At 34.3% G+C, this 142450-nt stretch overlaps 8 protein-coding genes across 10 annotated transcripts; 5 read left to right on the forward strand and 3 right to left on the reverse strand.

The window, feature by feature from the left end:
- Positions 1 to 16903: 16903 nt before the first annotated feature.
- Positions 16904 to 29653, reverse strand: LOC101889223 (ADP-ribosylation factor 6). 2 transcript variants are annotated; one of them, XM_005177805.4, is made up of 5 exons: positions 29269 to 29653; positions 22096 to 22215; positions 21879 to 22034; positions 21502 to 21648; positions 16904 to 17261 (listed from the first exon to the last, which is right to left on the reverse strand). In XM_005177805.4, the coding sequence occupies exons 2-5, from the start codon at positions 22175 to 22177 to the stop codon at positions 17119 to 17121; spliced, it is 528 nt and encodes a 175-aa protein (XP_005177862.1). In that variant the 5' UTR covers positions 22178 to 22215; positions 29269 to 29653; the 3' UTR covers positions 16904 to 17118. The 2 variants fall into 2 exon arrangements, with proteins under 2 accessions (XP_005177862.1, XP_019890330.1); XM_020034771.2 differs by lacking the exon at positions 29269 to 29653 and adding an exon at positions 27899 to 28042.
- Positions 29654 to 32152: 2499 nt separating this feature from the next.
- Positions 32153 to 40142, forward strand: LOC101889852 (telomere-associated protein RIF1). Its single transcript, XM_005177808.4, has 7 exons — positions 32153 to 32408; positions 32559 to 33443; positions 33598 to 35184; positions 35259 to 35388; positions 35534 to 36000; positions 36076 to 36554; positions 38666 to 40142. Exons 1-7 carry the CDS (start codon positions 32319 to 32321, stop codon positions 39621 to 39623), a joined length of 4596 nt encoding a protein of 1531 aa, XP_005177865.1. The 5' UTR covers positions 32153 to 32318; the 3' UTR covers positions 39624 to 40142.
- Positions 40143 to 45955: 5813 nt separating this feature from the next.
- On the forward strand, positions 45956 to 60659 carry LOC101888927 (glycerol-3-phosphate dehydrogenase, mitochondrial). Its single transcript, XM_005177803.4, has 10 exons — positions 45956 to 46198; positions 56392 to 56501; positions 56577 to 56843; positions 57001 to 57113; positions 57203 to 57366; positions 58769 to 59464; positions 59530 to 59942; positions 60005 to 60193; positions 60256 to 60357; positions 60418 to 60659. The coding sequence occupies exons 2-10, from the start codon at positions 56400 to 56402 to the stop codon at positions 60550 to 60552; spliced, it is 2181 nt and encodes a 726-aa protein (XP_005177860.1). The 5' UTR covers positions 45956 to 46198; positions 56392 to 56399; the 3' UTR covers positions 60553 to 60659.
- Positions 60660 to 69585: 8926 nt separating this feature from the next.
- On the forward strand, positions 69586 to 87447 carry LOC101889677 (cyclic GMP-AMP synthase-like receptor). 2 transcript variants are annotated; one of them, XM_011291877.3, is made up of 4 exons: positions 69586 to 69837; positions 80397 to 81115; positions 81177 to 81375; positions 87295 to 87447. In XM_011291877.3, exons 1-4 carry the CDS (start codon positions 69657 to 69659, stop codon positions 87306 to 87308), a joined length of 1113 nt encoding a protein of 370 aa, XP_011290179.1. In that variant the 5' UTR covers positions 69586 to 69656; the 3' UTR covers positions 87309 to 87447. The 2 variants fall into 2 exon arrangements, with proteins under 2 accessions (XP_011290179.1, XP_005177864.2); XM_005177807.4 differs by lacking the exon at positions 87295 to 87447 and adding an exon at positions 83325 to 83721 and having other exon boundaries at positions 69587 to 69837.
- A 4573-nt stretch (positions 87448 to 92020) lies between these two features.
- On the forward strand, positions 92021 to 93369 carry LOC101888574 (m-AAA protease-interacting protein 1, mitochondrial). The gene is made up of 2 exons (XM_020034769.2): positions 92021 to 92549; positions 92756 to 93369. The coding sequence occupies exons 1-2, from the start codon at positions 92130 to 92132 to the stop codon at positions 93197 to 93199; spliced, it is 864 nt and encodes a 287-aa protein (XP_019890328.1). The 5' UTR covers positions 92021 to 92129; the 3' UTR covers positions 93200 to 93369.
- A 1354-nt stretch (positions 93370 to 94723) lies between these two features.
- On the reverse strand, positions 94724 to 96231 carry LOC101889519 (large ribosomal subunit protein eL19). Its single transcript, XM_005177806.4, has 3 exons — positions 96080 to 96231; positions 95831 to 95937; positions 94724 to 95393 (listed from the first exon to the last, which is right to left on the reverse strand). The coding sequence occupies exons 1-3, from the start codon at positions 96082 to 96084 to the stop codon at positions 94897 to 94899; spliced, it is 609 nt and encodes a 202-aa protein (XP_005177863.2). The 5' UTR covers positions 96085 to 96231; the 3' UTR covers positions 94724 to 94896.
- An 8241-nt stretch (positions 96232 to 104472) lies between these two features.
- On the forward strand, positions 104473 to 112293 carry LOC101888407 (ejaculatory bulb-specific protein 3). Its single transcript, XM_005177801.4, has 3 exons — positions 104473 to 104605; positions 109721 to 109929; positions 111853 to 112293. Exons 2-3 carry the CDS (start codon positions 109737 to 109739, stop codon positions 112020 to 112022), a joined length of 363 nt encoding a protein of 120 aa, XP_005177858.1. The 5' UTR covers positions 104473 to 104605; positions 109721 to 109736; the 3' UTR covers positions 112023 to 112293.
- On the reverse strand, positions 112207 to 121387 carry LOC101888237 (scavenger receptor class B member 1). Its single transcript, XM_005177800.4, has 4 exons — positions 120530 to 121387; positions 112962 to 113364; positions 112642 to 112892; positions 112207 to 112580 (listed from the first exon to the last, which is right to left on the reverse strand). Exons 1-4 carry the CDS (start codon positions 121148 to 121150, stop codon positions 112356 to 112358), a joined length of 1500 nt encoding a protein of 499 aa, XP_005177857.1. The 5' UTR covers positions 121151 to 121387; the 3' UTR covers positions 112207 to 112355.
- Between the last annotated feature and the right edge of the window lie 21063 nt (positions 121388 to 142450).

The following is a 142450-nucleotide window of genomic DNA, read 5'->3' on the forward strand; positions in this document are numbered from 1 at the left end:
AAGCATCTTTGTTGTTGCTCTTTAAGCCAAGCCACAAAACAAGAGCAAAAACAAAACACCTCTATTCTCCACACTCTCCCCCCCCCCACCACACTGCCCCCCACTCTTCTCATAAAAAAATTCTAATAACCATAATGGCTTCCATATTTACATGCAGTGCTCTACACATAATCTCTCTCTCTCTTTCTCACATACTCTCTGTCTCCACACAGAGGTTATTAATATGAGGTGCTCTTACTCATTCTCTCTTCAACAAATTGCAATGATTTCGTGTGTCCTCGTTTTTATTTTTTTTTCTTGCTGTGATTCTCTGCCGCTGCTGATTGTTGGCTCCCTAATAATGTATTGCTCTTTGGGGTCTCTCAACTCCCACCTCCCCACACAACAACTCAAATGAAAACACCTATGTATGAGTGTGTGTGCATGTAAGAGGGTCGTTTTTTGTATTGCAAATTCAAATCATGACCGAGAGCTGATAATCGTGTGCTTTGACATTTTCCTTTTTGTTTTGTAATTGTTGTGCTGTTATTGATTACGTTAATGTTATTATTGTTGTTTTTGGTTGCTCTTCGTTAACATGCTGGCCCATCGCTGGTGTTGGGGTTTTGTTTTTTTGCTTCAATGTTTCGTTTCTTTTGTTCGGTGTAAATGAATTCAATTACAGCAAACAAAAAGTGGGAGTAAGTACTCTACATTTGGGGAAATATATAGATATAAACTAAAATTTGAGACAGTGAAGTCTTCGTGGACCTTGTGAGGAAAACTGATTAAGAGAACAAGAAATAATATTTTTGTTTTAAGAGCAATAATTGTGATGAATAGATATTTATGTCCAAAAACCAACAATAATTTCAAGCTAATTTTTTTCAACGACATATGAACTAATAATCTTGGATTCTTAAGAAATTGTTTTTTTTTTTTTTTGTTTTTTTTTTTTTTTTTTTTGTAGAACCTACAGGCCAAATAGTGATTATTTTTCAAGGACAAAAAGATCAATAATCAATATTTTGGCAAGGATCAAAAATCGTAGCTTGTTAAAGAATTTTTGCAAGGACGAAGAGCTAAATAATCGTGGATTTTTAAAGAATATTTTAAAGGACAAGCATATCGATAATCGTGACTTTTTAAGGATTTTTTTCGAGGACAAACGGATCAGTAATTGTGGATTATTAAAGATAATCAAGAATAAACTGACCAACAATTTTGAATTTTTAAAGAATAATTTTTGAAGGACAAACATATCAATAATCGCGACTTTTTAAGGAAATTTTTCAAGGTTCAAGTGACCAACATCGTACATTTTTAGAGAATATTTTTAAGGACAAACGGATCAGTAATTGTGGATTTTTTAAGAATATTTTTTCAAGAACAAACAGTTCAATAAGTGGATTGACTTTTTAGGAATATTTTTTAAAGAACAAACAATTCAATAAATGTGATTTTTTTCATAATATTTTTTCAAGCACCAAAAGACCAACAAACCTGGATTTTTTAAGAATATTTTTTCAAAGACAAACTATTCAATAATCGTGGATTTTTTTTTAAGAATATATTTTCAAGGACAATCTGTTCAATAATCGTGGATTTGCAAAGAATATTTTTTCAAGGACAAACAGTTCAATAATCGTGGATTTTTAAGAATATTTCTTCAAAGACAAACGGATCAGTAATCGTGGATTTTTGAAGAATTTATTTTTCAAAGACAAACAGTTTAATAATCGTGGATTTTTTAAGAATATTTTTTCAAGGACAAACAGTTCAATAATCGTGGATATTTTATGAATATTTTTTCAAGGACAAACAGTTAAACAATCGTGGATTTTTTAAGAATATTTTTTCAAGGACAAACAGTTCAATAATCATGGATTTTTTAAAAATATTTTTTCAAGGTCAAACGGTTCAATAATCGTGGATTTTTTAGGAATATTTCTTCAAGGACAAACAGTTCAATAATCGTGGATTTTTTAAGAATATTTTTTCAAGGACAAACAGTTTAATAATCGTGGATTTTTGAAGAATATTTTTTCCAAGGACAAACTGTTCAATAATCGTATATTTTCAAAGAACATTTTTTCCAAGGACAAACAGTTGAATAATCGTGATTTTTTTATGAATATATTTTCAAGGACAATCTGTTCAATAATCGTGAATTTTCAAAGAATATTTTTCAAGGATTAACTGACCAAAAATCATGAATTTTTAAGAATATTTTTCAAGGACAAACGGATCAGAAATTGTGGATTTTTAAAGAATATTTTTTCAAGGACAAACAATGCAATAATCGTGGATTTTTTAAGAATATTTTTTTCAAGGACGAAAAGACCAATAAACATTCAGAGACTTTTAACGAATATTTGTTCAAGGATAAACAGTCGTGGATTTTATAAGAAAATCTTTCAAGGACGAAGAGTGAATTTTTAAAGCATATTTTTTCAAGGACCAAAGACTATTTTTCAAGGACGAAGATTGGATTAATGTTTATTTTTTCAAAGACAAAGAGACCACCGTGGATTTTAAAAAAAATATATTTATTTTTCAAGGATGATGACTGCATTTTTTAAAGCTTATTTTTTTCAAAGACTAATAATCGTCTATATATAAAGAAAAAATTTCAAGGACGAAAAGTGATTTTTAAAGAACATTTTTTCAAGGACGAAGTGTGAATTTTCAAATATTATTTTTTCAAGGACCAAAAAGCCAATAATCTTAGATTTTTAAAGAATATTTTTCAAAACCAATTAATAATCACGGAATTTTTACGAATATTTTTTAAGGACCAACAATCTTGGTTTTTAAAAAGAATATTTTTCAAGAACGAAGATTGTTCTTTTTAAACATATTTTTTCAAGGACCAAAATACCAACAACCGTGGATTTTTATAGAATATTTTGTAAGAACGAAGAGTAGATTTTTTAAAGTTTATTTTTTCAAGGACCAAAAACCAATAATCGTGGTTTTTGGACTAACAACCATGCTATTAAAAAATTGTCAAGGAATTTAATATTCCTTAATTTTTGTAGTGTACCCAATGAAACCGTGTTTACCACCCGTAAACAACGAAATCCAACCCACTGCAACACCCGAATTAAGATTCTCGTTGAATAAATGGGATATAATTAAATTTTTCAGCAAATGGCAATTAGTAGCAAAGATTTATTTAATGTGATTTTGGGCTTTAAGCTCTACCAAAAACTTTAGTTCAAATGAAATCCCTTCACAAAACTCGCTCTCTCTCTCTCTCTCTTTCTTGTATCCACAAACACTCACACAGACATACAAATAGATATTCGTACAATGGCAACACAATGCTGGGCTTATGTGGGTGGCAAAGGTCCTTTTGCATCCACATAAGCTCCTTGCCAACAAAAGTAACAAAACAAACGAAAGTCAATGAATGGTTTTGCTCGATGTCAGTAAAATATGATGTGAATTTGTAAGTGGGAGTTGGGAGATTTGAATAAGTAATACATATAGACGGAGTTCAGTATATATAGATCTATTTATAGATACAATGTTAGGGGGAGAAACTAGGAGACTTCGAAAAAATGTTTGTTAAAAATTCACGAGTCTTGGTACGTTAGTCCTTGCAAAAATATCCTCTTAAAATAAAGATTATTGATTGATTGGTCCTTGAAAAAATGTTCTTTAAACATTCCGTATTACTGTTTTTTTATTTAAAAACTCGCGGATATTCGGTCTTTTGGTCCTTGATTTTTTTTTTTTTTTTTTTTTTTTTTTGAAAATCCCGGATTATTGGTCTGCTGGTCCTTGAAAAACTATTCTTTAAAACTTTACCAAGTTTGGTTGGTTGCCCCTTAAAAAAATATTTTTTTTTGAAAATCCACGATTATTGGGGTGTTGTTCCCCGAGAAAATATTCTTTAAAATCCAAGACTATTCATCTGTTAGTCCTTGAAACAAATCGTTAAAAATCCACTATTATTTGTTGGTTGGTCCTTGAAAAAATATTATCTACAAATCCCAGATTTTTGGTCCCTGAAAAATATTATTTAAAAATACAAGATTATTAATTTGTTGGTCCTTGAAAAATATTCTTTAACAAACTGGATTATTGGTCAGTTGGCCCTTGAAAAAATATCCTTTAAACACGCGCCGATATTCGGTCTGTTGTTCCTTGAAAAATATTTTTTAAAAAATCCACGATTATTGTTTGGTTGGTGCTTGAAAAATATTCCGGAAAAAAAGACGACCTATTGGTCCTTTAAAACATATTCTTGAAAAATTCACGATTCTTGGTATTTTGATGCTTAAAAAAATAGTCTTAAAGATCAAAAATTATTCATCTGTTAGTCCTCGAAAAAATCTTCAAAAATTCATTTATGGTTGGTTTTTGCTAGAAATTTTTTTTTTTTTTCAAAAATCTGTTGGTCTGTTGGTCCTTGAAAAAATATTATTTTAAAATCCAGGATTATTGGTTGGTTGGTCCTTGAAAAAATATTTCTTGAAAATCCCGATTTATTCATTCGTTAGTCCTTAAGAAAATTTTTGGTTGGTCCTTGAAAAAATATTCTTTAAATCCAAAATTATTCATGCCTTAATCCTTAAAAAATTTTTGGTTGCTGCTTGAAAAAATATTCTCCAAAAATCCCAGGTTATTGGTTTGTTTGTCTTTGAAAAAATATCCTTTGAAAATACACGATTATTGGTTGGTTGGTTCTTGATAAGATATTCTTTAAAAATTCCGGACTATTCATATGTTAGTCATTGAAAAACAATCTTTAAAAATCCGTGATTTTTCTTGATCCCTAAAAAATATCATTTAAAAATTCAACGATTTTCGGTCCTTGAAAAAATATTTTTTAAACATTCATGATTATTGGTTGGTTGGTCCTTAAAAAATATAAAACTCACGAATATTGATGTGTTGGTCCTAGAAGAAAATGCCTTGAGAAAATCTTTCCAAATCTAAGATTATTGTTCTGTTGGTGTGTTGGTCCTGGAAGAAAATGCTTCGAAAAAAATCCTTCCAAATCTAAGATTATTGTTCTGTTAGTCCTTGAAAAATACTCTTTAAAAACTCAATGATTTTCGGTCTGTTTTTCCTTGAAAAATATTCTTAAAAAATTCACGATTTTCGGTTCGATGGCCCCAGAAAAAATAAAAATTAAAAAAAAAATTTCATCTGTTAGTCCTTGAAAAAAATCTTTGGTTAGTCCTTGAAAATTTTTTCTTTAAAAATCAATGATTATTTTCCTGTTGGTCCTTTAAACATATACGTTAAAAAATCAAAGATTTTCGGTCTTTTGACCCTTAAAAAATATTTTCTTTAAAAATTCACAATTATTGGTTGGTAGGTCCTTAAAAATATAAAATTCACGATTGTGTTGGTCCCGGAAAAATATTCCTTGAAAAAAATCCTTCCATATCTAAGATTACTGTTCTGTTAGTTCTAGAAAAAATAATCTTTAAAAACTCAATGATTTTCGGTCTGTTATTCCTTGAAAAATATTCTTACAAAATCCACAATTTTCGGTCCGATGGTGCCAGAAAAAGTAAAAATTTAAAAAATAAATTATTCATCTGTTAGTCCTTGCAAAAAATCTTTGGTTAGTCCTTGAAAAATGTTCCTTTAAAAATCCACGACTATTTTCCTGTTGGTCCATTAAAAAATATCCTTGGTTGGTCCTTTAAAACTCAAAGATTTTCGGTCTTTTGACCCATGAAAAAATATTCTTTAAAAATTCAAGATTATTGGTGGTTGGTCCTTAAAAAAATTTAAAATTCACGATTGTGTTGGTCCTGGAAAAAAATTCCTTTAAAAAAATCCTTCCAAATCTAAGATTATTATTCATCTTTAAAAAAATCTTTGGTTGGAACTTTAAAAAAAGTTTGGTCTTTTGGTTCTTGAAAAATATTTTTGGAAATTCAAAATTATTCATCTGTTAGTCCTTGAAATAAAAATCTTTAAAAATCCTTGGTTAGTCATTCAAAAAATATTCTCGAAAAATTCCGAATATTTGGTCTGTTGGTCCTTAAAAAATATTTTATAAAACTAAATTATTTTCGGGTGTTGTTCCCATTAAAATATTCTTTAAAAATCCACGATTATTGGTCTGATGGTCCTTGAAAAGAATATGTATAAAATATCCACGATTATTGAATATATTTACATACATATGTACATACTCATCTATACAAAATGTATGATGTCAAATATCTATACATTTTCCTACCCACACAAATTCAACAACTTCCCTCATTCTCCTACAATTTTTTACCCAAAGAAAGGATGCCCCACAACATTTTTCCATATTCACCTTCTCTACATGAAAATGTGTCACCGAATGTCCATAAAAGTGGGAAGGGGGAGAGAGACCATACCAACGTCTCCATCAAAATCTTACATTATCCCCATGCAAAAGTCAAGACAAGATTATTGTTTCCTCTCTGCCAAGTTGTTGTCGTCGTCGTAGCCAACGTAAGCCACGCCTCTTCCTTTTCCTTTTGGGGTGGAGCAATATAGGAAAATTGACACACAAAAAATCGTCTATGAAATCAAAAAGTAACCACTATGTCGTTTGTTTATGTATACCTTGAAACCTGCAGGCACACACACTGTGCTGCCGACGTCGCTGCTGCTCTCACAACAAGAAAACTGTTGTTGCTTTCCTTAGCCAAAGAACACATCAAAGGTGGACGAGATTGTTGCTTTAAACATGTGTGCGTGCAGAGGAAAGATTACTGGGACTTTGTGTACGAGTGTGAGGAGAGAGAGAGAGAGAAAGAGACAACATGTCATCGCATGTGAGCAAAGGTATTAACAATAGAGCAGAAATCAACATTGCCATGGTTATGTTAAAGAAAAGAATGCGGGGATCTTCAAATCCTGTGGGAATTATTGGCGACAATGATTTTCTTAAGAATATGTCGATAGATTTTTGGAATAATGACCGTAGAGTTTTATAAAAATCTTTCATAGCTTAAAAAACGGATATTTGGAATATTATTTTAAGAAGCAACAGATCAATAATCGAGGATTTTTCAAAAAATATTTCTTCAAGAACCAAATGTCCTCCGAACAAGAATTTCGGGAGAATATATTTTTCTTATACGAAATAACGTGGATTTAAAAAAAAATTCAAGGTCATGAGACCAATAATCGTGGATTAAAAAAATAATTTTTGTGTTCGAGGTTTTTTCAAGAAAATATTTGACCAACAGACAATAAACATTAATTTTTAAAACATATTGCAAAGACCAGCAGACAAATAATCGTGGATTTTGAAAGAATATTTTTCAAGGACCCAAAGTGGAGTTTTAATATATTTGTTTCAAGGGACAATAGACAAATAATCGTGGATTTCTAAAAACAGTATTTTAAGTTTTATTTTTCGAGGTTTTTTAAAGAATATATTTTCATGGACCAACAGACCAATATTGCAAGGACCAGCAGACAAATAATCGTGGATTTTGAAAGAATATTTTTCAAGGACCAAAAGTGGAGTTTTAATAAATTTGTTTCAAGGGCCAATAGAAATTAATCGTGGATTCTTAAAGAGCATTTTTATGGACCAACAATCATGAATAAAAAAAATCTTCATTTTTATTTGCTGAGGAATTTTTTAGAATTTAATTTTTAATTTAAAAAAAAATATTTCTTCATTTTTATTTTTCGGGGAATTTTTAAGGAAATATTTTCTTGGACCAACAGAACAATAATCATTACTTTTTAAAGAATATTATTGCAAGGACAATATTGAATATTAATGGAAGGTTTTTCAAGGGCTAACAAAGAAACGAATGATGTTGTATTTTCAAAGAATTTTTTTAGGACCATCAGACCAATAATCGTGAATTAAAAAAAATATTTCTTCATGGAATCGTGGATTTAAAACGAAATAAGATTTTCTAGATTATTGAGAGCTGTATTTGTGGTTTTTATACCCTCAATCATATGGCTAGATAGGGTATATATCATTTGATACGGGCAAAACGTGCCTCATCGAAATAACGGTTTTAGACCCTAAATCTCTTTTGACTAAATCCGTTTCAGGTCATTTGAAGTCGATCTAGTGATGTCCGTCCGTCCGTCCAATTGTCTGGCAAACTGGTGCGCACGATAACTCTCAAAGGGAGTATCCGATTTGATATAAATTTGGTACATCGTTATATTATTGTCAAACTTCTTAGATGGGTAATATCGGTACACTTCTTCTGGTACAACACAATATGTCAACATTTTCAAAGAAAATAATTAACTGCACAGAAAGAGAAAGGCCAGTCCAATTTTGCTCCAACTTTGCGAATCCTAATATTTGCATCAGTGCTAAGTCAGTTGGCCCCACAAAAGAGTCTAAGTTTTGAATAACCAAAACGTTTATAAAATCCGAAATAACCATCCTGTTCTCTACAAATTACACACATCACAATATTTTTTTTTAACCCAAGGTTTGGCGGGAATTTGGATATACCGGTACACTCCTTCTGGTACCTTCTCCAAAAAGGGTTAAAATTTTGAATACCCATGAAGATAAATAAAACTAGAAATTAACATCCGATTCAATTAAACAGAAATCTGATATGAATATGTCATTTATAGAAATGTATGATTTCACATAAAATGGGATATAAATGTTCGATTTCCTTCAATATTTTGCACATACCAATATATTTATCTGCATTAGATGAATTATGAAAACAGAACACTTCGTCCGCAATCTTTGTTACCTCACGCTTATTTCCACATTTTCCCAAAAAAATGCACATATCTCATATAAAGTATAAAAAGTAGTCGATAAAGTCAAAATCTGTCACGTTGTAATGTTTATATAAGTCTTAGGTCAGATACGAATTGGTCAATATTCGGAACCTTCCCCATAGAGGGTCAACAGTTTAAATAATCACAACTCAAATCTGGGGGTATGCTTGTTTAATAATAAATTTGAATTCCAAGCGTTGATCGCTTAAATTACAGACCAAACTGAAAATGTTTGACAGTGAAACAAAACACGAAACGTGTGTTGTCGTGGGAGTTTGGCAAATCAAATTCTGAAATATTGGATACCGCTTTATTTTTCTACTTTACTTTTGACTTATGTAAAGACGTACAAATAAACAATAGAAATCACTTTTTGGACATCAAAGCTATAAACAGGATCATATTACATTTTTTCAAAAAAATGTCATTTTTAGACATTCAAAATTTTTTAGATCCCTAGTAATGCAATAATATTTTTCTACTTGGCAACCCTTCAAAATGTTACTCCTCTTACATTTTGTGAAAAATAATGGCTGACGACTTTCTGCGATTGTGTGTGTGTGTACGTATTTGTATACACTTCCATTTTGTAAATGTATTCTCAACGGTGGTTGTTGATATTTGAACAAATGACTGCATCAAACCAATGCCAACTGCCACAGATTCGCGATGGGAAAGAGGCTAGGAAGAACTTTGCAAATCGCAGCGCACATCAATTGTATTTTGTAGTCTAACGAGAGCAGTTGAGAAGAATCAGAGTAAATTTAAAAAATAAAATGTTTTACATACCCACCGCATTTACAATTCTATCTCTACGGTATCCTATTGAATGATGGATCGAGCGGGTAGCATTAACAGATTTTTGCTGTTTGTTGTGTTGCTGCTATTCATTTTCAGTTTGGTTTTGTTTTTCAAATACCTACAAATCAAAATTTAATCCTGTTTAATTCAATTTCATTTAATTCCTCCTTTTACAGGCCAAAAGTGAGGGCGAGTGTGTGGACGAAACAAACCGAGCCAGTGATGAGGAATAATGTGGTGCTTCATTAGGACTTCGATATATACATATGTACATATATGTGTGTAGGTACCCACCTACCCACATAGATGGAAATTGGTGTGGTTGATCTGTTTTTTTTTTGTTTTCAATTGGACTGTACATAGAAAAAAGTTAAAATTTCAACAATCACCGAACAAAATGAGCGGGGTTTTTGTCCCAGGGGAACATTGAAATTATCCTTTAACTAATTGATGTGGTGAGTGAGTTTCTATGCCATCAATGAGTTGATGGAGATTTGTGCAGAGCTGTGAAGTATTAGTTTGTTAACTGGCAAAACACAAACAATTTATACAATAAATAAAAAGGTAAGGTAGAGCTACCAGCTGATAACAGTTTTTTTTCTAAGTGTGCCCGATTTCTGCCAATTTTGTGTATGTATTTATTGTTTTGAAAAATGAAAACAGAATATTTTCAAAACCAATGAAGGAAGACACGTACATGGCGGCTCGCTCATTAAGGCTATTAACCAGTTTAGCAATGAAATTAAAAGATTGAACACTCCTATTTTTGATAGAAAATCCAGGCATTTCATTAATTTTTGGCGCTATTTAACTCATCAAAATATGAAAAATATGAAAATAATGAGTCTGACAGGAAGCGGGCATAGCCTCAGGGTTGTATTTCTGTAGTTTTTCGAAGCTGTTCTACCCCCTTATTGTACCATGTTCAAATCCTGAAATATATAAACATATCATGACATGGATTTTCTAAAAAAAATATTTTTGCATACTCAAAATAGATACACATGATTTGAAGTTATTAAGTGATTTTTACGAAATCTTTCGAGTAGATGTGGCGGAAATTTGACACTTGGCGTCCTTAGTCGGAAACGTTTCCACAAAAATAAAACATCGATCTATCTAATCAAGGATTTGGGCACCACCTGAGCCTTTTAATGTAAACAAACGTGCATTTCAATTTTTTCGAAAACAATTTAGAAATTATCAGTCGGTTTTGCCGACAGATTTATGCCCCATTAGCCAATGTTGGATTATTTAAACATATTTTAACTTATGTTATTATTCTTCAAATTGTTGGCCCTCTATGGAATAGGTTTTAAAGGAAAGAGCCAATATTATCCCTTTCGTATCGAACCTAAATGAATTTGATATAAATAACGTCAGGTGCTAGGTTTGGACTTTCTCATAGAGATATGTGATAATTTTTGTAAAATTTTGAAATATGCGTGAAGTAGCAGATATACGCGACCGAAGTATTCAATTTTCATACTACATCTACTACAGTTAAAAATATTGGTATGGACAAAAATACAAGAAAATCGAACATTTATATTCAATTTTATGCGAAATCATAAATTCCATATCTCAGGTTTCTGGTTGGGAGAAATATTTAGATATAACAAGTTGTAAAGAATCGCTGACTTGTATCGCAAGTTATGCCAGATAAAAGTAGTGAAAATTGTGGCCCTTTGTGGATGAGGTACCAAAAAGCTGTTGGCAGATATCTATCATCTTCACAACAGATCTTGTGTTAGGAAAAATATTTGGATGTGTGAAATTTGAACAGAGTTGAATGCTTATTTCGCTTTCTTTGACCGTTTTGTTTTTCAACCCGTTTCTTGAACCCTATGTAGGAGATGTACTAGAAAAAATGGTCTGATCTCTACCATCTTTATGACAGATGTTGTATTGATGGAAATATAGAGATGTACCAAGTCTGAATGGAATCGGATATCCATTTCACGTTTTATGAGCTTCACGGATATTCGGATTTTTGACATTTTGTGGGGGAGGTACCAGAAGGAGTGGAAAGATATATTCCATCTTCACACCATATCTTGGGTTAATAAAAATATTATGATGTGTGTAATTTGAAGAGAACCGGATGCTTATTTCGTATTTTATGATAGTTTTGGTTATTCGAAACTTTGACCAGTAGAAATGGTCCGATCTCTACCTTTTTTAGAACAGATCTTTTGTTGATGGAGATATTGAGATATGCCAAGTCTGAATTGAATCGGATGTTAATTTCACGTTTTATGAGCTTTGTGGATATTCAAAATGTTGACCCTTTGTGGGGAAAGTTACCAGATGGAGTGCGCCGATATATCGCATGCTCACAGCACATATTTTGTTTATAGAAATGATGGCATGTTTGAAATATGAAGAGAAACAGATGCTTAGCTTGGATTTTATAATAGTTTTGGTTGTTCAAAATTTTGATCCTTTATGGGGGAGGTAGCAGAAGAAATTGTCCGATCTCTAGCATCTTTAAAGTAGACCTCCTGGAGATGGAAATATTGAGATGCACCAAGTCTGAATGAAATCGGATGTAAATTTCGCGTTTTATGAGCTTCGTGAATATTCAAAATGTTGGATGGAGTGCGCCGAACCAGATGGAGTGCGCCGATAGATCCCATGTTCACAGCACATATTGTATTTATAGAAATAATGGCATGTGTGAAATATGAAGAGAACCAGATGCTTATTTCGGATTTTATGATCGTTTTGGTTTTTCAAAATTCTGACCCTTCGTGGGGGATCTTGTGTTGATGGAAATATTGAGATGTGCCAAGTTATCTTGCGCACCAGCACGACAGACAGACGAACGGACGGACATCGCTAGATCGACTCCAAATGTCCTGAAACGAATTTGGTCCAAAGAGACCTATGGTTTAAAACCGTTATTTCAATTAGACACGTTTTGGTCGTATCAAATGATATATACCCTCTCTAGACACATGGCTGTGGGTATAAAACAAGTGAGAAAACAGATAAGTTCGGCCAGGTCGAACTTTTAACACCCTCCACCATTTGGAAGGAAATAGACAATTTTCATAAAATCCTAAAAAATACCTGGCATCTGACATAAGTATTTCAAGAAGTTACAAACGGAATAACGAATTTATATATATACCCTCTATAGTATGGTGGAGGCTATAAAAATTGTGCATTTATTTATAGTTTTTCTCTTGTAAAAATTTTTTCTAGTTTTTTATTTATTTGTTTCATTGTTTTGTCAATATTTTTTTATTAAATTTAAATTTTTAGAAATTGTTGTTTGTTTGTTGGGGTCTCAAAGAATTTTTATTTTTCGAAGTGAATTTTTAAAAGTATTTCTTTTTGAAAAATATTTCAAGTTTTTTTTAATATTTGTAATTTTTTTAGTTAATTAAATTTAATCAATTTAATTAATTTAAATCAATATATTTTCTTAATAGTTGTGATTTTTTTTTAAATAAAATATTCGCAAGTTTAAAAACAATATTTGTGGATTTTTTGAAATATTATCGTGGATTTTTAAAGATTAAAAAAATACTTTTAACTGCATGGATGTACAAATTTGTACTACGATAACCGTTTTCCCTTTATGGTGTCGAGAAAAATTGCAAAAAATAATAATCCACCAGATGTGGATAAAAATTGTCATATCCATTATTTATACCTCAAATAAATCATCTTAAAGTAGGTAAACCCAAAGCTCTAACATAGACACGACATTTTATATCCCTTGGTTTAATACATATCAGCAGTTTTCAGAGCTACAATTTAAGAGATCTGTTGGGGGATTTCAACCAAAGGGAAGATTTTATACTCTCCCCTCTCTCTCTCTCTCTCTCTCTTATGGAAAACATTTGAAATTGAATTGCAAGAAGTTACCAATATTATAGCTTCCGACAATAGCTTTCTTTAAATGGAGGACCTACATTGGATTTTCTAATTATTACATTTTCCATCACAATTCTTTGCATACCCCATCGCCACCACTGGGTCCTCATTATCTCCGTCAATCATCTCAATTTTATTCCAGGGACATTGATGTGGACCCACACACTGATGTGACTCCTTGACCGTAGTTCTCTTCGCTATCAGGGCATTTATGCTCCGCAAATAGTTTTGTTTTCGTTCCTCGACTTGTTGTGTATCCAAAAATGACAATTCATTGATGAGGTTTTCACATCTTCTGGTCATCGTTTTGAGTCTCCAACGTCGATGCAGATAATAGGCCAACATACCTACCATAAGGCAAATCACTAGCATCGGTGTTGTAAATTCGAAACTGCCATAGCTTTGGGAAGCAGCTCCATTTGCGGTCGGAGAAAAACGCTTGAAAAACAAGGACATGGTCTTCTTATAGTCACCAAACCACAAAAATGGCAATGTCACCATCACGAGGGTGTACAAAATGTTTAAAATTGTCTCCATTTGTTGGGGATATTATTTTGATATTATTCCTGGATATTATTCCTTTTCGATTATATGTTGACGTTATATGTTGACACAGAAAAGAAAAACGAAAAAAATTATTCACAATCAAAGGCAAATTTTGTCATGTATTTGGGGACATAATGTTCCTCAACATTTATCTTAAAAATTATCGAGTATCAAAAAATAATGTTGTAAAATCCGTGAGGATACAATAAATATTTAAAAACATCTAAATAAAATATATGTAAAAAACACAAATATAAAAAATATTTTTAAAAATTTACGAAAAAAAAATATTCTTAATAAAAATTGTGAATTTTCAAGAATTTGCGATATCTCCAAGAGATTAAAAAAAAAAACAAAAAAAAAGTTCAATAAGAAATATTTAACAAATCCACGTAAATCACAATTATTTTCCAAATATTCTACAATATCAATAAAATATTTTTAAAAACTATTAAAGAAATATTCTTAAAAAATCTAAGTGAATTTATTAAAAAACGAGTATCCGAAAATTATAAAAAATACAATGTTTCGCCACACGAACTAGGACTCATTATGACCTACAAATACCAAATCCAAATCCGTAAAAAATACAATGTTTCGCCACACGAACTAGGACTCATTATGACCTACAAATACCAAATCCAAATCCGTGAAAAAATGTGACGAAGTCCATCAAAATACCGAATATCGGGATTTACCGTTATATGGGGACTATACCAAAACGTGGACCGATATATCTCATTTTCAATACCAACCATCCTAGACACAATACAAATTGTTCTGCTAAATTTTGACGTTCTACGTCAAGTAATGTGAGCTGTATCGGGATTTCAACAGACAGGCACACAGACGGACAGAAGTATAATTTTATGCTGATTATGAATATATATACTTTATGGGGTCTACGACGAATACTTAGGGATGTTTCAAACGGAACATTTTTGAATATTTGCAAAAAATCTTACAAACCACCCCCTATATTTAAAATAAATTTCTAAAAATTAAAAATATTTAAAAACACCCACAAATATTTAGAATAATGCCATGTTTACGTTAGAACTTTTTGTAGGGTTAACCTACTTTGAGAGGTTTTATTTGAAGTAAAAGAAATGGGTATGACAATTTAAATCCAAATCCAGTGGGTTAACCCTCATATATATAAACGTACTATAAGTACGAATTCCCAAAACTACCTACATTCCTTAGTCCGAGAATGCAAAACTAATTTTATTTCTCAATTTCAAAAATTTCACTTCTATCGCATCCAAATCGAAAATTTACCAAATTTAGTATCATTTGATATTTTTCGTGTACATAAGTACATATTTCGAAAACTTTCTCCATATCCCAATCCTACACTCCGCCCAAATTCAGGATTCCAGCTCCATCCGTCCCTCCAAATTTAAATTGCACTAAATTTAGTACCATTTAGTACTTTTCGTATACATAAATAAGTACACACTTCAAAAACTGCCTCCTAACATCGACTCCCAACCTTAATTCCCATTCCACACATATCTAAAAATCCAAATAAGCTTAAAAAAGAATTTTCTTAAAAAATCTATGAATATTTGTTAAGAATGTCTTAAAGATCTTTGAATGTATTTCAAAAATTTATTTTTACAAATTTTACATATATACTTTTTAAAAAATGTTCTTAAAAATTCCGAGATTTTTACTCTAAAGTTCCCATACAAAAATATTTCTAAAGGTCAACGACATTAACTTTAAAAAATCCCTAATTATAATTGTAGTCCAAAGACTTGGTCAACAGAAAATTCAAAAAAAAGAATTATATGAGTAGTATGTCCTTTATTTCTAAAAGTCCCTCCGGAGGTCTTTCATTGATAGAATGCCTCGAAAATAATAAAAAAAAACCTGGAGGTCTTCTTACCATAAAAGACGTAATAGTGTTGCCACTTCTTCACTTCACCTCTTCGGACTTATTTTTATAGACAACCCCAAGGAAGGTGTGAAACAAAAAGACACTTCAATTTGTTGTTTTTTTTTTTTTTTCTTGTGAATTTTATTTATTTTTCTTTGATTTATTCAAACTTTTTGAATAGATTTTCTTTTGTTTGTTTTCTTTTTCTTTCTTTTTGTGTTGTTTTGTTTTCTTTTTTTATATTTTGATGCTGTTTTTTTTTTTTTGTTTAAATTACATAATTTTTTCTTTCACACTATATATTTTTTTGTATTTGCTTCTTTAATAATTATTATTATTTTTATTTGTTTTGTTGGTTTTTAAATCAATTAATTATATTAAATTAATTTGTTTTTTAAGGACTCGTTTAAAAACAAGTCGTCTTTAAAAAAAACTTAAAGTTTACATCTAAACAAAAAATATATAATATAATAATAATAAGGTAAATAATAATAATAATATTTACTATACTTTAATAATAATATATGCATATACTTTTTAGTTACTTATAGGATTTTAGCATATCCTTGTTTTTTATTTTCATCCTTTTCATTCAGAATTGAGGGGAATTGTTTGATGAGTGTGGGGGCGGAGGGGAGCGGCCAGAAGGATAAGAGAGGGAGATAGATTGTGGATTAAATATATGCCGAAAATTCATCTATTGTTGAATTGTGGGTGTGGGTGTGTGTAAATGTCTGAGTGTGTGTGTTTCCGTATTTGTGTGCCATTATTGTGAATGATTTTGTTGTTAGTTTTCGTTTCGTATCGGTTGTTTTCTATAGTAAATTTACAAATTTTCTCTTAAATGCTAAATAAACGTTGTTGTTTGTTTGTCTTGTTGTTGTGTGGTATTTGTTGTTGTTGTTTTTAGAATTCCTCTGTTTCTGTTGTTGTTGTAAGTATTTGTAATTTTCTTCACTAGGTTTCCTTTGCAAAAATGTTTTTCCAAAATAAAAGAAAACGAATTTCTATTGTTTGTCGCCTTTAAATCGCGTTACGACATTTGGTTTGATTGACGTTGTTGTGTGGTTTTCATTTAACGTTTTTTTTTTTCTATTTTTCAGTTTATTTTATTTTCTCATCCTCTATTCAAATAAAACATGCATACGGTATATTTGTTATTGTATTTTTGTAGTGGTTTTGTTGTTGCTGTGGTTATTATTTGTTTTGTTGTTTTGTTTATATTTTAATTATTATTAAATTCCCAATTTTCTGTTTTTGTTGTTTTATGAAAATTATTCTCATAACTTATGATTGGATGTAAGCCACGTCAGGCCCTCGTACAGGCCATCACCGGTTGTTGCACAGGAAGGTTGCACATACCAATTGCGATCACGTATTCTAGTTAAACCTAATTTTTCTTGAATCTCATGAGGTTTCATTGCTGAAAAGAGAAAGAGAGAGAGAGAGAGAGATGATAAGAAATGTGAGATTAACTTAGTCATAAAAACAATTAAATCAATCAATCAATAATCAAATTCAATGGGTTCTCAAGTAGCTTTTTGATAAGAAACTTCGTTGTTCAGTATTGAAAATAAAAGTTGTTTATTTAACTAAAATTCATAACCTACATCAATGAAATCTCTTTTCGGTTACCAAACAAAGTCATCAAAAATTTAATGGCATTAATGATTTCAAAGGGTCAATATTTTTTTTGGCAAAATATATATTTGGAAAATTAAAGGGATTAAATTAGTGAAGACCTATAAAATAATCCCTGTAGAAGAAGTTCCGACTACAGAGGGGCTAAGGAAGGCCTTATTTCTACGAAAAACCGAAAGGACTATTATCAATAGACAAAAAATTAACAAGTAAAAAAGCTGTAAAGCTTTGAATACGCTCCACCATTTGAAACGAAGTTGGCAATTCTCAAAAACAATAAAATCCGTTAAAAAAAAAATCTGTTAAAACCTTAAAAAAAATACCGAATGTAGCCGTTATATTAGGGTCTATATGACGACATGGACCAGCATAGGTAACATTTGTCATAAGCCATAACAATATTCAAATTCGAAACTTAAAAAAATCAGTAATAATGTAGCTAAAATAAAAATACCGAATATCGGGAGGTACCGTTATATGGGAGCTATACGAAGACGTTGACCTGCACAGACAATTTTCTGTCTTAGACAGTGGTATCCATTACGAACTTCATATACAAAATTTGAAAGAATTCCGGTGAATAATGTCGCTAAAATCATCAAAAGACCGAATATCGGGAGTTACCGTTATATGGGGGCTATACGAAAACATGGACCTGCAGAGACAATCTTCTGTTATAGGCTGTAGCTTTCATTGCGAACGTCAAATACCAAATTTGAAACAATTCCGGTGAATAATGTTGCAAAAATCACCAACAAACCGAAAATCGAGATCTGTAGTGAAATGGAGGCTTTACGAAGACGTGGCCTTGCACAGACAACTTTCTGTCCTAGGCTGTAGTATCCATTACGAACTTCATATACAAAATTTGAAAAAATTCGGGTGAATAATGTCACCAAAATCATCAAAATACCGAATATCAGGAGATATCGTTATATGGGGGCTATACGAAGACGTGGACCTGCAGAGACAATCTTCTGTTATAGGCTGTAGCTCCCATTACGAACGTCAAATACCAAATTTGAAACAATTCCGGTGAATAATGTCGCTAAAATAATCAAAATACCGAATTTAGAGAGGTACCGTTATATGGGGCTATACGAAGACGTGGACCTGCACGGACTATTTTCTGTCATAGGCTGTAGTATCCGTTACGAACTTCAAATACCAAATTTAAAACAATTTCGGGGAATAATGTCGCTAAAATAGTCAAAATATCGAATATCGGAAGGTGCCGTTATGTGGAGGCTATACGAAGACGTGGACAATTTTATGTCATAGGCTGTAGTATCCATTATGAACTTCAAATACCAAATTTGAAACAATTCCGGTGAATAATATCGCTTAAATCATCAAAATACCGAATATTGGGAGGTACCGCTATATGGGGGCTATACGAAGACGTGGACCTGCACGGACTATTTTCTGTCATAGGCTGTAATATCCATTACGAACTTCAACTACCAAATTTGAAACAATTCCAGTGAATAATATCGCTTAAATCATTAAAATACCGTATATTGGGAGGTACCGTTATATGGGGGCTATACCAAAATGTGGACCTACATGGCCCATACCATTATGCAGACATAATATACATTTGAGTAAAGTTTTATCAGCCTACTTCGTTTCGTTCGGAAGCTAGAGTGATTTCTACAGACGGACAGGCGGACGGAAATTGCTTAATCCACATAGAATTTTATGCTGATCAAGAATATATATACTTTGTGGGGTCTAAAATGTATATTTGGAGGTGTTACAAACGGAATGACAAACTTAATATACCCTCCATACTATGGTGGGGGTATATAAATTATGACCCTTTTGTGGGAGAGGTACCAGAAGGGGTTCGCAGATATATATCATCTTCACAACATATCTTTCGTTTGCGAAAATGTTAGTGTGTGTGAAATTTAAAGATATGCTTATTTCGCCTCCTTTGAGCGTTTTTTTTTTTTTTTCAAAACGTTGACTCTTTGTGAAGGAGGTAACAGAAGTAATGGTATTGATGGAAATATTGAGATGTGCCAAGTCTGAATGGAATCGGATTTTAATATCGCTTTTTATGAGCTTCATGGATATTCAACATGTTGACCCTTTGTGGTGGATGTACTAGAAGGAGTGGGTCGATACATTCCATCTTCACAGCAGATCTTGTATTAGAAGATATTGGGATGTGTGAAATCTGAAGAGAATCGGATGTTTGTTTCAGGTTTTATAATCGTTTTGGCTATTCAAAACTTCGATCCTTTGTGGGGGAGCTACCAGAAGAAATGGTCCGTTATCTACTATCTCTATAACAGATTTTGTGATATTGGAAATATTGATATGTAAGAAGTCAGAAAGGAATCGGATGTTAATTTCGTGTTTTATGAGCTTCATGGATATTCAACATGTTGACCCTTTGTGGGGGAGGTACCAGAAGGAGTGATCCGATACATCACATCTTCACACCTGATCTTGGGTTAATGAAAATATTGTGATGTGTGTAATTTGAAGACAATCAGTCTCTTATATCACATTTTATAAGAGTTAAAATTATTCACAATTTTGACCCTTTGTGGGCCAAGTACTTGATGGAGTCAATTTTCACATCAGACCTAGCACTGATGCAAATATTAGGATTTGCAAAGTTGAAGCAAAACCAGATTATCCCTTCTCTTTCTGTGAAGTAAATTAATTTCATTGAAAATTTCGACCTATTGTGGGGGAGGTACCAGAAGTATCTAATTTTGATAAACATATTGGAATGTGGGAAGTTTGGATCAAATCGGTTACTCCCTTCGAGAGTTATAGTGGGCACGCACCAACCAGCCAGCCAAACAGACCGACGGACGGACGGACATCGCTAGATCGACTCCAAATGTCCCGAAACGGATTTGGTCCAAAGATATATAGGGTCTAAAAACGTTATTTCGACGAGGTATGCTTTGCCCTATCAAATGATATATACCCTCCCTCCCCAGCCATATGGCGGAGGGTATAATAAAGGGACCGTTAAATTGAGACCCCATACGAATAGATGGACATGACTAAATAGGTATCGAATTGTACTCTAATACATACATATTTTACATATTTTCTATATGCATAGCTTTTGTAGTAAAAACTGAATAGAAGATATATGCAATGATCTGAATATGATTTCATCCAAAACAAATATTTTAGACGTCTTTCATCAAAGTATTTTGTCCATGTGGGAACTTTAATCAATAAAAAACGGAGATATGGAGTAACTTTGTTAAAGTCTTGTGTTTATATATCATCTGTAAAATGCCCAGCAATCAGCAAGCGTCTGGTCAAAGATATAAACAGATGGTGGTACCCAATAGGAACTACAAATACGGATTTTGTATTAACTCCGCTGGGTACAGTCGCTACAGTCATCAAGGACTCATTACATTTAAAATGGATATTATGGAAAGTCTTTTACTGCCACAGAATAACATTTCAGGGGTTTAAGGCAGATACAAAAAAGTTCCCATTTCATGGAATGGTGGAAAATATTTTGGGGGGTTATTTCTTTATAAATCCATCTACTTGATAAAAATTCACGCTAGTCCTATAAAATTATTTCCATCTACAAAAGATTTACAGATGTCCTATAGAGATTCCTCCACTTATAATAAATCTATGCAAGACCTCAAAATCTCCGCTCATTTGGACACATACCACAAATATTCAATGTACCTACTTCTGTTATTAACTTTATCAGCATCGCATCGAGTCAATGCTTTTGATTATGTAAGAAATTAAGTTTGCAATTACTATATGCTGTTAATGTCTTTCTCCCTCCCCCCCCACTTTCTCATGGCGGGGTATAAATATTGATAACGACGTTCGCTTGTTTTTTAATTCACAAACATACTGGCTTTTTCTCATCATCAACATCACCACTAGAGCTTATCAGTAGTTTGCTGGCTGACTGGCTGTTTCCTCACATGATCCCAGCTGATATTTGAGTGTCATAATTTATTCTTTGTGTTTTTCTTTTCATTTTTTAGTTTGTTTGCAAAACTTACCATCCGCTAAATCTTGTTTATTAGCAAATATTAAAATAATGGCATCACGCATTTCCCTATCGTTTATGATTCGATGTAATTCTGTTCTCGCTTCATCGATACGATCACGATCCGCACAATCTACAACGAATATAAGACCTTGCGTACCTAGAAGAAAGAAAGAAAAACAATGATAATAATAAAGAACAATTACAAAGCAGCAGGCCAATGCAAAGCAAATAAAAAAAAAATTCTTTTTTTATTATTTTGTCATAGTTTGTTTTTAACCTTTGGCAAAGGAACGTGAGGCACAAAGGCAATTGCAAAAAGCGAACAAACTCGCATTGATCAGTTGAAAAATTAATTACAGGCCAATTAGAGTTTGATCTGCATCTTACCGGTATAATAGTGCCGCCACAGTGGCCTTATCTTATCTTGTCCACCAACATCCCAGACATTGAATTTGACATTTTTATAGGTAACTGTTTCCACATTAAAGCCAACAGTGGGTATCGTGGTCACAGATTGACCCAATTTTAATTTGTATAGAATAGCTGGGGAGAAAAAAGGAGACTTAATTAGATTTGAATCAAAATAAAGCTATAGGCTACTTACTTGTTTTGCCTGCTGCATCCAGTCCTAACATTAAAATGCGCATTTCTTTGTTACCAAAAATTTTCGAAAGTAATTTCCCCATTTCGACAGCGACAATGCATCAATGGAATTGAGCTTAATCTGCAAAGGAGAACAAGAGAGAGATTTATTATTATTATTTTTTTTTGTTTCGTTTTCTTTTCAAATAGAAACTAGATGATAAAATTAATAATTTAAAATTCGAATAAAAGGTGTTTGCAACAACAACAACAACAATAAATGATATTGAATTATTAACTGAAACCAGTTTGGTTATATGAAACTGGATGGCATTAAGCATATGTGTGCCAATATTACAGTAATGATTTATAACGACAGTATTGTATTCACTTCTCGATATCATTCTTCTCCAATGCAATGCAATGTATTTATATTCAAAATGAAATTTGAAGACTGGTGCTAGAGAAGATTGTATACCCAGAGAAGCTAAATTTATAAAAGGGAGGTGAAAAAAAAGAAAAAAAGACATAAGATCCGCCCGGTCGACCAATATTTGGAACAAATTTAACAATTTTCAAAAAAAAAGAAAATAAATAAATAAAATTCGTCAATAATGTTGCTAAAATCTTAAAAATACCTATTGTACCCGTTATATTAGGGTCTATACGACGACGTGGACCTGAATAGGCAACTTTTGTCATAAGACATTACAATATTCAAATGCGAAACTAAAAAAAATCGGTGAATAATGTCGCTAAAATCATCAAAAGACCGAATATCGGGAGTTGACGTTATATAGAGGCTATACGAAGATGTGGACCTGCAAATATAATTTTCTGTCTTAGGCAGTAGTATCCATTACGAACTTCAAATACCAAATTGAAAACAATTCCGGTGAGTAATGTCGCAAAAATCACCAGCATACCGAAAATCGCGAGCTGCCGTGATATGGAAACTATACGAAGACAATTTTCTGTCCTATACGAAGACAATTTCCTGTCCTGCACAGACAATTTTCTGTCTTAGGCTGCAGTATCCATTACGAACTTCAAATGCCAAATTTGAAACAATTCCGCTGAATAATGTCACTAAAATTATCAAAAGACCGAATATCGGGAGTTGACGTTATATGGGGGCTATGCAAAGATGTGGACCTGCACATATAATTTTCTGTCATAGACTGTAGTATCCATTACGAACTACAAATGCCAAATTTGAAACAATTCCGGTGAATAATGTCGATAAAATCATCAAAAGACCGAAAATCGACACTGCCGTGATATGGAGGCTTTACAAAGACGTGGACCTGCACAGATAATTTTCTGTTATAGGCTGTAGCATTTATTACGAACTTCAAATACCAAATTTGAAACAATTCCGGTGAATAATGACGCTAAAATCATCAAAATACCGAATATGGGGAGGTACAGTTATATGGGAGCTATACGAAGGCGTGGTCCTACATAGCCCATTTTACATACCAAATGTCCTGCAGACATAATATACATTTGAGTAAAATTTTAGCAACCTAGAAGCTAGAAGGATTTCCGCAGATAGATAGATGGAAGAACATCGCTAAGTCGACATGGAATTTTATGCTAATCAAGAATATATGTACTTTGTGGGGTCTAAAATTTATATTTCCAGGTGTTTCAAACCGAATGACAAACCATATTTTCTTGGAGACATTACATACCCTTCCAATGAACCAGTTCTGTTTAAAGCTCCAAAGGTAATGTTTGTGTTTAAAGCTCCCAAGGTGATGTTTCGAATAATTTTCCAATCAAATATTCGAAATTTGACATTTCGGGTTCTCTGTGGGTAGTTTTTGGTATAGTCACCATATGATTGTACCTCCTAATTTTTGATATGTTAAAAGTTTCTGTCCAAATTTCTAATCAAATCAGCTGTAATTTGGCATTTCGAGTTCTCTATGGGTGGTTTAACTCCCCGCAAAAAAAATCAGGGCAGGTCTACTTAACTGTTCCTCCTGATTTTCGGTATTTTGAAGGTGTCGGAGCCAATTTCGAACCAAATTAGCTGTATATTCGCATTTCAGGTTCTTAATGGAAAGTTTAACTACTCGTAAAATAATATCCAACGTAGTTCCATATTTTTGGTGTAGCCACCATATAACGTTGTCTCATGATTATCAGTAGTTCCAGATTTTCGATATTTTGAAGCATTCGACGCCAATTTCCTTCGAAACCAGCTGTCACATTTGGCTTTTTGTGCTAGACCTATTCCTCACAAAACATATGCCATACAGGTTAAGTCCGGAACTTCCGGATATACAATGTGACCATAAATGAAGTTATCACATGGCGAATGGACTTAATAAAGACTGTTTAGCTTGTTTGCATTCAAATCAGAGCAGTTTTACAAAAAAAATAAAAATAACTGATGCCAAAAGTATTTACAAATAGTTCTGGAGGCAGAGTTTGATCAAAAAGACCACATAGGGGAAAGAAGCCCTTGCTAAGTTATCACTTACAGACTCACTATTCGAAAGTATTTTGGGACACCAGCCGTGGTATTTGATCAAGTGGTAGAAACTTGGGATTCGGCCAAGACAGGAAGTCCTACCAAAGACTTAATGCTGGTATCTCAACAACCACTAAGTCTTGGGATATTCACTGGGCTTTTCGAAGTCGAAAAGTAATTATTTGTTGGATTGCATCATAATCCGGAATAGTCCCACAGAAAGCATGAGTTATTAAAAACGTGGAAATCAGAACAAAACGATGGTAATCAATTAGTGCATATCACGGAGTAGAACACTGCGCTGTTAGACTATCTGACGTTGTGCCACTTCATGAAGAGCTCAACAAGATATTCGCTGAAAAAGTCGGCCGGATCTGTTTATATAGGTCTGGTCATATCAAGACAAAAAGGAAACATAGGGAAAAGCCCCTTTTTAAGTAATCCAAATGATGGATGCTGACCAATTCCCATCCAAAAGTTATCATGCTAATACAGGCCAATGGAAATAATATGGACTATTACAGGACCTCTTATGTCCCGTCAAATGTTAGTATTAAATTAAAATTGATATTTTCCGAATCCATCAAAATAACTTATTCTGTCCCTACCGATATGCTGAATTACGTTTACGATCATGCTAAAATTGCTTACATGGACACATATATTTTCTGAAACCAAATCCCTTCTTAGCACTCAAAATAACTGTCCCTACTAACTTTAAATAAACCCCCCAAATGCAATCATGCCAAACCCGCTTACTTGGAATACCCTATTCCAAATTATTATATAATAATTTATTATAGGCGGTTTTTTGCGATTTTTTTGTATTATTACCATTTTAAAAATATTTTTTTTTTTATAGAATTTACAATAGAACGTGACATTACTTTAAACAACATTTGCTAAGAGCCACCACCGCCACATAGGCAGCCAAGTCAATGCTATTGCGGCTCGCACTTACATACGTATATGTAGAGCCGTTGACGTAATGTTTACATAGCAACTCAACATTGAACATTCTTATATGATAATAAAATTACAAAAAATAAAAAAAAAAACAAAAAACAAAAACTCAAAACTAATTCAATAAAACGGAAGTAGAATTGTATTGACCAACAAGAACAAGAGTGATTGATGAAATGTCACCGAAATAAAACAAATTTATGGCCAATCACAATGTCAATTTCATAATGAGAAAAATTATTGCATTTTTATGGGAGGAATGGAATATTCACTATAGATGTGGGTGCAGTAAACTAGCGGGCTAATATGGAATATATGTGGTTAACAACATAGATAAACAAGGCTTGCCTGGAATTTATGGTTAAGTTAATAATAAGTTAATAACAAGACGTTTAGCTCATTACATTATCTGGGCTGTAGAATATGACAAATTTGTATAGTTTATTGTATTCGCCACAGGTGGGTCGTTATGTGATGTTCCCAAAACTAACATTGCTAACAAAGTTCTCTTCCGAATATAAACATTTAATGACTGAAAGTTACTTAGAAGTTTTGTCTTAGGTCAGACCGAAAAACCGGAGAAGAGTATATAATCCTCTTCTGACTTCTGAAATCTCCGATAGGGTATTTGAACTTCCAGCAAAACTCTATCCTATAGACAAGTCCAAAACCGGTTCGGGGATAAAAGGTTATTTTAAATAAATATTTCAAAGTCTGTCGATTTTCCTTTGCAAAAGACTTTCTCCCAGATGCCCAGATTAAAAATATGGCCACTCAAAATCCCAAACATTTGAAAATTCCGTTATATGGGAATAGTTTTTCTAACCACAAAGAACACCAAATATAATATTGCTGCGGATTTGGCTGGAAATTAGTATCAAAACTATCAAAATACCAAATATGAGGATGCACCGTCATCCAAAAGTGGATCTTCATTAAATTTTCTTGGCAACTTCCCGCAGAGCAGCCAAAATATTAAATTTCGGCTGACTTGGTTATAAATTGGAATCGAACCCTTCAAAATATCGAATATACAGAGGCACAAATATAGGGTCTGAAAAGTGGGCCTACTTGGGAGTAAATCTACTTATTGAAAACACAAAATATCAAATTACAGCTGAGTTGGAGGAGTCCAACTTCCGCAGAGAAGCCAAGATATTAAATATCGGCTGACTTGCTTATAAATTAGAACCCAGCCATTCAAAATACCACATATCTGGAGACACTGAAATAACGTCCGAAAATTGGACCTACTTGGTCTATTTTTTTCGGGAAGTAAATTTTCTCATTGAGAACACAAAATATCAAATTGCAGCTCAGTTGGTAGAAATTGGGAGAAAGACATTAAAAATACCGAATATCAGGAGGATCCGTTGTATGGGGGTTACTACAAAGTAGTAGACCTACATTGAAAGTTCTTTGCCAGTAGTAAATCTATTCAATGAAAACCCAAGATGTCAAATAACAAACAATTTGAATGAAAATAAGGGGACGGAAACCTACGAAATACCAAAAAGTGAAGGACGGTACCTATTCAATTTTCTATACCAAACATCCTGGTAATAGTATCAATGTCTGTGCTCTATTTTTAATAGTGCGAGTCAATCATGATTTCAACAGACGGACAGGCAGAGAAAAAGAACAAGGCTAAATCGATATAGATTTTTTCCCTGATCTTGATGGTAGCTCCGAAGAATATTTCAGTTTTATTAAGGAGGTTAAAAACATATATCTGAGCAAGTCAGTGTATTCTGCCAATTTACACTTGCTTTAAATTTGTGCTTATTTTTGCAAAATATTTCAAGTGAGAATATATAAAAAGCTAGCTTAAGTCATCTGCTATCTTCTTCGGAAAAGAACAAAGGAGCAGAGCCCCATAATCGAACTTCGTTAACCTAAACCTCCTTTGTTCCTCTGCGAAGAAACCAGTCAAAAAAAGCTTCTATCCATTCTCACCTTTAGGGAATGAGAATTTTCAACATTACAACCTATATTGCAAAATTTCTTTGATAATTCAGAGTTTTCAAAGGGATGGCTTCTTATATGGACATTTACTCAGACAGCACTTCTGACCTTTTGATCGTATATGTATTAGTTGCTCCTACGAAAAAGAAGTTATTCCATAGATGAAACTGAAAAGGTCATCTGAGACGATTCTTCCCAAACACTTAGACCTTGATATTTTATAGTCTTTTTAAAGGCGGTTAGCAATTTTTAATCATTTTACATTTTCCCCAAATGGAAATTTATAGATAGATGGTATATAGATTTGCCGTCTTAATATACTCTAGATTCTTTCACCATCTAGGCCTACTTGCAATCTATCTATAATTTATGGAAATTAAAAAAAATGCAATTTAAATTGAATTATAGTTACCAATCTTAGTTACTACCCAGTCCTTTCTTGTTAACTGACCCATCCAAGCTGGAGTTCCTGGCTATTTTGATCTCAATTTTTTACGATGCAATATTTAAATGCTAGGTTTCATAAATCGTCCAATATACTAAAAGTACCAGCAGTTTTTTTCTAGCACAATGAAATTTAAATAAAACAAATGTTGCAGACACAAGAAAAAAAGTAGTAAATCAAAGAATTTTCACTGTTAACTCCTCTATTCTTGAATGTTCACAGCTGTTGTTTACATTTACAGACTCGCATAGACCGAACACATCTTTGACATTTGGTGCCAAAAACAAGAGAGAACAGAACTCATATGGGTGCATGCAAAAGGGGAGAAAGTAATAGAACATTAGAGTAAATAACACGCAAAGTGATATATGAGAAGAAAGTCAATAAAGAGATCTAATGAAAATTACTATTAAGCAATAGATATCAATTGTTTACACAATGAAATGAAGAAGAAATTCCAAACTATGACAGTTCGTGTAGAGTTATTTTGGGAGAAGGGGAAAGAACCGGAGAGAGAGAAATCGAGGCTGAGTTAATCCACACAATAAGAGTTATACAATTTCTCCCCCATTATCAAGATTTGTTTTTTCTATGAAACGATGCGTAACATAAAATAAACACGAAAATCAACGTTAATTGGTTTTTTGTTTCTTTGTGATTAACGTTTTTAGCGCAATACTGAAGCATAAACAGCATAAATGTATGGAAGAGAGAGAGAGCATCAATGAAAACAGAGAAAATTAAAATAACACAAGTTGGGCGTGATCATCATCACTTCATACACCGCCAACGTCAACGTCATTAGCCACCTTCAATTTCTGACTCTGCTGCTCTGCTGCTCATTTTCATTAGTTTCATTTTTAAAGTAGCAAAATACTACATCGCTTTTGCTTCGGCAACAACAAAAATGAAGCCATTTGCAGTTCAATGACAACTTTAATGGATCTTTGAACGAATGAAGCAAAAAAAACACACAGCCAAACCAAAAACAAATTAAGTGATTGTCGCAATCATTTCTCATTTCTTGCTATCAGAAGAAACCTTCTTTTTCCGGCATGCAGCAGTCAACACCGAGTTGGATATCGTTCGAGTTTTGCTACTTTATCAGCCTTCAGAGAAACGAAAAAAACAATTTATACATTTTTTCATTGCATTTCGATGAGATGAATGACAAGCACATTATAAGCTTCCGAGAAATACGATAACCAAACATTTCTTTTCCACCAATTGCAGTAGGACAGCAAACATTTAATTATATATTTATTTCGTTAATCACTAGAATTTGTGGATATTTTTTCTTTCTTCTTTTATATATTTATCATTGCACACTAAAATACCTTTTGGCAAAACACTATTATTTCGGATTTACACGTCACGTCACACACACTCAACCGCCAGCCAGCCAGCCAACAAAATTGCTGAGACTTCTTCTCTACGTTTCCTCACACACCGTCGTCTTCTTCTTCTTCGCGCTACTCTTTTATCTTTTTATTATGCATAAGTTTCTTTCTTGGCTTTTCGTGTTTCAATAACGTTCGTTATTCCATAGATAACTGATGCTGCGATCTCTCTTCAGTACGATTTCAAACAAATTCACAGCTTTATGCTATACTTCATTGTTAATAATAAAAAAACTAATCGAAATTATGTTATAAAACATAAAACACAATGTTAACAATATTACTCATTTCAATCAGAACGCAGCAGAGAACGGAGCTGTACTAAAATTATCAACAACGCCGCAGCAACACTATGAAAGTTATATGGCGCCGATGGCGATGGTTTACGGTGACACTGTAGTTCGTAGAGTAATAAGGTAACTCTATAAGCTGTGCTATCAAAAGCATTGCCACCGAATTCAGCAAATTTAAAGGGGGGGGGGGACATTTTTCAAGACAATTGAAAAAAGAACGTAGCTGTGCTCATATTGCAAAAAAAAATTTTACCCCAAATTATATAATGTAGACATATTTTTATGTGTTCTAAAATTGCAAAATGTTGTATACATATTTTGATTACAACTGAAAAGTATTTTGCTTTCTAGCTATTCTTGAAGTGCTACAGGATTTGTACCTGCACTTTCCAATTATAAATTTAGAGAAATGATCTAAAATATTTTGAGAAATTTCATTCTGAAGTTTCAATTTTGAAACCTGTATTGCGATTCTCTAAGGGTGTTAGTACATAAGAAGCTAACTTACCGAAAAATTTCGCTAATTACCGAAATTATAAGCATTTTAATTTTAGCGACTTTGTCGCTAACTCAATACATGAGTTAGATAATTCCACTACCGATCTACAAAAATGTTCATTTTTTTTAAAAATTAAAAAGAAATATGGATTTTTTTTGAAACTTTGACGCTACCATTACTCACATTAACAAACTTCTTTGTTATTGTTGTAATTTTTCTTCTACCTTCTAATAATTTTTGCTGTAGAAGAAAGTCTTAAAATGTGCTAAAATTGTTTATTATATAGCTATAGCCATGGTACAATGAAGAGAAGGTAGGTCAACTTTGAAAAAATTGCAAGTATAGAGGTCTACCTGTTTGGCTTGTAATGTCAGAATTGCTATCAAAACAATAAAAAAGCAAACAACTTGTTGCATTGATTTTGAATAAATAATTTAAAACCGCGAAAACTGAATAAAAGGTCAACATTTCTTTTCAAAATCATGTTCTATATATCTCTTATGGTTTATTTCGCGACAAAAACTGTAGACTTTGTCGATGCATACGTTGCAATAAGCATTTTAAAAACACCCGAATTTGAATATTTTGTGAACAATTTTTTATTATTGAAAAGAAGACACACACATAAGCAAATGAAGTTGACATATTAAGCCAGAAAAATAAAAAAATTGAAATCATATGGTAGTTCTGCCCTACCTTGAATTCATTGTACCATGGCTATAGTTCCCATGTATCTTTCATCCGATTTAATATTTAAGTCCACAAAAGCCGCAATATGCATTCCATAACAATTTTATCCTATCCAAGACATCAGATAAGGTGTTTCAATACATTTTTTGTCAAAATTTGTCCAAATCTTTTTAGATTTAGATATAATTGACAAATATATTTTCCTCAGATTGGACCAATAATCCTACGTTTGTACCATGGTACAATAAGGAGGTAGAACAGCTTCGTAAAACTACATAAATACAGCCCTGAAACTATGCCCGCTTCCTGTCAGAATAATTCAAAATTATATCCAACAAGTTGTTTTCATTTATTTGATATTTTTTGTTCATTTTAAAAATGAGTCAAATAAATCGAAAGATGAATGAAATGCCTGGATATTCTCTCAAAAATATGATCCTAAGTTTTCAATCTTTTAATTCCGTGGCAAATCTGGTTAATATCAATAGTGAGCGCCCCGCAATTTAAGCTTCTTCAATTCATTGATTTTGAAAATATTTTGTTTTTATTTTTCAAAACAATAAATACATACACAAAATTGGCATAAGTCGGGCACACTTAGAAAAAATTTGTAATCAGCTGGTAGCTCTACCATACCTTTTTATTGTACCATGGTTTGTACAATTTGTTCGAATTTCGAATCATATTTAAGTTCAGAATATAACAACGTCTGCTTAGTTTGGATCAAATCCAACACCAAAATACCTCCGTCAAACTTTTTAGAAATCGATTAACATTAAGATATGGCTCCCATATATTAGATTCACCTCAAATCTAATCCGCTCTAAAGCCATAAGTCGCATTTAATAATAATCACAAAAAGTATTATTTACTTCTCTTTTCCCCAATATAGACATATATTTGTTACGGGAGAAATTTAGTGGATTCAAATGGTTAATTTCATTGCGTATACGTCAAATTTCAAGGAATTTTGTGTAGAGCGTTAAAGGAAAACAACTTTGTGTATATGTTGCAGCAAAAGACAACTCTGATGTATAAAAGTTGGCTTTTGCAAACTTCAAGTTGTACAATTGTTTCGTAGACCTGTGACAAAAACGTTTCTACGAAAGATAAAGAGTCTACGTCATCGAAAGGCTGAGCATTTAGTGTCTAAATGCAAACGAATTTTGACAAACGAACAAACTTACCCAACAAAGACACGGAGCAAAATACGGCAATAAGACAAATGTGCATGGGAACCCCGCTTGCATCATATTTAATCGAAAAAGCATGCAACACTGAAAATCATATGTTTTTAGGCGGGCTTTGTGCACATTTCGAACGTTGTGGCAACTCCATTTTGCGATATATTTAGTAAATTGGCGCGCTGAAGTAGTTGTAACAGGAGAAAAAAACGAGAAGAAAAGAAGAACGCTACAAAGAAAATAGGAATTTTACAACTTTAATTTTAACTTAAAAACACACCAAAAGTACAAAATTTTACAAAAAAGACAGAGGAAAACAAAATGGAATCAGAATTAAGCCAGGCATACTATGGAGTCTATTGTTCTTCGAAAGAAATTCTCAAGAATAACCAGCGCCATTTGTACTGTAGCGTACGTAGACAAGTTTTTTTCTTGAGGCATTTGTTCTACTTTCGTTTCGGAGACTTGTGACTCTTGTTGCTGAACGAGCTAGCTGTAAAATTGTGATGGTCACTCATTGATTTCAATTTTTCTTTTTTGCATTTTTATTTTGAATTACAGATGTTGGATTTATTGACGAGCACCTGCAAGACAACGGGTTTGGTAGGTAGTAAAATAGTAAGCGATGAAATGATACAGTTTTGGTTATCGGATATCTTGGCATTGATGTTCGACACGGATCGTGCCATACAGACAAAGGCGGTGGAAGCCTTCGAACAGGGCCTTACATCGATGGATGTACAGACTATACACAACAGCAAGGAATGGCCAGCCTTGAAAGCCGCCTTGGCTAGTGTACAGGCACCGAAAATCCACAAATTAAGGGAGGATCGAAATCCGCACTGGCATCGAGTGTGGGGTTACATGATACGTATACTTGATAAAGAGCTGTTGAAAGGAGCCAGTACCATTAATGCATTTCTAGCCATTGTGGAGTTGGGTTTTCGCAGTACAGACAACACCATACGAGCAGAATCGTTTTTGTGTTGGCGTTTATTAATAGAAATATTTGCCAAATATGATGAATTATCTTCACCGAAACGTTTGAAACTGATTTGTATTCCATTGAAGAGTTCACAGTCCAAATCCGCCCAGGCTGCCGAAGTCAAGTTGAGAGTTTGGTGGTATTTGTTGACACGTTTTGGTAATAAGTTGGGAAATAATTTTGAAACAGTTGTGGAACCCTTTTTGCATTTCTGTTTTGGTGGCTCCTCATCCGGTAAACAGGTGGTTAGTGCTGCCCAGCAATACGAAGTGGTGAGAGAATTGGCTGTGCCCTGTATGGCCAAATTGTTGGCAAGCGAGCGCAATGAATTTTTGGATCGTTGTTTAAGAGATCACAAATTAGAGCCTATGGATTCACCGTCAGCTCTACTCGAATTGGAAGTACTGGAAAAACATTGGTTATCAGTGGTGAATGCAGCCTTGGATGCCATACGATTAATGGTGAGTAGAATAGACATGTGCGTTTTGAAAAGCACAAATGACCCCCAACTGTGAGTGTGTAATTTCACAACGTTTAGACAATTTTGTAGGTATATTATTGTTTTATTTATTGGGATTAAAAATAAACTAAATTAATTTCTTTTCTTAATTTCAGGGCAACGAAAATTCGGAAAAAGATGTCAGTGAGCAGCACCTTTTTCAACAGTTATTGCGCCACCTACTGCAAATGACATTGCGCAAGGATATAGCGCCCCTAACAATCCACGTTTGCTCAGCAATACAAAAAATGCAAGCAAATCATCCACGCGTTGTTATAATTGCCATCAACACCCTGGCATCTGAGGGTATTGTTTTGAAGAAATCATCAGAAAATACAGAGGAGTATCCCAAATTATTGGATACATTTGCTAAGCTCTTTATGTCGGCACGTTCAATAGTGCCACCGGCCATTTTAAATCGTTGTGTCGATAAAGTATTCTCATTGGATGCCCAGGATACAGGACGCAACAAATGGCGCTCGTTAACGGTCATGATGTCGACAATATTCCTTATCAAAGATGATGAGGATTTTGAGGCATTCGAAACAAAGCTAATTATTTGGCGTAATGTCTCACAGGGAATTGTAAAACATTTAAAGGAGAATGCATTGGATGTACGTGTCAAAGAAAATGCCTTGCTATTGGAACGATGGATATTATGGCCAGTTCAAGTTTGTGTGGGATTTGCTGGCTCCAAATCTACCAATGGTTTCGATACGGCATTTTGTTCGTTGTGGAGACAACTTATTAATGCAGGACAGAATGCTCCCGACAGACGTTCGTTTGTAACAAAAGTACATGATGTTCTCAAAGAACTGCTAAAATTGCGTCACGAGGAAAATGCATTTGGGGAACTTTTTGATGCCTACACCACAGCGGTGATCAAACTTGAATGCGCAAAAGACAGTGCACAACATCAGGAATTTTTCGCATTAATGCAGGACATATTAAAGCAACAATTACCCAAGAAACCATTGGAAGCCTGCATGAATACTCTACGCAACACCTTGACGGGATTCAAAACAAATGAGGCCAATACTTATTTTGAGCACATTAAAGCCACACTTTCAGCTGTGGTCAATTTAAATGCCAAGGGCACAGTTTGTGTTTTGGAAAATAAATTTCTCGACGAATGGAAAAGAGCTGTCATGGACAAGTTGCGCACGGCCCTGAGCAAAGAGTTATTCCAACAAATGAAGGAAATCGTAAAAGGTAACAATGATGTATTCATTGTTGTGCCTTCCGTGTGGAGCTATAACCCTGACAAATTAACGGAAAGGCAGAAAGAAAAACTAGCCGAGAAATCCGATATCCCAGCACTTTACAATGATATGAGTCAATCGCAGGAGACCTCCTTGAAACCATGGACCCCCAAGAAGATTGTCATTGCTCAAAAAGATAAATCGGAAATTGTCCTGGAAGGCCAGCTCTCAGATGAGGTTGTTGAAGAATCAGCCGAGCCCTTGGAGAAAACAGATGCCGAAAAAGCCGTGCTGAGCACGCCAGTTAGCAAGAAATCGTCGCTAAGAAATCAAAGTAAAGTCCAGGGTACACCCAAAGATGCGGGCGAAGAGGATAAAAAATCGAATGCTGATCATGAGGTAACACGGGCCACACGCAACTCCAAGAGATCGATTTTGGCCCCAACAGAAGAGGAACCCAAGGAAAAGGTTGCCACCACCGAGGACAGCATAATAAAAAGAGTATGTATACACACATATGCCTATACATATCTTTACTGTAATATTAATTATTTTGTTTTTCTTCAAATTATCAGCAAACCCGACGTTCTGGTCTGCGCACGAAAAACGATAACAAAAAAGCCGACGAAACACCAAGCGACAAATCCAAATCATCAAATGCTGTTGAAAAACCCCAACAGCAGCAAACAACAGAAAACATATCAAGTACGTGTGGTTGATTTAATGTTCGTTACACACAAACATTAGATAAGATATGTGTGCATACAAGCACATACTTCGATTTTACACTTAGAGAAACGCATTGGTCGCGGTCATCTAATGGTGTATTTTGTTTTCAACTCTTTTATAGGTCCCAACAAAAATGTTGCAAACAAACCAACGGCCACCATTATCGTACCCACGATTACAGAGGATCTTACCGATGATCATGAAACTGCAGCCACTGAAAAAGATAAGGAGAATATTATTGTTGTTGAGCCACAGCAACAAGAAACTCATTTACCAACAATGACAGAATCTTTGCCACCAACTGTAATTGCTACCGCAACACCATTAACAGCTTGCACTGCCACCAGCACACAAATGTCTCAAGAAACTGACAAATCAACCCAAGATAAGCACCAGCCAGCCTCAAGTGATGCCAACCAGAAAAAGGATGAAGGACCCAACAAGAAGGCTACTGGTCCACACACAATTGAAATATTATCAAATGAATTGATTGATCTCAACAAAACAAATACAAATGCCATAAATGAAATTTTACAAACTAAAGAAGTTTCCCCCAAAAAGACTAACCCAGCAAGATTTACGCCCCTGGTAATTTCAAACGAAAAATTGTGAAAATATTTTTGAAATTCCTTTTTTTAAATATAATTTATATTTCTTTTTTAGTCATCACCTCCAGATCGCAAATTGACCAACAATAGCAGTAGTCCAACCTTAAGACCCAAACCTTCATCCCATCTAACAGGTCGTGGCGCCCAGCTTATCAATATGATACGTAATAAAAAGGTCGATATATCAGCTAGTGCTGCCACATCAACCGCAAGCAGTTTTCCAACATCTTCGGTGTCCACACCGTCGCAGCAACGTAATCCCGCTGCTGAACTAATGGAATTAACGGGCACGGATCAGACCTCAACACCAGTACAACATAAAGATTTTCTGGTATTCTCTAAACGTTTGCCATCTCCCACGGCCAGTCCATCGGCGAGTATTTTAAAACGCAAGCTGCGTAATGACAGCATTGAAGATTTATCCTTTGATTCGCCGGCATTTAAGCGCAAGCGAGTTAGTTTCCATGATCCACCGGTATCGGTTACCAAAGAATATCTACGAGATGCTGAGGAGACAAAAACCAAACCTAAGAGGTAGGTGTTATTATGTTTAATGATTGAAAATCACAATAATTTGGAAGCATACTTCCATACTTCCTGTTAATTTCCAACAAAATAATTTCGTTCGGTTATGGGTTGAGGCCTTATTATTTTAAGGAGGCTATACCAAAACGTGAGTTAATACAAGCAATCTTAGGACTTGTATCAAATAAGAACCAGGCGAAAAATAAAGGAATAAGAATACGGGTTTATAAATGCTTTATAGATTAAAAGTAAAGAAGTAAAAAAAGTAACAGTCTGTTTTGCCGACAGATGTATACTCTCAGCAAACCCCAATGGGGTTCGCAAATATATGTCATCTTCACAACAGATCGTGTGTTAGAAAAAATGCTTGGATGTGTGAAATTTGAAGCGCGTTGGATGCTTATTTCGCATTCTTTGAGCGTTTTGTTTTAAAAAATTGTGACCCATATGCGGGGGAGGTACTATAAGGAGTGCGCCGATATATCCCATACATACACAGCGGATCTTGTGTTAGTAGAAATAATGGGATGTGCGAAATTTGAAATGAACCGAATGCTTATTTCGGGTTTTATGATCGTTTTGGTTATTTAAAACTTTGATTCTTTGTGTGGGAGGTACCAGAAGGAATGGTCCGGTCTCTACCATCTTTATAACAGATCTTGTGTTGATGATAATATTAAGATTTGTCATGTCTAAGTGTAGTCGGATGTTATTTTCGCGTTTAATGAGCTTCATGGATATTCAAAATTTTGACCCTTTGTGAGGGAGGTACCAAAGTAGACCGATATATCCCATCTTCACACTAGAACGTGGGTTAATAAAAATATTGTGATGTATATAATTTTAATAGAGCCGGATGCTTATTTCGGATTTTATGATCGTTTTAGTTATTCAAAACTTTGACCCTTTGTGTGGGAGGTACCAGAAGGAATGGTTCGAACTCTGCTATCTTTATAACAAATCTTGTATTGATTGAAATATCGAGATGTACCAAGTCTGAATGGAATCGGATGTTAACTTCGCGTTTTATGAGATCTTGAATATTCAAAAATTTGACCCTTTGTAGGGGAGGTACCAGAAGGAGTAGACCGATGTATTTCATCTTAACTCCAAACCTTGGGTAAATAAAAATATTGTGATGTGTGAAATTTGAAGAGAACCGGACGCTTATTTCGGATTTTATGATCGTTTTTGATATTCAAAACGTTGACCTTTTGTGGGGGAGGTACCAGAAGGGATGTTCCGATCTCTACCTTCTTTATAACAGATCTTGTGTTTATAGAAAAATATAGAGATGTACCAAGTTTGAAAGAATTCGGATGTTAATTGTGCGTTTTATGAACTCCATGGATATTTAAAATTTTGACCCTTTGTGGGGGATGTATCAGGAGGAGTCGACCGATATATTCCATCTTCACACCAGAACTTGGGTTAATAAAAATATTGTGGTGTGTGTGTTTTGAAGACAATCGGACAAATTTCATCACATTTTATAAGAGTTATAATTATTCAACATTTTGACCTTTTGAGGGGGATGTACTTGATATGGAGTTGACCAAAATTGTCCATTTTCGAACCTGACCTAGAACTGACGCAAATATTAGGATTTGCTTAGTTGGAGCAACATCGGATTATCGTTTCTCTTTCTGTGCAGAAAATTTATTTTTTGAAAATTTTGATCTTTTGTTGGGGAGCCAACAGAAGGAGTGGACCGATATTGCCCATATTGACAAAAATATTACGATGTACCAAGTTTGGACCAAATCGGATACTCCCTTCAAGAGTTATCGTACGTACCAGCCAGACAGACGGACGCACGGACATCCCTAGATAAACTCCAAATGTCCTGAAACGGACCAACCAAAGGGACCTAGGGTCTAAAATCGTTAAAATCTTCGCCGAGGAACGTTTTGACTATCAAATGATGTATACCCTCTCCAGCAATATGGTTGAGGGTATAACTAGCCATATGACTGAGGGTATAAAAAATAAATACCTAAATTCCAGCATGATTCACAAGGCCACACTCCCATATAAACAAAATTTTCCACTTTCATTGTTTTTGCAAAACAATTATTTTTGATGTATTATTCACATAATTAATAAATATTTCCTTGCAGATGTTTAATAATGGACAAGGTTTCAGAGGCCAAACATGTTTTGCGTAGACGCAGTAAATTGGACAGCCTAATTGAAATCGAGAAATTCAATAGTAATACCTCCGATCCGAATGCTGCTGCTGCGGCTGAGAAGAACTCAACAACTGGCTCTGCAACCCCTCAACATACTACCACTACCACCACAACAACCAGTGCACCATCTTGTTCCACAAATACAGGTGCTAACAAATCCGCGGACCAAACAACGACAGATGAAAGTATAACATCTTTAAAATGGAATGATAGTCGTAACACAACAGCTGATGACAATCTTGTGTATGCAGAACATAATACTAACACTTCCACAACTGAGGCTATTCATCATAACACATCAACTACTACTACCCAGGCCGCACACATTTGTAACCATCCCGAGCCACAAGAATTAAGTTTGGACAGTGCCATTAACATGGTATTGGAACAGTGTCCCTTGGAAACAATTCTGGAGAAATATTTTACAAATGAAAATTCACCACAACTCAAATCGTCCCATATTGTTGCGAAATTTCTTTCCAATGCCATGGAAACTCATTCAAAAATCAAAACCAATGTCTTGGAGACATTGTCGGAGAACCATTCAAAAGATTTCTTAGATCATGCTGTGCAGGAGAATCTGTCTTCTGTTGTATGCGATCGTTTAAATTTGAATTCGGTTATAGATTATATTTGTGCCAAGTCGAAAATTAATTCTGGTTGTCGCAACAATTTGCTACAGCAATTGCCCGACATATTGAAGCATAGCAAAAATGATGTTGAACGTTTTGAGTTGGTTAAGAATCTGTTGCAACAGTGTCAATTTACCGATGAACATATATTGGATTTAATCAATGTTCTGATGCAGGTTCGTTCCGGTCGAACGATGGGCGATCATGCAACAATGGTCTCGGAATCGGCCGTCGATTCATCTTCAAATCTATAAATACAAAAACAAAAACAAATTAGTTAACGCACGCAAATAAACAAATCAAATATGGAAGAATTGCAACCATCGAAATTTGTAATGTACAACAACAACAAAAATCATTTTTTTTTATTATCTATTATTAATTTTATTTACATATATATACACCCCCATGCCCACATTATTATTCACTTTATATGTTATACACAAACGCGCCCCCCCTAAAAAACAAACACATCGTTTAATAATTTATTTAAAATTTTATTATATTTGTTAAATAATATATGTATACAGGCATACATATATAAAAAAACAACAACCACAATTGAAAATAAACAAAAAATACATTTGTATAATAAAAAAAAAATATATTGGTTATGTTATGTTTACAACAAAAAAACACACACGCAGTATGTTTAGCTTACAATATATCCACACAACAACAAATTCTTATTACTATTATTATTATTATTGATCAAGTTTAAAGAGGGTTTTATTTTCGAATAAATTTTTAAATAGTTTAGTACTTAAAAAAAAGAGGTGATTGTTTTTATTTTCTACTAAAAATGGTCCTTCCCGAACGGAAGGAATTGTCATATGCCTTCGAAACAGTTCGTGTTTGGTAGTCATCCAAACCATCATATGGCTATGAATGTCGTCCTTAAAGTCCTTCAACCATTCCATTCCAGCTGAAGAATGTCGACTGTCTAAACAAATCGGGGTAGTTTAGGCGCAACTACGTTTAGGATGGTGCGGACGTCTAAATTCGCACTGGGCATGAACAGGCGAAGGATGTGCGAAAAGTCGACAAGGATTGCGATACAGGCCCGAAAAATAGAGGGTGAGATGAAGAAACTGCAACCAACTTGAAACTGCTGTCATTTCTAAGCCACTCGTCCGGCAGCTGTTAAAATTATTCCAGTGACAGCTCATTATATTGTTTACAAGCGTTCAAAAGCATTTTGCTGAGAATTTTCCAGACAAAAAAGTTATTCGTGATGGAATTCCAACGTGATAGTGTGATTTCTTTATATTTGGCTGGAAAACCACAAGTGGCTATCGTTAGAGCACTCCAACATGTTCATGCAGATTATGAAAATTTTCGGCATATCTAAAACTAATGTAATTTTTATATCCTCAGTCATATGGCTAGTTATACCCTCAGCGATATGACTAGAGAGGGTATATATAATTTGATACGACCAAAACGTGCCTCATCGAAATAACGATTTTGGACCCTAGGTCTCTTTGGACCAAATCCGTTTCTGGACATTTGGAGTCGATCTCGCGTTGTCATACGCTGGTGCGTACGATAACTGTGCAAGTATCCGATTTGATACAAATTTGGTACATCGTAATATTATTGTCAAACTTAGATCGGGTTGGGAGTTGATTGGGAATATCGGTGGTCCATTCCTTCTGCTACCTCCACCACAAAATGTCAACATTTTCAAAGAAAATAATTTACTGCATAGAAAGGATAATACGATTTTGCTCCAAATTTGCATCAGTGCTAGGTTAGGCGCGAAAATGGACAATATTGGTCCACTCCATCAAGTACCTCCCCCACAAGGGGTCAACATTTTGAGTAATCATAACTTTTATAAAATATGATGCTACCTCCCCCCCAAAAAGGGTCAAATTTTTGAATATTCATGAAGCTCACTAAAACACTAAATTAACATCCGATTCTATTTATACTTGGCACATCTCAATATTTCTATCAACACAAGATCTATTATAAAAATGGTAGAGAGAAATACCTCCCCCACAATGGGTCAACGTTTTAAATAGCCAAAACGATCACAAAATCCAAAGTAAGCATCCGGTCCTCTACAAATTACACGCATCGAAATATTTTCATTAACCCAAGGTCTGGTGTGAAGATGGGATATATCGGTCCACTTCTTCTGGTACCTCCCTCGCAAAGGGTCAAAATTTTGAGTGTCCATAAAAAACCAGAAATTAACATTTGATTCTCATTCAGACTTGGTACATCTTAACATTTCCATGAAAATAAGATCTGTTATAAATATGATAGAGATCGTACCATTTCTTCTGGTACTTCCCTCAAATAGGGATCAAGATTTTGAAAAACAGAATATCAAATAAGCATTCAACTCTCTTCAAATTTCTCACATCCAAATATATTTGATAACGCAGGATCTGTTGTGAAGATGATATACATCTGCCACCCCTTTCTGGTAACTCACCCACAAAAGGTCACAATTTTCAATACGTTTTTCCCACAAAACTTGCGAAACAAGTCAGCGATTCTTAAAAATTTGCTATATCTAAATATTTCTCTTAACCAGAAAACTGATATGAATTTGGTATTTATCGAAATTTATAATTTCGCATAATATTGGTAAAAATGGATAAAAATGTTCGATTTTCTTCAAAGTTTATACATAGCAATATTTTTATCTGTATTGGATGAAGTATGAAAATTGAATAATTCGGTCCGGTATATCTGTTGCCTCACGCTTTTTTCCACATTTTCCAAAAATTGGCACATATCTGATATAAAGTGTAGGAAGTAGTTGATATAGAGCCAATCTGGCACGTGGTAATATTTATATCAGTCTTAGGTCAGATACGAATGGGCAATATTGGCCGACTGTTTCGGAACCTCCCACATAAAGGGTCAAAAGTTTAAATAATTATATAAATAATTACATCTGTCGGAAAAACCGACGGATTCTTTTTTACTTGTTACCTTTTGTTCGTATATTTTAATCCCCTTTTACAAAAAAAAAGTATTAAACAGAGCATACTTTTAGGCACCATTGATGTTCTTCAAAATTAATGTGAAGAAAGTCCGGAATTTATGAAATGTTAAACATGGGAGAAGGGGTAAACGTTATTATTTTCAATTTCAAAAAAATAAATAATAAATAAATAAATTAAATGCTCGTCAACTACAACTTGGCATTTTTATAAAAAATATTGTACATTTAATTAACAGAACAATGATCAGAGATTGAATGATTAAAACATCCAATCTTTAGTCACATCTAAGGCCTTCAACCCAAAGGGTCGATGTGGTTAACACACACAACCCCATAATATTACCTACACAAACACGTTGTAAATGTATGTAGATAAAAATATATTTTATTCTAACTAAAAAAAAAAAGTAATTTGAAAAAAAAAAAAATAAAGAAAATTAACACAATTATTACACGATGAGCTCAACAAAAGTGTTAATGGGGTAGGAGAAAAGAAAAATAGAAACCAAATGTCTTTTATCTTAAATTAAACAAAAAAAGCAAATGATGATGGGGGAAAAAAGAAAACAGACCAACAACTAATCCCAAATGAATATAATTTAGATTAACACTTTTTGAAGATAGAAAAGTGATGTGATGTGTTTGTTTGTTTTTTAGTTAAACACCAGTTTTTTCAGAGCAAAGATAATTTGACATTAAATTAATTTCGAGAATAAAAGAAAAAAACATTGCCGTGTGTATTCTAACAAATTTTTTCGTTAACTAGCCAGCCAGCCAGCCGATACGACCAGACCAATGAATAGTCGCTTTCAATCGTCGTTTGGCATCGTCGACTGTTGGCCGTTGCCATTGTCAACGCTGTTGTTATAGTGAGTAAATAAATTGGTTTGTAAGTTTGTAACTATTGTTAGCTGCAGTGGTGTCGGAGATGTTAACATTGGCTAGAAGTTTTTTTTTCTTCGACACTAAGAAAAATGTTGAAACCCTGTTGAATAGGTTAAGAAAACGAATGGAAGTTTTTAAGAAAATATTGTAGATTTCTATAAAGGGAACCTCTGTACATCGTTTTATATCTTTACAAGATGGACATAATTTTTATCTCTAGAAGACACGTATGAGGTCTGTAAAAAATACTGAAAATTTTTGCAAGACTTTCTTTTACCTGTTACAATAAAACTATTTTAAAAGTGTCAGTCGGTTTTGCCGACATACGTATATCCTCAGTCAGTGTCCGAATATTTAAATATATTTTGACTTCTGTTATAATTATTCAAATGAATGGCACTCTGTGGAGTAAGTTCCGAAGAATGGACCAATATTGTCCATTTTGTAGGGACCTAAATATATATGATATAAATATTGAGACGTGCCAGGTTTGGACTATATCGAACTGCTTCCTTCACTTCATATGAGATATGTTGTAATTTTTAGAAAGATATAGTCGACGAAAGTATTCCACTTTCATACTTCATCCAATACCGATACAAATTATGGTATGTGCAAAATTACAAGAAAATCGAACAATTACATCCAATTTTATTCGAAATCATAAATTCCGTATTCATTTCAGGTTTCTGGCTAAGAGAAATATATAGTTGTAAAGAATCGCTGACTTGTTTTGCAATTTATGACACATAAAAGAAATGAAAATTGTGACTCTTTGGGGGTGAGGTACCAGAAGGGATTCGCAGACATCTTTCATCTTCACAACAGATCTTGTGTTACCAAAAATATTTGGATATGTGAAATTTGTTGGATGCTTCAGCGTTTTGTTTTTCAAAATCTTGAACCCTATGTGGGCGAAGTACCAGAAGGAATGGTCCGATCTCTACCATTTTTATAACAGGTTCTTGTGTTGATGGAAATATTGAGATGTGCCAAGTCTGAATGGAATCGGATGTTAATTTCGCGTTTTATGAGCTTCATGGATATTCCAAATGTTGACCCTTTGTGGGGGAGGAACAAGAAGGAGATGAGCGATATATCAGTTCTTCGCAGCAGATTTTGTTTTAGTAGAAATAATGTGATGTGTGAAATATGAAGAGAACCGGATGCTTATTTCGGATTTTATAATCATTTTGGTTATTTAAAACTTTGACCCTTTGTGGGGGAGGTATCAGAAGGAATGGTCGGAGTTCTACCATCTTTATAACAGATCTTATGTTGATGGAAATATTGAGATGTACCAAGTCTAAATGGAATCGGATGTTAATTTCGCGTTTCTTTGTGGGGGGATACAAGGAGTGGACCGACATATCCCATCTTCATACCAGAACTTGGGCTAATAAAAATATTGGGATGTGTGAAATTTGAAGACAATCGGACTCTTACATCATATTTTATAAGAGTTATAATTATTCAAAATTTTGAGCCTTTGTGGGGGCTATACTTGATGGAGTGGACAGATATTGTTCATTTTCGTACCCGATTTAGCACTGAAACAAATATGAGGAATTGCAAAGTTGAAGCAAAATCGGATTACCCTTTTTCTTTCTGTGCAAAAAAAATATTTTTTGAAAATTTCGACCTTTTGTGGGGGAGATACCAGAAAGAGTGGACCGATATATTACATCTTAACACCAGATCTTAGGTTTATAAAAATATTGGGATGTGTGAAATTTGAAGACGATCGGACTCTTACATCATATTTTATAAGAGTTATAATTATTCAAAATTTTGACTCATTGTGGGGGATGTACTTGATGGAGTGGACCGGTATTATCCATTTTTGCACCTGACCTAGAACTGATGCAAATATTAGGATTTACAAAGTTGGACCAAAATATGATTATTTCTTCCCTGTGCAGAAAATATATTTTTTTTTTAAATTTTGACCTTTTGTGGGTGAGGTATCAGAAGGAGTGGACCGATATATTCCATCTTAGCACCAAATCTTGGGTTTATAAAAATATTGGGCTGTGTGAAATTTTAAGACTGTCGGATTCTCTCATCACATTTTATGAGAGTTCTATTTATTTAAAATTTTGACCCTTTGTGGGAGAGGCACTTGGTGGAGTGGACCGATGTTATCCATCTTTGCACCTAACTTAGCATTGATGCAAATATTAGGATATGCAAAGTTGGAGCAGTTGTTTTGCAAAATTAGCAAGAGAGGGAGAGAAATTGAGAGAGAGAGAGAGAGAGAGAGAAACTCTCAGTATAGGTCACTGCACATATTTTTTGGTTTCTATTCCCGCTCTTTCTGGGCAAAGTCGTTATTTCAGAACCAATTTCACATCTTCATCTTTGGCTAGATTCACCAAAAAAGGCGGGAACACAAAAGGTGTCCCACTGCTGTATTGTGATTGATATCCCTTTTAAGCACATCTCAACACTCATTTTTTCCCGGTGTATTAACATCCGAGCCATTGCGAGAGACAAGTCACGACCAGATACCAAAACGCAATGCAACAGAGGGAGGAAAATTTGTTTGTAGCAAAATTTCACGATTGCAGTTGCACAAATTCTCGCCAATTCGATGTGTTTAGGTAAATAGCAGCAACAGCAGCAATACGTACAACAGCTGTAAAGGCTCACAACACCGAGCGAGCGAGCGAGAGAAGAGAAAGAGCGACAAAAAGGTGATTACATTTAATCAAAATTATTCCCCCAAAATATATCGGTTCCGTAGCGCTTAAATTCTTTCAAGTTGGACATATGTGAAAGACGGTCGCTCGGTTGCATGCTTTGAAATCGGTCAAAATCGCACAAAGGAAGAATCGTTGGTGGTGGTTAGGCGGAAATAAAAATCCTTTGGATATTCGAAAAACATAAAAAAAAAACGAAAGTGGGTCTTTCACGGTGCGGCCGGGTAAAAAATTAAATTATTTTAATATTAACGAAAACGTAACACCAGCAGGGGTAAGCAATGCAACAGAAAAAATAAAGAAAATCTTAGCAAAAAAATAAATTCATTTACAAAAGTGTTGTGCAATCAATTACATGATAATTCGCTTTACTTTATCTACGAGAATTTTCTGCTAAAATGAAATTATTTTTATAACGAAGCAAAACAAAAAAAAAAAAACAGCAACTGAACAAAAACAAGCAAAAAAAAACGTTAAACGTTAATATGAAATAAAAACAAACTATTAATAAGTTGTGAACTTTTTGGAATAGTTTGTGTCTGGTCTGGCATGTTCAATCAATGGTCGTTCTTTCGTTCGCCCCCTCTTCGTTCCATTCATCTCTCGGAGTCTGAGTGTTTGTCATAGAGAGTAAAGGTGATGTGTGTTTTTGGAATGTAGTATTTGCCCATACAGACAGACAAACTCAGAGATTTCGTAGCAAGTTGCTGGCACAGCAGATTCACATGTGTAAACGGCCGAATGGGGTACAGAGACTAATGTTGGAACTGTGACATACAACCGACCGAGTGCCAATGATTGTGTTGGCAGCAACCTTAGCGTTGTTGCTCGTTCCCGTTTGTTGGTTGCTTGCTCGGTTGCTATCATTAAATAATTTAAAGAAATTTGAATCTATTTTAAGCGGCATTCTTAAAGCAACTAAAACAAAGAACTATAGAGATTTGAAATGCAAGAAAAAAAAAAAACAAACAAATAAAAAAATAGCGCTAATTACATTTGTTAAATATAATTCATCGATAATTAATTAGACAAAAGGTGACAATAAATGTGTATATAATATTGAAATTGTTGCTAAATATATACAACGATAGATGTAAAACATAACATAAAAGATAATAACAATTCGAAACACACGAATTCGCTAGGAAAGATGAGAAAATGGACAATATCGGTCCACTCCATCAATAATTTCCCCCACAAAGGGTCAGAATTTTGAAGAATTATAACTTTTATAATATATGATGTAGGCATCCGATTGGGTCAAATTACACACATAGCAATATTTTTATTAACCCAAAATCTGATGTGAAGATAGAATATATCGGTCCACTACTTCTGGTACCTCCCCACCAAGGGTCAAAGTTTTGAATAACCAAAACTATCATAAAATCCGAAATAAGCATCTGGTTTTCTTCAAATTAAAGACATCAAAATATTTGTGTTGACCAAAGGTCTGGTGTGAAAACGCTCCACTCCTTCGGTACACCCCCAACCCCAAAAAAGGTTCAAAATTTTGAGTAACCATGAAGCTCATAAATCGCAAAATTTACTTCCGAATACATTCAGATTTGGTACATCTTAATATTTCTATCAACACAAGATCTGCTATAAAAATGGTACATATCGGACCATTTCTTCTGTTACCTCCCCCACATAGGGTTCAAGATTTTTGAAAAACAAAACGGTCAAATAAAGCGAAGTAGGCATCCAACTCTCTTCATATTACACACATCCAAATATTTTTGCTAACGCAAGATCTGTTGTAAAGATTATATATATCCGCCAACCCCCTCTGGTACCTCACCCACAAAGGGTCACAATTTTCAATACTAATATCTGTCATAACTGGCGAAACATGTCGGAATTGCGAAAAAATTGCCAGTACGAGCAATTTTATTTGTTTTCCATACCTCTTCTACAAAAAAAAAATTAACAAGTCAAAAAGTAGTAAGTTCGGCCGGGCCGAACTTTGAATACCCTCCACCATTCGGAACGAATTTGGAAATTTTCAGAAAATAAAATCATTAAGAGATTCTGTTAAAATTTTAAAAATACCAAATATAGGCATTATATTGAGGTGTATACGATGTAGGCCTACATAGGCATTGTTTGTCATAAGCTATTACCATATTCAAATTCGTAACTTGAAATAAACGGTGAATAATGTTGCTAAAATCATGAAAATATCGTATATAGGGAGGTACCGTTATATCGGAGCTGTACGAAGACCTGGACCTGCATAGACAATTTTCTGTCACAGGCTGTAGCATCCATTACGAACTTCAAATACCACACCTCAAACAATTTCGGAGGGTATTGTACCTAAAATCGTCAAAATACCGAATATAGGGATGTACTGATATATGGGCCCTATACGAAGACCTCAACCAGCATAGATAATTTTCTGTCTTAGGGTGTAGTATTCAATTCGAACTTCAAATACCAAATTTGAAACAATTCCGGTGAATAATGTCGCAAAAATCATCAAAATACCGAATATAGGGGGGTACCGTTATATATGGGCTATACGAAGATGTGGACTTGCACAGACAATTTTCTGTCTTAGGGTGTAGTATCCATTTCAAACTTTAAATACCAAATTTGAAACAATTCCGGTGAATAATGTCGTTAAAATCATTAAAATACCGAAAATCGGGAGGTACCGTTCTATGAGGGCTATATGAAAACGTGGAACTACATGGCCCATTTACGAACTTAACCTGCCTACTGGAAAACTAAACATGTGTGCAAAATTTTAGCCATCTATCTCAATTCATTCGAAAGATAGCGTGATTACAACAGACAGACAGACGGACAGACAGACAGACAGACAGACGGACATGGCTAAATCGTCTTAGAATTTTACGCTGATCAAGAATATATATACTTTGTTGGGTCTGACATGAGTATTTCGAGGAGTTACAAACGGAATGACAAAGTTAATATACCCTCCATAGAATGGTGGAGGGTATAAAAAGAATTAGTCAATTAACTGCACTGAGAGAGTTTTCTCCATCGCGTTGCCAAATTTATCGAACAGCATTCAGTAAAATCTAAATCTTTTAAACTGCGGAGGTACTAAATCATAATGAAAATTTTTATAGTCCAAAATTAGTTCTTTAATGGTTAATAATTACATTAATTCCTGACATTTGTATACATTTTTGCGTCGGCTATAAAACAGCTGCTTTTCAAACATCTGATGTTACTGGATAATTCTTACTGAGTACATTTTTTTCAGTAAGATATTACAAATTCTCATTATCTTAACTGCCCTCTTTACTCACTCTCATTTATTGGACATTTGGGTTATCGAAAAAAAAAATTGAATAATTTTGTACAAAATACGTTAGTGGTTGGATATGCTTTAGGTTCGTATGAAGGTGAACTAAAAAAGTCGACATGTCTAATAACAAAGTTTGCTTATGATACCATCACCAAAATTGGAGTTTATAATTGTGCCATAGTTCGCTCTTATTTTAAAGTCGTTCAATTATTCCCTTAACAGCGGCTGACTTGATTTATCGATTGGGTATATAGTTACCTACCTCCATCGTTTACGGGGCGTATACGAGTGTAGGTTGGAATTACTTTGATTGCAATTTTTTCCTGTGTATCTGACTGGACTAGAATCTGAATATTGATTGCCAATTGGTTTGGGATCTTAAGACAGCGCTCTTAGAACACTTTGTTATATACATTCAAAACTTTTCAAAACGTTTAAATGTCGCTGAAGATGCCAAAGGATGTTTCTTTATTTCGTCAAAATTCGTTACACTCATTAAAAATATAGCAAAAAATCAGTTTAATTGCTTCTAGACAAAAACACAAAATTTGATATTTCGTAACAGGGAAAGATCCAAACAACACACTGACCATTGGTGAGACATTTGTTATTGGCTCTTATATAAATCTCGTGACGATCTTTCAACGAAATTTTTTGCATAGAACAGAGAGATATATGTATGTATTATTGTGTGTACAAATGTCTTTTTTTTCTATTGGTATATTTTATAAAATTGGCCATTGATTTAGCTTTTCTTTTGGCATAGTAGAATAGAAATAAAAAGAGAAGGGGAAATCGTGAAAATAAAAGTACTATTGTTTAATATTATAATTAAAGAAGATAAAAATAGTTTAAAGAAAAGTATAACAATATTTTTTTGTATAAAAAACGTTATAAGAAATATAATATCAATTTTCATATCACAAGTCGATAAAATATACGGTATACTAATATTGTTTACACATGTTATAATTGCTTTCCAACTAAAGTACTATTTACTATTTTTTTTGTTGAGGAAGTACTTTCCGTCTAACCATATGTTTGTTGTTGTTAATGGTGTTAGATATGTGTGTGTGTGAAATGATTACATCAAGGGAGCGGTCAATGAGTACGAGTCGTTTAGATACGTAATAACAATTATATATCAGCAATTACCAGGTAGTATTACCAGATAAACTAACTATTGATGTAAAACAGACGTGGCATTTTTTCAAGGACAAAGAGATTATCGACTTTTGGAGGTACCTGTATTAAATATTTTTGCTAAGAGTTATCTGTATAGGCATGAGCATTAATATAGCTCCACAAAAAAAAATACTATAAAGTCGTAAAATCGGACGATCTAAGCGGCAATTGATCGGTTCGAAGGTAAATAATTTTTTACCGAACTCGCTTCTCAATAAGTCCGCTTTTACGCATATTGTGTTCCACTGTCATGTTGAAACCACATGCCCTTCAAGCTCTTGCATTTTCTTGCTGAGTGCATTTGTAGCTTTTGCAATGCTTCTGGTAAATCGTAACTTCAAAAGCTCCGAAAGGATCGGTTTAATCTTCCTATTGATGTGTTTTTCACTTTTCCGCCATCGAAGCATACGAGACGGACTGTTGTACGGTCTGTGTCGTCAACATTTTCTTCGCCATGTGTTGCTGCTCCTACCCTCCGATACCCCTTTTTCTGGATGAATTCTTAGCTTTTGTAAAACTTCTAGTACAGGGTGAGACGAAAAAACTGCAACCAACTTTAGACTGCTGTCATTTCTAAGCCACTCGTCCGAAAGCTGTTAAAATTATTCCAATGAAAACTCATTATATACAAAAGTATTTTGGTGAGAATTTTCCGGAAAAAACGTTATTCGTTATGGGATTCAGGCGTGATAGTGTAATTTCTTTATATTTGGCTGGAAAACCACAAGTGGCTATCGTTAGAGCACTCCAGCATTTAAATGTGAATAAATCTTTTGTGTCTCGTACCATCGCTCGTTACCGTGATACTGGAGCGTAGCCCGACGTCAAGGAAGTGGACAGAAGCAAACAGGAACATTAGCAGAAATGGTTCGAAAAGTAAAGAAGCGACTTGATCGAAACCCGGGTCGCAATGGCCGAAAATGGCTCGCGAGCTGAACATATCGCAATATTCTATTCGACAAATATTGAGCCAGCTCGGGATAAAGCCATTCAAATTCCAAAAAGTGCAAGAACTTACACCGCAACAGAAAGACAATAGACTTGGCCGAAAGTGGTGAACTGCCGAATTTGGTTAACTCCGATGAGAAAATATTCGTTGTCCAGCAGTTTGTAAACAAGCAAAATGAGGTCACAGAGGTCACCTGAAAATGTCCATGTCATGGTGATGGTGTGGGCCGCCATAACAGCCGATGGTCGCTCTCCACTCGTATTAATGAGGTCACAGAGGTCAGCTGAAAATGTCCACCTTCGGTTGGCCACCAGAACTCAAGCGCAGGCCATGGTGATGGTGTGGGCCGCCATAACAGCCGATGGTCGCTTTCCGCTCGTATTAATCGACCGTGGCATCAGAATAAATGCATAAATGGAGGGTGTATTAATGCCTTGGACAAACAAACATTTTGTCCGCAGACCTTGGACATTCCAACAGGATTCAGCACCATCGCACTCAGCACTCGCCATCCAAGAATGGTTATATAATGAGGTTCCTCGCCTAATTTTCAGCGCACAAATGGCCACCAAAATCTCCGGATACCAATCCGTTGGACTATTGCGTCTGAAGTATTTTGGAATGCAAGGTAGACACTAAATAAGGTGTCGATCACCTTAAGCAAGCGCTTCGCTGGGAATGGGTCAAAAAACCGCAGAGCAACATTCGGGCAGGGTGTGCCGGTTTCATTGGCCGTTTGAAGGCCATAATTCGTTCCAAAGGTGACCAATTCGAAAAAATGTAAAATTATTCTTATTCTAAAATTTTATGCTATTTCCGACATTTTTTGCTATCCTTCAATAAAATTTGAAAAAAATGTAAAAATTATGGCGTTTGACTTTGTTGCAGTTTTTTTATCTCACCCTGATTGTGGAGTGGCGATATAACTCCAAAATCTGCATCTACATAATGGACAGGAAAGTCTTTACTGGTTCTGAAATTGTGGTTTCTAGAACCAATATTTCGTTGCTTTACAAATCAATTGATAGACTCCCTTTCGCATAGCGGTCAAGTTTTTAAAAAATCTATGATTACTGGTTTCTTAGTAGTCCTTGATGATTTTTGCTTAGAATAGTGCGCCTTAAAGCATGCCATAATTTTCATAGATTTGCTAACTGGGTCAAGTTAATGTATTTTTAGTTATTTTATTTTTTTCGCCTACACATAAAATATATTGTTTATTTCAAAAAACATTTGCAAATCACTTGACTCATACTTAAATGTACTCCAGCGTTTTTTTATTTATTTACAAAAACTACGCTGTGTCATTCACCGATTATTGCAATTGTTGCATCACACGACAGTGGCGCTTGGAGGGAATAAGGAAATAGCTGTTGTTGTTATTGTTTATAATGCATTATTCCCTCCATGTTTTTGAGAGCGAGCGAGCACATTTCTTATTGGAATATTTCCAATGGCACACAACAAAATTGGGGAAGAAATACCCCACCAATATTTCTGTAATCTCTCTCTCTCTCTCTCTCTCTGTCAAACACACCCTCACATCGTGTGTGTGTGTCGTCGTTTCAACGACAGAAAACAAAATCATGGTGTGGTGAATGAACGCTGTGCTGGGGGTCTTCTCTTTACTTTTATACTCTTTCTCTAACAACGTTTATGGGGCTCCCTGTCTTCTTTGTGTGTGGTGAAGTTTTGAAATACACAACAGTCGGGTTTGGACTACAGACAAAAAACGTAGTATTAGAAGAGAATGCGTAAAATTTGCTGGGTATTTAGTGCATAAAAAAAACGTTTACAAGTTGTAGGTGAGAAAACAAAACGATCCATTAGATATTGAATGGAAAAAAATAATGAAAACCAACAATAAAAAGTAATGGTGTAATTACAAACAAAATAAAAGTATTACGTCGGAATAGAACTTGAAACGTTAACAACAATTACGTGATGTGTAAAACTCAATGTTTAAATGGAAATAGAAAAATAAACCAATACCGGTCGCATACATCATTTCTTTCTTTTTTATTAGCAAATGCTGTGTCATTTATATTAAACTAATACATCATTTGTTTCGGGCGCATTAAAACTGTGTTTGGAATATAATTTTCAAAAAAAAAAAAAAACATCAATTTGATGACTCAATAACATGTATATTTGCCTTTGGATTAAATTCGCATACCTCTTCTTAACGAGAAAAAGGAATTTGGTTTGTGTGTATATATATACATATTGACATATGTATGTATATAAATAAATCTAATACAACATATAGTTTTATACACACATGTACATATGTACACAAATATGTATAAAAATACGTTCCCACTCAATTTATAAAAGAACATTTATTTATTTTACTGGGTGTTCTAGTGAATTGTCATCAACGCAGTCTGTCACCATCATCAGAATTCAAGTCAGGAGATGTGTTCCTTCTTTTTCACTTTTTTTATGTTATTGAATCAAATGCTACGCTGTCCACATTTTAATAATTGCTGGCGTTTTCATCGCATTTAATGCAAACCTTGAAACAATGGAAGCGTTATAAATGCTTGTTTTTATGTTTTTTATTAAGGGAAACCATTTAAATCACACACAACATATGAGGTTGGGCATTGTTTTACACAGATGAGTATAGCAATAGAAACGGCGGGGGTGTCTACCCAAAAGGTAGATAACAAATATTTATCTGATAGAATAAACAAATTACTTTTACAAATCCCTGAGTTTAACACATGATAAAGAAAGGGAAATTCTGGAAATACATTAAAATTATTATACCCTCAGCCAGAGAGGCTAGAGAGAGTATAATATCATTTGATACGTTCAAAACGTGCCTAGTCGAAATAACGGTTTTAGATCCTAGGTCTCTTTTGACCAAGGTTCACTCCTTCTGGTGCCTCCACCACAAAGGGTCAGAATTTGGAATAGCCCTAAAGCTCGGAAAACGAGAAATAAGCATCTGATTCTCTTCCATTTTCACACATCTCGATATTTCTACTAACACAAGATCTTCCGTGAAGATGGTATATATCGGTCCACTCCTTCTGGTACCTCCCACACAAACGGTTAAAGTTTTGAATAACTGAAACGATGATAAAGTTCGAAATAAGCATCCGGTTCCCTTTAAATTACACACATCACAATATTTTTATTGACCCAAGGTCTGGTGTGCAAAAAGTATATATCGGTCCACTCTTTCTGGTACCTCGCCCACAAAGCGTCAAAATCTTGAATATTCATAAAATTCATAAAACACGAAATTAACATCCGATTCCACTCAGACTTGGGACATCTCAATATTTCCATCTACGTAACATGTATTATAAAAATGGTAGATATTGAACCGTTCCTTCTAGTACCTACCCTACAAAGGTTCAACATCTCGAATAACCAAAACGATATTAAAATCCGAAATAACCATTCGGATCTCTTCACATTACACACATCGCAATATTTTTATTAGACCAAGGTCTGGTGTGAAGATGGGGTACATCGGTGCCACTCTTTCTGGTACCTCCCCTATTAAGGGTAAACATTTTGAGTATTCATGAAGCTCATAAAACGCGAATTTAACATTAAATTTCATTCAGACCTAGTACATCTCAATATTTCCATCAACTTAAGATATGTTATAAAGATGGTAGATATCGGAAAATTTCTTCTAGTACTTCCCCCACATATGCTTCAAGATTTTGAATAACAAACCGCTCAAATAAAGCGAAATAAGCACCCAACTCTCTTCAAATTTCACACACACAAACATTTTTGCTAACGCAAGATCTGTTGTGAATATGATATACATCTGCCAACCCTTTTGGTACCTCACCCACAAAGAGCCACAATTTTCAGTACAATACCATTAGTCATAACTTGAGAAACAAATCAGCGATTCTTTACAACTGGCTATATCCCAATATTTCTCTCAACCTGGGATGAATATGGAATTTATGATCTCGAATAAAATTGGATATAAATGTTCGATCTTCTTGAAATTTTGCCTATACCATTATTTTTATCTATATTAGATGAAGTATGATAATGAAATACTTCGGACGACTACATCTGGTAACTCACGCCCACTTTAACATTTTCTAAATATTATCGCATATTTCATATAAAGTGGAGGGAGCAGTCGATATAGTCCAACCAATATTTATATCATATTTATTTAGGTCCCATACGAAATGGATAATATTGACTCATTCCTTCGAAGCCTATAGAGGGTCAACAATTTGAATAATCATGACAGAAGTCAAAATATACTTAAATAATCGAACATTGTATAAATCTGTATAAATCTGTCGACAAAACCGACTGACACTTTTTAACTTGTTTTATTTTCACTTTATTAAATGTTGGTTTATATTGGATTCTAAAATAGCAAAATTACGAAATATGATTCAATATTTTTATTCTCATAATGATTAAATTTCTAATTCTAAAGACTATCTTGCCAATATTTGCGGTTAGGAAGCATTTTTTTTTTAAATTTGATTTGTAATAAGAGGAGAAAGGGTTTTATACAGCGTCTCTTCAAATCTCAAAACTGAAATATGAAATTAAAGCGACAACACAAAATGATGTCGACAATCTAACATAGGCCGATGATATATACAGTATATGGTCTGGGGCTGGATTCGCGGATTCGATTTTTTTGAAAATATAAAAAATATTTCCTTTGACATTGCTTTCCTTTAAAAGTGTTTTCATTTTCGTTGGACAAGAATTGTATCCTTGGTCTATTGTTTATATTTCAAAAATACTTTGAATATTATTTCTATTTTCAATGGAGCTGCAAGAGTAAATATGTTCCTTCAATAGTGCATTTAGCAATTTTTCTCAATATTTGAAAGTGCATAATCATAATCAAGCGTATAAACCTAAATCTAGTTCACATATAGTTCAGATAGCATTTCTTATTTTCCCAAAACTTATGTTTCCTATTAAAATTGTGAGCATTAGAGACATACTTCCTTCTTTTTTTAACAAAATTTTATTTACCCACATGCAATTTGTACACTCCTATACCCTCTCCCCTTTTCCATTGCAGAATAAATCATGGCATCGAGACTATATCAAATAGGTGTAACTACCTTGAGTGCTACAATTGGTACAGTTTTGGCAACATGGACCATAGATCGTTGGAATTCACCACATACGGTAAGCTCAGCTATGGACATTATTTGATTTTACGATTTTCTCAATAATTCACTTTCCGCTTTTCCTTTGCTGCAGGCCATTGCCGAAATGAAGAGACCACCGAAACGCAAGCGTACCTTGGTGTCGCGTGCCGAACAAATGAAATCTCTCATGAGTGGTGAAGAATTCGATGTACTTATTATTGGTGGTGGTGCAACTGGTGCTGGCTGTGCCTTAGATGCTGTTACCCGTGGTCTGAAGACAGCTCTGGTCGAGGCTGATGATTTTGCCAGCGGTACATCATCGCGTTCAACGAAATTGATTCATGGCGGTGTACGCTATTTGCAAAAGGCCATATTGGGCGTAAGTATCAATACATGATCAATACTAGTCATTGGAAAAATAACAAGCAGTAAGGCTGTAGATAAAAAGAAGCTCAAGGACACATGTTAATAATATTTGTTGTTATTTGTGTATTTTGTTTATTTTCTTTTTTTTTATTTCTCGTGGCTTATTGTAGTTAGATTTTGAACAATATCGTATGGTTAAGGAAGCCTTGCAAGAGAGAGCAACCATGCTTGAATCGGCTCCTCATTTAGCTCATCCATTGCCTATTATGCTGCCAGTATATCAGTAATGTCCTAATGCAATATTCAGCGAAAAAGGCTTTTATTAATGTATGTTTTTCTTTTCTTTGGTTTCTGTGTTCCGGCAATATCTAGATGGTGGCAGGTTCCATACTACTGGGTTGGCATTAAGTGCTACGATTTGGTTGCCGGTGATCGTAATGTCAAGAGTTCTTATTATCTATCGAAACAAGATGCTTTGGAGCTGTTCCCCATGTTGAAAAAGGATAAGCTCTGCGGTGCCATTGTCTATTATGATGGTGAGTTGAATGGTACCAAGTTATCCGAAACAAGTAAAAAAACTGTAAGTTCGGCCCTCCACCATTTAGAAAGAATTTGTCAATTTTCAAAAAAATAAAATCCGTTAAATATTCTGTTAAAATCTTTAAAATACCGAATGTGGCACTTATATTAGGGTTTATACGACGACGTGGACTGCATAGGCAATTTTTGTCATAAGCCATTACAATATTAAAATGCGAAACTTAAAAAAAAAATCCGGCGAATAATGTAGCTAAAATCATTAAAATACCGAATATCGGGAGGTACCGTTATATGGGGGCTATACGAAGACGTGGATCTGCGAACTTTAAATACCATATTTGAAACAATTCAGATGAATAATGTCGCTAAAATCATCAAAATAACGAATATCTGAAGGTACCGTTATATGGGGGCTATACGAAGACGTGGACCTGCACAGACAATTTTCTGTCTTAAGCTGTAGTATCCATTACGAACTTCAAATACCAACTTTGAAAAAATTCCGGTGAATAAAATCGGTAAAATCATCAAATACCGAATATCGGGAGGTACTGTTATATGGGGGCTATACGAAGATGTGGACCTGCACAGACAATTTTCTGTCATAGGCTATAGTATCCATTACGAACTTCAAATACCAAATTTGAAATAATTCCGGTGAATAAAGTCGGTAAAATCATCAAAATACCGAATATCGAGAGGTACCCTTATATGAGTGCTATACGAAGACGTGGACCTGCACAGACAATTTTCTGTCATAGGCTAAAGTATCCATTACGAACTTTAACTACGAAATTTGAAACAGTTCCGGTTGCTAAAATCATCTAAATACCGATTATCGCGAGGTACCGTTCTATGGGTGCCAGACGAAGACGTGGACCTGCACTGACCATTTTCTGTCTTAGACTGTAGTATTCATTACGAACCTTAAATACCAAATTTGAAATAATTCCGGTGAATAACGTGGCTAAAATCATCAAAATACCGAATATCGGGAGGTATCGTTATATGAGGGCTATAAGAAGACGTGGACCTACACAGACAATTTTCTGTCACAGGCTGTAGTATCCATTACGAACTTAAAATACAAAATTTGAAATAATTCCGGAGAATCAAATGGCTAAAATTATAAAAATAAAATTTCGTTCGGAAGCTAGAGTGATTTCCACAGACGGACGGATATCGCTATAGAATTTTATGCTGATCAAGAATATATGTATTTTGGGATCTAAATTGTATATTTCGAGGTGTTACAAGCGGAATGCCAAACTTAGTATACCCTCCATACTATGGTGGAGGGTATAAAAATATTTTCTATGGCAAAACATTATCTAGATTTATATTCCAAATATTCGGAAATTATTTGCATTCGAATACAATGTTATTTACTCTTTACAGGTCAACAAGATGATGCCCGTATGTGTTTGGCTGTTGCCCTAACAGCTGCTCGCCACGGTGCTACCGTGTGTAATCATGTCGAAGTCCTTCAGTTGCACAAGAAAAATGACGGCACTGGCAAACAAGTGCTGTGCGGCGCCAAGGTCAAAGATCATATGTCCGGCAAGGAGTTCAATGTCAAAGCCAAGTGTATTATCAATGCCACTGGCCCCTTCACCGACACCATTCGCAAAATGGACGATCCCACGGTAAAGACCATTTGCTGTCCCAGTTCCGGTGTTCACATTGTACTGCCTGGCTATTATAGCCCCGATCAAATGGGTCTATTGGATCCATCGACATCCGATGGTCGTGTTATTTTCTTCTTGCCCTGGCAAAGGCAAACAATTGCCGGCACAACAGATCTGCCATGTGAAATAACGCACAATCCCAAGCCCACGGAAGATGAAATTCAATTCATTTTGAATGAAATCAAAAACTATCTCAATGCTGATGTTGAGGTGAGACGTGGTGATGTGTTGTCCGCCTGGAGTGGTATTCGCCCATTGGTGTCGGATCCCAATAAGGAGGACACCCAATCGTTGGCACGTAATCACATTGTCCATGTGAGTCCATCGAATTTGATAACCATTGCCGGTGGCAAGTGGACAACATACAGAGCCATGGCTGAGCATACCGTTGATGCGGCAATTAAGGGTAAGGATGGAGAAGTGTTTGAAAAAAAAAAAATAATAACAATACATTGTCTTATTTTACTCTAGCCTGCAATTTGAAACCCGAACGCCCCGAAGCTGTTACCTCTTATTTGAAGATTGAAGGTGGTCAGGGCTGGACACCAACCATGTACATTCGTTTGGTACAAGATTTTGGTTTAGAGTGTGAGGTTGCTCAACATTTGGCCAAGTCATATGGCGATCGTGCCTTTGCTGTGGCCAAAATGGCCTCCCTTACCGGCAAACGTTGGCCCATCATTGGTAATCGCATCCATCCCGATTTCCCCTATATTGATGCTGAGATCCGTTATGGCGTTAGGGAGTATGCCTGCAATGCTGTGGACATGATTGCTCGTCGTTTGCGTTTGTCATTCCTTAACGTTCAAGCTGCCCAAGAGGCTTTGCCGGTCATTTGTGACATCATGGGTGAGGAATTGAAATGGTCTAAGGATGAAAAAGAGGTGAGCAATTAATAAAGATGTCATAAATAGGTATGTAATCTAGTATTTTACCCTTGTCTTAGAAACAAATCAAAGCCGCTTCCGATTTCTTGGCCGGTGAAATGGGTCTCATGGTCAATCGAGCCTCCAAGGAAAGAATACCAATTAAATTGTCCAAGGATGAGATTCAAACATACATTAAACGCTTCCAACTTATCGACAAAGAGAACAAGGGTTATGTTTCCATCAATGATATTCGCAGAGCTCTTAAGGTATGTTATGCCAAAGCAGGATTTTAAGGGAATTTGTTATATATATTTTTGTATTTTCATAGAACTTTGGAGATGGCGATATTTCTGGTGAGCAATTGCACGAAATCCTTAGGGAAATCGATACCAACATGAACGGCCAAGTTGAACTTGATGAATATCTTCAGGTAATTTGACCCATGGTCTTGGCTAAATGTTGCAAACGTAATTAAGCCATTTTCTTTCAGATGATGTCTGCCATTAAAACTGGTGATGTGGCCTATTCACGCTTTGCCCGCTTGGCTGAAATGGAAGATCTAAAGCAAGAAGCCCAGGCACTTAAACAAAAGATCAGCGTTGATCGTTCGGGTGGTGGTTTGTAAACAACCTCCTCCTCTTCCTCAGAGTTGGGGCTTGCTAAAAGTTTAAAAGTTGTTTTTAAAAAGGATTTCTAAAAAATTTGATATTAGTAAGGTAGTTAATTTATTTTTAATTTTTTTTTTTGTAGTTAGCCGAAAAAAGTAAAGTTTTAAAAATTACAAAAAAAAAAACACACTAAAATACATCACAAAAATCAATTTACTTATTGCATTGCGCAGAACGCAGATACACACCTTAGATATTATATTTACAAACGAATCGAACCGAACGAACCCCACCACTTTCTTTCCTTCTTTATAACGGTTTAAGTTTTACTTTTCAAACCTTAAAAATTATTATTATTAATTATGCTGTTCAAAGTTCTATTTGCGGGAGGAATTATTGCAAAAAGAAAACCAAACCAACGTATCATTAAGTATAAAAGAGAAACAATATAAATTATACAATTAAAACAAAAAAAAAATAATAAAAAAAACAAATAAACGGTAAAAAATATATTGTTTTATTAATTATTATTATACCCTCAGCCATATGGCTAGAGAGGGTATAAAAGGTGAGATGAAAAAACTTTAACAAAATTCAGACTGATGTCACTTTTAAGCCACTCGTCCGACAGCTGTTAAAATTATTCCAGTGACAGCTCATTATATTGTTTACAAGCGTACAAAAGCATTTTGTTGAGAATTTTCCGGAAAAAAAGTTATTCGAGATGGAATTCAAGCGCGATAGTGTGATTTCTTTATATTTGGCTGGAAAACCACAATTGGCTATCATTGGAACAATCCAGCATTTAAATGTGAATAAATCTTTTGTGTCTCGTACCATCGCTCGTTATCGTGATACTGGTAGCGTAGCCCAATGTCAAGGACGTGGACGGAAGAACAGGAAACAGCAATATCAGCAGAAATGCTTCGAAAAGTAAAGAAGCGACTAGATCGAAACCCGCGCCGCAGTGGCCGAAAAATGGCTCGTGAGCTGAACATATCGCAATTTTCCATTCGGCAAATATTGAGCTCGGGGTAAAGCCATGAAATTTCAAAAAGTGCAAGAACTTACACCGCAACTGAAAGAAAATAGACTCAAAAGAGCTAAAGAGTTGCTTCGCTTGGCCGAAAGTGGTGAACGGCCGAATTTGGTTTTCTCCGGTGAGAAAACATTCGTTGACCAGCAGTTTGTAAACAAACAAAATGATCGTCAGCTGAAAATGTGCACCTTCGGTTGGCCACCATCAAGCGACGGACATTGTGATGGCGTGGGCCGCCATAACAGCCAATGGTCACTCTCCGATCATATTAATCATCAGAATAAATGCCAAATAATATCGCGAAAATATTCTGGAGGGTGTATTAAGCCTTGGGCACGCAAACATTTTGGCCAAGGCCTGCCCTTGGACATTCCAACAGGAATTCAGCACCATCGCACTTAGCACGCGCCACCCAAAAATGGTTACAAAATGAGGTTCATCGCTCCATTTCCAGCGCACAAGAGCCACCAAAATCTCCGGATAACAATCCGTCCGTTGGGTTATTGTATCTGGAGTATTTTGAAAAGCAAGGTTGGCACAAAAAAATACCAAAGTGTCGATCACCTCAAGCAAGCGCTTCGTCGGGAATGGGTCAAAATACCGCAGAGCAACATTCGGGCAGCGTGTGACGGTTTCATTGGCCGTTTGAAGGCCATAATTCGTGCAAAAGGTGACCATCGAACAAATCTAAACTTATTCTAAAATTTGATGCTATTTCCGACATTTTTTTGCTTTCGTTCAATAAAATTAAAAATAAAATGTAAACTTTGTTGCAGTTTTTTCATCTCAACCTGTATATCATTTAATACGGCTAAACCTTGGCTCATTAAAATAACGGTTATAGACACTAGGTCTCTTTGGACCAAATCTGTTTCACGATATTTGGAGTCGATCTAGCGGTGTCCTTCCGTTCGTCTATCTGTCCGGCTGGCTGGTGAGCACGAAAACTTTCGAAGAGAGTATCCGATTTGATCAAAACTTGGTACATCGTAATCTTATTGTCAATCTTAGATCGAGTTCGGAGTACGGCAATATTGGTTCACTACTTCTGGTACCTCCCCTACAAAATGTCCCAATTTTGAAAGAAAATAATTTACTGCACAGAAAGAGAAAGGATAATCCAATTTTGCTCCAACTTTGCAAATCCTAATATTAGCATCAGAACTAGGTCAGGTGTAAAAATGGACGATATCTGCCCGCTCCATCCAGTATCTCCCCCACAAAGGGTCAAAATGAATTGAATAACTATAACTCTTATAAAATTTGATGTAAGTGTCCGATTGTCTTCAAATTACATACATTACAAACATTTTATTAACCCAAGGTCTGCTGTGAATATGGAGTATATCGGTCCACTCCTTCTGGTACCTTTCCCACAAAGCATCAAAATCTTGAATATTCATTAAGCTCATAAACACACAAAATTAACATCCGATTCCACTCAAAATTGGGACATCTCAATATTTCCATCAACACAAGAGCTGGTATAAATATGGTAAAGATCGGACCATTCCTTTTGGTACCTCCCCCACAAAGGGTCAACGTTGTGAATATCAAAAACCATTATTAAATCAGAAATAAACATACGGTTCTCTTCAAATTCCACATATCGCAATATTTTTAATTAATCGAAGGTCTGGTGTGAAAATGGGGTAGATCGGTGCAACACCTTCTGGTACCTCCCCCACAAAGGGTAAACATTTTGAGCATTCATGAAGCTCATAAGACGCGAATTTAACATTCAATTTAATTCAGATTTAGCACATCTCAATATATCAATCAACGCAAGATTTGTTACAAAGATGGTAGAGATCGGACCATTTCTTCTGGCACCTCCCCCACATAGGGTTCAAGATTTTTGAAAAACAAAACACTCAAAGAAAGCGAAATAAGCCTCCAACAATTCTCTTCAAATTTCTTAAATATTTTTGCTAACGCAAGATCTGTTATGAAAACGATATATATCTGCAAACCCCTTTTGATACCTCGCCCACAAAGGGTCAGTCAGTCATAACTTGCGAAGCAAGTCGGCGATTCTTTACAACTTGCTATATCGAAATATTTCTCTCAACCAGAAATCTGATATGAATATGGAATTTATCGAAATTTATAATTTCGCATAAAATTGGACATAAATGTTCGATTTCCTTCAAATTTTGCACAATATTTTTATCTGTATTAGATGTTGTATGAAAATAGAATACTTCGGCCCGCTATATTTGTTACCTCACGCATATTTCCATATTTTCCAAAAATTTGCACATATCTCATATAAAGTATAGGAAGTAGTCGATATAGTCCAAATCTGGCACCTTATAATATTTTTATATCAAATACGAATTGGTCAATTGGTTGTCCTACTGCTTTGGAACTTCTCCCATAAAGGGTCAACAGTTTGAATGATCATAACTCAAAGCTAGGGGTATACATCTGTCGGCAAATTCGACTGATACTATTTTACTTCTTTTGTTTTTCTGAAAAACTTTCCGATAGCTCAAAAAAATCACCCTTTTTAACAAAATAGATATAAATCGGCTAAACTGATTTTCTTGTTATCGTTTCGGTTGTTGTTACATGTCAGATTTTAGTGCGTCAGGAAATAACGGAATTTCCCTGGTTTGTATAATGGGTTATACAAACAGGTAATACCCCATTCTTGTATCTTCTTGCACATATTTTCCATAAAAAGTTTGGCAGATTTTTGGGATGGGAATTGTGCATGATCAAACATCACCACACTCCGTGATCTAATAGTAATTAATGTGTAGATGTTGTAATCTTGTTAACAAATGGTAGAACATTTCGGGCATGTTCCAAACTTTACATTTAGAGATTTACCCCAATGTTTCACCGCTGCCCATGGAATAAATAGAACTGGTTGTTTCCAGAAAACGTTAGTAGTTGTCAAATATCGATCAACGATAATGGGCACAATTTTAAAATCTAATTTGGAACAAATTTTGGTGGATACAAATCGTTACATTAATATCAAACCATATTGTAAAAAATATTCAAAACATTTTCATTCCTTCAAAAATGAAGTGTTTAAACGGTTGCGAGGGTCAACACTGTTTGGTTCCCTGTACGAAGGTTATCAAATCGGAGGTGAGCGAAGTGTGTTAGTTATGAATTTCTAGGCACGACATTCGAAAGCACTGGCGGGGGCTGTTTAGAATGATGCCAAGTTAAAATACTTGCTAACCAAATGGTAATATGCAGATCAACTAGCTATCACTTACAGGGTGAGATGAAAAAACTGCAACCAACTTCAGACTGCTGTCATTTTCAAGCCACTCGTCCGACAACTGTTTAAAATTATTCCAGTGACTGCTCATTATATTGTTTACAAGCGTACAAAAGCATTTTGGTGAGAATATTCCAGAAAAAATATTATTCGTAATGGAATAAAAGCGCGATAGTGGGATTTCTTTATATTTGGCTGGAAAACCACAAGTGGCTATCGTCAGAGCACTCCAGAATTTAAATGTGAATAAATTTTGTGTCTCGTACCATCGCTCGTTACCGTGATACTGGCAGCGTGGCCCGACGTCAAGGAAGTGGAAGGAAGAAAACAACAACATGAGCGGAATTGGTTCGAAAAGAAGCGACTTGATCGAAACCCGTGTCGCAGTTGCCGAAAAATGGCTCATGAGCTGAACTTATCGCAATATTCCACAATTCCATTCGGCAAATATTGAAAAATGAGCTCGGGGTAAGGCCGTTGAAATTCCAAAAGTGCAAGAAATTATACTCAAAAGAGCTAAAGAGTTGCTTCGCTTGGCCGAAAGTGGTGAACTGCCGTATTTGGTTTTCTCCGATGAGGAAACATTCGTTGTCCAGCAGTTTGTAAAAAAAAAAAACAAAATGATCGTGTTTACTTGCCAAAGAAGCCAGTTGAAAATGTGCACCTTCGGTTGGCCACCAGAACTCAAGCGCCGGTATGGTGATGGTGTGCAGATGGTCACTCTCCGCTCGTATTAATCGACCATGGCATCAGAATAAATGCCGAATATTATCGCGAAAATATTCTTGAGGGTGTATTAAAGCCTTGGGCACGCAAACATTTTGGCCGCACACCTTGGACATTGAAACAGGACTGAGCACCATAGCACCCAGCAAAAATGCCACTTAAGAATGGTTAAAAAATTAGGTTCATCGCTTCATTTCCGGCCAACAATGGCCACCAAAATCTGCGGATACCAATCCGTCCGTTGGACAATTGTGTCTGGAATATATTGGAAAGCAAGGTTGCCATTAAAAAATACCAATGTGTCGATCACCTCAAGCAAGCACTTCGCGGGAAATGGGCTAAAATACCGTGCCACAGGTTACCATTTCGAACAAATCTAAAGTGTGACCACCCTTCAAAACTACTCAAGAAATAGGGCCAACGTGTTTTTCGAATTTTAAGAAAATGAAAAAAAAAATTACAAATATAGATGATATTGGTCGGTCAAAAATATAATAAAAAAATCACTATTGTAGGTATAGAGGAACAGCACGTAAACAACGTGTTTAAAAATCCGCGTTTATTGGTATTATTTATATTAGAAGAATGTAGATTAACTTGGCCCTTAAACAAGTTAAACAGTATCGGTCGATGTTCCTTCAGCCCTCAGCCAATGCTGGATTATTTAAATATATTTTGATTTCTTTTTGACTCTATGGGGTAGGTTGGAAAGGAATGGGCCAATATTGTCCATTTCGTAGAGGACCTAAATAAAAATGATATAAATATTGCGTCGTGCCATATTTAGACTATATCGCCTACTTCCTTCACTTTATGTGAGATGTGTGATAATTTTTTGAATATATTAAAATGTGCGTGAAGTACCAGATATAGTCGACTGAAGTATTCCATTATCATATTTCATCCAATACAGAAAAAATATGGGAATTGGCAAAATTACAAGAAAATCGAATATTTATATCCAATTTTATGCGAAATCATGAATTCCATATCTGGTTGAGAGAAATATTTGGACATAAGTTGTAAAGAATAGCTGACTTGTTTCGCATGCTATGACAGATAAAAGTATTGGCAATTGTGACTTTTTGGGGGTGAGGTACCACAAGGGGTTCAGATATATATATCATCTTCACAAGAGATTTTGTGTTAGCAAAAATGTTTGTGTGTGTAAAATTTTAGGAGAGTTGAGCGCTTTGTTTTTCAAAATCTTTAACCCTATGTGTGGGAGGTACCAGAAGAAATGGTCCGATCTCTACCACCTTTATAAGACACCTTGTGTTGACGGAAACATTGCGATGTGCCAAGTCTGAATGGTATCGGATGTTAATTTCGCGTTTTATGAGTTTCAAGGGTATTCAAAATTTTAACGCTTTGTGTGGGGAGGTACCAAAAGGAGTGGACCGATATATCCCATCTTCGCAGCAGATCTTGAGTTAGTAGAAATAGTGGAATGTGAGAAATATGAAGAAAACAGTATGATTATTTCAGATTTTATAATCGTTTTGGTTATTCAAAATATTCACCCTTTGTTGGCGAGGTACCAGAAGCAATAGTCCTATCTCTACCATCTTTATAACAGAACTTGTGTTGCTGGAAATATTGAAATGTGCTAAGTCTGAATGGAATCGAATGTTAATTTCGTGTTCTATGAGTTTCATGAATATTGAAAATGTTGACCCTTTGTGGGGGAGGTACCAGAAGGCGCGGGCCGATATATTCCATCTTCATACCAAACCTTGGGTTAATAAAAATCTTTTGATGCTCTTACATCATATTTTAGAGTTATAATTATTCAAAATGTTGACCCTTTGTGTGGGAGGTACTTGATGGAGTGGGACTATGCTGGGTTCAAGGCCTAACCGATATGTATATTGTGGGTATCAAATGGACTTACGAGCGGTATAGGAATTTCCCGAGTCATTCCTGTCTGAAAAATTAGAAAGAGAGCCGAACCGCACGAATTACAGTGAGAGTTTTCTCCAATATTGAAATCGAGTGAAAAATACTTTGTTTTCTGATGTGAGTGTATGTGCGGAACTGATATTTTTGTTTTTTCTACTCCCAGCTCGGTATCGAGCTTTTTTCGGAGGTCAGATTTACATATGTCTCCAATATCATGTGTAATCTAGCCTTTACTGGATAGATATTCTCCTGAGAGTCAAATTGAGTTTTTTCTTTTTTTTTAAAGCAGACCAGATTTCATATCATGTTGGTGTCAAAAAGTTAGCAATCAGAGTGAGAAAAAAAACTGCAACAAAGTCAAACGCCATAATTTTTACATTTTATCGAATGAAAGCAAAAAATTTCGGGAATAGCATCAAATTTTAGAATAAGTTTGTTTGGTTTGTTTGAAGTGGTCACCTTTGGCACGAATTATGGCCTTCAAACGGCCAATGAAACCGTCACACGCTGCCCGAATGTTGCTCTGCGGTATTTTGCCCATTCCCGGCGAAGAGCTTGCTTGAGGTTATCGACACTTTGGTATTTTTTAGTGCCATCCTTGCTTTCCAAAATACTCCAAACATAATATTCCAACGGATTGGTATCCGGCCATTGTGCGCTGGAAATGAAGCATGGAACCTCATTTTATAACCATTCTCGGTTGGCGCGTTCTGAGTGCGATGGTGCTGAGTTCTTTTTGAATGTCCCAGGTCTGCGGCCAAAATTTTTGCATGTCCAAGGCTTTAATACACCCTCAAGATAATATTCGGCATTTATGCCACGGTCGAGCGACCATCGGCTGTTATGGCGGCCCACTCCATCACCATGGCCGTCGCTTGAGTTCTGGTGGCCAACCGAAAGTGCACATTTTCAGCTGACCTCTTTGGCAAGTAAACACGATTATTTCGTTTGTTTACAAACTGCTGGACAGCGAATGTTTTCTCATCAGAGAAAACCAAATTCGGCAGTTCACCACTTTTGGCCAAGCGAAGCAACTCTTTAGCTCTATTGAGTCTATTTTCTTTCTGTTGCGGTGTAAGTTCTTGCATTTTTTGGAATTTTAATGGCTCATTTTTCAATTTTTGTCGAATGAAATATTGCGACATGTTCGACAAAACGGGTTTCGATCAAGTTGCTTCTTTACATTTCTGCTGATGTTGCTACGTTCTTCCGTCCACTTCCTTGACCAGTATCACGGTAACGAGCGATGGTACGAGATGGTATACAAAAGATTTATTCACATTTAAATGCTGGAGTGCTCTACGCTAGCCACTTGTGGTCTTCCAGCCAAATATAAAGAAATCACATTAGCACGCTTGAATTCCATCACGAATAACATTTTTCTGGAAAATTCTCTCCAAAATGCTTTTGTACGCTTGTAAACAATATAATGAGCTGACACTGAAATAATTTTGACAGCAGTCAGACGAGTGGCTTAAAAATGACAGCAGTCTGAAGTTGGTTGCAGTTTTTTCATCTCACCCTGTATATAACCCATTTTTCAATTCCACAAGTACTGCAGACCTAAAACACATCTGAGTAAAATTTGAACAAGCCACTTCATTTCGTTCGAAATTTAGAGTGATTTTCACAGGCAGACAAACGCTAAGTCGACATATAATTTTATAGGGATCAAAATAATTTATATACTTTTTATCTAAAATGTATATTACGAGGTGTTGCAATAGAAATGCCAAGCATAACATACCCTTCATACTATGGCATAGGGTATAAAAATGCCAAAAGATTAACGTGGTGTATTGTGTAATCTGGCCTTAATTAGAGTTACCCACAATTCAATCCTACATGCAAACAGTGATCCAGAAGTCGAATTTCACAATGTCCACCTTTACCCCATCATTTAAAAGGTGCTACAAATTTAAAATTTTCTTCATTCAAAAAGTTTTCAGAAATTCCCCAAAAACACTCAGGAGGCTGATTGTAGTTCCCCCATATTACTGAGTGATGCCGTACTACATCCACATGCTGCAGCGAACAAACATTCCGCTGTCAGCTAATACTACGAAATGGCAACGCTAATAACGCTTCCGACGTATGAGTGCAACTCACCGATACCCAATATAAAATGCCGGCTTGTGAAATACTCTTTCACAGTCGTTAAGATCTCTTCCGAGCAACACCAAACACACAAAACGCATCAAACACACAAAATGTTCACGACGGTGAGACCAAATTTAGAAACGATTCTAACAGATTTAAATAAATTCATCAACATTGATCGGGATCGTGAAAAGTACACAAATCATTTCGAACAAATCAAGATTAATATATTTTTCCATCTGCGTCAAATGAAACCTTTTGGTTCGCTCTTCAATGGTTACCAGCTGGGAGGTAAGTAACGAAGGCAAAAATAGAAGAAAAACCAGTAAAGAGAGGCCGACTTTATGATACCCTACACCACTTTGCCAATTTTGTAGAGCTCCACACAACAATTAAAAGATTTTATGGGAGAATTTAATTATACACGCTATGATTATAATTGTAATTTAAAGTTCAAAAGACTAAATATGCCGAAGCATTTGTATCTTTTGAATTCGGACTTGTATTGCCTATTTGGTGAAAAATTAATTTGAAATCAGATAAAGATATATATGAGAGCTATATCCATATCTAAACCGATTTCGATAAAATTTGGCAAAGACATTTCTGAGCTGTATTTGATATATTTCCCCAAACATTGTTGTTACGGAGTGCATATTACGGCTGTGGATAACAAATACAACAAAAGGGATGAAAAATATCTATATATGGGAGCTATAGCTATATCTGAACCGATCTTCACCAAATTTGGCATACTAGCTTCTAGACTCAATTCGGTTGCATGTACCAAATTCCATCCCATTTATTCCAATATTAGACGTTTGGTGTACAATAAAAGGTAAATCGGCCGAAGTTATATATGGGAGCTATATCTAAATCTGAACCGATCTCGATAAAATTTAGAAAATGTATTTCTGAGCTGCAGTTGATATATTTCCCCAAATATTGTTGTTACAGAGTGCATATTACGGCTGCGGAGGACAAATACAACAAATCGGATGAACACTATATATATGGGAGCTATAGCTATATCTGAACCGATTTCGATCAAATTTGGCATACTTATTTTCAGGCCTAATTTGGTTGTTTGTGCAAAATTCCATACTACTCGGACTGATGTTACACGTTTGGTGCACAATAGAAGGCAAATCGGACGAAGATATATATGGGAGCTATATCTAATTTTTTACCGATTATCTCAAATTTAAATAGGGTTCGTCCTTGAGCCAAACAAATGTTGTTTGGAAAATTTCATCTCAATAGGATAATAAATGCGACCAGCATTTAGTTCACAAGAATACATGGACGGACGGACAGACGGACTGGCATGCATAAATCTACTCAGAAAGTGTTTCTATGGAGATTCTCAAAAGTAACTATGGGTCTATCTCGCTTCCTTCTCCATGTTACAAACAAATGCACAAAGACATAATACCCTTACCACTATGTGGTGTAGGGTATAAATACAGAGGAAAGCGGTGCCATATTTTTTTTTGCTGCATTGAAATCTGCTGGAATTCGCCAAAGGGGGGAAAACACCATCAAAATTTGCAGAATTTTACAATACAAATGTGTTCAACATGAAAATTAAAAAAAAAAGTAAAGAAGATTTAAGTTCGGCCGGATTTTGATTATCCTCAACCATTTGCAAAGACCTATGGAACGAATTTGGCAATTTTCAAAAAAAATAAAATCCGTTGAAAATACCAATATTCGGTATTTTGTTGGTTTTAGCGACATTTTTAAACAAATTTGTCTAAAAATTCTAATAGATTTGTGTGAAATTTTGTATTTGTACTTCAGAGTGGGTTCTACAACCTGTGTCAAAACATTGTCCATATTCGATAATTGTTTCCATATAACATTTCGGTATTTGAGATTTGATATTCAGTATTGTGATCATCTTAGTCACATTTACCCATGAAATTATGTCAAATTTGGTATTTAAGACTCGCAATAGATTACCATATTTGTAGTATAAAATTGTCTATATAGGCTCCCGTTTCGGTACGGCTTTCATATAACGCCTCCAACCCCTATGTTTTTTTTTTTTTTCTGAAAAAAAAATTACTGGAGTTTGTAGTTTAAAATGGAACACGTTTAAATCCACACACTTTTGTATACAATTTTTTTTCTTTACCTAATGGTGGAGGATCGTAGAAATTCGGCCCGGCCGAATTTTATGTCTTTTTACTTGTTTAATCGTATTTTTTCCAATAATCTTGAATTTTTAATAGCAGTTAACAAATGCTGCTAATAAAAATGCAAAATTTAAAAAAAAAAAAATTTGTAAAGCTATTAATCTGATGGAAACCGAGGCTATACATTGTTCCATGCTTAACAAAAAAAAATTTAAATATTCTAAAATAGTTTTTGAAGTTTGTATCAAACAATCCCTAGTTTATAAGCATCTAATAAAATCTGGCAACACTAACATGTTACTCAAATAGTAAAAATGCGTTTCTAGTTCAATGAAACATATCTCGGAAATAAAACAATATATTTGAATAAAAAGGGATACCGATTGCAATGTCAGCAGATATGCCCACTGGCCAGTGTTACAACAATTAAAAAGTTGGTACCGTCGTATAGTTTTGAATGTTTGCATACGCTAAATTTTCTCTTCCTATTGGATTTGTGTTGATAAGGTGGTTTGTCGTCAAGAACTTTGAATGGCGTCTCAGTAAAAAGTTTGAATGTTTGGTCTCAGTTACAATATTTGTTAAATGCATTTGACTGTATAAACCTGCCAATTCAGATGTTCTCTCTTTCATCTAGGAGTCTTCACCCGTCTCACCTTAGAACGAATAGAATTTCTTTTTTCCCCACTAGTAGCTCGATCACCACTTGTGTCGGGGTGGTGACAACACGACCGAAGCAAGTTTGCAGCCCACAATTGTGGGCAAGCTATTCTCCCTTGTATCAAACCCAGAGCGGCAAGATGTTCTAAAAGTGCAAAGATACAAAAATAATTTTACCATAAACATCAGATATTGGAAATAAACAAACAAACAAACATGATTCGGACAAATCATCAATTGTTTTTGTAATCAAAAAAAAAAAATTACCACAAATTCTGCACATACATTACGACGAATTCAATGTATTACTCACCAATATACAACTAAAAACAAGTTAAAAGGTATCAGTCGGTTTTGTCGACAGATGTATACCCTCGGCCAATGTTCGATTACTAAATACATTTTGACTTCTGTTATGACATTTCAAATTGTTGACCCCCTATGGAGTATAGAATGGGCCGTATTATCCATCTTCGAAGCAGATTTTGTGTTAGCATAAATAATGCGATACGTGAAGAGAACCGGCAGCCTATTTCGGATTTTATAATCGTTTCTGTTATTAGAAACTTTAATCCTTTGTGGGGGAGGTACCAGAAGGAATGATCCGATCTCGACCATCTTTAAAACAGATCTTGTGTTGATAGAAATATTAAGCTGTGCCAAATCTGAATGGAATCGGATGTTAATTTCGCGTCTTATGTGCTTCATAGATATTCATAATTTCGACCCTTTGTGGGGGAGGTACCACAAGGAGTGGACCGATATATTCCATCTTCACACTAGACCTTGGGCTAATAAAAATATTGTGATATGTGTAATGTGAAGACAAACGGACCTCTTACTTCACATTTTATATGAGCCATAGTTATTCAGAGGTACTTGATGGAGTGTACCCATATTATCAATTTTCGCACCTGACATAGCACTAATGTAAATATTAGGATTCACAAAGTTGGAGCAAATTCGGATCATCCTTTCTCGCTCTGTGCAATAAGAAATTTCCTTTGAAAGTGTTGACCTTTTGTGGGGGAGGTACCAGAAGGACTGGACCGATATTGCCCAACTCCGAACTTGATCTAAATTTGATAATAATATTACGATGTACCAAGTTCGGACCAAATCGGACAATCCCTTCGAGAGTTATTGTGCGCACTTGCCAGCAAGCCAAACAGACAGACGGACGGACATCGCTAGGTCGACTGCAAATTTCTTAAAACGGATTTGGTCCAAAGCGTCATAGGGTCTAAAACCGCTATTTCGATGAGGCACGTTTTGGCCGTATCAAATCATATATACCCTCTGTAGTCATATAGCTAAAGGTATAATAAACAAAATTTTAATACCCTCCACCATTGGATGAGGAAAACATTTTTATATAAAAGTAGGTGTCTGAATTCAAATGTGTTCCACTTTAAACTAGAAATACCTTTAATACCGTTTGGATAATGCATTAAAACTTTTCAAAAAACCATAAATTGGCTGAGACCGTTATATAGGGGCCATGCCAAAACGGAAATCTATATAGATAATTTTATACAGCGAATATACAATGTTTCGCTACAACCCGTTACGAACTATTAATAAAATTTTTTAGACAAATCCATTGAGAAATGGGGCATAAATTATCAAAATACGAAAAAATTCAATTTTTTTGAGAAAACCGTGAAAAAATATAGCGAAAATCATCAAAATACCGAATATCGGTAGGTACTGTTATATGGGAGTTATGAAAACGTGGAACTAATGTACAATGTTCCACCACCGGAGTTGAAACCCATTACGAACTATAAAAAGCATTTTTTATTTCGGTATTTTTTAAAATACCGAATAACGGGATGTACCGTTATATGGGGGCTATACGAAAACGTGGACCGATATATCTCATTTCAATGCCAACCATCCTAGACACGATACAAATTGCTGTGCCAAATTTTAAAGTTGTTGAAACTGTTGTAGGTCAAAATATGTATCGTGATTTCAACAGACGGACATCGTTAGATCGACTAAGAATTGTATAATGATTATGATTTATGGGATCTACGACGAATATTTTTCGTGATGTTACAAACGGAATGGTTAAGTGAATATACCCTTCTTTTCGAAGTTGAGGGTATACAAATAAAGAAAATTTACCACAACTCATCTTCATACATACGACGAATTCAATATACTATCAACAACCTCATGCACTTATAAATGGACGATAGTTTATTTTAAACACATTTAGAATTGAATGAATAAAAGGCGATAACAGAATAAAACAAATTTATAATTTCCTAGAACCCATAACGCAAAAATAAATAATAAGCCGATACCGAAATAAACCAATATACGGAACACGCATTCAATGGTTGAAATATGTATATCTTTTAGAAATATACACAAATCTCAAATCAAGACATGATACGTTATATTCTATTTTTATACTCTCGGTCTCATATGGCTAGAGAGGGTGTAAATCATTTGATACGGCCAATATGTGCCTTATCGGAAAAAACAGTTTTAGACACTAGGTCTCTGTACATTTGGAGTCGATCTAGCGATGTCCGTTTGTCCGTCTGTCTAGCTGAGTATCCGGAGTATCCGATTTAGTGTAAACTTGTTACATCGTAATATTATTATCAAACTTAGATCGAGTTCGGAGATGGGCAATATCGGTCCACTCCTTCTGATACCTCCCCCACAAAAGGTCGAAATTTTCAAAGAAAATTCTTTGCTGCACAGAAAGAGAAAGGATAATCCGATGTTGCTCCAACTTCACAAATCCTAGTATTTGCATCAGAGCTAGGTCAGGTGCGAAAATGGACAATATCGGTCCACTCCATCAAGTACCTCCCCCACAAAGGGCAAAATTTTGAATAATTATAACTCTTATAAAATGTGATGTAAGAGTTAGATTGTTTTCAAAGTACACATATCACAATATTCTTATGTATGAAGATGGATTATATCGGTCCACTTCTTCTGGTAACTCCCCCACAAAGGGTCAAAATTTTGAACATTCACGAAGCTCATAAAACACGAAGATAACATTCGATTCCATTCAGACTCGGCACATCTCAATATTTCCATCAACACAAGACCTGTTATAGAAATGGTAGAGATCGGACCATTCCTTCCGCTACATTCCCCACAAAGTGTCAAAGATTTGAATAATCAAAACGATTATAAAATCCGAAATAAGCATCCGGTTCTCCTTATATTTCAGACATCCCATTATTTTAATTAACACTAGATATGTTGTGAAGATTTAGAATAAGTTTAGATTTGTGCGAATTGATCAACTTTTGCACGAATTATGGCCTTTAAACGGCCAATGAAAACATGTCACACGCTGCCCGAATGTTGCTCTTCGGTATTTTGGCCCATTCCCGGCGAAGCGCTTGCTTGAGGTGATCGACACCTTGGTACTTTTTAGTGTCAACATTGCTTTCCAAAATACTCCAGACACAATACTCCAACGGTATTGGTATCCGGAGATTTTGGTGGCTCTTATGCGCTGGAAATGAAGCAAGGAACCTCATTTTGTAACCATTTTTGGGTGCTGAGTCCTGTTGGAATGTCCAAGTTCTGCGGCCAAAATGTTTGCGTGCCCAAGGCATTAATACACCCTCCAGAATATTTTCGCGATAATATTCGGCATTTATTCAGAGCGGACAGCGACAATCGGTTGTTATGGTGGCCCACATCATCATGATGGCCGGCGCTTGAGTTCTGGTAGCCAACCGAAGGTGCACATTTTCAGCTGACCTCTTTGGCAAGAAAACACGATCATTTTGTTTGTCTACAAACTGCTGGACAATGAATGTTTTCTCATTGAAGAAAACCAAATTCGGCAGTTCACCATTTTCGACCAAGCGAAGCAACTCGTTAGCTCTTTTGAGTCTATTTTCTTTCTGTTGTGGTGTAAGTTCTTGCACTGTTTGGAATTTCAATGGTTTGACCCCCAACTTATTTTTCAATATTTGCCGAATGGAAAATTGCGATATGTTCAGCTCACGAGCCATTTTTCGGCCACTGCGACGCGGGTTTCGATCAAGTCGCTTCTTTACTTTTCGAAGCATTTCCGCCGATATTGCTGTTTTCTTCCGTCCACTTCCTTGACGTCGGGTTACCCTACCAGCTTCACGTTAACGAGCGATGGTACGAGACACAAAAGTTTTATTAACATTTAAATGCTGGAGTGCTCCGACTATAGCCACTTGTGGTTTTCCAGCCAAATACAAAGAATCACAGCATCACGCTTGAATTCCATCACGAATAACTTTTTTTCTGGAAAATTCACATCAAAATGCTTTTGAGCGCTTGTAAACAAGCTGTTACTGGAATAGTTATTATATTTTATAATTTTAACAGCTGTCGGACGAGTGGCTTAGAAATTACAGCAGTCTGAAGTTGGTTGCAGTTTTTTCACCTCACCCTGTATATCTGCGAACCCCATCTGATACCTCACCCACAAAGGGTAACAATTTTCAATTATTTTATTTGTCATAACTTGGTCAGCGAATCTTTACAAGTTGCTATAATAAAAAAAATATCTCTTAACCAAAAACCTGAGATAAATATGGTATTTATGATTACGCATAAAATTGGATGCAAATGTTCGTTTTTCTAATTTTGCCCATATCCATTTTTTTTGTCTGTATTAGATGAAGCATGAAAATAGAATACTTTGGTCGACTATATCCGGTTATCTCACGCACATTTTAACATTTTCTAAAAATTGTCACATATCTCATGTAAAGTGAAGGAAATAGTCGACAAGCATGACACATCGCAATTTTTATATCATATCATATTTTTAGGTCCGACTATAATGGCCGAATGGACAATATTGAACCATTCCTTCGGAACCTACTCCCTATAGGTTTGAATAACCATGACAGCAGTCAAAATATATTTAAATAATCGTATATTGGCTGAGGGTATACATCTGTCAGCAAAAGCGACTGATACTATTTTACTTGTTTTTCTTTGAATTTAATTTTATAAAATTTGATTGATAAATTGTATTTATTGCTAATTAAGTTGACGCTTCTATTGATTTCAACAAATCGCCAGCACTTGCAGTCACCTTCGTATAATTACACCATATAGATTAGAAATGCATATTGACTAGATATTTAATGTGTATGTTAAAGACAACAATAAATTTGCATTCATGTATTTTAAAGAAGATGACTACATTTCTGTGCAGTTCTAGTTTATCTTGATAATCGATAAGAGGAGTTATAAATACAAAAATATTGAAAAAATCCCCCCTTATTTCCTAGTAAAGGCACATAAAAGTAAAAAAAACTTTTTGCCACAACTGTCGCTTGCAATTTCAAGGCATACTTTTATATGGCCCCCAGAACTTTAGAATCTAAAAAAAGAAATGCTTCAGAGAACAGTAAAAATTAATATAAATATACTAAAGTTATAGAATAAACAAGTAAAATAGTATCAGTTGGCTTTGCCGACAGATGTATACCCCCCAACCTTGAGTTATGATTATTGAAAATATTGACTCTTAATGGGGGAGGAGGTTCCGAAGTAGTTGGCAAATATTGATCAATTCGTTGCTGACCTAAGACTGATATAAATGTTACAACATGTCATATTTGGACTATATCGACTACTTCCTGTACTCTATATGAGATATGTGAACATTTTTGGTAAATGTGGAAGAAGAAGTATACATTTTCATACTTCTTCTAATACAGATAAACATTTTTTGTAAGTGCAAAATTTGAAGGAAATATCGAACATTTATATCCAATTTTATGCGAAATCATAAATTCAGATAAATTACATATCCATAGCGAATTTCTGGTTAAGAGAAATATTTAGCTATAGCATGTTGTAATGGATCGCCGACTTTTTTTTTGCAAGTTATGACTGACATAAGTTTTGGAAAATTTGACCCTTTGTGGCTGAGGTTCGCAAATGTTTGTTTGTGCGAAATTTGAGGAGATAGATGCATGGATTTGGATGCTTATTTCGCTTTCTTTGGGCGAAACCTATGTGGGGGAGGTACCAGAAGGAATGGTCCGAACTTTACCATCTTTATGACAGATCTTGTGTTGATGAATATATTGAGATGTGCCAAGCCTGAATGGAATCGGATGTTAATTTCGCATTTTATGAGCTTCATGAATATTCAAAATTTTGACCCGTTGTAGGCGAGGTACCTGAAGGAGTGGACCGATGCATCCCAATTTTACACCAGACCTTGGGTTAATAAAAATATTGTGATGTGTGCAATTTGAAGAAAACCGTATGCTTATTTCGGATTTTAGGAACGTTATGGCTATTTAAAACGTTGACCCTTTGTGGGGAGGTACCAGAGGAGATGGTCCGATCTCTACCATTTTTTCAAAAGTTCCTGCGTTTATTGAGATGTACCAAGTCTGAATGGAATCGGATGTCAATTTCGCATTTTATGAGCTTCATGAATATTCAAAATTTTGACACTTTGCGGGGTAGGTGCCACAAGGAGTGGACCGATATATTTCATCTTCACACCAGATCTTGGGTTAGTAAAAATATTGTGATATGTGTAATTTGAAGACAATCAGACACTTACATTACATTTTATAAGAGTTATAATTATTCAAAATGTTGACCCTTTGACCCCATTTTCGCATCTGACCTAGCACTGATGCAAATATTGGGATCCGCAAAGTTGGAGCAAATTCCGATTATCCTTTCTCTTTTTGTTTGTAAAAAAGTTACCAGAAGCATTTGACCGATATTGTCCATCTCCGAACTTGGTCTAAGATTGACAATAATATTACTATATACCAAGTTTGGATCAAATCGGATACTCCCTTCGAGACTTATCGTGCGCACCAGTCTGACAGACGAATGGACAACGCCAGATCGACCCCAAATGTCCTGAAACGGATTTGGTCCAAAGAGACCTAGGGTCTAAAACCGTTATTTCTGTGAGGCTCATTTGGCAGTATCAAGTGATATAGACAGGGCGAGATGAAAAAACTGCAACCAACTTTAGAATGCTGTTATTTCTAAGCCACTCGTCCGACAGCTGTTAAAATTATTCCAGTGACAGCTCATTATATTGTTTACAAGCTTACAAAAGCATTTTGTTGAGAATTTTCCAGAAAAAAAGTTATTCGAGATGGAATGCAAGCGTTATTTCTTTATATTTGGCTTTAAAACCACAAGTGGCTATCATTGGAGCTCTTTAGCATTTAAATGTTAATAAATCTTTTGTGTCTCGTACCATCGCTCGTTACCGTGATACTGGTAGCGTAGCCCGACGTCAAGGAAGTGGACAGAAGAAAACAGCAACATCCGCATAAATGGTTCGAAAGCTAAAAAATGGCTCGTGAGCTGAAAATATTCCAATATTCCATTCGGCAAACAGTCGGGGTAAAGCCATTGAAATTGCAAAAAGTGCAAGAACTTACACCGCACACAAATATTTTGGCCGCAGACCTTGGTCATTCCAACAGGACTCAGCACCATCGCACTCAGCACGCGCCACCCAAGAATGGTTACAAAATGAGGTTCCTTGCTTAATTTCCAGCGCACAAGAGCCACCAAAATCTCCGGATACCAATCCGTTGGATTATTGTGTCTGGAGTATTTTGGAAAGCAAAGTTGACACTAAAAGATATCAAAGTGTCGATCACTTCAAACAAGCGCTTCGCCGGGATTGGGCGAAAATACCGTAGAGCAACATTCGGGCAGCGTGTGACGGTTTCATTGGCCGTTTGAAGACCATAATTCGTGCCAAAGGTGACCAAATCGAACAAATCTAAACTTATTCTAAAATTTGATGTTGTTTCCGATATTTTTTGCTCTCATTCAATTAATTAAAAGAAAAAATGTTAAAATTTTAGCGTTTGACTTTGTTGCAGTTTTTTTATCTCACCCTGTATACTCTCCCTAGCCATATGACTGAATATAAAAATCCCAGAGACTGAAAAACGTATTAATCCAAAACATTTCATACCCTTAGAAAAAATATTTGAACCGATCTCAAAACACATAAAAGCGTTAATTTGTTTCCTCCTTTTTTTTTTTCTTCTTCGCATATAGGAAGTTATGGTGATAATTTAAAGGTTACTCTGCCCAATGAATTCGATTTGGTATTCCATATACGTTTTCCCGAAAGTAAACTAATCGATGTTATTGAAGACTATGACATACCGGGAAATGTTCATCTGAGTTTTACTCGAGTCATGGCCAAGATACGAAAAGAGAAACAACACGAGATTACCTATAACTGTCTACTGAAATGGTTAGATGCCAATGACCGTTTAATTGTGGATAGATTACAATCGTATTTTCAGAGTTGTTTCGCAAAAGTCCTTGAAGATTTAAACTGGGAGGCCAGGTTGCACAACGAATACACCAGACTACGTTATCACAGAGAAGGTCCGGCGCACACAATTAAAGTAATTGGCAAAAATATGCAATACTCCGTGGACTTTGTGCCCGGTATACTGTTAGACCAGTTTCAAAGTATAACACCCACGCACGTTGGCCAATGGGAAGCCATACCAAAACCCATCAAATCGGCAAGACGTGATTACACTTCATTTAGAACCTCTTATTATAGCGCCGAAAAAGCTATGTTACAAAATTGTAACAACTTGAAGAATTGCCTGCGCATGATGAAAAAATTCCGCGATGCCCATCAGAATATGAGCAACATGAAAAGTTACTTCATCAAAACATTATTTCTGTTGAAGGTACATGAACAGGGTGGCAATAAGTTGTATTGGAATAAGCCATTGTCCACAATAATACTGGATGTAGGTTTGAGACTGGTGTTTATATATTGATACCCATAAGTATATGTATATTTACTTGCAGATGTTCAAGTCAATGGAGGTTAGCCTCAAGACTAAAAAACTACCATTCTTTTGGGATCAACGCCTCAATATGTACGATCAGCTGACAAATTCCAATTTGAGTGAAATGTTAGGTTGTGTAGTCAGTTGCCGGATGACATTGGAAAAAGCCCAACAGGGATTAACGCCAGCGATTCAAAGACGAGTCTATGAAATATTTTGTAAGTATGAAGAGAAGAGAGTATACAATCTGATTAAAAGTTGTTTAGTTTAAAAAGAGCTTGAAATAGACTCAAAAGAGCTAAAGAGTTGCGTCGCTTGAACGAAAGTTGTGAACTGCCGAATTTGGTTAGCTCCGATGAGAAAACATTCGTTGTCCAGCAGTTTGTAGACAAACAAAATGATCGTGTTTACTTGCCAAAGAGGTCAGCTGAAAATGTGCACCTTCGGTTGGTGATGGTGTTGGCCGCCATAACAGCCGATGGTCGCTCTTCGCTCGTATGAATTGACCTTGGCATCGGAATAAGTGCCTAATCTTATCCCGAAAATATTTTGGAGGGTGTATTAAAGCCTTGGGCACGCAAACATTTTAGCCGCAGACATTGGACATTCCAACAGGACTCAGCACGCGCCACCCAAGAATGGTTACAAAAAATACCAAAGTGTCGACCACCTCAAGCAAGCGCTTCGCCGGAAATGGGCCAAAAAACTGCAGAGCAACATTCGGGCAGCGTGTGACGGTTTCATTGGCCGTTTGCCAACGGTGATCAATGGCACCAATCGTGCGAAGGGTGACCAATTCGAACAAATCTAAACTTATTCTAAATCTTGATGCTATTTCCGGCATTTTTTGCTTTCATTCAATAAAATTAAAGAAAAAAAAACAAGTAAAAAAGCAGTAAGTTCATCCGGGCCGATCTTTGAATATCCTCCATCATTTGGAACGATTTTGACAATTTTCAAAAAAATAAAATGAGTTAAAAATTCTGTTAAAATCCTAAAAATACCGAATGTAGCCGTCATATTAGGGCGTCTAAACGACGATGTAGACCTGCATAGGCAACTTTTGTCTTAAACCATTACAATATGCAAATGCGAAACTTGAATAAAAAAATTCTGTGAATAATGTAAAAATAATGCTTAAATCATCAAAATTCCGAATATATGTAGGTACCGTTATATTGGGGCAATTTTCTGTCATAGGCTGTAGCATCCGTTACGAGCTTCAAGGGGCTATACCAACACGTGGCATGGGGGCTATACCAACACGTGGACCTACATGGCCCATTTTCAATACCAAAAGTCCTGCAGACATAATATACATTTGAGTAAAATTTTATCCTTTACGAGCTTCAAGTACCAAATTTCACAAACATTTCCGGTGAATAATGTCGCTAAAATCATCAAAATACCGAATATCGGGAGGTATCGTTATATGGGGGCTATACCAACACGTGGACCTACATGGCCCATTTTCAATACCAAAAGTCCTGCAGACATAATATACATTTGAGTAAAATTTTATGAACCTACTTCATTTCGTTCGGAAGCTAGAGTGATTTTCACAGACGGACAGACGGATAGACGGACGGACATCGCCAAATCGACATAGAATTTTATGCTGATCAAGAATATATATATTTTGTTGGGGTATAAAATGTATATTTCGAGGTTTTACAAACGAAGTGACAAACTTAATATACCCTCCATACTATGGTGGAGGGTATAAAAAAATTTAAAAATTATCGCGTTTGACTTTGTTGCAGTTTTTTTCATCTCACCCTGTAGGTGGTAACTCACGCACATTTTAACATTTTCTAAAAATTATCACATATCTGATATAAAGTGAAGGAAGAAAACATATTTATTTAGGTCCAATGCGAAATGGACAATATTGGCCCAATCCTTCGGAATCTACTTCATTTGAATAATCATAACAGAACACTGTCCAGACTGATACTTTTTAACTTGTTAATGTAGAAAAAAAGTACAACATTTATAATGCAAAAAAAGGAAAAAAAAATGGGAATAGCCCAATATATAATCTTAATATATTTAAATATATAAAATTTAGATAAATAGTTAACTTACAGATCATCACAGACATCACGGAATAAATGAAACATTATTAATTGTCTAATAAATCTCATAACCCATTCTTATTTTACAGTGGTACAAAATGAAAGACGGCCGACAGTGCAACCCGAGATGTTTGAAACTAACGGTGACTCAAACGAATATAGTCCCATTGTTGAACAACCCAGAAAATCCGATCCATATTGTAATATTTTATAAATTTCTGCTATGTTCAGATGACTCAATGAGCCAAACGTACTAGTTGTTTGAGAAAACAAAATGAAATGAACATCCAGAATAAGACGTAAGCGACGGATCAAATGAAACATTATTAATTGACTAACTGACAACTTATGCACATGTTATAGAACAAATCATAAAAATCCGATCCAAGTTGTAATATTTTATAAATGTTTCAGTATTGCAAAAATTTCAATATTTTTACTACGATAATTGATTTGATTTCAAAAAAATATATATATTAAAAACAAGTATATTCTTGCAGTTTTTGGAATAGAGCATTCATTGAAGTTTAGTATTTAAAGGGAAATTTAAGGGAAAAAAATCTAAAATTTGGCCAACTGTAGTAACTTACCGAAACATAAATTAATAACATGGTCTTTCCCAGAACTGTAAGAATGAAAAACTTTTTACTACCATTTACGATATTGGAAAAAATTAAAAAAATAGTAAATTCTTGCAAATTCTGAAATAGAGCAATTATTTTACAAAATTGCATTCTGATTTGTGGCCTATATTTAACTTTAAGTTGACATTTGCATTTATCAAATTGAGCCCAACTATTTCTAATAAATACAAAAAAAAAAAAAAAAAACAAATCTTATCTATATTTGTTTTTGTTTTATGCATGTGACATATTAAAACCAGTAAAGAAAGTCTTAATGTCGAACGGGCCGCCTTTATAATACCCTACTCCACTTGGAATATTTAGTAGACCTTTACATAACAAATAAAGTTTTTATGGGGAATTTGTGAGAATTAATTCGTATTAATTTTAATTTAAAGTCCAAAGGAACTAAAATATGAGAGGAATATCCTCCTCAGAATCGATTTCTACTAAATTTGCCGAGGCATTTGTGCCTCTTCATTTCGTTTTACCCATTTTGTACACAATAAACTAGAAATCGAATAAAGATATCCATGGGAGTTACATCCGAATCCGAACCGATCTCGATAAAAGTTGGCAAAGGTATTTCTCAGCTGTATTCGATATATTTCCCCAAATATCTTTGTTACGCAGTGCATATTACGGCTGCGGAGGACAAAAATTACAAATCGGATGAACAATGTATATGAGAGCCATAGAAATTTCGAAGCGATTTTCACCAAATTTGACATACATGTTTTAGGCTCAATTTTGTCATAAATGGCAAATGCCCTTCCATTTGGGATGATATTACACGTTTGGTGCACAATAAAAGGAAAATCGGATGAAGATATATATGGGAGCTATGTCCGATCTAGATAAAATTTGGCAAAAGAATTTCTGAGCTGTATTTAATATATTTCCCCAAATATCTTTGTTACACAGTGCATATTACGGCTGCGGTGGACAAAAATAACAAATCGGATGAACAATATATATGGGAGCTATATCTGAACCGATTTCGATCAAATTTGGAATTCTTATTTTCAGGCCTTATTTGGTCGTATGTGCCAAATTCCATACCATTTGGGCTGATGTTACACGTTTGGTACAAAATAAAAGAAGATATATATAGGAGCTTTGTTTACAAAAATACATGGACAGACGGACACGCATAAATCGGCTCAGAATGTGATTCTATACAGATCATCAAAATCAACTATGGGTTTATCTCGTTTCCCTTTCTTTCCAAACAAATGCACAAATACCTAATATCCTGACCAACTTTTTGTGTAGGGTATAATTATAATATATATTCCAGAACATGAACAAATACAGCTGTTTTTTATCCTCCACCATAAGAAAACGATTTTTTTTTCAAAAACATTTTTTTCGATGCAATAACAGAGAAACTTTTAACAACTTTTTATTGATGTAGGTGGAAATTCGGGCATATACCTCTACAATACCGAAATGCCATGAGATACTATTGTATGGGGGCAATACCAAGAAATGGACCTATATTTCAAAAAATGAAGGACCCGGGACCCCGATTTTTGACCCAAAAAAAATCGAATAGTTTGTACTAAACTAGAGTTGTTTCCCGCAATTAGGTAATGCAAGTAAAACGGATGTCGGAGCACAACGTAATAGAACTTCCATCTGAAATCTTCCACATGTTTTATTTAAAAGTTTACCTGCACTTATTTTAGTTTTTATCCATTGGAATACAGCTGTTCGGAAGTTTTCACATTGACATTTCCTTTTAAATATTTATTCCTTAATTCAGTTCTCTTTTACGTTTAAGACTTCAATCTGCTTAGATCCTCCATTGGGCTCGTACCACAATCATGACGCAGGGTAAAAAAAATATTATTTTAAATGGCCGGTTAAAGCTGAAAACCACAATTTATTATAAATATTCAAAACGCTCGCAATAAAACAAAAATTCACATTTTTAACATAACACAAAAAAAAAACGTAAAAAATACCGTTTAGAAAGTGATGCCAAGTTTACACACAATTTAAGTAATCGGTAATCGATTAAGCTATAACATTGCAAATTTCATGGTCACACAATCCATTACTATTGCTCTGTTCCAGTATCTGCAAGAATCCAGGGAAGGGAAAATCGGATATCATAGTAAAAAATTTTACATTATTGCAGTTCTGGAACAAACTGAATGTTGTTCACCAAAAAATGTTTCAATAAAATGCATAAATTAATTTTGCAACTTTTTTAAATTCAATTTAATGGTACAATTATTGGAAGGCAGCAGCAATCCCCATCGGATTTGACTCTATTGCAATATTAGTATTTAATTCGATATGACATTGTGGAAAATTGTTCCCTATCAATAGAAGGTGCTGCAAAAGTAATCCTCCTATCAGGAAATGCTATAAATTTTACGATTAGCCGCTAATGTCTGTAATTAAAACATTGGGGGCCAATCGTATAATTTATAGCATTTCCTAACAGGAGGATTACTTTTGCGCAACCTTGTACAAGAAAACGTTGAAATGACACAATCACTGAAGGTAGAATCGTATATTTTTTACGTAACGGGTAATAAAATGTACAATTTTTGGATAAAAGAATTTTGTCCTACAACTTTATGGATAAACTCTAATATTCCATTCAAGTTTACTTGGTTTTCCCATTAAAGTAATTTTGTGTAATATACACCTAAGTCTGTTTTTACACGGTAGATTGGTTCCAGAAGAAGCCGTGTAAAAAATACATTGATCTTATACAAAAAATATACTTCGCAAAAATTAAAATTGACAAAAAAATTTAAGTACATAAAATTTCAAATCGTGCTAAATAGAATAATATCGTGTAAAAAAATTAAAAATATTCAATTTTCAAACCGTGTTATATCAAAAACGTGTACAAAAAGACCGTGTAAAAACAGACTTAGGTGTAATATACATCCTCAATACATACCGATAAATGAAAAAATATGGCCGGTTCCTACATTTTTCCGATTATATTGTCGGACATAATAATCGTTTTACGTTATAAAAAAATTCATTTTAATATGAACTGTCCGATAAGCAAAAGGTCAGACCCTCTTCCCTTTATCTTTTAACGTAAAGTATAGTTAAATCCTGGGCCTCAATTCTTGTTCTATGAAAATGTGAAATGAAAACTGTTGTAAAGGAAAGAAATGTCAAATGAAAAATTTTATAAAGGGAATATTTTTCATTTCATATTTTCATAGAACAAGAATCCAGTCCCTGTTGCCATAATTTATATTGATAATATGACAATTGAAGAACTGAATTAAAGATTTACTTCACGAAATTATGGCAAAAAGCTTGCCATATCTCTGTAAAAAAAAATCATATATTTTAACGGAAAAATGTAATAATGACTTTACTTTTCCACAAAAGTGGACTATAAAGGAAAGATATAAGAACGGTCCTATATACAATTATTTTAATTTACTTTCAGTGTTGCGCGTTTAGGCCAGATTTTGGCTGCAACAAGAATGCGAATTGGAATTTTCCGCAAAAAAAAAAAAAAAAAACAGCCCACTGGTATGTGTCTGGAGGAGCATACGTTGGATATAGTTGGCGAGATCTTAAACCCACAACATATTATATATATATATATATATATATATATATATATATATTATATAAATATAACTTACTTCTATTTTGTCAGCAAAGACACATAAAGAAAATTATCCAAGCCGAAGACGATAACACAAATCAATACTTTGGTATTGGATGTAAATAAATGTTCCACTTCCATTATTTTATTTCTACTGACGAGGCATGGTCAAATTAAAAAGGTAAAGTCATTTCCAATAAGTCATCTCTGCATTTTCTGTAATATACCTTGTCAAATCTCACTGCATAGAAACAGGTTGCCATCTCTGATATGTGTGGATTTTTCTCTGTTAATTTGTTTTTTTTTTTTTGCTTTACATGTACCTGCATATCCTTACAAATTATTCAGCGTTGCATTTCCGCTCCAATTAAATTCGTAGCAGACCACATTGCATACCCGATTTTCTTCCTATTTGCCGACAGCATCTTAAATCCAGTGAAATTTCTTCGGCGTATACCCAATAGGATTGACAATCAAAATTCCTTGGATTTATTATATCATAAATGAATTTGATTTATTTTGTATATAGAGTCATTACTGTATTCAAATGAGAAACTTAAAAAATCGGTGAAAAACGTTGCAAACATCATCAAAATACCGAATATAGGGAGGTACCGTTATATGGGGGCTATACGATGACGTGGACCTGCACGGACAATTTTCTGTCATAGACTGTAGTATCCACTACGAATATCAAATACCAAATTTGAAACAATTCCGATTAATATTGTCGCAAAAATCATCAAAATACCGAATATCGGGAGTTACCATTTTATGAGGACTATACAAAGACGTGGACCTGCACAGACAATTTTCTGTGTTAGGCTTTAGTATCCATTACGAACTTCAAATACCAAATTTGATAATGTCGTTAAAGTCCTCAAAATACCAAATATCGGGAGGTACCGTTATATGGGGGCTATACGAAGATGTGTATCTGCGAACTTTAAATACCATATTTGAAACAATTCAGATGAATAATGTCGCTAAAATCATCAAAATAGCGAATATCTGAAGGTACCGTTATATGGGGCTATACGAAGACGTGGACCTGCACAGACAATTTTCTGTCTTAGGCTGTAGTATCCACTACGATCATCAAATACCAAATTTGAAACAATTCCGATGAATATTGTTGCAAAAATCATCCAAATACCGAATATCGGGAGGTACCGTTACATGGGGGCTATACTAACAAGTGGACCCATGGTACAATGATATCAAGGTAGGGCTATGATACCATATGATTTTAATTTTTTTATTTTCTTGTCTTAATATGTCATCTTTATTTGTTTATGTATGTGTTTTCTTTTCAATAACAAACAAATTGTTCAGAAAATATTCAAATTCGGGTGTTTTCCAAATGTTTATTTCAACGTATGCATCGACAAAATCTAGAGTTTTTGTAGCGAAATAATCCTTTAGAGATATATAGTACATGATTTTGAAAAGAAGTGTTGACCTTTCATTCAGTTTTCACGGTTTTTAATTATTTATTCAAAATAAATGCAACAAGTTGTTTGGTTTTTTATTGTTTTGATACTAATTCTGACATTACAAGCCAAACAGGTAGACCTCTATACTTGAAATTTTTTCAAAGTTGGCCTACCTTCTCTTCATTGTACCATGAGTGGACCTACATGGTCCATTTTCAATACCAAAAGTCCTGCAGACATAATATACATTAGAGTAAAATGTTATCAACCTACTTCATTTCGTTCGGAAGCCAGAGTAATTCCACAGGCGGACATAGGGATGGACATCGCTGGACTTTATACTGATCAAGAATATATATACTTTGTCTAAAATGTATATTTGGAGGTGATAGAAACGGAATGACAAACTTAATATACCCTCCATACCATGATACAATGATATAAAGGTAGGGCTATGATACCATATGATTTCAATTTTTTTATTTTCTTGGCCTAAAATGTCATCTATATTTGTTTATGTATGTGTTTTCTTTTCAATAACAAAAAAATTGTTCAGAAAACGTTCAAAATCGTGTGTTTTCAAAATGTTTATTTCAACGTATGCATCGACAAAATCTAGAGTTTTTGTAGCGAAATAATCCTTTAGAGATATATAGTACATGATTTTGAAAAGAAGTGTTGACCTTTCATTCAGTTATCGCGTTTTTCAATTATTTATTCAAAATAAATGCAACAAGTTGTTTGATTTTTTATTGTTTTGATACTAATTCTGACATTACAAGCCAAACAGGTAGACCTCTATACTTGCAATTTTTTCAAAGTTGACCTACCTTCTCTTCATTGTACCATGCTCCATACTATGATGGAGGGTATAAAAATGTGCAATATCAAACATAGATAAATGAAGATATAGACAACGAAAAGTTAGTTTTGTCTTTTTATCCTGGTGGCTCTCATCATGTTTTGCATAGTCAGCATGCTAATTTACACGTTCAACCCACTCGACTTCGAAAACACATTTTATCGTTTTTCAAGAATTTCACTTGATTATTCCCAAATTTTTCGATGTCATCACATAATTTTCACATTTCTTTTATTATGGAACAATTTTTAACTGACAAATATCCTACAGTTTTTGTAATTTTTATCATTTTAGAATTGAGTGACTTCAATATTCCCACTCCCCCATAATGGACCCTTTTTTGACTTTTTGGGGGTTTTATAAAAAATCCGGGTCCAAAAAATCGATAATTTGACTATAACTTCCGAACCGTAACATCTTATCCCATCATGTGACCACTTGTTGGATAGGTATTTTTTGAGTTTAAGCTTTCCAACGATACCCATATTGTCTATATCGGGTAAGTGGATCCGGGTCTAGTCGGGGTCTTGAACCCGGACTTTCGGGTCAAAAATCTGGGGTCCCAGGTCCGTCCCCCAAGAAAAAAATAGTTTCCCGGGATCATGGTTAAAATACCTACCACTGAAAAAATTTTCGAAAAAATTGAAGAGTTTTTACTAAACTAGAGTTAAGCCTAAATTTTTGTCTAGGGATATGGGCACGTGGGATATGTGGGGTACATGTGGATATGTACCCAAAACAGACGTCCTCCTCAAACCCATTATTACATTACGAAAATGCGGATAAGTCATGCAGGTCCCTATACAAATTAACCCTCTTTTTTCCTTATATTAATAGTATTTAGCTAAAACCCCTAAAGGGGCCATTGGGAACCCTAGGCTTTTGAAAGGGGCCTCAATGTTTGCATTTAAAGTTAAACCCATAAAGGTGGTCATAAAGGTAAATAAATTAAAAATACAAGAATACCTTGTAGGAACGAATAACATTTGCAACATTCGCTTCGCTAACGCATCCTAATACGCTAATACGTGTTAACACAGCCATAATATATTTAAGGGATTAACAATATTAACTAACAATAACAATTAATATATATTAACAATTAATATAATTAATATATATTAACAATTAATATATATTAACAATATAATTATATTAACCAACAAAATTTACAATGTATATATAGTATATCATATATAATATTATATCATCACCTTGTTATCCTTGCGCTTGCTTTCCTCTCATTAGGTTTTGACACAGTAGACGTCAAAAGGATAAGTGGGGAAGAGAAAACAGGTGATAATACCGATAATAATAATACGTATAGTAATTTTGATATAGATTTAGATGTAAAAGATTTAAAAAACGTAGACAAGCTAGAAATAGATAGCAATGACTCACTAAAGGAAGAAAATCGTCGTTTTCATGGTACAATGAAGAGAAGGTAGGTCAACTTTGAAAAAATTGCAAGTATAGAGGTCTACCTGTTTGGCTTGTAATGTCAGAATTGCTATCAAAACAATAAAAAAGCAAACAACTTGTTGCATTGATTTTGAATAAATAATTTAAAACCGCGAAAACTGAATGAAAAGTCAAAATTTATTTTCAAAATCATGTCCTATATATCTCTTATGGTTTATTTCGCGACAAAAACTGTAGATTTTGTCGATGCATACGTCGCAATAAGCATTTTGAAAACACCCGAATTTGAATATTTTCTGAACATTTTTTTATTATTGAAAAGAAGACACACACATAAGCAAATGAAGTTGACATATTAAGCCAGGAAAATAAAAAAAATTAAAATCATATGGTAGTTCTGCCCTACCTTGAATTCATTGTACCATGGTTGTAGGTATTGTGTATTGTAGTAGTTGTTGTTGTTCTTGTCATTTTTTAAAGTTATTTATATTGTAGTTTCTTTTTTTTTTTTTTTTCATTTTTTTAATATATTTTTTTTTTAGTTGTAGATGGGGGTCAAAGGGAAAGTGATGCGAATACAATAAGTTTGTACATAAAGCCTCTCCTTTCCAAACTGTCAACCTCGCCCACCCATGGTGGCCCCTGTTAGCGCAGAAGAGGCACTGATCCCAAAATTCCCAGTCAAAACTTGGTGTGGTGTGGAAAATAGGTAGGATAAATAATTGTTGGATACATTTTAACTGCAAAGATTTCTTCATCAATTAATTGGGCTATTCTCTCGCCAGGTATGTCAAGTATCAAACCAAGCATCCGTTATCATGTTATCATTTCATGATTTCAGACAACAATTACCACAATTACCGAATACAAAACAAGAAATGTCAAAAGTGTTTTCAAATCAGCTGTTTTTCTTTGTGGCGTTGTGAAAACAATTATTTTAATTTTGCGTAATGAACATTGTTCCGAGAAGTTTGAAGACAATAACTACGTTTTCCAGACCAAATGTAGCCTCCAGGCTGAGATTTCTGTCGACCAGCCTTAGCCAAGGGGTAGGAAGTTATCAAACTGAGCGATATACAAAGGTGGGCGGCCCATTAAACTGGTCTAACATCAGTTTCCGACAATATTCAGATGTATCTCCGAAACATGCCGGCGACAAGGAGGAACGCCTGAAACAGGATGATGATGACAATAATTTCGGCAAAGGCAACCGTACATTGCCACGATTAATGAATTTTCCGGAAATTATGTGGCCATCATTGTTGAATTCCATTAAGAATTGGGTAATGGTCCATTTCATTATTCGGCCATACATGGATCGGGAATTTAATATTAGAGATTTTGCCTACGGGGCGAAGAAGGCAATGCAGGTATGTCAGTGTCACAAGTTATTGCTCCACAGTAACTACTGCAGAATACATTTTTTGGTCTTTATGTAGATAGATATCTGTCATTCATGCAAATGCCATAAATCTAGATCATGAAATCGGCTGCAAAACAATCGCTCATCTCTAGAGACTTAATTGTGTAGACATTTATTTTTTGTTATTGAACACTAACTCTCAATCTTTTCCAGGTAATCTCAGCCAAGTTAATGAATGGTGATTTTGCCCATCTGGGGAATTTGGTGTCCGAGGAGGCCCTCAACGAACTGAAGCCTGTCATACAAAAACTCTCCGTTTCACAGCGGCGACAGTTGGAAGTAAAAGAAAGCGATATCTACCTCACATTTCCCTATCAAATCGGCATAATGTTTGATGAGGAAAATAAAGATGTACAAAAACGTTGGGTGGAAATTACCATGGTTTTTCATGTGCTGCGTGGCCTCAAAGAAATGCGTGAATCGGGCGAAGAGATACCCTGGAATATGGGCACCATGCCCGAATATCAGGACAAAGTTTTTGTGTGTAATTATCGTTTCATAAAGGAATATACCAAGGGTCAAGAATCCGATTGGACTGTGAATGTGGTTAATCATTTCAAGCCAATAGATTTGGTCAATGAACTGAAGAGACACTGATGTCGTCCCCCATTAAGAGGGAGGTAATGTCGCTTATGTTGAAGTTTAAAATGTTTCGTTGTATTTCATACGGTTTTACCTTTTTCACATGGATGTAGGTACTTCCTGCATGGGAAAAGGAATGTTAATAATTTTTCTTCCGAATAAAAAACAAAAATTTTTACAAAGTATTTAAATTTAAATATTAAAAAAAAAAACAATAGAAGACCTTAAAATAGCATTTTGCCGAAGAATACCTCACAATGTTTTATGCAGAATACCTAAAAGGGGTCTTCTTTTGTAGAAAATCTTTGACTATAGAAAAGCCCTATAACTAATTTTGCCTACATAAAACTTTTTCAATTCACATTGAACATCAAAGGATCTCCTATATTTTAACCATAAAAGATTTCAAACGGGTCTGCTATGCATAGAAGACCTGAAAAGGATCTGCTATCTAGAGACAAACTCTAAAACTCCGTTGTCAGTATGAAAGCTCAAAATAGCTTATTTCTATAGACGCCATTAAAATCTTCTACCCAATAAAGGACCCTTTCTATATAATAAGGACATCTCAATAGACACCTTATGTATAAAAGACCTAATAGAGGTTTCTATTATCCATAGAAGACGATAACGTACTTTATCTTTAGAAACCTCCACGTAGTCTTCGATTTATTGAAGAGCCAAAAAGACTGTTTATGTGGAGGAGTTCTTCTATTCATAAACAATTTTAATCGTTTATCTATGCAATGCACCATCTAAAGGGGCCTGTTCCCCACAGAATACCTTAACCGAGGTCCGTTAAAATTGAAGTCTCTATTACCTACGGAATACCTCAAAAGTATTTCCTATCAAGCTCTAAAATATATTTGGCTTCTAGAGGACCTATTTCTATACTTCCTTAAATTTTTATTGTAGACATACCACAAATCTCGAAAGCGTGTGCTAACCATAGACGTTCTCTAAAGGTGAACAGAAGACCTTCAAGGGGTTTACACACCCACAGAAATTTTGAAGTGATTTCTCCTAGCTATGGAAGACCCCTCATTGATCTCCAAAGGGTGTTCTAATCATAGATGGATCTCAGAATGTCTTAAGAAGACCTTCAAGGGGTCTACTACCTACAGAAAACTAGAAATGTTTTCTATAAAAGCCCTTAAATTTATTTAGTCTTTAGAGAACCTCAAGGGGGTCCACTATTCATGGAATATACTAGAAGACCTAAAAAGTGTCTGCCATCCATCAAAAATCGGAAGGGATCGGCTGCTTCCCATTAATCTCGAAAGTATCTACTAATCCTTGGTGACCTCAAAATGTCTGTAGATCTTCAAAGTTTCTACAACCTGCAGAAAACTCAAAGCCCTAAAATTTATTTTGCCTTTAGATATCGTAAGGGTATACTATTCATAGATGATCCTGACGGATCTACAGCTTACATCTCAAAATTGATTCACAAACAATTTCGAGTCATAAAATGACTACCATATCCCATTGGCATTCGGCAAACAAGTCTGTCGGCAATAAATAACGATTTCTTTAAAATAAATTTGTAATCCGAAGTTTTTGTTTTCTGTTTTTTTTTATAAACAATAACCTTTTTGTTTTTATTATAAAAACACAAGATGATGTCCAATTTTTTTTTTTCTTTCCTCATTGTTGTTTTTTAATAATGCTCAACATCGGTTAAAAAAAAGCGTACACAACTATTGCCTAATTTACTTCTTGCCAGCAGCAGCGGCAGCAGCTTCATCTTCCTTGGCGTGCATGTTGATGAGCTCTTGTTTCTTGTTGGCAATACGCTCTTCACGGCGCTTACGGGCCTCGCGGACCTTTTGTCTTCTGGCTTCAGCTTGATCGGCCAACATTTTGCTGCGTTGTTTCTCAGCCTTCTTCTTGTGAATGTATTCCATGAGGACACGCTTGTTCTTGAATACATTACCCTTGCACTTCATGTACAAATCATGGTACAAGTGACGATCGATTTTCTTGCTGTCGCGGTACTTCTTCAACAAACGTCTGAGGACACGTTGGCGTTGCATCCACAAGAATTTGGTTGGCATACGGGCGTTGGCAGTACCCTTGCGCTTACCGAAACCGCAATGACGGCCCTTGCGACGAGCTTCGGTGTTCTTGCGGACACGGTAACGGGAGTGCACAACAACGGGCTTCTTGATGATCAAACCATCCTTGATCAATTTACGGATGTTTTGGCCTGAAAGTGGGAAGAGGAAACAAGTAATCAATGAATGTGTTCATTATGGGAACCTGTGCGCTCTGGCTTCAAATTTGTCAAAGGAACACCGAGCGATGACTGAGTTTAGTTTCAGAATTTCTTTGTTTTCTTCAAATTTTTGATTTTAAAAAACATTTATATTTTTATATAAATGATAAGGTTTCTTTAAAATACTGCACCACATTAAATGCCCAGTTAAGGGCAACAATTGCCGCCTTGTTTTGTTATTGTTTTCACATTCGTCATCATCGCACAATTGGCCGCATCTACTATACAACACAGCACCACGTTTCTTTCTTTTACAGATCACTTCATCACTCTATGTTCCTTTGCAAAACGAAGCCAAAAACTGCACCACTTTGCCTGCGAGGCAAGAGTTGTGTAGGTTCACACTTTCTTCACACCGCTTTACTTACGGGAGTTGGTGTTGGCAATTTCGTTGATTTCATTGGGATCCAACCAAACCTTCTTTTTGCCGCATCTCATTACTGAGGCTGCCAGCCTCTTTTGAAGTTTAAGCGAACTGCAAAAAAATTACAAGAAAATTGTCACTTTTCCGATAGAAATTCATTGTTTACATTTTACTAGCATGATGGGGCATGCATTGGGTGCCATTTTCAATTTGTTTTCACTTTATTTCATGTTTTATTCACGAAAAATCGTACCTCATGGTGTCGACCTGTAATCGTCGCTTTTCAGAAAGACAGGAAAAATTGTTGAACGGAAACAGCAGCCATTTTCGAAAATCCCCATCAAGCACATGTTCGAATTCGATGTGTCAAGCATATGCTTAAGTTGTCGTTAGGGTTGTATTTGCAACAAAACGAGCAGAGTTGTATTTTAAGGGGAGTAGAAATGGGCTTTTTGAGAAGGTGGATTAAATAGATGAAACAAATGTTTAATTTATTATTATTAATTTATTTGTAGGAAATTATGGAGATAAGAGGCGGTTTTCTTGTAAACATTGTGAAGAAAGGAATCGCATTAAACTCAACGTAGGCATACAATTGTCAAGCTGAGTCATTTTTATTCGGTGGAAACTACCATAAGTTTTCATATTCTGCGTGGCCTCAAAGAAAAACGTGAATCAGGCGAACAGATACCCTGGAATATGGACACCATGCCCGAAAATCAGGTAAAAGTTTTTCTGTATAATTATCGTTTCATAAAGGAATATACCAAGGGCCAAGAATCTGATGGGACCTTGAATGTGGTTAATAATTTCAGGCCCAACATTGTCAAAAAGTTTTATTTTTCTCTCAAATAAGAAGAAGCGTAAACAATGTCACCTAATAAATTCTGCTTCTTCTTTTTCCTAATTCTTTTAATTGTTGTGAAATGTCATGGTAGAAGAACACAGGTAGATGCATCAACGCTTGGAAACATTGATATGTCAAAATTTTTAATTTTTTTTTTTCAAAAATAAATAAATTTTTGTTTGTTTCCTTATATGACACCAAGAGGTTTATGGACAACGGAAATTTCCTTGGCGGGGAAAATAAAAAAAAATAGTTGGCTTAATATGTCAACTTTACTTGTTTACGTGTGTGTATTCTTTTCCGAAAGACGTATACCTTGTGTTTGCAAAAATGTTTGTATGTGAGAAATTTGAAGAGAGTTGAAGGCTTATTTCAGATTTTATAATCGTTTTGGCTATTCAAAACTTTGACCCTTTGTGGGGGAGATACCAGAAGAAATGGTACGATCTCTACCATATTTATTAAAGATCTTGTGTTGATGGAAATATCAAGATGTACCAAGTCCGAATGGAATCTGATATTCATTTCGCGTTTTATGAGCTTCATGGATATTGAAAATTTTAACCCCTTGAGGGGAGGTACCACAAGGAGTGAATCGATATACTCCATCTTCACACCAGACCTTGGGTTAATAAAAATATTGTGATGTGCGTAATTAGAAAATAATCGGACTTTTATATCGCATTTTATAAGAGTTATAATTATTCAAAATTTTGTCTCTTTGTGGGGAGGTATTTGATGGAGTGCTATGATATTGTGCATTTTCGCACCTAACCTAACATTGTTGCAAATATTAAGATTGGCAAAGTTGTAACAAAATCGGATTATTCTTTCTCTTTTCGTACAGTAAAATACTTTGTTTTTTGAAAATGTCGATCTTTTGTGGAGGATGTACCATAGGGAGTTGATCGATATTGCCCATCTCCGAACTCGATTTAAGTTTGATAATAATATTCAGATGTACCAATTTTGGATCAAATCGGATACTCCCTTTGAGAGTTATCGTGCGCACCAGGGACCCCAAATGTTTTGAAACGGATTTGGTCCAAAGAGATCTAGGGTCTTAAACTGTTATTCCAATGAGGCACGATTTGGCCATATATCCTCTCTAGCCATATGACTGAAGGTAAAGTCATTAGCAGGTAGGTGCATCAACGCTTGGGGACATTGATGTGTCAAAAATGTTTAAATATTTCTTCAAAAATAGGTCTATTTATATAAGTTTTCCTACAGGTCGCCAATCGGAAGTTCTTAAAATATGCATTTTTTAACAATTTTTACAAATTTGAGTAATTTTTCATTCAAAAATTTCAATTTCAAAATTGGTTTGACAGTTCACTGTCCCAGCAGCTGTGTCGAAGCGTCTACCCGTGGTAGAAGAATATAGGTAGACGCGTCGACACAGCTGCTGGAACAATGACCTGTCAAACCAATTTTGTAATTGAAAATGTTGAATGAAAAATTATTTATATCTATACAAATTCTTGACAAATGCATATCATAACAACCTCCAATTGGCGTCGTGTAAGAAAACTTATAAAAATCTATTTCTTTTTGAAAAAAAATTAAATTTTTTTTGACATATGAATGTTCCCAAGCGTTGATGCATCTACCTGTATTCTTCTGCCATGCGTCTACCTATATTCTTCTACCATGCATATCCATCTCTGCATTTTCTGTCAAAATTCCCGGCATAGAAAACAGGTTCCCATCGCTGATTTGTGTATTTACACTGGATTTATATATTTTGACAATGAAATGTTGTCAAACGAATAATTTTGAAAAAATTGTAAACATGTGTTTGCATGGCAGAAGAATACAGGTAGATGCATCAACGCTTGGGAGCATTGATAAGTCAAAAAATTTTAAATGTTTTTTCAAATATAAGTAGATTTTTATATGTTTTCTTATACTACGTCATTCGGAGGCTATTATAATTCGCGTTTTTCAACAATTTTTACAAATTTAAATAATTTTTCATTCATTGGTTTGACAGTTCATTGTCCCAGCAGCTGTGTCGACGCGTCTACCTATATTCTTCTACCATGTGTGACCTCACTTTCTTGATTCTAACGTGGCCACCGGTTTGACCCAGCTAAAGATTTTGTGTGTAAACGTGTTATTACTTTCAATTTAAGTAGCACATTTATAGCATCTTTTTAGGCGCAAAGCTTAATTTTGAGGTCGCTGTCATATCCAGCTGCAACACTTTAAAAACATTATTGTATTTTCATTTTTATAAAAAAATATGCATCAAATTTATAAAAAAAAGTAATGATACTTTCATTTCAAGGTTTACTCTGACAATAATGATTTGAATTTTTTTCAATGGAAGATTTTGAGAAATTAAACAATTCACAAAAAAAATACTTGGCCATTAAAAAATGTGGAGTGCAATTGCATCACGTTTTGGTAATAATTTTTTTATTTTTTTCTGTGCATTAATTTGCACCAAAAAAAAAAAGAAAATAATACAAGACACCTTGAACTTTTTCCCCAACACGATGTGTGATTGTGTGATTTTTTTTTTTTTTGGAGTAATTCTGGGAACACTTACCTGATCGAGAGATGAGTCGGTACGTGCAGAGTTCAAGGAAACACCTTGCAATGGTGTTGTGTGTTGTGGGAGAAACACAAACAAGGGGAGGAGAGGGAGAGAGAGAGAGAGGGAGAAATGATGATGCTAGTTGTGGCCTCGTTAATGGAAGTGCAAATATTTAAACAAAAAAAAAATGAGTCAGAAGCAAAAAACAAAAAAAAAAATAAATAAAAGGGTTTCAAGAGTTTTTTTTAGCTTCAGCACAGATTTCAGTTCAATAGCTTTGTAAACTAAACACAGCCAGTTGGGACCAGTTTTGTAGATGATTTGCATGATTATGATGACGCTTATAATGATTAACTATTTTTCTGTTGTTGTTTTTATGATATTTCTTTAAGTTGCGCTTTGCGATTAATGGCTGTCAGAAAAAAAGTGAAAACCTTTATTGGGTTGATTGATTATTTTGATGAGGTATGATAAAAGCGAACAAGTAAAAAAGCTGTAAGTTCGGCCAGGTCGAACTTTCATTACCTTCCAACATTTGGAACGAATTTGGCAATTTTCAAAAAAAAAAAAAAAATTAATAAAATAAATAAATAAAAAATAATAAAAAAAATAAAAATAAATTAAAAAAAAATAAAAATTCTGTTAAAAATCGGCCGGGTCGAACTTTGAATACCCTCCAACATTTGGAACGAATTTGGCAATTTTCAAAAAAAAAAAAAATAAATAAAATAAATAAAAAAATAATAATAAAAATAAATAAATAAAAAATAAATAGAAATTCTGTTAAAATCTTAAAAAATACCAAATGTAGTCGTCATATTACGACGACGTGGACCTGCATAGGCATATTTTGACATAAGCCATTACAATATTCAAATGCGAAATTTGAAAAAAAATCGTTGAATAAAGTCATCAACATGCCGAACACCGTAGACCTGCACAGACAATTTTCTGTCATAGGCTGCAGTATCCATTACGAACTTTAAATACCAAAGTTGAAACAATTCCAGAGAAAAATTTCGGTAAAATCGTCAAAATACCGAATTTCGGGGGCTACCGTTATATGGAGGCTATACGAAGACGTGGACCTGCAAAGACAATTTTCTGTCTTAGGCTGTAGTATCCATTACGAACTTTGAACGCGAAATTTAAAACAATTCCGATGTCGGGAGATACCGTTATATGGGGGTTATACGAAGACGTGGGCCTGCACAGACAATTTTCTGTCATAGGCTGTAGTATCCGTTACGAACTTCAAATGCGAAATTTGAAATAGTTCCGGTAAATAATGTCGCTAAAATCATCAAAATACCGAAAATCGAGAGCTGCCGTTATATGGGGGCTATGAGGAGATGTCGACCGACACAGACAATTTTCTGTCATAGGCTGTAGTATCCATTACGAACTTCAAACTTGAAATTTGAAACAATTCCGGTGAATAACGTCGCTTAAATCATCAAAATACTGAATATTGGGAGGTACTGTTATATGGGGGCTATACGAAGACGTGGGCCTGCACAGACAATTTTCTGTCATAGGCTGTAGTATCCATTACGAACTTCAAATGCGAAATTTGAAACAATTCCGGTGAATATTGTCGCTAAAATCATAAAAATATCGAATATCGAGAGGTACCGTTATATGGGGGCTATACGAAGACGCGGACCTGCAAAGACAAGTTTTTGTCTTAGGCTGTAGTATACATTACGAACTTCAAATACCAAAATTGAAACAATTCCGGAGAATAATTTCGGTAAAATCATCAAAATACCGAATATCGGGAGATACCGTTATATGGGGGCTATACGAAGACGTGGACCTGCACAGACAATTTTCCGTCATAGGCTGTAGTATTCATTACGAAATTCAAAAACCAAATTTGAAACAATTCCGCTAAACTCATCAAATGACCGAATATGGGGAGGTACCGTTATATAGGCGCTATACGAAGACGTGGACCTGGACATTTTCTGTCATAAGCTGTAGTATCCATTACAAACTTCAAATACCAAATTTGAAACAATTTCGGTAAATAATGTCGCTAACCGTAATATGGAGGCCTGCATGACATGGACCTGCATGACCTATTTTTTTATATATTATGTGGGACAAGCTTAAGATACCCTCCATACTATGGTGGAGGGTATAAAAATATAGTTTTGAAAAAAAAAATCCATGGTAGAATTAAGAAGGTAGATACATGCAATTGTATTTTTTAAAAAATTTTCCTAAATTATTCATTTGACATCTCATTGTTAATTTTTTTTTTTACAAATCCATTGTCTAATTTGATTCTGCATTTTCTGTAATATACCTTATATTACAGCAAATGCAGAGATGGCTAGAGATATGCTTACTTGAGATGACTTTACCTCTTTAATTTTGCCATGAAAAAAATCTAAAGTTTCCTAGCCTTTGGTGTTATTTTGTTCGTGTCGTGTCCATCCATTCACAGAGTCCAAATCTATTTCAAGTTTAAATTGTGACCTCGAATTGGATGCCCTTTTTTGAGACTATTTTTGTTTTTGAACAATTCCATAGTAGAATATTAACAAATTACCATAATGCCATACAGACAGCAACATGCATAATTCTAATAATAATTTATTTATGCTCAATCAATTAATAAAAACATACAAAAACAAAACACCCTACCTTGAGTTGTTGTAACAAAACCAACAACAACGGCTGGCAAATACTAAATGGACACGTTTATTTTTCTTTCTTGTAAAATTATGCCTCACTGATAGTTGTGAGAGGGAGAGAGTGAGGAAGGAAGAGCATGAGAGCAAACCTCTTCGCTGTCAAACAACGTCATTCAAAGCCGAGAGTAGAAAACACAGTAAACAAAATGGACAAATTTAAGCAATTTATTTGACGAGGAACCTTCTCAGTTATTCCCCTACTAACCAACAAAACACCAGAAAACAAGCGCGACCAATGACCACAACGAAATGGTAACTGCCGCCACCACCATCAACAGAATCGTCGGTCACATAAACTACACTGGCCATAACACAACAAATAAAACGTCCCATAATCCAATAACGATGTTGTTGTATGCGACGATGACTTACGACGATATTGGTGGGTATTTTATTTAACCGGTTTTGGGCAAGCTTTTCCTTAAAAAAATGACGACACGGCGAGAAAAAAATTGGATAAAAAGATACGGATGGTAATCCTTATCTCTTTCGCAAAGAGAAACAAGTAAAAAACATTATGTTCGGCTGGGCCGAACTTTAAATACTCTCCACCGTTGGGTAAAGGAAACTTTTTATATGTAAAAGTATCTGAATTCAAATGTGCTCCACTTTAAACTACAAATACCAATAAGACCGTTTGGATAATGCTGTTATATGGGGGTCATACCAAAAGGGGAACCTCTATAGACAATTTTATATTTCAAGGATTGACATCTACAAAATCTTCTTAAATACCAGATTTGAAACAATTTCGTGGGTAAATCCGACCATGATTATTAAAATACCGAATATTGAAAAAGTGCGCTATTGGAAAAAGTGCACCCAAATATTAAATTTTCTGCCACCGGAACTAGAATCCTTTTCAAACTATAAATACCAATTTTTGGACAAATCCGTGAAAAAGTGTGGCGAAAATCATGAAAATACCGAATATCGGCAGGTACCGTTATATGGCGGCTATATAGTTATTCGTGGTGGAATTCAAGCGTGGTAGTGTTATTTCTTTATATTTGGCTGGAAAATGTTTGGGCCCCATCTATCGTTACCGTGATACTGGTAGCGTAGCCCAACGTCAATGAAGTGGACAGAAGAAAACAACAACATCAGCAAAATTGGTTCGAAAAGCAAAGAAGCGTCTTGATCGAAACCCACGTCGCAGTGGTCGAAAAATGGCTCATGAGCTGGAAATATCGCAATATTCCATTCGGCAAATATTGAAAAATGAGCTCGGGGTAAAGCCATTGAAATTCCGAAAAGTGCAAGAACTTACATCGCAACAGAAACAGAAAGAAAATAGACTCAAAAGAGCAAAAGAGTTGCTTCGCTTGGCCGAAAGTTTTGAACTACCGAATTTGGTTTTCTCCGATGAGAAAACATTCGTTGTCCTGCAATTTGTAAACAAACAAAATGATCGTGTTTACTTGCCAAAGAGGTCAGCTGAAAATGTGCACCTTCAGGTGGCCACCAGAACTCAAGCCGGCCATGATGATGGTGTGGGCCGCGATAACAGCCAAGGGTCGCTCTCCGACCGTGGAATCAGAATAAAAGCCGAATATAATCGCGAAAATATTCTGGAGGGTGTATTAAAGTCTTGGGCAGGCAAACATTTTGGTCTCAGACCTTGGACATTCCCACAGGACTCAGCACCATCGCACCATTGCACTCAGCACGCGCCACCCAAAAAATGGTTACAAAATGAGGTTCCTCGCTTCATTTCCAGGGCACAATGGCCACCAAAATCTCCGGATATCAATCCGTCGAACTATTGTGTCTGGTGTATTTTGGAAAGCAAGGTTGGCACTAAAAAAATACCAAAGTGTCGATCACCTTAAGCAAGCGCTTTGCCGGGAATGGCCCAAAATACCGCAGAGAAACACTCGGGCAGCGTGTGACGGTTTCATTGGCCGTTTGAAGGCCATAATTCGTGCCAAAGGTGACCAATTCGAAAAAATCTAAACATTTGCTAAAATTTGATGCTATTTCCGACACTCTTTGCTTTCATTCAATAAAATTTAAAGCAAAAACAAGTAAAAGTAAAAAAATAAATATCCTCCACCATTTGGAACGAATTTGGCATTCTCAAAAACCATAAAATCCGTTAAAAATTCTGTTAAATTTTAAAATACCGTATGTAGCTGTTATATTAGAGGTAGTTTTTGTCATAAGCCATTAAAAAATCGTCAAAATACCGAATATCGGGAGGTACCTTTATATGGGGGCTATACGAAGACGTGGACCTGCATAGACAATCTCCTGTCAAAGGCTGTTTAATAATGTCGCTAAAATCATCAAATCCGAATATCGGTAGGTACAGTTATATGGGTGCTATACGAAGACGTGAACCTGCACAGACAATTTTCTGTCTTAGGCTGTATTATCCATTACTGATACTATTTTACGTGCTACCATAGTCTCTGCTGGTCGTTTTTAAAAAATCTCATCTTCAGAACGGAACTATTTGAAATGTGATTTTTGTCCAATTCATCTTCTTCCCCATTCTTCTGATAATCTTCTCACATTTTTGTTTAATCATCAACATTTGCGGCTGACAAGAATTGCCATTGTGTTTTTTTTTAACAGTGTAGCTGTGCGTAAAGCGTTCGGTATATAAAGACTTACAAAAATCCAAAACTGAGTACAATATCGTTGAAGCTTTTAAACCTAACAGTTTAGCCCAAGAAAGTAAGTCAATTTCCTAGAGTGTTTTTTTGGTTTTGGTTTTCTGCTAACGACAGAAGCTGAAAATAATATTCAAATTAAAAGAAATTTGGAAGAAAAAAAAATAAAACGGCAGTGGAAAAAAAGTGTTTAAATTAAGTGATTATTATTTTCTGAGAATAGAATTCAAAGGAAATTTTTTGGAAAAAAAATTAAAAAAAAAAAAAAACAAATAAAATAACAAAGGAAAAATTGGAACAAAGGTGGCATAAAAGTGATGATTTATTGAAAATTAAAAAATATTTATCTTTCAATAACCTTTGGCAAACATATCCTGTGTGAATCTTATGAGACGCTCCACTCGCGGCGAAAGTAAAAATTTTGTTAATTTTATTAATTATGCCCACCCCAAGGCAGATGGCCGAAACGTGTTTTTCTTTTACCAATTTTTATGCTGACCCGTTTAATTTCTTTTTCTAAATCAAAGACACGATTTTGCTGTGTTTGTGTGTGCGCGTGCTTGTGGCCCAATTGATGACAGACAGTCCCAAATAAGTTTGCATCTCAAAAAAAGACAAAAAAAAAAAAAAACTACAAAACGCAATGAGAAAGTTACAACAAAAACAAACCTTAAATGTGAGCTAGAAAAAGCATTTTTTTCTCTGTCACCGCTTATGTTTTATTTATTAACAAATTTTGTTTGGCAAATTTGTTTATCGCAACGATATTGGCAAAGAAAGGAAGAGAGAAAAAAGAAAAAAAAAATAGGTTAATAAATGACAGTTCAATGGTCCAAAAATTAAAAATTTAAATTTCAAATGAACCTTTTGCTTTTCAATTTAGTTTTGATATTTGAAAAAAAAAATAGAATTATGTTTTTTTTTTAAATAATTTATTCATTGCAATATTTAATATTCTTAATTCTTTTAAAAAAATTTTTTTTTAAAAAATTAAAAAATAAAAAATTGGGGAAAAAAATTAAAAATCCACAATAAATGTGGAATAAATAAGAAATAAAATATCGACGAAGTATGTTTTTAGAACTCAAATTTGGATTTTTTTTATTAAAAAATTACTTTTTTTAACTGAAATTAGGAGTGGTCCAAATTTTATAAAAAAATTATAAATTTCAAAAGAACACATTTTTAATATATTTTTGTTATTAGAAAATAAATTTAAATAAAAGGTTATGATTTTTGAAATAATTTATTCATTGCAAAATTTAATATTCATAAAAACGCTATTGGGGATTTTTTTTAAATTATATTTTTTAAAAAATCTTGAATATAGGGTTTTAATAATAATTAAAAAAAATCACAAAAACAATGTGTCAATATTCTCTAAGAAATTGAGAAGATTTCTTTAAAAATTAAAAATTGTTAAAAAAATTAACAATCCACAGATTAAAAATACAGTCTTCCCAAATAAGACAATTAGTATTCAGAAAAGTCAAAAATTTTTTATAGTTGCTATTTTTAAAGATTTTTTTAATTAATATAAAGAAGATGAATCGTGGTAATTTTTAAATATTGTTTTAATCGTAGACTTTTTTAAAGATTTTTTCCAACGATAATTTTTTGAAGTTTTTTTTTTTTCAAATGTTGTTTTAATCGCGGTTTTTTTATAGATTTTTTATTGTTGTTTTTTAAAAATATTTTTTTGATTTTTTAAAATATTTTTTCCAACGTTGATTTTTTTTAAATATATTTTTGCAACGATAATTTTGGAATTTTTTCTTTAATCGTGGACTTTTCTAAGGTTTTTTTTTGTTTTTTATACCCTCAGCCATATGGCTACAGAGGGTTTATATAATTTGATACGGCCAAAACGTGCCTAGTCGAAATAACGGTTTTAGACCCTAGGTCTCTTTAGACCAAATCCGTTTCAGAACATTTGGAGTCGTTCTAGCGATGTCCGTCCGTCTGTCTGTCTGGGTGGCTGGTGCGCACGATAACTCTCGAAGGGAGTATCCGATTTGGTCCAAATTGGCTACATCGTAATTATTTTTGTCAAAATTAGATCGAGTTCGGAGATGGGCAATATCGGTCAACTCCGTCTGGTACCTCCCCACAATAGGGCGAAATTTTCAAAAAATATATTTTTTGCACAGAAAGAGAAAGGATAATCTGAATTTGCTCTAACTTTGCAAATCCTAATATTTGCGTCAGTGCTAGGTCAGGTGTGAAAATGGACAATATCGGTCCACTCCATCAAGTACATCCCTCACAAAGGGACAACATTTTAAATAATTACAACTCTTATAAAATATTGTGTATGAGTCCGATTGTCTGCAAATTTCACACATCCCAATATTTTTATTAACCCAAGATCTGGCGTTAAGATGGAATACGTCGGTCCACTCCTTCCGGTACCTCCCCCACAAAAGGTTGAAATTTTCAAAAAATATATTTTCTGCACAGAAAGAGAAAGAATGTTCCGATTTTGCTCGAACTTTGCAGATTCAAATATTTGCGTCAGTGCTAGGCCAAGTGCAAAAATGGACAATATCGGTCCACTCCATCAAGTACGTCCCCCACAAAGAGTTAAAGTTTTGAATAACCAAAACGTTTATAAAATCCGAAATAAGCATCAGGATCTCTTTATATTTGACACATTCCATTATTTCTACTAAAGCATGATATTTTGTGAAGATGGGATATATCGGTCCTCTACTTCTGGTACCTCCCCCTCAAAGGGACAGAGATCAGGCCATTTCTTGTTGTACCTCACCCACAAAGGGTCACAATTTTCAATACATTTCCAATACATTTATTTATCTAACGAAACAAGTCAGCGATTCTTTACAATTTGCTATATCTAAATATTTCTCTCAGCCAGAACCTTGGCATGAGTTAGGGCCGATATGAAATGGACAATATTGGTTCAATCCAGTACCCACTCCATAGAGGGTGAAGAGATTCAATAATCATAACAGAAGTAAAAATATATTTCAATATTCAGGGTATACGTCTGTCGGCAGAACCAATTGATAATTTTTAACGATTTTTTCAATCATGGATTTTTTAAAATTTTTTCCAACTTTATTTTTTTTTTAATGTTTTTAATCGTGAATTATTTTAAATATTTTTTCAACATTGACTTTTTAAATCGTGGATTTTTTAAATACTTTCTTCCAACTTTGATTTTTTTAAAGTTATTTTGTTCGACTAAATTCTTTGAAATTTCACAATTGGAAAAAATCTTCAAAATCCAATAATTGGAGTTTTAAAAATTTTATTTAATCGTCTTCGTTCTTTTAATCGTAGTTTTTGTAAATATTTTTAATCGTGGATTGTTTTAAATTTTTTTCCCAACTTTGATTTTTTTAAAGTTTTTTGTTAGAATAAATGCTTAGAAATTCCACGATTCGAAGAAAGTGTTCAAAATTCCATCATAGGATTAAAAAAGTTTTTTTTTTAATCGTGGATTTCTTCAATCATTTTTTTATGGTGAATTTTTTAAAGATTTTCAATCGTGGATTTTTTTTAAATATTTTTTAATCATGAATTTTTTTTTAATATTTTTAAATCGTGCATTTTTTAAATATTTTAAATCGTGATTTTTTTTAAAGTTTTTTTTTTAATTTTTTCTCAACGTTTATTTATTATATTTTTAGGAAAAATTCTTTAAAATTTCGCGATTGGAAAAAATCATCAAAGTCCCATGATTGGAGTTTTTTAAAAGTTTTTTTTTTAAATTTTTTAATTGTGAATTTTTTAAAATATCTTTCCAACGTTGACTTTTTTTTAAGATTTTTTTAACCGTGGATTTTTTTTAAATATTTTAGTCGTGGATTTTTTTAAGATTTTTTTTTTAAGGTTTCATTAATCGTGGATTTTTTTTTAAATATTTATTTCCAACGTTGATTTTTTAATCGTGATCATTGTTAATGTTTCTTTTAATTATGAATTTAAAAAAAATATATATTCGTGAATTTTTTAATCGTGGATTCCTTAAAATATAAATCCGATAAGAAAAAACATTTTAAAATCATACGAATGAAGAAAATAACAATTAAATTAAAAAAATTCATGTTATAAAAAATACTTCAAAAAATCAGCGATTAAAAATTCTTTATAAAGGTTCACCATTAAAAAAAATTCTTAAAAAGTCCAAGATTAAAAAAAAACTTCCACTTCAAATTAAAAAAATAATAATAAATTGAATTTTTTGAAACCTCCTTGGATGTAGGAAATCCATCTCTAGCAACTGATTTCCAAAGCGTTTTCCATCTATTATTTCCTCAACAAAAGCTAGAAATTCCAATTCTGATGATTGAATGTTCTGAGTTGGAACCTAACAACAACAACAGCAAAAAATTCAAATAATTATTAAAAATTATTTGCTGTTGTTGTAAATGACCAAATTGAACCAAACACTGCATGGCCGTCGTATTGTTGCCATGGACGTCAGCTTGAAGTGATTTTTAGTTTTTCAAAACGATACAACAACAACAGCAACAAAAGCTAAAGCCCTGCGATTGTGTAAAAACCATTTGTATTGTACTCAAACTATTTGGTATGCAATGCAGGTTCGATGTGCCATTGTGAGCGGTGTTGTTGTTGTTGCTGTTTGGTTTTTTCTAAGAAACACAAAAATTAAGTACCTTGATTTTTTTTTACTTTTTCATAAAAAAAACACAACAACAACATCAGTAATTACAACATAATGCTGGGTGGCTCTTCATTGCCACTGAGGATGACAAACTGACCAACCGACCAATCCAACCGGCCAGCGGTTTGATCTACTGCATTATTATGTAATTTTGATTTTTTTAGACTGCAAAACGGTAGCTGCCAGCCGGCAGCAGCTGCGGCTTGCATAGCTTTTTCGTTGTATGCGACAAGTGGAGGGAGGGGGAGGGGCCCATGGTAGTTTGATGGCTAAGTCTTTAAGAAAAACTCCCGCCAAAAAACAAAACCTGTCTCAAGCTAAACCACTTAAATCTCTTCCTCTTTATGTTGTGTCTCACATGTTTGCATAATGGAGTAAACATGGGTGCATGAATGTGTATGTGTGTGTGTGTGTGTTTGCGTGTTGTAACACCCTTGTATGTATGTGTGTTACACTTTTCCGCTCCAATTCCAGTTACAAACAAACAACTAGTATTGATTGATTTTTTCTCTCTCTCAATTTCAGATTTCCAACCATCATCATGAAGACCTCTGTGGCTTGTTTGGTGCTTGTCGCCATGTGCTTGGGCCTGGTTGCCTCCCAGAAAACCTATACCAACAGATTCGATAACGTCGATGTGGACAGTGTTTTGCGCAACGATCGCATCTTGACCAATTACATCAAGTGTCTGATGGATAAGGGTTCCTGCACGCCCGAGGGACGGGAACTGAAAAGTGAGTAGATACCATTTTTTCACAATCCACGTTTGTGGATCTTGAATTGAAATATTTCTTTTAATAAAATCCACTTTTGTGGAACTTGAATTAAAATATTTTTTTTAATAAAATCTACGTTTGTAGATCTTGAATTGAAATATTTTTTTTTAATAAAATCCACGTTTGTGGATCTTGACTAAAAATATTTTTAAAAACTCCACGTTTGTGGATCTTGAATTAAAATATTTTTTAATAAAATCCACGTTTGTGGATCTTGATTTTAAAATATTATTTTATAAAATTCACGTTTGTGGATCTTGAATTAAAATATTTTTTTAAATAGAATCCACTTATATAAAAACATTTTTTTTAAAAAATTCACGTTTGTGGATTTTGAATTAAAATATTGTTTTTTAACAAAATTTACGTTTGTGGAACTTAAATAAATTTTTTTTAAAAAATTCACGTGTGTGGATTTTGAATGAAAATATTTTTTTTAATAAAATCCACGTTTGTGGAACTTGAATGAAAATATTAAAAAAACACGTTTGTGGAACTTGACTAAAATATTTTTCAAAAAATTCAACATTCTGGATCTTGAATTAAAATATTTTTTTAATGAAATCCACGTTTGTGGAACTTGAATGAAAATATTTAAAAAAAAAACACGATTGTGGAACTTGAATGAAAATATTTAAAAAAACACGCTTGTGGAACTTGACTAAAATATTTTTCAAAAAATTCACCATTCTGGATCTTGAATTAAAATATTTTTTAATGAAATCCACGTTTGTGGAACTTCAAAGAAAATATTTTTTTAAATCCACGTTGTGGAACTTGACTAAAATATATTTCAAAAAAATCCACCTTTCTGGATCTTGAATTAAAATATTTTTTTAATAAATTCCACGTTTGTGGAACTTCAATTAAAATATTTTTTAAAAATCCACGTTTGTGGAACTTGACTAAAATATTTTTTAAAAATTCCACGTTTGTGGAACTTGACTATAATATTTTTTAAAAAATCCACATTTGTGGAACTTGACTAAAAATATGTTTTTAATTAACTCCACATTTGTGGAACTCGACTAAAAATATTTTTTGTTAATAAAATCCACGTTTGTGGAACTCGAATAAAAATATTTTTTTAATAAAATCCACGTTTGTGGAACTTGACTAAAATATTTTTTAAAAATCCACGTTTGTGGAACTTGAATTGAAATATTTTTTTAATAAGATCCACGTTTGTGGAACTTGAATTTAAATATTTTTTTAATAAATTCCACGTTTGTGGAACTTGACTAAAATATTTTTTAAAAATCCACGTTTGAGGAACTTGACTAAAAATATGTTTTTAATAAACTCCACATTTGTGGAACTCGACTAAAAATATTTTTTGTTAATAAAATCCACGTTTGTGGAACTCGAATAAAAATATTTTTTTAATAACATCCACGTTTGTGGAACTTGACTAAAATATTTGTTAAAAATCCATGTTTGTGGCACTTGACTAAAAATGTTTTTTTATAAATTCCACGTTTGTGGAACTTGACTAAAAATATTTTTTAAAAAATCCACATTTGTGGAACTTGACTTAAAATATTTTTTAATAAAAATCCACGTTTGTGGAACTTGACTAAAAATATTTTTTAAAAATTCCACGTTTGTGGAACTTGACTAAAATATTATTAAAAAATCCTCGTTTGTGGAACTTGACTAAAAATATGTTTTTTATAAAATGCACGTTTGTGGATTTTGAGTTAAAATATTTTTTAATAAATCCACGTTTGTGGATCTTGAATTAAAATATTTTTTTAATATAATTTTAAATTTTTTTGGGGAACTGGAATTAAAATATTTTTTAATAAAATCCACATTTGTGGATGTTTTTTATTTTTATTAAAATTATTTATTCTTAATTTATTTTTGTTTTGTTTTCAGAACTCTTGCCCGATGCCCTGCAGAGCGACTGCAGCAAATGTACCGATGTCCAAAGGAGAAATTCCCAAAAGGTGATTACCTTCTTGCGCACCAGACGTCCAGGAGAGTGGAAATTGTTGTTGGACAAATATGATCCCAATGGCAACTACAGGGCCAGACATAATCTCTAAATACCCAATTCCATGATTTTAAACCCACCCCAATCCTGCCTGAATGAAATCTTCATACATTGGAACCATCAACCCAACCACCCCACCACCTAATGAGAATTTACAAAAAAAATTGATTTTTTTCCAAACAGAGATTTTATTCAACAATGAATATCCCTCACCCATACCCACACACACATACATATATACAAATATATTTATATGGTATTTTATTATTTTAAAAAATTTATATATATATAATTTTTTTAATTAAATAAAAATTAAATTTTTTTAACATATACAATTCTATGGCTAACTTATCACGGAAAAACGCTTACAAATTAGGGGGGAAGGTTAGGGGGTTGGACTTAATTTTTTCTGTCTCAATTCTCTAATCAGACTATAGTATTTACAGAAGAACTCCTTGAAGGTCTGCTGTTTGATTAGCAGATATAATTTAAGGAAACTAATTAGGGATATAAATAGGAATAGGGCTATGAAGATGGGCTGGAGTATGGGGGCATATTTAATGTTCAGGTTGAGGGGAATTGAAATGCGGGCAGGGTATTCATCCAGATTCTGAAAGAGAAGAAGAGGTATTAGGAATATCCCCAAAGATCTTCTCCAAGCAGATACTTACAAATTCATACCAAAAATTGGGTATGACCATATTGCTTAGTTTTTGCAGATCCTGGCTATAGCCTTTCATGTCGGGCATTGGTATATTCGATTGGAAGCGGTAGCTTTCATCGATTGGTATACCGGTAAGGGGCTCCACGGTAATGCTGGGCTGATGTTTTTCCGGATCGGGGGCAAAGCCCACATAATGTTCTGAATAATTGTAGGAGGAGCCATAGAAATGGGGCAAAGAGAAGGCAGAGGGTACATCATCTGAAAAAGAAATTGAAAACAGAATATTTTTTTAACTTATTCTCTTCTTCCCCCCTCCCAAACACTTACTTATCAAACACTTGGCCACATCATACATCCCCTTGTGCAACTTTATGCCCATCGAATTGTCCATACAACTGGGTCGTTCATTGCGATCGCCGAGCAGATACCGATAACCCTTGAGGCCCATATGTTCGGCCGGTCCATCGTAATACATTTTCATGGTACGACAAGTTTCGACGGCCACAATATTAATATCGGCATCCTTTTGCAGCATTGGCGGAAACAGGGAATTGTCGAAGGCATTCTCCACAGTAATTGGGCAGTCCTCCTTGGGATCGGGATGTAGGAAATTGGCCCGCCTCTCGTTGAAATAGGTTTTGCCATTTAACTCTTCGACACGGAAGAAATTCTCAAAACCGTTTTTGGTGCCAATGCGTACCTTGTAGATTTCCGTTTTTTGGCGCATGGCCTGAAAAAAAAAAAATAAATAAAAAAATTGTGGATTTTTTAAAAAACAAAAATTTTAAGGCCAACAATAGGCTTGGATTTTTTAAATATTATTTTTCAATCCCTACAATAGGCGTGGCTTTTTCAAATAAATATTTTTCAATCCCAACAATAGGTCTGGATTTTTTTAATAAATATTTTTTAAGGGCTACAATAGGCCTGGATTTTTTTAATAATTTTTTTTTTAAGGGCTACAATAGGCCTGGATTTTATATAAAATTTTCAAGCCCAACAATAGGCCTGGATTTTTTCAAATAAATATTTTTCAAGGCCTAAAATTTTTGGATTTTTTAAAAATTATTTTTTAAGTCCTACAATAGGCGTGTTTTTTTTAAATCATTTTTCAAGCCCTACAATAGGCGTGGATTTTTTAAAAATTATTTTTTAAGCCCTACAATAGGCGTGGATTTTTTAAAAAATATTTTTTAAGCCCTACAATAGACGTGGATTTTTTAAAAATTATTTTTTAAGCCCTACAATAGGCGTGGATTTAAAAAAAAAAAATTTAATTCTTACAAAGAAGTGGATTTTTTTAAAATTATTTTTCAAGTCTTACAAAAAAATGGATCTTTTAAAAATTATTTTTCAAGCCCTTCTGTAGGCGTGGATTTTTTAATAATTATTTTTCAAGCCCTTCTGTAGGCGTGGATTTTTTAATAATTATTTTTCAAGCCCTTCTGTAGGCGTGGATTTTTTAAAAATTATTTTTTAAGGGCTACAGTAGGCGCGGATTTTTTAAAAATTATTTTTTAAGGGCTACAATAGGCGCGGATTTTTTAAACATTATTTTTTAAGGGCTACAATAGGCGCGGATTTTTTAAAAATTATTTTTTAAGGGCTACAGTAGGCGCGGATTTTTTAAAAATTACAATAGGGGTGGATTTCTTAAAAATGATTTTTCAAGCCCTACAATAGTCGTGGATTTTTTTTTAAATTATTTTTCAAGCCCTACAATAGGCGTGGATTTCTTAAAAAAATTTTAAGTCCTTCTATAGGCGTGGATTTCTTAAAAATTTTTTAAGTCCTTCTGTAGGCGTGGATTTCTTAAAAATTATTTTTCAAGCCCTACAATAGTCGTGGATTTTGAGTTTTGCCTTGTTAAGGCGAAGATCATATGTTTTATGATTTAAGTGTTTGTTTTCTCTTTCGAGACGAGCTTAATGATCTGAAATTTGCAGTGAAAAGGAAAGCCAGATAGACACTGTGGATTTTTTTTAAATTATTTTTCAAGCCCTACAATAGGCGTGGATTTCTTAAAAATTATTTTTTAAGTCCTTCTATAGGCGTGGATTTCTTAAAAATTATTTTTCAAGTCCTTCTATAGGCGTGGATTTCTTAAAAATTATTTTTCAAGTCCTTCTATAGGCGTGGATTTTTTTTAAATTATTTTTGAAGGGCTACAATAGGCGGAGATTTTTAATTTTTTGTTTCTAAATTACTATAGGCGGAGATTTTTTAAAAATTATTTTCAAATTACTATAGGCGTGGATTTTTTAATAAATATTTTTCAAGTCCTTCTATTGGCGTGGAGTTTTAAAAAAATATATTTTTTAAGTCCTTCTATAGGCGTGGATTTTTCAAAAATTATTTTTCAAGTCCTTCTGTTGGCGTGGATCTTAAAAAATTATGTTTCAAGTCCTTCTATAGGCGTTGATTTTTTAAAAATTATTTTTCAAGCCCCGTCAAATTTTGTTTATTCATTTCTGAATAAAATATTTCCATTGGACAATAGTTTAAAAATATTGTTTTTGTTTTTAATACCGTAATTGTTTCTATTTTTCGAAATTTGGCACTTGTTTATTGTCAATTTTTTATAGTTTATTGCCAAAAAGAAATAAATTGCAAAACATTAAAAATTAATTATCAAATTATTGATAAGCCTCATTCACAAAAAAAAAAAGATCGAGTAGACTAAACAGCCTGATTTAATAGTCGTAGTTCATTTGCCCCCCAAAAAAATGTTTCGCCGATTAGAATCTCGATGTTTATTGTTCCTTTAAGAGCTGCTGCTGATATGAGCATTAAAACATACGTTCATTTGACGTCATAGAAAATAATTGAATTTATTACTAATTTTATTAATTCTAATTGAAATAATGTGCGTAACAGAGGTTGGACATCTGCTAGAATAACCTAAGTAATTTTACAAACATAGATTTGATTGTAGCCGCCCTTCTGATAAGGGTTTGTCGTGTTACAATTTTGCATTTTCTAGATTATTTTTCCGTTTATCAATCAAAGATGCCCTATTGCACTGATATTTCATTATCGAAACTGGTATTTTTATATTTTCAAAATACCAGCAATATTTTGTATTTACTTCAAAAAAAAAAAAATTAAAGGGAAACATTTAGATGAGAAGCATTGATTAAAACGTAATTTTTGTATGGCAACAACAATGTAACGACAATTATCAGCTGATATTTTTCTACACACTCTTCGATTTTTTTAAATCAAATATTCCATTTTTTAGTTGAAAAGCCTCAGTTCTAAATGATTACAAAGAATATAAAAATTTTATCGAAATCTTTAAAACGGCCCAGGTTTTAAAAACTACGATAAAATTGTTATGCGGATATTAAATGCGGAATTGCGTTTTTCTCCAAGATAAAAATTGCAAGAAATAACATATTTGTGTTTCATTGTTTATCAATTCAATAACAGCTAATATCGACAGCCTTAAGATATGCAATAGATTTTGTTTGTGGTTTGTAGTGTCAGTTACTTAAATAACAGTCAATGTTACATCAAAGTTATGAGATGTATACGTATTAAAAATTGTGAACCTTTGTGGAGGAAGGTACCAGAAGAGTGGGCCAATGTCTCCAATCTTCACACCAGATCTTGTATTGATAAAAAATATATTAACAATAAAAATGTTTAAAAAATCCACGCTTATTGTAGGGATTAAAATAAAAAATAATTTGTAAACAGGTAAAAAAGCTGTAAGTAAGGCCGGCCGAACTTTGAATACCCTCCGCCACTTGGAACGAATTTGGCAATTTTCAAAAAATAAAATAAAATCTTAAAAATACCAAATGTAGCCGTCATATTAGGGTGTAAACGACGACGTGGACCTGCATAGGCAACTTTTGTCATAAGCCATTACAATATTCAAATGCGAAACTTGAAAAAAAAATCGGTGAATAATGTAGCTATGGGGGCTATACCAAAATGTGGGCCTGCACAGACAATTTTCTGCCTTGGGCTGCAGTATCCATTACGAACTTCAAATACCAAATTTGAAACGATTTTGGTGAATAATGTTGCTGAAATCGGCAAAAATACCGACTATCGGGAGGTACCGTTATATGGGGGCTATACGAAGACGTGGACCTGCATACGAAATTTTTCGCCATAGGTTGTAGTACCCATTACGATCTTCCAGTACGAAATTTGAAACGATTCCAGTGAATAATGCCGCAATAATCATCCAAATACCGAATATCGGGAGGTACCGTTATATGGGGGCTATACCAAATCGTGGACCTACATGACCCATTTTCAATACCAAAAGTCCTGCAGACATAATATACATTTGAATAAAAGTTTATTATTCTACTTCATTTCGTTCGGAAGCTAGAGTGATTTACACAGACGGACATCGTTAAATCGACATAGAACTTTATGCTAATCAAGAATATACTTTGTGGGGTCTAAAATGTATATTTCGAGGCGTTATAAACGGAATGACAAACTTAATATACCCTCCGTACTATGGTGGAGGGTATAAAAATCCACGTTCATTGTAGCCCTTGAAAAATAATTTAAAAAAATCCAAGCCTATAGTAGCCCTTGAAAAATAATTTAAAACAATGCAAGCCTATAGTAGCCCTTGAAAAATAATTTTTAAAAAATCCACGCCTATAGTAGCCCTTGAAAAATAATTTAAAAAAAAATCCAAGACTATAGCAGCCCTTGAAAAATAACTTTTAAAAAATCCACGCCTATAGTAGCCCTTGAAAAATAATTTTTAAAAAATCCGCGCCTACAGTAGCCCTTGAAAAATAATTTTTAAAAAATCTACGCCTATAGTAGCCCTTGAAAAATAATTTTTAAAAAATCTACGCCTATAATAGCCCTTGAAAAATAATTTTTAAAAAATCCACGCCTATTGTAGGACATGAAAAATAATTTTTAAAAATCAACCCCAATTGCAGGACGTGAAAATTTTTTTTCAAAAATCCAAAATTTTTAAAAAATCCAAGCCTATAGTAGCCCTTGAAAAATAATTTTTAAAAAATCCACGCCTATAGTAGCCCTTGAAAAATAATTTAAAAAAAAATCCAAGACTATAGTAGCCCTTGAAAAATAATTTAAAAAAAAATCCAAGACTATAGCAGCCCTTGAAAAATAACTTTTAAAAAATCCACGCCTATAGTAGCCCTTGAAAAATAATTTTTAAAAAATCCACGCCTATAGTAGCCCTTGAAAAATAATTTTTAAAAAATCCACGCCTATAGTAGCCCTTGAAAAATAATTTTTAAAAAATCTACGCCTATAGTAGCCCTTGAAAAATAATTTTTAAAAAATCCACGCCTATAGTAGCCCTTGAAAAATAATTTTTAAAAAATCCACGCCTATAGTAGCCCTTGAAAAATAATTTTTAAAAAATCCACGCCTATAGTAGCCCTTGAAAAATAATTTTTAAAAAATCCACGCCTATAGTAGCCCTTGAAAAATAATTTTTAAAAAATCCACGCCTATAGTAGCCCTTGAAAAATAATTTTTAAAAAATCCACGCCTATAGTAGCCCTTGAAAAATAATTTTTAAAAAATCCACGCCTATAGTAGCCCTTGAAAAATAATTTTTAAAAATCCACGCCTATAGTAGCCCTTGAAAAATAATTTTTAAAAAATCCACGCCTATAGTAGCCCTTGAAAAATAATTTTTAAAAAATCCACGCCTATAGTAGCCCTTGAAAAATAATTTTTAAAAAATCCACGCCTATAGTAGCCCTTGAAAAATAATTTTTAAAAAATCCACGCCTATAGTAGCCCTTGAAAAATAATTTTTAAAAAATCCACGCCTATAGTAGCCCTTGAAAAATAATTTTTAAAAAATCCACGCCTATAGTAGCCCTTGAAAAATAATTTTTAAAAAATCCACGCCTATAGTAGCCCTTGAAAAATAATTTTTAAAAAATCCACGCCTATAGTAGCCCTTGAAAAATAATTTTTAAAAAATCCACGCCTATAGTAGCCCTTGAAAAATAATTTTTAAAAAATCCACGCCTATAGTAGCCCTTGAAAAATAATTTTTAAAAAATCCACGCCTATAGTAGCCCTTGAAAAATAATTTTTAAAAAATCCACGCCTATAGTAGCCCTTGAAAAATAATTTTTAAAAAATCCACGCCTATAGTAGCCCTTGAAAAATAATTTTTAAAAAATCCACGCCTATAGTAGCCCTTGAAAAATAATTTTTAAAAAATCCACGCCTATAGTAGCCCTTGAAAAATAATTTTTAAAAATCCACGCCTATAGTAGCCCTTGAAAAATAATTTTTAAAAAATCCACGCCTATAGTAGCCCTTGAAAAATAATTTTTAAAAAATCCACGCCTATAGTAGCCCTTGAAAAATAATTTTTAAAAAATCCACGCCTACAGTAGCCCTTGAAAAATAATTTTTAAAAAATCCACGCCTATAGTAGCCCTTGAAAAATAATTTTTAAAAAATCCACGCCTATAGTAGCCCTTGAAAAATAATTTTTCAAAAATCCACGCCTATAGTATAATTTTATAATAATTTTTAAAAAATCCACGCCTATAGTAGCCCTTGAAAAATAATTTTTAAAAAATCCACGCATATAGTAGCCCTTGAAAAATAATTTTTAAAAAATCCACGCCTATTGTAGGACATGAAAAATAATTTTTAAAAATCAACCCCAATTGCAGGACGTGAAAATTTTTTTTCAAAAATCCACGTCTATTGCTTGGCATAAAAAATAATTTTTAAAAATCAACCCCAATTGCAGGACGTGAAAATTTTTTTTCAAAAATCCACGTCTATTGCTTGGCATAAAAAATAATTTTTAAAAATCAACCCCAATTGCAGGACGTGAAAATTTTTTTTCAAAAATCCACGTCTATTGCTTGGCATAAAAAATAATTTTTAAAAATCAAACCCAATTGCAGGACGTGAACATTTTTCTTTCAAAAATCCACGTCTATTGCTTGGCATAAAAATGCATTTTAAAAAATCCAGGCTTATTGCAGGGCATAAAAATACTTTTAAAAAATCCACGCCAATTGTAGGACAGGAAAAATAGTTTTTAAAAAATCCACGCAATGGTAGGGCTTGAAAAATAACTTTTAAAAATCCACGCCTATTGCAGGGCTTGAAAAACAATTTTTCAAATTTCCACGCTTATTGTAAGACTTGAAAAATACATTTTAAAAAATCCAGACTTTTTGCATGAAAATGAGTTTAAAAAAATCCAGGCTTATTGTAGGGATTGAAAAATAATTTTTAAAAAATCCACGCCTATAGTAGCCCTTGAAAAATAATTGTTAAAAAACCCACGCCGATTGTAGTTCGTGAAAATAATTTAAAAAAAATCCACGGTTATTGTAGTTCGTGATATATAATTTTTAAAAAATCTAATTTTATTTTCGGACTAGAAAAATAATTTTTAAAAAATCCACGCTTATTGTAGGGATTGAAAAATAATTTTTAATATTGGACTAGAAAACTAATTTATAAAACATCCGCGCTCATTGTAGTTGGTGAGAAATAATTTTTAAAAAATCTAATCTTATTTTAAGATTTATAAAAAAATCCGCGCTAGATATTGGACTTGAAATTTTTTTTAAAAATCCACGCTTTTGTACTTCTTGGAAAATAGTCTTTAAAAAATCCGCGCTTATTCGTGAAAAACAATTTCTATAAAAACATCCAGGCATATTGTAGGACATGAAACATAACTCTTAAAAATCCACCCCTATTGCAGGACATGAAAAAAGTGTATTAAAAATCTACCATAGTTTTTTTTAAGCCCATGACTGGGAAAATGATTCTCTCAAAATTCACGCTTATTGTAGCCCTTGATAATATAAAATTTTGACCAGATGCCTTTATTCTCTCAACTTCCACTTATTTTTCCCCTTTCCCAGCTCCATACTCACATTGTACAGCAACCCGCAATTCGACACAATATTTGGAAGATATTGAGACATTAGACTCAGTGCCGGCACCGTAAAGTCCCACAGGAAATAGTAGACACTCTTTGTCAAAAAGACCGATTCATTTATGGTAATGGCATTGAAGGCATGTCGCACCAAAAAGACCCAATCATGCAGTTTGGCTGCTGCGCCCAACAACACCATGTTGGGCAGCACTATGGTTTGATTCAGAATATCGGGGGCACAACTTTCGTCGGGCATGAATTCGACGTGTTCATAGCGTTTCTTGAGATACGTTATCGTATCTTCGGTCTGATTGAGTATCTCATTGTGACCAATGATGCTGTAGACAATCGGCCCGACTTCTTGGACATGGATGCGGCTGTCGTTGCCAGCCAAAAAGGCTTCGGCATTTGTCACATTGAAGAGATACATCTTTAGACGGCCATACGGTGAATCGACCCAATTTAATTGGGAGACGAAACCTTTACGAAACCGTATGTGTTCCTTGAGCAATTCATACTGATAGTCGACGCAGAGGGAGAGAATGGTAAGGCTAAGGAAGAGAACTCCCGAGATGCCCAGTAACACTAGTTTGGTTTTGAAACACTTGTTGCCTTTCATATTTTATTTTTTTTCCACCAATTTTTAGTTTTTCTTTTTTTTTAATTTTTTTTCTTTCACAATGTTCTCCTTTTTGGTTTTAAGACCAATATCACCACCAATATTTGCACCGTAACGTTTTATAGATTTTGAGTCTTGGCCGATTTTAAACGCGTCCGTTAAGTCCGACTCGAATTTCTCTATTAACCGTGGACGTATTTCTTTTAAGACGCATCGAACCCAACTAAGCCTGGAAAATCATTCATGTTGAGATTTAATTCCGAAAAAAATCTGTTCAAAAAAACAAATCTCCTCAGTATTTGCCGGCGCAAATACAAGTTCTTATCATCTGATGTCTGGTACTTGGTGAAGCGGGGGTACACTTAAAAAAACTGTAAATATCCTAGATTTTTTAAATCTTTTTTCATGGGCTACACATTTATTCAAGTTCAAGATGGATTTTTTTTATTTCAAAAGGTCCACAATAAATAAATATTTTCATGGGCTTCAATAAACGTGGATTTTAAAAAAAAATATTTTTCAAGTCTTACAATGAGCGTGGATTTGTTTTAAACTATTTTTCAAGTCTTACAATAGGCGTGGATTTTTTCAAAACTATTTTTCAAGTCTTACAATAGGCATGGATTTTTCTTTAAATTATTTTTCAAGACTCACAATAGGCGTGGATTTTTTAAAAATTATTTTTCAAGTCTTACATAGGCGTGGACTTTTTTAAAAATTATTTTTCAAGTCTTACAATAGGCGTGGATTTTTTTTCAGGTCTTACAATAAGCGTGGATTTTTTAAAAATTATTTTTTAAGTCTCACAATAGGCGTGGATTTTTTAAAAATTCTTTTTCAAGTCTTACAATAGGCTTGGATTTTTTTAAAAATTATTTTTCAGTTCTTACAATAGGCGTGGATTTTTTAAAAATTCTTTTTCAAGTCTTACAATAGGCTTGGATTTTTTAAAAATAATTTTTTAAGTCTTACAATAGGCGTGGATTTTTTAAAAGTTATCTTTCAAGTCTTACAAACAGGCGTGTATAAATTAAAAATTATTTTTCAAGTCTTACAAAATAGGCGTGGATTTTTTAAAAAATATTTTTTCAAGTCTTACAATATGCGTGTATTTTTTAAAAATTATATTTCAAGTCTTACAATATGCGTGTATTTTTTAAAAATTATTTTTCAAGTCTTACAATATGCGTGTATAAATTAAAAATTATTTTTCAAGTCTTACAAAATAGGCGTGGATTTTTAAAAATTATTTTTCAAGCCCTAAAACAGTCGTTGATTTTATACAAATTATTTTCAAGCCCTAAAACAGTCGTTGATTTTTTAAAAATTATTTATCAAGCCCTAAAACAGTCGTTGATTTTTTAAAAATTATTTTTCAAGCCCTAAGACAGTCGTTGGTTTTTTTAAATTATTTTCAAGGCCTAAAATAGGCGTGGACTTTTTAAAAATTATTTTTGATTTTTTAAAAATTATTTTTCAAGCCCTAAAACAGTCTTTGGTTTTTTAAAAATTATTTTTCAAGCACTAAACAGTCGTTGGTTTTTTAAAAAATATTTTTGAAGCCCTAAAACAGTCGTTGGTATTTTTTAACTTATTTTCAAGCCCTAAAATAGGCGTTGATTTTTTTAAAAATTATTTTTCAAGCCCTAGCACAGTCGTTGATTTTTTTAAAAATTATTTTCAAGCCCTAAAATAGGCGTGGACTTTTTAAAAATTATTAAAAATTATTTTTCAAGCCCTAACACAGTCGTTGATCTTTTAAAAATAATTTTCAAGCCCTAAAATAGGCGTAGACTTTTTAAAAATTATTTTTTAAGCCCTAAAACAGTCGTTGATTTTTTAAAAATTATTTTTCAGATCTTACAAAACACGTGGATTTTTCAAAAATTATTTTTCAAGCCCTAAAACAGTCGTTGATTTTTTAAAAAAATATTTTCCATGTTTTACAATAGGCGTGGATGTTTTTAAAATTAATTTTTCATGTCTTATAATAGGCCTAGATTTTTTAAAAATTATTTTTCAGGTCTTACAATAGGCGTGGATTTTTGTAAAAATTATTTTTCAAATTATCAGCAGTCGTTGATTTTTTAAAAATTATTTTCAAGCCCTAAAATAGGCGTGGACTTTTTAAAAATTATTAAAAATTATTTTTCAAATTATCAACAGTCGTTGATTTTTTAAAAATTATTTTCAAGCCCTAAAATAGGCGTGGACTTTTTAAAAATTATTAAAAATTATTTTTCAAATTATCAACAGTCGTTGATTTTTTAAAAATTATTTTCAAGCCCTAAAATAGGCGTGGACTTTTTAAAAATTATTAAAAATTATTTTTCAAATTATCAACAGTCGTTGATTTTTTAAAAATTATTTTCAAGCCCTAAAATAGGCGTGGACTTTTTAAAAATTATTAAAAATTATTTTTCAAGCCCTAACACGGTCGTTGATTTTTTAAAAATTATTTTCAAGCCCTAAAATAGGCGTGGACTTTTTAAAAAAATATTTTTCAGGTCTTACAATAGGCGTGGATTTTTTAAAAATTATTTTTCAGGTCTTACAAAAGACGTGGATTTTTTAAAAATTATTTTTCAAGTCCTAAAACAGTCGTTGATTTTTTAAAAAATATTTTCCATGTTTTACAATAGGCATGGATTTTTTAAAAATTATTTTTCATGTCTTATAATAGGCCTAGATTTTTTAAAAATTATTTTTCAAGTTTTACAATAGGCCTAGATTTTTTAAAAATTATTTTGTACTGATTTAAAAATAGAAACTTAAAAAATATTTTCATTATTTTTTCCTCTTTTGATTTCCTGACGGTGTACTTTTTTTCGGAATTGCCTTATCAGACATTTGAACCCCGCGTATATTGACGCTTATCAGTCAAGCTTAAAATGTATTTCTGATCACTTTTTTTGTTTTTATTTTTTGCTGAGGAGGCGAAGAGGATGCATATGTCCAGTGGATGAATGTTTGTTTATATCTCATAATGGAAAAAATGCCGGCTCGAACGGACCTACAGATAGGCGGCGGACAGACGAACGGAACGGAAGAACAAACTGAAGTTCAGACCGAACGACAAACAAGTGAAATTAAAGCAAACTGAAAAAAAAAATCGAAAGAAAATCATTGATAGTCGCAACAACTACGTGTTGCTTGTTTTCTTCGGTTTGTGCGGAAAGTAAGAAAATGAAAAATAAACAAAATGTTTTGAAGGTATTGCCGCAATGCATTATCAGGAGCAGACGACAGAGTTGACAAAGTGACAAGTGTCACACAATGTCAGAATCACATGTTTGAAATGGCTAAGAGAAGTATTAAATCAGTTATAGGAGGTTAATAGTTAACAGTTACATCTGTTAAGAGTTAACAGGACTCTGTTAAATGTTAACAGAGATATGTTAAGAGTTCAAAATGAATGGAAGTCTTATTAGAGGACTTCTATCTATTACGGGAAGTTAATAAAGGCATGATGGAAGTTAACAGAGTTATGTTAAGAGTTAACATATGTATGTTAAGAGTTAACGGTAGGCTGTTAAGCCTCAATAGAGCCTTGCTAACAATTATTTAACGTGTAGAAGATATATTTAAGGTTAACATAGTTCTGTTTTGAGTTAACAGAGTTCTGTTAAGAATTAACAGAGGAATATTAAGAGTTAATAGTTCCCTGTTAAACTTTTGCAGAGGTCTTGTAAAAGTCCACATATGTTTTTTGTATGTTACCACAATTATATAAAACTATAAAAGAGTTCTGCTAACATTTTGCAGAGCTCAGAATAAAATGGGAATTTTTACTTCACAAACTTAGCAGAACACTGCTCACAATTAACATTAGCCTATTAGTGGACAGCCAGATTTCCATATTGCTTTGTTAGTTAAAATATTTTTTAAACAAAGGGAAAAGTTCTCACAAATATATTCGACTATCAGCCAGTCAATCAATCAAGAGTTTATTTTTTACAAGGAAGGTATTTCAGGCATGACCTACATCTGCTGTAACGTTTGATAAGAGAAAACTTGAAAAGCACAGGGTTGTTTGTAGGAATGCAAAGAGCCCTCATAAGCTATCAATCTGTCAGTTATTAAAACATTTGATTGATGGGTTTTATTTTCCCGGTTTGTTTTCCGTTCTTGATTGAATGCTGGAATTTTGCAATGCAAACAAATTTATTTTAAAGCTGAAGTTTTTCGAAAACTTATTTCTGACAGATTCCGGGATTTATTTAAAATTTTTTTTCTGAAGGCGGCGTTTTTCTAAAAATTATTTTTCAAGTTTTACAATAAGCGTGGATTTTTTAAAAATTATTTTTCAAGTTTTACAATAAGCGTGGATTTTTTAAAAATTATTTTTCAAGTGTTCCATAAAACGTGGATTTTTTAAAAATTATTTTTCAAGTCTTACAATAATCGTGGATTTTTGAAAAATTATTTTTCAATTCATTAAGTAAGCGTGGATTTTTTAAAAATTATTTTTCAATTCATTAAGTAAGCGTGGATTTTTTAAAAATTATTTTTCAAGTCTTACAATAAGCGTGGATTTTTTAAAAATTATTTTTCAAGTTTTACAATAATCGTGGATTTTTTAAAAATTATTTTTCAAGTGTTCCATAAAACGTGGATTTTTTAAAAATTATTTTTCAAGTCTTACAATAATCGTGGATTTTTGAAAAATTATTTTTCAAGTCTTACAATAAACGTGGATTTTTTAAAAATTATTTTTCAAGTCTTACAATAAGTGTGGATTTTTAAAAGTTATTTTTCAAGTCTTACAATAAGTGTGGATTTTTTAAAAGTTATTTTTCATGGACTTCAATTAGCGTGAATTTTTTAAAAATTATTTTTCAAGCTTTACAATAAGCGTGGATTTTTTAAAATTTATTTTTCAAGTCTTACAATAAGCGTGGATTTTTTAAAAATTATTTTTCAAGTCTTACAATAAGTGTGGATTTTTAAAATTTATTTTTCAAGTCTTACAATAAGCGTGGATTTTATAAAAATTATTTTTCAAGTTTTAAAATAAGCGTGGATTTTATAAAAATTATTTTTCAAGTTTTACAATAAGCGTGGATTTTTTTTAAATTATTTTTCAAGTTTTACAATAAGCGTGGATTTTTTAAAAATTATTTTTCAAGTTTTACAATAAGCGTGGATTTTTTTAAAATTATTTTTCAAGTTTTACAGTAATTTCAATTCATTAAATAAGCGTTTGAAAATAAATATTTGAAAAACAAGAATTTTGTCTCACTCTATTATTTATTTCAAATAAAACTAAACAAAAAATTAAAAATAAATATAAAATATCTCTCAGTTTCCAATTATTCCCTTTAATATTTCTAGAGTAATCAGATTCCAGATATATATAGATAGACACGAGCAATTTCCATTGCAAATACCGGGGGGTTCATTACCAGCCACAACATCCCGTAACAGATACCCCAGCAGCAGCTACTCATTATCGCATTTCTTCGAACTAATTACCGTCATTTAAATGTTAATGCTTCCATCATCGCAGACAGTTTAATGTTTATAATTTATAATAATTATTGGACCGTGAGGTGACAAATTTATTTAAATTTCGATTTATTATTAAAAGAATTTACGAAAAGAAAGCACGAATTATTGCCAGGTGTGGTTGTGGTGGTGGTGTGACCACACGGGCTTATCGAAATCGATCGGGCTAATCGAAAAGAAATGCAATGGAAAATAAAACACACTCACACTTATTCATGGGAATTATCTTGAGAGGTGGGTCAAAAGTTCAAAATTTATACAAAATTGGCTAGGGACAAATAAGAGAGCATGCGACTCTCATATGTATGGTGTCGGGATTGGATAGAATGAATTTCTGCATTTTCTCCACTTTGAGAATATCAAGATTGATAGGGGACCTGGAGGTCTTCTAATCACCACAGAAGAGCTGGAGGTCTTCTGTATACCATAGAAGAGCTGGAGGTCTTATATATACCATAGAAGACCTGGGTGTCTCCTATGCACCATAGAAGACCTGAGTGTCTCCTATGCACCATAGAAGACCTGGGTGTCTCCTATGCACCATAGAAGACCTGTAGGTCTCCTATGTACCATATAAAACCTGTAGCTCTCCTATGTACCATAGAAGACCCGGAGGTCTCCTATGCACCATAGAAGACCTTGAGGTCTCCTATGCAACATAGAACACCTGGTGGTCTCCTATGCATCATAGAACACCTGGAGGTCTCCTATGCATCATAGAACACCTGGAGGTATCCTATGCACCATAGAAGACCTGTAGGTCTCCTATGTACCATAGAAGACCCGGAGGTCTCCTATGTACCATAGAAGACCCGGAGGTCTCCTATGCACCATAGACCACACTTGGAGGTCTCCTTTGCACCATAGAACACCTGGAGGTCTCCCATGCACCATAGAAGACCTGGAGGTCTCCTATGCTCCATAGAAGATCTGAAGGTCTCCCATGCACCATAGAAGGTCTGAAGGTCTCCTATTCACCATAGAAGACCTGGAGGTCTTCTATTCATCATAGAAGACCTGGAGGTCTCCTATGCATCATAGAACACCTGGAGGTCTCCTATTCACCATAGAGGGCCTGGAGGTCATAGTCAAAGGATAACAATGTCCATTGGTCACAAAAACGGGTACTCTCTCACTTGACAAAAAACTATCCAATTTGCAACACCTCGTCTGTTGCAAACCTACAGAAGCGACATCCAACCTTATTGATGTCGCTAGACATCAACACAGCGATAGAGAAAGAGAGCGTGAATAAGGGAGTTCAAGGCGAACGCAATAAATAGAGTGTTTAATGAATTAATAGGTTATTTTGTCTAGACGTGTTATCACCGAAAAATATCTTCGCCAAAACCCAACGCCAACGAACATATGCCTAGAAGCTTACGTTGCGCTACGAGCGTACACATACGTACATAGGTACGTGAATGCAGGCCCATTACGGCTGCAATCGTTGTCACCTTATCACCTCTTAATTGGTTTCTGGTTGGAGATTTCTAAAATAAAAATAATTTCATTTGTTTTTAATTTAAAAAAAGGAAAAGAAAATAAAAATCGAAAAAGATTTTTATTCGAATTGATAACAGCACAGCATGCGTCGCTGGAGGAGGTCATAAGAGGGCAGAACACACATTTGAAAAATATTTGAATTCATAAGGCGGGGAATAATGATTCGGAATTTGAGAATGCAGGGGAAATACAATGTCAATATCGATTTCATTTTTGGAGGTATATGACAAAGCGTTGCCTGGTGTCTCTTTAACAGGACTTTTGGTATTGAAAATGGGCCATGTATAGCCCTCATATAACTTCAATAGGAGTGGATTTTTAAAAATTATTTTTCAAGTCTTACAATGGGTTTGGTTTTTTACAAACATATTTTTCGGGTGTTTCATAAAACGTGGATTTCTTAAAAATTATTTTTCAAAGACGTGAATAGTCGTGGATTTTTTAAAAATTATTTTTCAAAGACTTCAATAGTCGTGGATTTTTTAAAAATTATTTTTCAAAGACTTCAATAGTCGTGGATTTTTTAAAAATTATTTTTCAAAGACTTAATTTGGCGTGCGTTTTTTTAAAAATTATTTTTCAAAGACTTCAATGGGCGTGGATTTTATAAAAAAAATATTTTTCAAGGACTTCAATAGGCGTGGATTTTTTAAAAAATTATTTTTCAAGGACTTCAATGGGCGTGGATTTTTTAAAAAAATTTTTTTTCAAGGACTTCAATAGGCGTGGATTTTTTAAAAAAATATTTTTCAATGACTTAAATAGCCTAGAATTTTTTAAAAATTATTTTTCAAAGACTTCAAATAGGCGTAGATTTTTTAAATATTATTTTTCAAAAGACTTCAAATAGGCGTAGATTTTTTAAAAATTATTTTTCAAAGACTTCAAATAGGCGTAGATTTTTTAAAAATTATTTTTCAAAGACTTCAAATAGGCCTAGATTTTTTAAAAATTATTTTTCAAAAGACTTCAAATAGGCCTAGATTTTTTAAAAATTATTTTTCAAAGACTTCAAATAGGCCTAGATTTTTTAAAAATTATTTTTCAAAGACTTCAAATAGGCGTAGATTTTTTCAAAACTATTTTTCAAAGACTTCAAATAGGCGTAGATTTTTTAAAAATTATTTTTCAAAGACTTCAATTAGGCGTAGATTTTTTAAAAATTATTTTTCAAAGACTTCAAATAGGCGTAGATTTTTTAAAAATTATTTTCCAAAGACTTCTAGTAGGCGTAGATTTTTTAAAAATTATTTTTCAAAGACTTCAAAAAGGCGTAGATTTTTTTAAAAATTAATTTTCAAAGACTTCAAATAGGCGTAGATTTTTTATAAATTATTTTTCAAAGACTTCAAATAGGCGTAGATTTTTTAAAAAATATTTTTCAAAGACATCAAATAGGCGTGGATTTTTTAAAAATTATTTTTCAAAGGCTTCAATGGGCGTGATTTTGTTAAAAATTATTTTTCAAAGACTTCAATGGGCGTGGATTTGTTAAAAATTATTTTTCAAGGACTTCAATAGGCATGGATTTTTTAAAAATTAATTTTCAAAGACTTCAAATAGGCGTAGATTTTTTAAAAAATATTTTTCAAAGACATCAAATAGGCGTGGATTTTTTAAAAATTATTTTTCAAAGGCTTCAATGGGCGTGATTTTGTTAAAAATTATTTTTCAAAGACTTCAATGGGCGTGGATTTGTTAAAAATTATTTTTCAAGGACTTCAATAGGCATGGATTTTTTAAAAATGATTTTTCAAGGACTTCAATAGGCATGGATTTTTTAAAAATTATCTGTTATGAACTTCAATAGGCGTGGATTTTTTAAAAATTATTTTTCAAATACTTCAATAGGCGTGGATTTTTTAAAAATTATTTTTAAAGACTTCAATGGGCGTGGATTTTTTAAAAATTATTTTTCAAAGACTTCTATAAGCGTGGATTTTTTAAAAATATTTTTCAAAGAGTTTCAATAAGCGTGGATTTTTTTTAAAAATATTTTTCAAAGACTTCATTAGGCGTGGACTTTTTTTAAAATATTTTTCAAAGACTTAAACAGGCGTGGATTTTTTAAAAATATTTTTCAAAGACTTAAACAGGCGTGGATTTTTAAAAAATTATTTTTCAAAAACTTCAATAGGCGTGGATTTTTAAAAAATTATTTTTCAAAAACTTCAATAGGCGTGGATTTTTTTAAAAATTATTTTTCAAAGACTTAAATAGCCTTGAATTTTTTTAAAAATTATTTTTCAATGACTTGAATAGCCTTGATATTTTTAAAAAATATTTTTCAATGACTTGAATAGCCTTGAATTTTTTAAAAAATATTTTTCAAAGACTTAAACAGGCGTGGATTTTTTAAAAAATATTTTTCAATGACTTAAATAGCCTTGAATTTTTTAAAAAATATTTTTCAAAGACTTAAACTGGCGTGGATTTTTTTAAATATATTTTTTAAAGACTTCAAATAGGCGTAGATTTTTTAAAAAATATTTTTCAAAGACTTCAATGGGCGTGGATTTTTTAAAAATTATTTTTCAAAGACTTCAATAGACGTGGATTTCTTAAAAATTATTTTTCAAAGACTTCAATAGGCGTGGATTTTTTAAAAATTATTTTTCAAAGACTTCAATAGGTGTGGATTTTTAAAAATTATTTTTCAAAGACTTCAATAGGCGTGGATTTTTTAAAAATTATTTTATAAAGACTTCAATAAGCGTGAATTTTTTAAAAATATTTTTCAAAGACTTCAATAAGCGTGGATTTTTTAAAAATATTTTTCAAAGACTTCAATAAGCATGGATTTTTTTAAAAATATTTTTCAAAGACTTCAATAAGCGTGGATTTTTTTAAAATATTTTTCAAAGACTTCAATAAGCGTGGATTTTTTAAAAATATTTTTCAAAGACTTCAAAAAGCGTGGATTTTTTTTAAAATATTTTTCAAAGACTTCAATAAGCGTGGATTTTTTAAAAATATTTTTCAAAGACTTCAAAAAGCGTGGATTTTTTTTAAAATATTTTTCAAAGACTTCAATAAGCGTGGATTTTTTAAAAATATTTTTCAAAGACTTCAATAAGCGTGCATTTTTTTAAATATTTTTCAAAGACTTCAATAAGCGTGGATTTTTAAAAATTATTTTTCAAAGATTTCAATAGGCGTGGATTTTTTAAAATTATTTTTCAAAGACTTCAATAGGCGTAGATTTTTTAAAAAATATTTTTTAAAGACTTCAATTGGCGTGGATTTTTTAAAAATTATTTTTATTTTTCAATAGGCGTCGATTTTTTAAAAAATATTTTTCAAAGACTTAAATACGCACGAATTTTTTAAAAAATATTTTCCAAAGACTTCAATAGGCGTGTATTTTTTAAAAATTATTTTTCAAAGACTTCAATAGGCGTGTATTTTTTAAAAATTATTTTTCAAAGACTTAAACACGCATGAATTCTTTAAAAATTATTTTTTAAAGACTTAAATAGGCGTAGATTTTTTAAAACTTATTTTTCAAAAACTTCAATAGGCTTGGATTTTTTAAAAATTATTTTTCAAAAGCTTCAATAGGCGTGGTTTTCAAGTTTTGCGTTTGAACATTTTAATAGCTTATGACAAATTTGCGTATGCAGGTCCATGTCGTCGTAAAGACTCAAATATACGGCTACTTTCGGTATTTTTAAGATGTTAACAGAATTTTTAACGGATTTTAATTTTTTGAAATTGCCAAATTTGTACCAAATTGTGGAGGGTGTTCAAAGTTCGGCTCGGTCGAACTTACAGCTTTTTTACTTGTTCCTCTTAGAAATATTTTCTTATATATTTGCCTTTTCAGCGGAACACATATAGATTTTGAATTTTATATCAAATTTGTTTAGGAATAAAAATAGTTTAATAAAATAACATTCAGAACAGGACTACTAGATCGATTACAAATAATTACTTTCTTATTTTCTTTTTCAAATTAACATTTTTTAAAGAAGCAAAGTATTTTGTCACGAATTTTTTCCAATCCCACTACCATCAACCATTTCTTCCCTTCTTCATAATCCAAGATTAAATTTTCTTCTTTCTTTGTTTTTTTTTTTTTTAACAGAATAATCATTTAATGCCTTGTCATTTTTTGCCATTGGATTTGCATTTTTTTCCAAGACGGAACTGGACAGCGATTGAATGCTCGGCTGGAAATGGCGCAATAAAACATGATTCTTCAAGAATTTCATTGGTGTTTTTTCATTTTTATTTATTTCGCGGCGATTTGTAAAGATTTAATTAATCGCTGAGAAATTAACAGTAATTGTAATTAAACAAGTATTAATTGTTCTGCCCATCGTCATAGATACTGATGCACATATACAGGGACACACATGCAATTACATGTGCACACGTGTAAAAATTGTCTGTTATGTAGATCGATCATTGCTAATCACAAACTATCAATCAAGGTGGCTTGGTTAGAGAGAGCCTAGGAAGAGAGAGGGGTCTTTTTGCACAATGGGACACATTTGAGCTAATATTGGAGTCGTTTATTCTCCATAGAGGAGCTATAGCTTATCTGTTCACCATAGAGGATCCTGGAGCTCTTCTATATACCATAGATTATCTGGGGGTCTTCTAAATACCATAGAAGACCTGGAGATCTTCTATAGACCATAGAATAGCTGGAGGTCTTCCTTTGGCCATAGAAGAGCTGAAAGTGTTCCATAGATCATAGAAGAGTTTCCATTCGCCATATAAGTGCTGGAGGGCTTCTATAGACCATAGAAGAGCTGGAGGGCTTCTATAGACCATAGAAGAGCTGGAAGTTTTCTATAGACCATAGAAAAGCTGGAGTTCTTCTAGGTACCCTGGAGGACCTCTAGGCAACCTAGATCACCTGGGGGTCTTCCAGACACTCTAGATCACCTGGAGGTCTTCCAGGCACCCTAGATTACCTGGAGGTCTTCCAGGCACCCTAGATTACCTGGAGGTCTTCCAGGCACCCTAGATGACCTGGAAGTATTCTGGGCACCCTAGATGACCTGGAAGTCTTCTAGGCACCCTAGATGACCTGGAGGTCTTCTAGGCACTCTAGATGACCTGAAGGTCTTCTAGGCACCCTAGATGACCTGAAGGTCTTCTAGGCACCCTAGATGATCTGAAGGTCTTCTAGGCACCCTAGATGACCTGGAGGTCTTCTAGGCACCCTAGATGACCTGGAGGTCTTCTAGGCACCCTAGATGACCTGGAGGACTTCTAGGCACCCTAGATGACCTGGAGGACTTCTAGGCACTCTAGATGACCTGGAGGACTTCTAGGCACCCTAGATGACCTGGAGGTCTTCTAGGCACCCTAGATGACCTGGAGGTCTTCTAGGCACTCTAGATGACCTGAAGGTCTTCTAGGCACCCTAGATGACCTGAAGCTCTTCTAGGCACCCTAGAAGACCTGAAGCTCTTCTAGGCACCGTAGAAGACCTGAAGCTCTTCTAGGCACTCTAGAAGACCTGAAGCTCTTCTAGGCACTCTAGAAGACCTGAAGCTCTTCTAGGCACTCTAGAAGACCTGAAGCTCTTCTAGGCACTCTAGAAGACCTGAAGCTCTTCTAGGCACTCTAGAAGACCTGAAGCTCTTCTAGGCACTCTAGGAGACCTTAAGCTCTTCTAGGTACTCTAGAAGACCTGAAGCTCTTCTAGGTACTCCAGGAGACCTGAAGCTCTTCTAGGCACTCTAGAAGACCTGAAGCTCTTCTAGGCACTCTAGGAGACCTGAAGCTCTTCTAGGCGCCCTAGAAGACCTGGAGCTCTTCCAGGCACTCTAGGAGACCTGAAGCTCTTCTAGGCACTCTAGAAGACCTGAAGCTCTTCTAGGCACTCTAGGAGACCTGAAGCTCTTCTAGGCGCCCTAGAAGACCTGGAGCACTTCTTGGCACCATAGAAACCTTGAGGTTTTCAATTTTCCATAGAAGACGTTGAGGTCCTTAAGTTTTTATAAAAGAGTGGGAGCTCTTCCATTGTCCGTAGAGGAGCTTCTGTGTTTTTTCCCATCCCATTGTGCATAAGATATCCATTAAAATTGTTACATATTCAACATTGCCATTTAGACAGCGTATCGGTAATTTACTTGTTTTTGTTGTTGTTGTTGTTATATCACTCAAAATCGAGTTAATCTTCAAATCAAAGTGGATTTCCTTTTCGTAACAGATAGAAGACACACATACATATATTGGCAGTCATTATTTCATTTCTCTACTGTGACGACAACGCCACCTATTAGCTGAAGCATGCAGGTTGTAATTATTTTCGGATTTACATTATTTTATGGAATTTGTTGTTGTTTATGTTTCCATATTTGTTTTTTTTTTCAATATCATCATTAGCTTGCCTTTTACAAGTGTCGATATTCTCTGTATTTGAATAAATAAACAATTCATATTTATCTTTTGGTATTGAAGTAGCGGCAGCTAACCACTTTTCAATTCAGGAGATTTGTTTGAAAAAATAAAAAAAAAATTGAATAGAAAATTTATGAAGGGTCGGATCTTCAAATGCATTTGCATTTTATTAATATTTGTAAATTGTGTGTTTGGAATCCGAAATGCATTTGCAGTCTTAAATGAGAGAAAAATAAATAAATATTTTTGCGATGACTCGTCGCAACAACAATGTGGAGGATAAAAATGCAACAAAAGATCTGAAATGGAAGAAAAAAGGTGTACATTTTTTATTATTTGTTTCCATATTGAGTTTGAGTTTCTGGAGATCTGAGATGTCTTTTCAAGACAAAAGACAAAGGTTGAATGTTTCATACCGAACGTGCTGAGCTGTGAAGGTTGAGTTCGAGTCAAACCCAGAGACAATAGCCAGGAACAAAAGAAATGCGGAAATATTTTGCAATAGCCTCAAAGCAGGGTATTTTTTGTCTTAAAGAATACAATTTCTAGAAGAGGTTAGAGCCCGGGGGTGGGATGGTTATATCAATTTGTACAAGTAAATTTTTGTTGATTTTATTGCATACCTCCGACTAGGACTTTTTATATACCCTCCACCATACATAGTATGGAGGGTATATAAAGTTCGTCATTCCCTTTGTAATTCATCGAAATAGTTATTGTAGACCCAACAAAGTATATACAGGGTGAGGTGAAACAACTGCAACCAACTTCAGACTGCTGTCATTTCTAAGCCACTCGTCCGACAGATGTTAAAATTATTCCAGTGACAGCTCACTACATTGTTTACAATCGTACAAAAGTGAGAATTTTCCAAAAAAAAAGTTATTCATGACGGAATTCAAGCGTGATAGTGTGATTTCTTTATATTTGGCTGGAGAACTACAAATGGTTATCGTTAGAGTACTCCAGCATTTAAATGTGAATAAATCTTTTGTGTCTCGTACCATCGCTCGTTACCTGGTAGATGATACTGGTAGCGTAGCCCGACGTCAAGGAAGTGGACGGCAGAAAACAGCAACATCATCAAAAATGGTTCGAAAAGTAAAGAAGCGACTCGATCGAAACCCGCGTCGCAGTGGCCGAAAAATGGCTTGTGAGTTGAACATATCGCAATATTCCATTCGGCAAATATTGAAAAATGAGTTCAGGGTAAAGCCATTGAAATTGCAAAAAGTGCAGGAACTTACACCGCAACAGAAAGAAAATAGACTCAAAAGAGCTAAAGAGTTGCTTCGCTTGGCCGAAAGTGGTGAACCGCCGAATTTGCTTATCTCCGATGAGAAAACATTTGTTGTCCCGCAGTTTGTAAACAAACAAAATGATCCGCTCGTGTTTACTTGCCAAAGAGGTCAGCTGAAAATGTGCACCTTCGGTGGGCCACCAGAACTCAAGCGCCGGCCATGAAGATGGCGTGGGCCGCCGATGGTCGGTCTCCGCTCGTATTAATCGACCGTGGCATCAGTATAAATGCCGAATATTATTGCGAAAATATTCTGGATGTTGTAACATTTTGACCGCAGACATTCCAACAGGACTCAGCACCATCGCACTTAGCATGCACCACCCAAGAATGGTTACAAAATGTGGTTCCTCGCTTCATTTTCAGAGCACAATGGCCACCAAATGCTCCGGATACCAATCCGTTGGACTATTGTGTCTGGAGTATATTGGAAAGCAAGGTTAGCACTAAAAAATACCAAAGTGTCTCTCACCTCAAGCAAGCGCTTCGCCGGGAATGGGCCAAAATACCGGAGAACAACATTCGGGTAGCGTGTGACGGTTTCATTGGTCGTTTGAAGGCCATAATTCGTGCCGAAGGTGACCAATTTGAACAAAACTAAACTTTCTCTAGAATTTGATGCTATTTCCGATATTTTTGGCTTTCATTTAATAAAATTTAAAAAATGTAAAAAAGAGGTCTTTTTGATTACTATACCCCCTGTATGAGAATTGTCTATATAGGTCCACGATATCGTATGTCCCCCATATAACTGTAGCTCCCTATATTCGATATTTTGATAATTTTAGCCATATTTTTTAATGGAATTGTCTGAAATTCTACACAAGGAGTTCGTGGTAACTACTTTACCACCTGAAAGAAAATTGTTTATATAGGTCAAGGATATCGTATAGCCCCCATGTAACGATACCCTCCTATATTCGGTATTTTAATTATTTTAGCCACATTTTTCGTCGGAGTTGTTTCAAATTTCGTATTTGAAGTTCGTAATGGATATTACAGCCTAAGACAGAAAATTGTCGGTGTCGGTCCACGTCTGCGCATGGCCCCCATATAACGGTACCTCCCGATATTCGGTATTTTGATGATTTTGGCCACATTATTCACCGGAATTGTTTTAAATTTGGTATTTGAAGTTCGTAATGAAAACTACAGCCTATGACAGAAAATTGTCTGTGTCGGTCGACATCTTCGTATAGCCCCCATATAACGGCACCTCCCGATATTCGGTATTTTGATGATTTTAGGGACATTTTTTCATCGCAGTTGTTTCAAATTTCGTATTTAGAGTTCGTAATGGATATTACAGCCTATGGCAGAAAATTGTCTGTGCCGATCCACGTCTTAGCATAGCCTCCATATAACGGTACCTCCCAATATTCGGTATTTTGATAATTTTGGCGACATTTTTCATAGGATTTTTTTGAAATTTCGTATTTAGAGTTCGTATTGGGAACTACAGAAAATTGTCTATGTGGGTCGAGGTCTTCGTAAAGGCCCCATATGTCAGTACCTACCTATATTCGGCACTTTGATGATTTTAGCGACATTATTCACCGGAATTGTTTCAAATTTCGTATTTGAAGTTCCTAATTGGTACTACAGCTTGAAAATTGTCTATACAGGTCCTGGTCTTCATATAGCCCTGATGTAACAGTACCTCCCTATATTCGGTACCTTTCCCTATATTCGGTACTTTTATGATTTTAGCTTATTATTCACCGGATTTTCAAGTTTCGTATTGGAATATTGTAATGGCTTATGACGAAAGTTTGCTATGCAACGCCACGTCTTCGTATAGACCCCAATATAACGGGTATATTCGGTATTTTTAAGATTTTAAAAGAATTTTTGAACGTTTTTTTTTTTTTTTGAAAATTTCCAAATTCGTTCCAAATTGTGGAGGGTATTCAAAGTTCCAGACGAACTTAGCTACTTTTTTTACTTATTTTGCCAAAAGTCATCCCAGATATATTTTCAAGATTTTGGTTCTAGAACCTCCCCGCCCCCTCCCCTTTTATTAAGATCAGCTGAACTTGTCATGGTAACCCCCCACCTTATCAAGTTTACGAAATTCGTCTTGTTGTTATTGTTGTTGCCATGCGTCTTTTTGCAAAGCATCGGTGATTCAGAGAGCAACGAATCAAACCAGCTTAGCTTGAAAACAAAAGTCAACGAACATTACAACAATCTCTGATGTGTTGCAAAACAAAAACCAAAAAAAAAAAAAAACTGGCGATACTAGCTACGAGATTTCCATATTTTTTTTTTTTTGTCCAAAAACAATGATTTCAGAATTATCAGACAAAGAATGTTTGTTTGTTTTGTTTTGATTTTTTCAATCAATATCGAAAGAATTCCATTTAAGGCACGTATGAAGTTCGCTATCAACAGAAAATGTTGGACACACTTGACCGGGAGAGGGTGATAGAAGAGAGGCACAATTATTTAATTGGATTGTTAAATAATTTAAATAATCTTCTGCAGATAGAAGAGGAATGATTTTCAAAACAAAAAAAAAAAAAAAAAAAAAGATCGAATACCTTATACATGCCTTGTAAAGATAGAATACCCATCTCTGTTCCACAAGATCGGAAGAAGAATCTTTATTAGAAAGAATCTGAAAGAGAATGCCTGTTGGCATCTTATTCCTACATGGCTGGTCTTTTTATACCCTACACCACATAGTGGTAAGGGTATTATGTCTTTGTGCATTTGTTTGTAACATGGAGAAGGAAACGAGATAGACCCATAGTTACTTTTGAGAACCTTCATAGAATCACTTTCTGGGTCGATTTATGCATGTCAGTCCGTCTGTCCGTCCGTCAGTCTGTCCATGTATTCTTGTGAACAAAATGCAGGTCGCATTTATTATCCGATTGAGATGAAATTTTCCAAACAATATTTTTTTGGCCCAAGGACGAACCCTATTGAATTTGGTGAGAATCGGATCAAATTTAGATATAGCTCCCATATATATCTTCATCCGATTTCGGGTTAAATGTGCACCAAATGTCCACTATCAGTCCAAATTACCTGAATTTTGGCACACCCAACCGAGTTCGGCCTAGAAGCAAGTATATCAAATTTGGAGAAAATCGGTTCAGATATAGCTATAGCTCCCATATATATCTTTCATCCGATTTGATCTTGAAGTCCCTCACATTCCTACTATGCACTCCACAACCGTGATATTTGGTACCAGGTATTAGATGGAGCATAGAAATAGCTGTTTTAAATTTTATCGAAATCGGTTCAGATTTGGATATAGCTCCCATATATATCTTCATCCGATTTCGGGTTAATTGACCACCAAATGGCCAATATCAGCCCAAATGGCCCGAATTTTGGCATATGTGACCGAGATTAGCCTTAAAGCAAATACAACAAATTTGGAGAAAATCGGTTCAGAGACAGCTATAGCTCCCATATATATGTTTTATCCGATTTGGTGTTTAAGCCTCTCACATTCGTAATATGCACTCCACAAGAATGATATTTGGTACCAGATATAAGATACAGCCCAGAAATAGCTGTTTGTAATTATATCGAAATCGGTTCAGATTTGGATATAGCTCCCATATATATCTTCATCCGATTTCGGGTTAATTGTGCACCAAATGGCCGATATAAGTCCAAATGGACTGAATTTTAGTACATCGGACCAAATTCAGCCTAGAAGCAAGTATATCAAATTTAGTGAAAATCGGTTCAGATTTAGATATAGCAACCATATATATGTTTCATCTGATTTAGTGTTTTAGACCTTTACATTCGTAATATTCACTCCACAACCGTGATATTTGGTACCAGGTATTAGATGGAGCACATGAATAGCTGTTTTAAATTTTATAGAAATCGGTTCAGATTTGGACATAGCTCCCATATATATCTTCATCCGATTTCGGGTTAAATGTGCACTAAATGGTGAATATCAGCCCAAATCACCTGAATTTTCGTACATAAGACCGAATTCAGTCTAGAAGCTAATACGTCAAATTTGAAGAAACCCGGTTCACAGATAGTTATAGTTCGTAAAATGCACGATAGAATTAGATAGATTTTGATTTTGTACCAAATATCTCATAGAGCTCTGAAATGCCCTGTATAAACCTTTTTACGAGAGCTCTAATAAATATGCATAGTGGTGTAGGGTATCATATAGTCGGCCCCGCCCGACTTTTGAGCTTTCCTTACTGGTTTATATTGAAGATCAGAAGAGGGTTTTCTGACTAGAGAAGACCTGAAAAGTCCCTTCTTTTATACCCTGCAGTACCATTCGTTTTTTTTTGTACAAGGGTCTTCTTTCTATATAAGACGTGAAGAGGGTCATCTGTTTATAAAAGACATAAAAAGAGTCTTCTGTTCAGATTTATCCTTTGTTTCACACGCAAACATATTCATCCATCATCCTCTTGGTCGACTCTGATATAAAGTCCCCACTGTGTATTCATCAAATAAGCTTTCCCTGTCAAAGAGAATCTCAATTAGATTGAGTGATTTGACGACTGTGCGAGAGTGTTGGAGTGCGATGCTTTGAAATGAGCTTTTGAGCTTTTATGTTGAGAAATGATCGGAACTTTTTTGTTTATTCGCCGTGGTTTATCAATGAAATTCAATTTGGCATCGATGTTTTATTTGTCTTAATCTACAACGGTGTGCCTCTGTGGTAGTGCCGATGTTATTGATCTCGTTTTGGATATGTATCGAGTTCAGAGGTGACACAGAAAAGAAAACCAAAAACAACAAGAGTCAATATTTTATGCTGCTACCACAGAAAACCGAAAGAGAGAGGAGGAGGTCATCCACGATTAATATCTATGTTTTTTAATCGGATTCAGTTCATTGATTGATAAGAGACTAATTAAGTTATATTCATTATGCAAGAGGAGATTTTAGATTTCGGAGACCACCAGGTCTTCTATGGGGGAGCAGAAGACCTCCAGGTCTCCTAGGGAGAGTAGAAGACTTCCAGGTCTTCTAGGGAGAGTAGAAAACCTCCACGTATTCTAGGGAGAGTAGAAGACCTCCAGGTCTTCTAGGGAGAGTAAAAAACCTCCACGTATTCTAGGGAGAGTAGAAGACCTCCAGGCTTTCTAGGGAGAGTAAAAGACCTCCTGGTCTTCTAGGGAGAGTAGAAGACCTCCAGGTCTTCTAGAGAGAGTAGAAGACCTCCAGGTCTTCTAGGGAGAGTAAAAGGCCTCCAGGTCTTCTAGGGAGAGTAGAAGACCTCTAGGTCTTTTAGGGACAGCAGAATACTTCTGAAAACCTCTAGGTCTTCTACAGACAGTAGCGGACCTTTTAATCTTCTATTGTCCACACATATTTTTAGATCTCGGAGACCACCAGGTCTTCTAAGGAGAGCATAAGACCTCCAGGTCTTCTAGAGGGAGTAGAAGAGGTGCAGGTCTTCTAGGCTGAGTAGAAGATCTCCAAGTCTTCTATGGACAATAGAAGACCTCCAGGTCTTCTAGGGAGAGTAGAAGACCTTCAGGTCTTCTAGGGAGAATAGAAGGCCTCCAGGTCTTCTAGGCAGAGTAGAAGACCACCAGGTCTTCTAGGGAGAGTAGAAGACCACCAGGTCTTCTAGGGAGAGTAGAAGACCTCCAGGTCTTCTAGGGAGAGTAGAATACTTCTACGTCTTATAGAGACAGCAGAATATTTCTGAAGACCTCTAGGCCTTCTACAGACAATAGTGGACCTTCTAGTCTTCTATGGACAATAGAAGACCTCTAAGTCATCTATAGAAAATAGAAGACATCTTCAATGGGCAATAGAAGACCTCCAGCTCATCTATGGGCAATAGAAGACCTCCAGCTCTTCGATGGGCAATAGAAGACCTCCAGCTCTTCTATGGCCAAATAGAAGACCTCCAGCTCTTCTATGGCCAAATAGAAGACCTCCAGCTCTTCTATGGCCAAATAGAAGACCTCCAGCTCTTCTATGGCCAAATAGAAGACCTCCAGCTCTTCTATGGCCAAATAGAAGACCTCCAGCTCTTCTATGGACAAATAGAAGACCTCCAGCTCTTCTATGGACAAATAGAAGAGCTCCAGCTCTTCTATGGACAAATAGAAGATCTCCAGCTCTTCTATGGACAAATAGAAGACCTCCAGCTCTTCTATGGGCAAATAGAAGACCTCCAGCTCTTCTATGGGCAAATAGAAGACCTCCAGCTCTTCTATGGGCAAATAGAAGACCTCCAGCTCTTCTATGGGCAAATAGAATACCTCCAGCTCTTCTATGGGCAAATAGAAGACCTCCAGCTCTTCTATGAGCAAATAGAAGACCTCCAGCTCTTCTATGGGCAAATAGAAGACCTCCAGCTCTTCTATGGGCAAATAGAAGACCTCCAGCTCTTCTATGGGCAAATAGAAGACCTCCAGCTCTTCTATGGGCAATAGAAGACCACCAGCTCTTCTATGGGCAAATATAAGACCTCCAGCTTTTCTATGGGCAAATAGAAGACCTCCAGCTCTTCTATGGACAATAGAAGACCTCCAGCTCTCCTTGGACAATAGAAGACCTCCAGCTCTTCTATGGGCTATAGAAAACCACCAGGTCATTTAGATAGTAGAATCCTTCCAGCCCTATTAGAGTCAGGGGAGGACCTCTAAGTCTTT

This window comes from Musca domestica, unplaced genomic scaffold (assembly GCF_030504385.1).
Source record: "Musca domestica strain aabys unplaced genomic scaffold, Musca_domestica.polishedcontigs.V.1.1 8, whole genome shotgun sequence".
NCBI classification, from domain to species: domain Eukaryota; kingdom Metazoa; phylum Arthropoda; class Insecta; order Diptera; family Muscidae; genus Musca; species Musca domestica.

Bases quoted from the DNA above. Each gene is read 5' to 3' on its own strand.
- LOC101889223 (XM_005177805.4), bottom strand. From the start codon at position 22,177: ATGGGGAAATTACTTTCGAAAATTTTTGGTAACAAAGAAATGCGCATT. The intron at 21,649-21,878 runs GTAAGATGCAGA...TCTTTCTTCTAG, and splicing joins GTGGCGGCACTATTATACCG to GTACGCAAGGTCTTATATTC. The intron at 17,262-21,501 runs GTAAGTTTTGCA...TTCTCTTTTCAG, and splicing joins TAAACAAGATTTAGCGGATG to CAATGAAACCTCATGAGATT.
- LOC101889852 (XM_005177808.4), top strand. From the start codon at position 32,319: ATGGAATCAGAATTAAGCCAGGCATACTATGGAGTCTATTGTTCTTCG. The intron at 35,389-35,533 runs GTACGTGTGGTT...ACTCTTTTATAG, and splicing joins AACAACAGAAAACATATCAA to GTCCCAACAAAAATGTTGCA. The intron at 36,555-38,665 runs GTAGGTGTTATT...ATTTCCTTGCAG, and splicing joins ACAAAAACCAAACCTAAGAG to ATGTTTAATAATGGACAAGG.
- LOC101888927 (XM_005177803.4), top strand. From the start codon at position 56,400: ATGGCATCGAGACTATATCAAATAGGTGTAACTACCTTGAGTGCTACA. The intron at 56,844-57,000 runs GTAAGTATCAAT...GGCTTATTGTAG, and splicing joins TGCAAAAGGCCATATTGGGC to TTAGATTTTGAACAATATCG. The intron at 57,367-58,768 runs GTGAGTTGAATG...TACTCTTTACAG, and splicing joins TGCCATTGTCTATTATGATG to GTCAACAAGATGATGCCCGT.
- LOC101889677 (XM_005177807.4), top strand. From the start codon at position 69,657: ATGTTCACGACGGTGAGACCAAATTTAGAAACGATTCTAACAGATTTA. The intron at 81,116-81,176 runs GTAGGTTTGAGA...ATTTACTTGCAG, and splicing joins TGTCCACAATAATACTGGAT to ATGTTCAAGTCAATGGAGGT. The intron at 81,376-83,324 runs GTAAGTATGAAG...CTTATTTTACAG, and splicing joins ACGAGTCTATGAAATATTTT to TGGTACAAAATGAAAGACGG.
- LOC101888574 (XM_020034769.2), top strand. From the start codon at position 92,130: ATGAACATTGTTCCGAGAAGTTTGAAGACAATAACTACGTTTTCCAGA. The intron at 92,550-92,755 runs GTATGTCAGTGT...AATCTTTTCCAG, and splicing joins GGGCGAAGAAGGCAATGCAG to GTAATCTCAGCCAAGTTAAT.
- LOC101889519 (XM_005177806.4), bottom strand. The intron at 95,394-95,830 runs GTAAGTAAAGCG...TCCCACTTTCAG, and splicing joins AATTGCCAACACCAACTCCC to GCCAAAACATCCGTAAATTG.
- LOC101888407 (XM_005177801.4), top strand. From the start codon at position 109,737: ATGAAGACCTCTGTGGCTTGTTTGGTGCTTGTCGCCATGTGCTTGGGC. The intron at 109,930-111,852 runs GTGAGTAGATAC...TTTTGTTTTCAG, and splicing joins CGAGGGACGGGAACTGAAAA to AACTCTTGCCCGATGCCCTG.
- LOC101888237 (XM_005177800.4), bottom strand. From the start codon at position 121,150: ATGAAAGGCAACAAGTGTTTCAAAACCAAACTAGTGTTACTGGGCATC. The intron at 113,365-120,529 runs GTGAGTATGGAG...TTTTTTTTTCAG, and splicing joins ATTGCGGGTTGCTGTACAAT to GCCATGCGCCAAAAAACGGA. The intron at 112,893-112,961 runs GTAAGTGTTTGG...TTTCTTTTTCAG, and splicing joins TGTGGCCAAGTGTTTGATAA to ATGATGTACCCTCTGCCTTC.